Source organism: Chiloscyllium plagiosum, unplaced genomic scaffold (genome assembly GCF_037043375.1).
Source record: "Chiloscyllium plagiosum isolate Xiang-an unplaced genomic scaffold, Cpla_swu_hap1 HiC_scaffold_2, whole genome shotgun sequence".
In the NCBI taxonomy this organism is placed as follows: domain Eukaryota; kingdom Metazoa; phylum Chordata; class Chondrichthyes; order Orectolobiformes; family Hemiscylliidae; genus Chiloscyllium; species Chiloscyllium plagiosum.
Window position 1 is genome coordinate 10,217,381 of NW_028270140.1, and position 129,552 is coordinate 10,346,932.

The 129,552-nt window shown below is 41.0% G+C and overlaps 1 protein-coding gene across 3 annotated transcripts; it reads left to right on the forward strand.

Annotated features, from left to right (window-relative positions):
• The first annotated feature begins 41,999 nt into the window (after nt 1-41,999).
• On the forward strand, nt 42,000-108,544 carry cdkn2a/b (cyclin-dependent kinase inhibitor 2A/B (p15, inhibits CDK4)). 3 transcript variants are annotated; one of them, XM_043718884.2, is made up of 5 exons: nt 42,000-42,119; nt 80,339-80,441; nt 99,983-101,395; nt 105,916-106,069; nt 107,940-108,544. In XM_043718884.2, the coding sequence occupies exons 4-5, from the start codon at nt 105,947-105,949 to the stop codon at nt 108,201-108,203; spliced, it is 387 nt and encodes a 128-aa protein (XP_043574819.1). In that variant the 5' UTR covers nt 42,000-42,119; nt 80,339-80,441; nt 99,983-101,395; nt 105,916-105,946; the 3' UTR covers nt 108,204-108,544. The 3 variants fall into 3 exon arrangements, with proteins under 3 accessions (XP_043574819.1, XP_043574827.1, XP_043574833.1); XM_043718892.2 differs by lacking the exon at nt 99,983-101,395; XM_043718898.2 differs by lacking the exons at nt 42,000-42,119; nt 80,339-80,441; nt 99,983-101,395 and adding an exon at nt 104,417-104,613.
• Nucleotides 108,545-129,552: the final 21,008 nt, after the last annotated feature.

Here is a 129,552-nt window from a genome sequence, read left to right on the forward strand (position 1 = left end):
AGTTCATAAGTGCCCAGGCACTGTTTATTATTTTTGCTTTTATACTCCATTCTTTGATTATTCTATCTCAAAGTTGCTGTGGAACTGTGACTCAACTTGTAGAGCTCAATTTTGTTCCTTTGATTTTGTTTTTAATCTCATCTGGTGTTGTTTGCTGCAAGAACACAGACTTGGATATAGTCATAACATCTGTTTATGGTGCCTTTCCCTACCAGCTAAGCAGATAACAAACAGAGCTGAGCATGGGATGAGGGAAACCCAGCATACTTGTTTGCAGAAGACAGGTAATGTACATTCATTTGCAATAAAGCAGTTTGATCAAGACAGGAGGCCAGATATCAATCTTTGTGATACTGATTATCAGACATCAAAGGATTCATGCGTTAGTGAACTCTACGTTTTGTTTTATTTGAGGTTTATTTGGTTTATTTTATTTGAGTATTTGCGCAGAACATAAGGTTGACCTCAGGTTTGCTGGCATAACAATACTGGGTCTAATGTGCCCACTGCTCTTAGTGGGTAAATCTGCAAGATGTGATAGTAAAAAGAGATAGTCTGTGAATTATGAGTTAGCACAAAATGCTGGACAACCAATGGTGCTCTCCTGTTAGCATTACAAAATTGTCAGTTTTCCCCTCAACCTCCATTGATCAAGAAGTTGTATATTAATTTTGACCAGAAATTAAAGTTGTCGCTGTGCATTAGGGTTGGTATTTAATTGCCTTGAATGCTTTTTCATGATAAGGTTAATATTCAGGTAATGTACTCGCCCTTTCCAGACTCGAAAGAAAGGACGCTTGAAACTATGGAATTTCATTCAGATGGGCAGGAAATTAGTTCTAGTTCTAAACATGCAACATTTATATGTTTTCTTATTTCTTCTTTCTAGTCCTGTCTCTTTTTCTCCTCTCCCTGAAACTGACTTTCTTTCCCCAGTGTATATTCCTCCTTTCGTTCCTAATTTGACTAACATGAACCTCCATCTCTGTTTCTTTCTCAATCTCTAAATCTCATATTGATAAAGATCCAGGCCTGTAGTTCCATCATTTAACCAGATCCCAGGTATCTTGTTTCTCTTGCCACACTGTTATCAACTCACACATCTAATAATTTGTGATGCAAAATGTTGTTGAGGTGAAAGATGAGGGGACAGTCTGAGTAACAGAGTGATCTATCATATGACCCATCCATCAAAATACAGGAGACCAAGAGATGAACACAATTAGAGGCCACTAATTTTTTTCAAAGGTGTTCTGCTCCACAAATAACACATCGTTGTTGTTATGACTATGAGTCAGAGATCCAGATCATCTGTAGACATATTGAACTTTTAATTACAACATGCTGACACATAGCCAAAGTACTATGAATGTAAATTCTGAGTTCCAAAACTAATATTGAGTATTCTCTGCCTTAAAGGAAACCCTGAAATATCACATCTGATGAAGATAAGGAGTGTGGAACTGTTGGGGAATCTGGAATTTGAGTTATGAGTACTGCATTCAAACAAGTACTTCAGGCAGAGCCTAGGAGGAATGGGGCTGTCTTGACTAACAACTCCATGTCTTCTTTCACTTCCACCTCTTTCTCATGCTTCTATTCCTCAGCTTCTCAACTAACAGACAGTGCCAAGAACCATTCCCTCATGATGCCAGGATGGTGAAGCTTACAACATGGCACGGAGAATCTAGTGATTGCATCAGTTGCGTATGGCAGAGATTTTCAACAGTGACCCAAAAAACAAATCATTGCTGCAGCAAACCAAAGCTTTCCTCTTTCACTTTATTTGCTTCAAACTGATGATTGTGTCATATGAATTCTTCACACGTGTGCAAGACTTGCAAACCATGGTCATGAGACATGTTATCAGCAGACAAAGCTTATCTCACAGTACCCAATACTTAGCTGCTCAAATACAATTGGCAGCCCAGATTGTTACTGATTGAATCCAACATGGCTGTTGCCAGGATACCAGGGAATTCTCTGCAACTCGCTTTGCCTATGGTCACATACCAGACATTGACACAGACATTGAGGGGAAGAAGTTTTTCAGTTCTGGTATAGGTCAGACTTTGCATGTGAAGTTGGCATAGCAATACGTGGACAGTTATTGCACTATGTACGCTAGGAAGTCTGGAGATTTCTTATGATTTATCCTTGACAAGAGAAAATGAAATGCCTAATTAGTTGTCTTTGGGTAGAAAGCATCAGTGACCTCACCCATCTAGTGACACTGGAAAGCAAACTGCAAGATTAGATTAGATTAGATTAGATTACTTACAGTGTGGAAACAGGCCCTTCGGCCCAATAAGTCCACACCGACCCGCCGAAGCGCAACCCACCCAGACCCATTCCCCTACATTTACCTCTTCACCTAACACTACGGGCAATTTAGCATGGCCAATTCACCTAACCTGCACAGTTTTGGACTGTGGGAGGAAACCAGAACACCCGGAGGAAACCCACACAGACACAGGGAGAATGTGCAAACTCCACACAGTCAGTTGCCTGAGGCAGGAATTCAACCCGGGTCTCTGGCGCTGTGAGGCAGCAGTGATACCTTCAGCTCAATCCTGGGAACAGCTAGGGACATAAACGCTCACCACCACAATCATACTCAGAACCATTGACAATGGGGCCCTTAATCCAGTGGCTGCAGAAACTGGTGGATTTCAGAGTGGACCGATTTCATAAAGAACGAACACCGCACAGTTGCAGAATTACAAGGGGGCAGGGTGAAGGGGTTGTCAAATGGAGCATTGAATTTTCAGCTGACTATATGATGTTAAAGCAGTGTTTGATTCTGATTAATATTGTGATTTGCTTACTTGGTACTTGGTATACTTCCATGTGGACTTTCACTGCAATTATTAACACCTGAACCCAGATGGTATCTGGCACACTAAGAGTCATAGAGACATACAGGATGCAAACAGACCCTTTGGTCCAATTCATTCGTGCCAACCAGACATTCCAATCTCATCTAGTCCCATTTGCCATCATTTGGCTCATACCCCTCTAAACCCTTCCTATTCATATACCCATCCAGATGCCTTTCAACTGTTGTAAGTGTACCAGTCTCCACGACTACCTCTGGCAGCTCGTTCCAGACACACTCCACCCTCTGAAAGAAAAAAGCTACCCATCATGTCTTTGTTAAATCTTTCCCCACTCACCTTAACCCATTGTTCTCTAGCTTTTGACTCACCTACCCAGAGAAAAGACCTTGGCTATTCACAATTTGGAGATCCCAGGGTTGTACTGGGGTGTACAAAGTTAAAAATCACACAACGCCAGGTTATAGTTAAACAGGTTTAATTGGAAGCACTAGTTTTCAGAGCGCCACTCTGAAAGCTCGTGTGCTTCCAATTAAACCTGTTGGACAATAACCTGCTGTTGTGTGATTTTTAACTTTGGCTATTCACCCTATCCAGGCCCCTCATAAAGTCATAGAGTCATACAGTCAATAGCACAAAAAGAGAGCCGTCAGTCCAACAGTCCATGCAGAACATAATCCCAAACTAAACTAGTCCCACCTGCCTGCTCCTGGCCCATATCACTCCAAACCTTTCCTGTTTGATTTTATAAACCTCCATAAGGTCACCCCTCAGCCTCCGATGCTCCAAGGAAAAAGGCACCAGCCTATTCAGCCTCTCCCTATATCTCAAACTCTCCAGTCCAGGCAAGATTCTTGTAAATCTTTTCTTTACCTTCTCAAGTTTAACAATATCCTTTGTACAGAAGGGTGACCAGAATTGTACACAGTATTCCAAAAGTATCCTCACTAATGTTCTGCACAGCTACAACACGATATCCCAACTCCTGTACTGAATGATATAGCCAATGAAGGCAAGCATGTCTACCCGCAACTCCACTTTCAAAGAACAATGCATCTGCACTCCCAGGTATCTTTGTTTAGCCACATTCCCCAGGGCCCTATCATTAACTGTGTAAGTCCTGCCTTAGTTTGCCTTACCAAAATGAAACATCTCACATTTATCTAAACTCCATCTAACATTCCTTGGCCTATTGGCCCATTGGCCCATCCAATAAAAGTCCAGTTATACTCTGAGATAATCTTCTTCACTATCCACTACACCACCTACTTTGGTGTCATCTGCAAACTTAGTAACCGTACCTCCTATATTCACATCCAAATCATTTGTATAAATGATGAACAACAGTGGATTCAGCACTGATCCTTGTAGCATGCCAACAGTCACACTTTCCCAATCTGAAAACCACCATCACGTTCTGTCTCCTAACTTCAAGCCAATTTTGATCCAATTAGCTAGCTTCCCCTGGATTTATTGTGATCTAACCTTACTAAACAGTCTACCATGCGGAACCTTGTCAAATGTTTTGCTCGAGTCCATATGGACAATGTTCACCACTCTGCCTCCATCAATCTTCTTTTGCACCACTGTTGTGCACATGGACAATTTTCCAATGGCAGCTCAGTAGGGTGGCATGGTGGCTCAGTGGTTAGCACTGCTACCTGACAGGGACCTGGGTTCGATTCCAGCCTCGGGCGACTGCCTGTGTGGAGACTGGACATTCTTCACATGTCTGTGTGGGTTTCCTCCACAATCCAAAGATGTGCAGGTTAGGGTGAATTGGCCAAGCTAAATTTCCCATAGTATTCAGGAATGTGTAGGTTAGGAGCATTAGTCAGGGGAAATGGGTCTTAGTGGGTTACTCTTTGGGGGGTTGGTATAGACTTTTTGGGCCAAATGGCCTGTTTCCACACTGTAGGAATTTTATGAACATGCTTCATGCCCAAAATGCTCATGATACCATGATTAATTTTGCACCCAAAATGCCAAATTGCTCACCACAGTCTGTTTAATAGCCTTGATCTTTACTATCGTGCAAAATCAATAACTTGGTCAAATACAGCCATAATATGCACTAAGTTATGTAATGACATCAGTCTTCAGTTTGAATACAGTCATAACTCTAAAAGTGGGATTTTCTTTATTTCAGGCAGTAAAATGGAATGCTATGGACATCTGAATTTTATTCTAAGTTTGTTGGCATTACCACTGAATAGTTTTTCTCATGCGTAACAGAGTCCCCTGCTCTGTACATTTGTAAGTAGGAGTAAGTGTTACCCAGCTGCCAAAATAAACTTAATGCTCATTCACAATTCAACTTTTAGAATTTAATTTAATAAATACCAGAGGAAGTGGTGGAGGCTGGTACAATTACAATATTGAAAAGACATCTGGATGGGTACATGAATAGGAAGGGTTTAGAGGGATATGGTCCAAGTGCTGGCAAATGGGACGAGATTAGTTTAGGATATCTGGTCGGCATGGACAAGTTGAACCAAAGGGTCTGTTTCCTTGCTGTACATTTCGATGACTCTATGACAGTAAATGCGTCAATGGGGTGAATTGTCCAACTGCTTCTGGGTGTTTGTAAATATACACTACGGAATGTGGTTAAACATGTTTGGACGACATGTGAAAGTTTACTGTGCTTAAACCAGGGTGCTACATCATAACTTAATCATTTCACTTTAAAAAATACACTGCACCTGTAAACAAAATATTTAAAGGCTACTGTGTACTCACTTCCTGATTATCAGATATCCTGTTCTCATAATTCTATTCTCTGAATTGTTGACTACACTGGCCATGTAACCCTCACACTATCCAATTCACAATTCTTGAACCCTATCTGTAAATCCTCACCTTCTTTAAAACTATCTCCAGCTGAGCCCAAGAGTCTCTATCACAGCTCTATCAACCTAAATCCAAAGTTTGTCTCAAGAACTCCAATTCTCCCACTCACACCTCCCATGCATTCCCCCACAATCCCTGCACCTCCCTTCCTCCTCAATCCCATCCTGCAAGCACCTTTGTTAACAAAGGCTACAGCCACATTATTACTACTCCCTTCTATGCCTTCCTTTTAGGGGTGGCACAGTGGCTCAGTGGTTAGCACTGCTACCTCACAGTGCCAGGGACCTGGGTTTGAATCCAGCATCGGGCGACTGTCTGTGTGGAGTTTGCACATTCTCTCCTGTCTACGTGGGTTTCCTCTCACAGTCCAAAGATGTGCAGGTTAGGTGAATTGGCCATGCTAAATTGTCCATAGTGTTGAGGGTAAATTTAGGGAAATGGAGCTGGATGGGTTACTCGTTGGTGTGGACTAGTTGGGCTGAAGGGCCTATTTCCACACTGTAGGGATTCTATAGACTATTCCACTTCAATATTTTATTTCCACTTGTAAATGCCTCTAAAGAAACCTCACTTATTGAATGACTTAGTAGGCTTGAGAGGCCTTCGACTTAGCCATAAATCAGACTTCATAATCTCTTCATTTGTGTCTCAGAGGCTCTGTCCATTATATTATTTGTAAAATGTCCTTTGACATGAAAGGTACCGGACAGCTAGAGCATTTTTGCTGTTGTGTGTGGACCACCAGTTTTTGAAATATAATGCAAATGTAAACCCAATACAGGTTGTTCTGGTATAACGCGCATTTCGTTAACACAAGTTGACTATAACCTGACTGATGAAATATGGATTCTGTTTGGATAACATGAACTTTCTACTGAAAGGGTATAGCAATTTTCTGAGGAGAAAGTGAGGTCTGCAGATGCTGGAGATCAGAGCTGAAAATGTGTTGCTGGAAAAGCGCAGCAGGTCAGGCAGCATCCAGGGAACAGGAGAATCGACGTTTCGGGCATAAGCCCTTCTTCACTAATAGAAAATATAGCAATTTTCTATTAGTGATCTCGTATAACGCACTTTTCTAGAGTGGTTTTCCATAGCACAACTTTCTACAGCATGGGGTTGTAGCAACGCAACTGCAACGTTATAGCAGAATGATTTGTATTTAAAAAGAGGAGGGAAGACAAAACAGAGAAATACAAACCAATTAGTCTAATGCCAGTAGTGGGAGATGCTAGAGTCTGTTATAAAAGATGTGAACAGGAAAGTATGAACAGGATTGGACAAAGCAAGAATGGGTTTCCAAAGGTAAATCATATTTATCAAATCTACTGGAGACTTTTTTTTGAGGGTATAACTGGTAGATTAGATAAGGGAGACCCAGTGTATGTGGTTTATTTGGATTCTGAGTAGGCTTTTGATAAGATTCCTCTTGCAGTTAGCATGCAAAGTTAAAGCACATGGAATGGGGGTAATAGATTAGCATGGATTGAGAATCGGTTGACAGACAGGAAACAGAGAGTGGGAATAAATGGGTCTTTTCTCAGTGGCCACACAAATAGATCGGGTGGTAAATAAGGTGTGTGTGGCGTGCTTGCCTTTATTGGTCAGGGAATTGGGTACAAATGTCAGGATGTTACGTTGCAGCTTTATAAGACTTCGGTTAGGCCGCACTTAGAGTATTGCGTTCAATTCTGATCGCCACAATACAGAAAGTTTATGGACGCTTGGGAGAGGGTACAGAAGAGGTTTACCAGGATGCAGCCTGGATTAGAAGGTTTGAACTACAAGGAGAGGCTAAAAAAGCTTGGGTTGTTTTCTCTCGAGAGGTTGAGGGGAGACTTGATAGAAGTCGATAAAATTATGAGATGCATAAATAAGGTTGACAGTCAGAATCTTTATTGCAGAGTTGAAATATCTAAAACTAGGGGGCATGCATTTAAGGTGAGAGGGGGAAAGTTCAAAGGAGATGTGAAGGGCAAGTTTATTACACAGAGACTGGTAGGAGTCTGGAAAGTGCTGCCAGGGGTGGAGGCAGATTTGATAGGTGTATTTAAAGGACTTTTAGATAAGCACATGAATATGCAAGGAATGGAGGAATGTGGACCAGAGACAGACAAAGAGGATTAGTTTTCTTTGGCGATCATGGTCGACACCACATTGTGGGCCGAAGGGCCTGTTCCTGTGTTGTACAGTTCGATGTTCTATGTTTTACAGCAGGCAGTGACTAATGGGGTCCTGTAAGGATCAGTGCTGGAGCCCCAGCCATTGACATATACATAAATAACCTGGTTGCAGGAACTGAATTTCCAAGTTTACTGATGACACAAAACTATCCAGGACTGAGAGTTGTGAGGAGGATGCAAGGAGGCTTCAAGGCGATTTGGAGAACTTGAGTGAGTGGGTAGATAAATGGCAAATGCAGTACAATGTGGCTAAATGTAAAGTTGTACACTTCAGTATAATAAACAGAAAGGAAGAGTTTTGTTTAAATGGTGATTTATTGAGAATTGTGAATGCACAAAGGAATCTGGATGTCCTTGTACACGATTCAATGAAAATAGACAAGCAGGTGCAGCAAGCTTTGAGGAAGGCAAATTATATATTGATCTTCATTACAAGAGGATTTGATTTAGGAGGTAGGTGTGTCTTACTGCATACGGCCTTGGTGAGACCACACCTGAGAAACTGCATGCAGTTTTGGTCTCCCTACCTAAGAAAGGAAGAGCAGTGGAGTTTCACTCATCAGATAACAGGCATGCCAGAACTGGCTTATAATGAGAGATTGGTTTGACTGGGCCTGGATTTCCTGGAGCTTAGAAGGATAAGAATGGATCCAATTGAAAATTATAAAACCCTAACAGGTTTGGACAGACTAGAGGAAGATGCTTTTCCTAGTTGAAAAGTATTGAAAAAAATTCCTCATTCAAAGGCTTGTGAATCTGTGGAATTCTCTACCACAGACAGCTGTAGAGGTCAAGTCACTGAATATAATCAAGGAAGAGGTAGATAGATGTTTAGATGTTAAAAGCATCAAGGGATATGTGGAGAAAGCAGAAATATGGCATTGAGATAGAGGATCTAGCATGATCAGATCAAATGCAAGAACAGGCCCTCTTAGGGCTGAATGGCCTGTGCCTGCTCTTAGTTTCTATATAATATCAAGCGTGGGCAATTTTTCTTCTGGTCTTGTGTTCTCCCTTACTTTTCAATATTTCCTGCTGAAGTGTTTGTAAATGAATCCCCATGCTTTACACAAAAATGATCAGTTTATAAACTGGCAGTCACCCTTATTTTAATCTAAAATACTAAACAACAGAACGGATGCAAATGGGGACCAATAAAATTTGACAATTAATTTGAGGAACTGGCCTGAAATTGCCCTGTTAATACTGAGCAATTTAGATAACACTGAGAGGATGAATCTTTAAGAGTTTTGTTACTGAAAGCTAATAGCATTGCTGATCTATGCTGTGCACTTGGAATATAGATGCAAACAACAAAAAGGCCAACTGCAGAAAGAATGCTGATGGGAAAGTAGGATCCGAAGCAAAATCAAAGTGTAAAGTGATCACAGTAAGCCTAAGATGTAATTACTTGTTGCTAAATGGCCAATTACTGCAGGTGGAATAGTTTCCATTGAAGTGAATTTCTTGCTTCACAGTCACTGTTTGTTTCTCCTTAGTTTTTGTTTTAATTCATTCTTGGGTTACAGTCATCAATGGCAAGGCCATCATTTCTTGCTCATCCCTGATTTACCTTGAGAAGTCGGTAGTATGTCTATTTTTTTGAGGCACTGCAATTTGTGTGGCAAAGGTACTCCCACAGTACTGCTAATCCAAGAGTTCCAGAAATTTGACCTCATGACAGCGAAGGAATGCGGATATATGCCAAAGTCAGTATGTGACTTGTTCAGTACAAGATTTGACACCAAGGCTGTAGCTCACGTACCAAATCATATTTTGTTCACGAATGGCCTGTTGCTGTTATAATTTCAGAAACAATTACAATTCATCAGATTTCACAGTTGCACAACGAAGATTTCTGGCTCAGAAACTGCTTTCTGTTTGAATGTCAAGTCCAGGAAGCAAACACCATAGTTCCTATTTAACAGTGAAGAAACTTGGAACCAATTTGCACATGCACCATGGCTGCCATCAATTTATTTTTAAATTGTTTGTGAGATGTGGACATCACTTGCTCCAGCATTTATTGCCCATCCCTAATTGCTCTTGAGATGATGGCGTGAGCTACCTTCCTGAACAGCCACAGTCCACAGTCCATGAGCTGCAGGTACACCCACAGTGTGGGAGGGGAGTTCCAGACTTTGATTTCACGGTCCTGAAGGAACAGCGCTAGAATTCCATGTCAGAATGATGTCTGGCGGAATGAGGAACTTGCAGAAGGTGGTGTTCCCACACGTGTAGCCCTTTTCATAAGTGTCATAGGTTTGGAAGATGTTATTAAAAGAGTCTTGGTGAGTTGTTATAGGGCATCCAGTAGATGGTGCACATTGCTGCTACTGTGTCTGTGTGTCTTTCTTTAGTCTCTATAGTGACATTGGCAGTGACTTAGAATGAGCACTGTTAGGCTCTATAGTGGTCTAACAAGCAGGCCTTACAAGGAACAATGGAAGTCATGGAATAAGCCCACATCAACATTATTTTGATTTGGCAGCAGTAACAACAGAGTTATACTTCAAATAAAACTGCACTCACTGTATGAATCTGCACCCACTGTATGAATCAGCTCATTCAGTTCTATTCCCAGCACCTCAAATCCATCCACCCTTCATGCCTATCTATGGACCTCAGTTGGTGTAGAAGACTACTTTAGTTAAAAAAAATCACACAACACCAGGTTATAGTCCAACAGATTTATTTGGAAGCACTAGCTTTTGAGGCACTGCCTCTTCATCAGGTGGTTGTGGAACATGACCATACGACACAGAATTTATAGCAAAAGAATTACAGTTGTCATGGAGTTGTAATGATAAACAACTTCAGTTTAAAAAAGTCACACAACACCAGTTATAGTCCTTAAAGAAATTTAGATTAAGTCTTTCATCTTTTAGAATGGGATATGGTGACAAGAAATGCATTTGCTTTGCAAAATATTCAATACTTTTAATTTTAAAACTCTGCAATCCATTTCCTGAAACCCTGCTGTGTAGCACATCCCATCACCTGATTTCATTGTGAATTAACTATCAGTGATGCAAAGGAGTAGGGCCTGTGGCATTTTCTGTTCACTTGTATAATATTGTTTATTCGTTTCAAACACAAGTATTGCTGAACTGTGCAAACACAAAATGACTTTATATATTACATTAACCATGCTAATAAACAAAACCTTCATGGCCTACTTCTGTCAAAGACTGTTGACTATAAATTGATGTAAAGCTACGTGTTCAAATAACATGCTGTTTGTGGTTTTTGTGCTGACAAGCCCAGTAACAGGAAGAAAATAGCAAACGTGTGCCTAATTTTAAAGCAAAATAAAATACTTCCCATGACATTTTAATAAAATTATTGTGAAGTATCAGGTTTTACATTATTTAAAGGCATTTATATAATTTAAACAATAACTGAGGATGGAGAATATTTGTTTGTCAGATGCTTGTAAAATACTCTGTGAGTCAGCACTGCAACGCTGACTGTGTAACTAGACACTGTTGTCGTGGAAACAATTGAACCTCTAAATGACGGTGCACTCAGCTGATATTTTCTTTCTATGGATATCTGCATAAAGTGTTACACAATAATATAACATCTTCAAAACAAAATGCGCTAGGTGCTTCACAAGAGAGATTGTAAAATAAAAATTTGAAGTTGAACTACAAAAGGAGATACAGGGCAGGACAAAAGTCTGAATCAAAGTGGGAGGTTTTAAATATTATAAATGAGGATTCAAAAGTAGAGAAACTCAAAAGTTTAGGAAAGAAATTACAGAACTCAAGGTTTGAGCATTTAAATGTCTGAGTACTAACATTTATTCAGATTGGATGCCCGTGATTAGTGGTATTCCGCAGCGATCCTGGAACCTCTGCTGTTTGTGATATATATATAAATGACTTAGATAAAATGTAGATGGGTGGGTTAGTAAGTTTGCAGATGATACAAAGATCGGTGGAGTTGTGAATAGTGTAGAAGGTTGTCAAAGGAGACAGCAAGATATCGATCAGTTACAGATATGGATGGAGAAATGCAGATGGAGCTTTATCTAGGCAGGTGTGAGGTGCTGCACTTTGGGAGACCAAATGTTAAGGAAAAGAATACAGTTAATGGCAGGACCCTGAACAGCATTGATGTACAGAGGGATCTTGGGTTCAAGTCCATAGCTCCCTGGAAATGGCCACGCAAGTAGACAGGGTGGTAAAGAAGGTGTATGTCATGCTTGCCTTTATCAACTGGACAATTCAATAAAGAATCAGGATGTCATGTTGCAGGTTCATGAGACTTCGGTTAGGCCACACTTAGATTATTGCATTCAGTTCTGGTTGCAGGAAGGATGTGGAGCTTGGGAGAGGGTGCAGAAGAGGTTTACTAGGTCTCTGCCTCAATTAGAGGGTATGAACGATAAGGAGAGGCTAGAAAAACTCGGGTTGATTTCTCTGGAGTGCCAGAGTTGAGGGGAGACTTGATAAAAGTCTATAAAATTATGAGATGCTGGACAGGATTGACGTTCAGAATCTTTTTCCCAGAGGTGAAATGTCTAAACTCGGGACCATGCATTTAAGGTGAGAGGGGCAAGATCAAAGGAGACGTGAGGGGCAAATTTTTTATTCAGAGAAATTTTTTTACTGGTATGAGTCTGAAACGCATTGCCAAGGGTGGTGATGGAGGAGGATATGAAAGGGGCGTTTAAGGGACTTTTAGACAAGCACATGAATATGCAAGGAATGGAGAAACATAGACCAAGGACATGCAAAAGGGATTAATTGCATTTAGCATCACGTTCGGCACAACATCGTAGGTTGAAGGGCCAATTCCTGTGCAGTACTGTTCTATGTTCTATTAGTTAAATTAACTCTGTTGTGACCAACGAAGGGGAGGGTCAATTAAGAAGGAAACTAGTTCATCCCTCCTCACCCAGCAGCTGGATTTTAAGGGGTATCCCAGCTGGATTTGTTACAAATTGATGAAGCTTTCCCAGGGATCCGGTGAGTAATGGGATACAACTATTCAATGGTTTTGTCTTTAAAACTGCACAATCCAATTCCTGTGTTGCACAATAAATGTGTAGGAGACCAAAAGTGAAAGTGGCTATGGTATTTCCCTGAATGACTACCTCTGGTAATTTGTGTTATTTGCCACCTCTACCAGTATGTGACAATAACAACGGTTGTTTGAGGCCATTCGTTGCCACCAATCCTCCTTTGTCTTTGCTCTGTCTTGAACCTATCTAGTCATTAGTGGTGAAAAATATATTACCTTGGAGAAACAATGGAAAAGCACTGTTCTTAGATCACAAGAAGGTTAATTTAATGATGGCAACAAATGCTATTACATAATTAGTCATGATTACTGGGACCTTAAGGAGCTAGAACAGATACATCTGGTCCATCCAAAAGCAAGAGTAGACCTCCTTGTTTCCACCCACAGACTGTGTAAACTCAGTAGAATAGGTGAGCCAACGTTGCATAAACATTACCTCTTCAGAACCATCACCTTATCCAAAAGAGTGCAGAAAATTATGTAGATTGTGAAAATGAAGCAGAATAGGGAGAGATGAGGAGATTGGAAACAGAAATGAAAGCCATAAATTTGAAGTGTTGCTTAACAAAGAATCAAATTAGATCAGGGTAAACCGGATTTGAAAGTTAGGATATAGATACCAGAATTTTTCATGAGTGCAAGGAGGAAAGGTATCTCCAAGAGCATTAGTGTAGTCAGATCTAGAGAGTAACACAGACTTGCTCAGGATTTTAGCTGCAGGCAAGATGACGCAGGTCCTGTGGTGGACTATTGTTCAGAAATACAGGTCAGTAGCCTTGATGATGGAGAACATACTTTGCCAGAAGCTCATCGCAGCATCAGGTCTGACACAAAAGATTGAAATTGTCTGGTTCAGGTTCCGACATGTGCTGTGGAATGGGATGGAGACGGTGAATAAGGAACAGAGTTTCTAATGGGAACTGAAGATAAAGACTTTGGTCTTCTAAATAGTTCAACGGAGGAAATTCTTGTTAATCCAAAACTTTATGTTGGACAATCAGGTGTGGCAAATCAAAAGAGAGACCATGTAACATAGTGGTGCGGAGGAACTGGGTGCTATCAGCATATATATGGATCCAAACATGTTGTTTTCAAGTGATCTTGCCACAGGGCAGCTTGTTAATGAGAAATAGGACTGAGGTAACTATGTAGGAGATGGAAGAGTAAAAATTGAAGATGACTATCTGGCCCTGGCAGGATAAATAAGAATGGAATAAGGTGGAAGCAGCTTCACCCAGCTAGTAAACTGCAGAGAAGCATTGGAGGAGGACAATGTGGTCAACCATGTCAACCAGGCTAAGAAAGATGAGGAGATATAGATTACCATAGTCAGAGGCACATAGGACTGACTTTCTGACTTTGATGAGGACAATTTTACTACTATGGAGGGGGAGAGCACCCCAAACCAGTGTGCTTGTAAAACTCCAAACAAGATGTTCAGAATGAGGTGGGATTCCACATTTAAGCAACATTTGAGTCCCAACTATGGTCAGAATTAGGCTAACAACAAATGTAAGATCATCAGTAATATAGCTCACATGCATGCTCGCTACAATATATCATCACAAGCAAGACCCTGTCCTTTGCAAACAGAAGAATATGTCAGGCACTTCACCTTTTTTAATTGAACAAATGTTTGGGAGCAAATGTTGCCTGGTTTTAAATAAACCTGTTAGACTATAACCTGGCGTCACGTGACGTCTGACTTTTTCCACCCCAGTCCAATACAGGTATCTCCACTACTCCACATTCTCATCACTCTCTTGGTGATGAGTTTTCTCCTGGATTCACTGATTCTATTATATGCTAAGTATTTTATATCGATGAGCTGCAGTTTTGCTTTTCTGCAGAAGTCAAAACATTCCCAGTGTGTCTTCGCTGCCAAATATTGACTGAACATAAGTTGCCCAGCCACCATAGTGGGATTTACCTTCACGTTCCCAGAAACCCTCGATTCCTCTGTAACAAGTAACTACAAGGCCAGTTTACATATAATAAGATAATAATGCACTCTGCTTCCATACACTGCACCAGTTTCAAATTTATCGTAAAAAGTGATTGAGATGAACGGAAAAAGTATGAATCATAGCACTTCCGAGTTTTAAACAAAATATTTTTGAAGTTTTAATTTTAATATTTTTCAAAACAGCACAGATAAAATAAGCAGTTGCAAAAGAGTAATAAATACATGACATAGCAATTTATCGAAGAAAATTAACATAGTTAAACCCGTAGGTTTCTGTTCTTCAAGATTCCCAAGCATAAATGTATTAACTTGATTAAAAATTGTTACTGGATTTACTAGATCTATAGGGGTTGTGACTGAGGCTCATAGTGAAATAAATAAAACAGGTAATGCACATTCAGGTAACGGTTCAAGGTGGTAAAACTATTTTCAAAACAGCAGCAAAGCAGTTAAGTCACGGTTGTGAAAATGAAGTTGTACTAAGCTTCTTTCAATACTTCTATGATGCCGTGGTACACTTCCCTAGAAAGGATTGACTGATTATATAGCACAGTGACAAGTCAATCACTTCAAAATCCACATCAGTGTTAATAAAGCATTTGAGCATTTTCCTTTTCTTCCTCATCTCAGAGGTTAAGCAAAATGTTTCATTCCCTCCTTCCTTAATATACTTATCGAAATCCACACGAAATGCATCATTGCTATTCTGTTTAACTGCACCCTATTTCCATATTCTCACCACTCTCTTGGTAAATGAGCTTTCTTCTGGATTCTCTGTTTGTATTAACTATCTTAACTATCTTATACTAGTGAACTGTAATTAGACTTTTCATCAGAAATGAAAACATTCTCACTGTGTCTTCGTGACCAAAACTCTTCAAAATTTTAAAGACCCTGCCATCGGGTTACTTCTCAGCCATCACTTTTCGAGAAAAGAACCAGCCTATACTTTTTGACAGGTATAACTTCATAATTCCCGTATGATCCTTACAAAATTTTTTGCACTTTCCAGTGCCCCATTCCTTTTTATAATATAATGACCAGATCTCTACACAGTGTTCCAAATGTGTTTTTCATAATGTTTGATGCAAGTTTAGCATAATCTCTTATTTCCCAAATCTATTCCTCTCGAAACAAAACTTTAGTGCTCAGTTAGCTGCTTTAATAACTTATTAATTTGCAATGGTCATTTCTGTCACACGTATGTACACCCAATCCAATTTAAAGTTTAGCTTTTCAAGCAATACGTGGTTTCATTTCTTTTTCTTATCAAACTACAATACCTCTCACGTCCCTCTGTAGAAATTAATTTCACAATTATAATTTATTCAAACAGATTGACCTATAATCCCTTGGGCATGTCTGATCTCATTTCTTTAACATTGGGTGGAACATTGCACCAGGTATATCCTTAAGCAAGCTAAGGAGCTCCCGAACCTCTTCATATAACTTGTATACAGCCATTTATTGTTATAGAGTCACAGAATCATACAGACCCTTAGGTTCAACTTGTCACTGCCAACCAAGTTTTCCAAACTAAATCAGTCCCACCTGCCTGTGTTTGACCCATATCCCTCTCAACATCTCCTATTCATGCACCTGTCCAAATTTCTCCTAAATGCTGTAATCATACCTGCATCTGCCACTTCCTCTGACAGATTATTCCAAATTCAAACTACCCTCAGTGTGAAAAGGTTGCCCCTCAGGTTTCTTTTAAAACGTTCTCCTCTCACCATAAAAATATGCACCCTAGTTTTGAACTCCCGCACCCTAGCGAAAAGACCTTTGCTATTCACCTTATTTATGTCCTTCTATCAACCTCTGTAAGATCACCTCTCGACCTCCTACATTCCAGTGAAAAAAGGTCCCAGCCTATCCTTATAACTCAATCCCTCCAGTTCTGGCAACATCCTGGTAATTTTTTTCTGAACTTTCTCCAATTTAATATAGGATAACTAGAATTGTTCACAATACTCCAAAAGAGGCCTTACCCCAGTGTTCTGTACACCCTCAACATTGCGTCCTAACTCCTATACTCAATGGTCTGAGCATTGAAGGCAAGTGTGCTAAATGCCTTCTTAACCACCCTGTCAGCCCGCCAACTTTCAAAGAACCATGTACCTGAACCACTAGGACTCTCTGTTCAACAACACTATCTAGGGCATATCATTAATTGTCCTGCCCTTGTTTGTTTTACCAGAATCCAAATTAAACTCCATTGTCCATTCCTCAATCCACTGGCCCAATTGATCAAGACCCTTTGTAATCTGAGATAACCTTCTTCACCGTCAACTATACCACTAATTTTGATGTCATCCACAAACTTACTAACCAGGCCTCGTAAATGCTCATCCAAATCTTGTACGTAAATGACAAACAAAAGTGCACCCAGCAGTGATCCCTGTGGAACACCACTAGTCACAGGCCTCCAGTCTGAAAAACAATACTCTACCATCACCCTCTGTCTCCTACCTTCAAGCCAGTTTTGTATCCAATTGACAAGCTCTCCTTGAATCCAATGCAATCTAACTTTACTAATTAGTCTATCACACAGAACCCTGTCAAAGGCTTTACTGAAGTCCATGTAGACAACATCTAGTATTCCGCCCTTATCAATCATTTTGTTTATATTCTCAAAAATCTCAATCAGGTTTATGAAACACGATTTCTCTCACTCAAAGCCTTGGTGACTATCCCTAATCAGTCCTTGTCTCTCCAAATGCATGTAATCCTAACTCTCAGAATCTCCTTCAACAACTTATCCACCACTGATGTCATACTCACAAATCTATAGTTCCTAAGCTTCTCCTTACAGTCTTTCTTAAAAAAAGGCAGTACATTAACCACCCTCCCGTCCTCCGGCACCTCACCTGTGGCTGTAGATGAAACAAATATCTCTGCTAAGGGCCCCACAATTTCTTCCCCAACTTCCTACAACATCCTGAGATATACTTGATCAGGTGCCAGAGACTTAGCTACTTTTATATTTTTAAGACCTCCAGTATTTCCTCTTCTGTAATGTTGACTGTTTTCAAGAGTCTGAGAGGCAGTATATCTAATTGAGAGAGAAATAGCTACAGGAGTCTCCTGAACTATCTTCCTACTTCTCCTGACAGTCAGCCATCTACCAGACTGAACCAGTGATGTAACGACATCTCTTAACCTAACAACCATCACACACTGTGTCTCCTGTATGCTCCTCTGTGACTCTGCCTCTCCAACCAATCCAAATGATCTGATATGAGACAGATTCAAACACACCTCACACTCAAATCCAGTGTTTGAACACTGATTAGTGCTGACACACAATGTTAGGAGAACTTAAAAACTATAATTTATATTATAGGACCTAAAAGCAGAAGCTCTAAAAGGAACCCTTTTTTAAAAAAAACCTTCCTTTACCCAGAATTTCTAATTTTAAGCAAAAAAAAAGTGTAATTAGTTCCTCTCCCTAACTTAAAGTATCCTCAGAAAGGGAAATTGATTCATTTTCAAAGACCCTGACAATGTGAGCATTGTCAAGAATAGAGTCATAGAGTCACAGAGATGTACAGCATGGAAACAGACCCTTTGGTCCAACCCATCCATGCTGACCAGATATCCCAACCCAATAGTCCCACCTGCCAGCACCCGGCCCATATCTCTCCAATCCCTTCCTATTCATATATCCATCCAGATGCCTTTTCAATGTTGCAATTATACCAGCCTCCACCACTTCCTCTGGCAGCTCATTCCATACACGTACCACCCTCTGTGTGAAAAAGTTGCCCGTAGGTCTCTTTTATATCTTTCCCCTCTCACCCTAAACCTATGCCCTCTAGTTCTGGACTCACTGACCCCAGGGAAAAGACTTTGTCTATTTATCCTATCCATGCCCCTCATAATTTTGTAAACCATCAGGTGAGATTGGTAATAATGGGATTCTGAACTTCAGACTGGAGGCCTGTGACTAGTGGTGTTCCACAGGGATCACTGCTGGGTGCACTTTTGTTTGTCATTTATGTACACAATTTGGATGAGCATTTACGAGGCCTGGTTAGTAAGTTTGTGGATGACATCAAAATTAGTGGTATAGTTGACGGTGAAGAAGGTTATCTCAGATTACAAAGGGTCTTGATCAATTGGGCCAACCAAGTCTTGAACAATGAGATGATAACAGCAACAGATTCATTGCAACCGTTTCCAGTGTTAACCCTTCATTATTATTTAAAGTTGCCTCTCATTGATTTGCAGTTTCCCATTCTACTAAGTAGAAGTTAACAATTCCCAACAAACAAGTCGATGTCAGACACAGAATCATAGAGTCCCTACAGTGTGGAAACAGGCCATTTGACCCAACAAGTCCACACCAACCCTCCGAAGAGTAACCCACCCAGACTCATTCCCCTACTCTTATGACTCTACATTTACCACTGACTAATGCACCTAATTCACATATGCTTGAACACTATGGGCATTTTAGCATGGTCAATTCACCTAACACGCACATCTTTGGATTGTGGGAAAAACCAGAGCACCCAGAGGAAACCAATGCAGACACGGGGAGAATGTGCAAACACCACACAGTCAGTCACCCGAGGCTGGAATTGAACCTGGATCCCAGGCACTGTGAGGCAGCAGTGTTAACTACTAAGACACCATGCCATACATATCTGGTGGCTCAAGCTCACTACTTGCTCCTCTGAGCCTACATTTTGGACAACATTCCCCAACATCTCAGGGGACATTCCATGTGCAGCAACTGCACTGTCTCACCACTGGTACAGAGCACCAATGGCTAGATCACTGGAGTGCTGGTCTGTACATATATCCAGAAGACACTGACCGTGCTAGATCTGGTTCTCTGGCCCAGCCACCAACCTATCCATGGAGTAACTGAATAGTGGATGATGTAGTGCAGGAGGTATCTCCAGTAGAGTAGAGAAATATCTTGCAGGATTGCCCTCTTGTACAAGGAGGTAGATACCACTGGTAGTTGCAAGAGAGAATGCATTATGAAAAAGGAGTAACAGTTTGCATATGTTAACAGTGTATTCCCAATGGTGGTAATGGGACAGCAGCACAGCAATAGATCATGGTTCTTACCTGGTGGCTGGGACATAGATTAGAAGGTCAATACTGGCAGCAATGCAATCATTCAATGTTTTTCTTCTCAGCAGTTCTGTCTCTGTCATCTTGAACACCCATCTCGAATGCCTGACTTAGCTTCATGTGACAATCGGCCATGCACTCACTGACCTGAGCATCTCCATTAGAAAGTGTGGTGAGCCCAAGGAAGATGTTCCACACAGAGTACTGTGACTAGTCCAAAGAAAAAGCAGCTGAGAATAGCCTATGGTGAGTTTGAGGTACTAGTATAACCATAAACCTCCTCTGAAGGTACTGTGGCCATTTTCATTTACTCTCAAGAGGCAAGGTGCAGACAGTCACCAAGTTCATGCAGATCATTCCCACCTGTAACCAAATCCTAACTCTTGGCACAATGCTTGTGCGTGCATGGTGTGAACATTTCCATGTTCTACATAGGATGACAGGGAACTCTTGGTAATGGCACAGACCCTGAGAAGTTCCTGTAGGACCTTGCTCACAAAGGTACCCTCTCCTATCACTTTGAATCCAACATGGGAGACCAAGATGGACATATCACTCATGTACAAGCACTGCAGCTGTAGTTGAAGCCTCTTAGTCATGGATGGGAATCACCTACATAAGCTTGGTGAGGACATCAAGAACTATGTGAATGTGCTTAGCCCCATTAACTCCATCACAAAGACTCTAGAGGTCTCTTGGATGACCACACTGGGGTGTGTCCCTACTTTGGACACAGTACATCTCTCACAACTGCAACAGCAGTCACCAGCGAAGCTCGGACCCAGAGGAACCATGACCAGTGATAATTACCAACAATGACAACAAGTAGTCATCAATATTCCATAGGATTCCACAGGAGAGTTCAAAAAAAGAGCTGCATATATATTTCAAGGGGATGAGGTTAAAGAGCTATGGAGATTGGGCTGGGGAATGGGACTAGCTGGTTAACTCTTTTGGGAGCTGATACAGACACATATAGTCATAGAATCCCTACACTGCAGATAGAGGCCTTTCAGCCCATTGTGTCTGCACTGACCCTCTGAAGAGCACCCCACCCAGACCCACTTCCCCAACTCTATCCCAATAACCTCCCATTAACTGTGATTAATCCACTTAGCCTGTACTTCCCTTGAAACCATGGAATAATTTAGCATGGCCAACCCACCCAATCTGCACACTTTTGGAGGAACAGGAGCACCCAGAGAAAATGCATGCAGACACAATGTGAATATGCAAATTCCACACAGGCAGTCACCTGAGTCTCGAATCGAACCTGGGAGCTGTGAGGCAGCAATGCTAACCACTGAGCCACTATGCCACCCTAAGTAATAGGTTGGATGGCCTACTTATGTACTGTAATATTCTATGATTTTAATATTAGCAGCTACCCTGAGTCAGTAACACCACTCCCTGGGCAGGGCAGTCATCTCTTCTGTCACTTGGTATCCTGTTTGAACATGAACTAGTATCAACACTTGACACATGAGACTGTCAGGAAGAATGAGTTGCTTCACCTGTGACCCCCTGTCAAGAAGCAGCCAGTAGAGATCTCCATCCTCCTCCCTGATGCCCTTCCAGCACCCGAACAGTCCCCTGCCTGTTTGAACTCCCTCATCAGCTGGCACAGTGTTCCTAGACATTGGGCTTTCCAATAATGGTGCAGTGTACTGATGTCTGCATCAATCAGCTGCAGCTGTCTGATGGCCACTTCAGAGATCCATGGCGAAATTGCGACTGCACCCGGATCTGAGTGGACCTGGTTCGGATCCGGCATCAGTGGCTCAACTCAGTCTGAGTTCAAATAACTGGAGGTGGAATGCTGCCTTTGACTTGGGACATGGGCGTGGCATCAACCACAGCCCCCTCCAGCAGGGCAGGTTGGTGACTGAAGGCAGCAGAATTGGTGTTAATTTTGCCTGACGCTGTACTGGATCAGGAGTTGGAACCGTGCTAGTTCAGCAGCTCAATGGGCTCCATTGTTCTAAGCTTGGTGGACATTTGAAAATAACTGAGTGGATTGTGGCCTGGAAACACTTCAAACTCTGCGCTGATCAGAATGTCTCTGAACTTCAACGAAATAGCGCACCTCAAAATTAGCAGTTCACGTTTCACACTGGAGTAACTCTCCATATTACTCCCATTCAGCTTGAAACTCCAACTGACATGAGCAAGAACCTCACTTTTCTACATTTAAATCTGTGACAGCATTACTCCTGGGCCCAAGAACCTTGTGACATTTTCCAGTCTGAAAGGAAACTGGAACTCTAGGTAACCAAGGACAGGTGACGAGCCAGGTTTCTGCTTGAGGGTATGAAATGAGTCTGTGATGCTGGGGGCTAACTCTCTGTGATGTTCCATGAAGCATCATGCCTCGTATATCCTTCTCCCACCACCCCCACGCCTGCAGTTTCAACACCTTCACAATATCAGCCAGACGCCATCTGCCATGACTTAATGCATATACTGTGGAATCCTGTTGACTACATCAGAAATACCACAAGAGTTTTGAACAAATGAATGGCCCCAAAGATCATGAAGCAGGGATTCTTTATTCCATTCTTTATCAAGTCGTTACAACATGAAGGGAAATTTAAGACTCAACAAGGAACAGGTTTCAGTATTTACATGGACTGAAGCCTCTGATTTACATTGGTTTGAGGAATCCTTTAACTGTTTACTCCTCTTTCCATAAAGCTTCCTTCCTATAAACACACTCTTTCTTCAAGACTACCGTCATCTGCTGCTAGCGGAGGTCCCGACATAACTGCTCAAGCGCCCCTGCTCGGTGCCTTTCTTCACCATTGCCATTGCTGCTGGACATCCATTACAATTCATAGGAAAGAAAGCTATTCGGAGGATACATAAAGAGATATAAGTTGGTAAGTTGGTCGAGTGAGTCTGCAAGAATTTAGGCAATGCAATATAACAAAAAATGTGCAGTTTTCAGTTTGACAGAAAGAAAAGTCAAATATTATTTGAATGTCCAGAGACTACGTAATACTGAAATATAGAGGAATCTAGGTGCCCTGTGTAAGAATCACAATAAGTTAACATTCACATTCACAAGTAATTAGGAATGTTTGCCTTTTATTTCAAAGGGTTGAAGTCTAAAAGTGGGGAAGTCTTGATACAGCTGTACAGAGCTTTGGAGAGACCACTCTTGGAGAACTGTGCACAGTCTTGTCTTCTTACTCAGGGAGGAACATATTTGCATTGGAGACAGTTTTGAGAATCTTCATCAGAGTGATTCCTGGAAATGACAGTGTTATAAGGAAAGGTTGAAAGCATAGTAGAATCCAGAGCAGGGTTGTGAGTGTTGGGGGGTATAATTAAGGAGTCCTCCATTTAAGATGGAGACGAGTAGGAATTTCTTCAGTCTGAGGGTCATTAATCTTTAACATTGTCTCCCACAGAAAGCACTGGAGACTGAAACACTGAATATATTGAAGATTTTTGATTGCCAGGGAAATGAAAGGTCATAATGGAAAGGAAAAAAAAACGGAGTTGAGGTCAGAATAAGATCAGCCATAATCTTATCGAATGGTGGAGCAAGCTTGATGGGCTGAATGGACTACTGCTGCTAGACTTTTGTGATCTTATGATGAAGTTCCATTCTATACGGACGTGTCAGTCCAACCAAGAGAGGTCCTCTCACTCATCAGGCACGTGAAGAACTAGCCGAAAGGCTGCAGATTAGACTTTGATAGTGCTGTTTAGCTATAATAGCTGTGAAGCAGTACCTTCAAAAATTAATCTATTTTCCAATCTGCCTATACACACCCTAAAAATTCTTATGTTGTCAGACTCTAATCTTAATTGAAATCCAAAAAAAAGTGATAACCAATCATTCTAATGGCAATTCCTATTGAAGGGTTGCACCTGAGTCATTAAATCTTCTTTCAAGCGGTTTCATATACCTTTCATTGGCAGTCAAAAGATAAAGTGTAAGAAGAACCAACTGAACATACAGCTAAAGAACAAACAGATTAGCTGCACTATATGAGCAGTGACCCCTTACTGAGAATTCTGTTAAAAAGGGCACCCTGCCCCAATAGGTCAGCTAACTAAAGCAAAGGGAGTAAGCTGCCAAGCCTTAAGTTTACTGGTCTCAATCTAGTTGGCAGTAGAAGTGTTACAGTTTGTCATACAAATCCTGAGTTTAGGAGTGGATCTGAGTCCAAGATTACCACTTCTGTCCCATATCCCTGCTGCAATGTCTGCGGAGACTGGACAGCAGACGAGGATAGGTTACAGCTCAGCTATGAGATCTTTTACTTTTACCATCTGTTCTTATACTTGGCTAGCGGTATGAAAGTCACATTACTGTGTGGCCCTTTTGATGCTATGCTTTATTTGAAAGTGTCCCCAATATAAAATCACAGGGCTATCTCCCAGTGGCAGTAAAGGAAATGGCATCAGAAAAAGTGAGCATACAAATTAAGCAGGGAACAAGAAAGGCAAATGTAATATTGACTTTTCTACCAAAGGGAATAAAATAGGGGAGTCTTACTCATACAGTGCAAAACACTAGTCAGACCACACCTGTGAACAGTTTGATTCCCTTATCTGAGGAAAGATATATGGCATTGGAGGCCGTCCAGAGACATTTTGTTAGATTGATAGTGGGCATGGAGGGATTTTCTTACGAGGAGAGTCATAGGGCCATATGGCACAGAAACAGACCCTTTGACCCAGCCAGTCCATGCTGACCATAAACTAGTCCCAAATAGTTAAGGTCTGGAATGCAGTGAGGGGAAATGTGGAGGCAGGTTCCATAGAGGCAATTAAGAGGGCAGTGGATAATTGTTTGGACAATAGGATAAGGGAAAAAGCAGGAGATTGGCACTAAATATCAGAATTGATGCAGGCGTAATGGGACAAATGACCTCATTCTGTATTGCAACAATTCTGCGAGTCTGACTCAAATAACGTGCAGTGCTAAAAGTGGGAAGCCTTTTTACCTTCATTCTTATAATTACAGAGAAAGTGACATTTGCTCACACAAGTGAAGATGAAAAGTGAACATATATTTACAAACATGAGAATGCATTAAAAGGAAGTGTGACATGTGGCCTCAGAAAGTCATCCTCCTTTCCGTCCTACAACATGGAGGCCCAGTCCTGGGATCCACAGTTGGGCTGGAAGAAGCTTACCCCACATTGGGCTTTGTTGACCTTGGGAGTTTTGATCAGTTGTCCTGGTGGCTAGAGAGCTCAGATCTGCTGAGTGTGCCAATTCCAGATGCAGGTGTTCCCTCCCCATCTTGAATTCCCACAAGGTTGAGCATGGCTAGGCTATGGAGGGATTGGAGGCCTGACTCTCTCTGGTGTGCCCTGAGAGGACACTTCTAGGGATCTGTATGTGGCTTGTCCTCTGTCTTGCACTGCTCTGTCTCCCAGTGAGCAATAGCTAGAATGATGGAGCACTGGTCTGTGCACATATCCAACACATATTAAATGTGCTGGACCTAGATTGCATGGCCTGGACTCACCCACAAGATGAAACATCCATTCCACAACTCCCTTGTCAATACCATTCAGGAACTTACACATTTCAGTCGTCACGTCTTGCTCTTCTAAACTCCATTGGAAACTGTTGTGGTTAGAATAACATCAGCCAGATGGACCTCATAAAACATGAATTCCCTGACTGGACCAGTTCAAAGCCACAATCAAGGAATCCTGGCTGACAGATATAAATAGAGAGCATTGGGATTTTCTTCATTCTAGGAAGTCAGCTGGGCTAGTGTCGTGTACAATGCACATGTAAATACAGGGTGACTTCATGACGGGATACCAACCTTTGTAGAGTTATTTCAGAAACAAGCTCAGTTTGTCTAACCAATCCTCATTAGGCAACCTGCTTATTCCAGGTATCAGTCTAGTAAAATCCCCGCTGATCCACCTCCAGTTCACATGCACGCTTCCTTAAAACAGTACCTTCCCTCACAACAACCTTCCCTTTCTGAGTTCCTGCTTTTCAAAACCCAAGAACTGCCTTGACACCAACTATAGGAATCTCACAAGGAGGAAACTGTGCAGCAGCACTGAAAAGGCACTAACTAATGCACTGACATTTGCAGGTCTCAGCTGCTCAGACATTGATACTGCACATTTCCTGGTGTTTGATATACCATTGACATCAGTATGTGGGTCACTTGGCAAGGTATAGCCTAGATTTAGGGCAGGCATTCAGGTGAGTGTGCTGCAGCAGAGGACAACATAAAAAGTACCAAATGACTATGCAAACCCAAGATGATGTTTGCAGTTGTACTAGCTAGCCTTCCAGTTAGCCTTCTGCAATAGTTAAGTATCAGGGAAGACTCCAGCTCCAACTTCGTAGAGGGGATCACATAGATCTTGCACTGTGCTGCTTCCTATCTCTGTTGGGCACAAGGAGGCCTGATATACTGCCACTGCTGTCACCATGTCTGTCACAGTGTGTGCACAAGTCATCCACTTCACCATGAAGATGTGGCAACAGACCAACCATCTCATATATTCAGCGCTAAACCTCCAAAGTCATTTCAGTATATTTTCAGATAATTTAAGATCAAAACGTTTCAAAGAATTTAAACAGTATTAGAATTTAAACAGAATTAGGCTATGAGATCCTTGATTAGAGTGGGGCTGGAAAAGCTTTTGCCCGAAACGTTGATTTTCCTGCTCCTCGGATGCTGCCTGAACTGCTGTGCTTTTCCAGCACCACTCTAATCCAGAATCTGGTTTCCAGCATCTGCAGCCCTTGTTTTTACCTATGAGATCCTTGGTTGTGGTTGTTAGCCTGGGCCAATCAGGGGGCCCTGGCAGACAGATAATAAACAGGAGATAAACTGGGATTTGAGGTTTGTCCTCATGTCCCTGGAGAATGTATGGTAGGGTTTGGGGCCTGGCTTTGCTGCTCCCCTCCCTTGTAAAACTGCTTAAAAAAAAAAAAAAATATAACCAGGAAACATTTGAGGTTTGTCCTCCTCTCCCTGTAAATTGGTTGAACGGTAGGGTTCGGGGCCTAGCTTTGCTGCTCCCCTCCCTTGTAAAACTGCTATAAAAAAAAAATAAACAGGAGATAAACTGGGATTTGAGGTTTGTCCTCATGTCCCTGGAGAATGTATGGTAGGGTTTGGGGCCTGGCTTTGCTGCTCCTCTCCCTTGTAAAATTGCTGTCTCTTGTATGTAGCTGTAAATGTAACTGTTTGTTGTAAACTGTTTTTGTAATTTGTTTAATAAAATAAAATATAAACAGGAGATTCAGAGCATCCTCAGTTTAGGGGACTGACTCCTGCTACAGTTAAAAAAAAATAAACAGGAGATAAACTGGGATTTGAGGTTTGTCCTCATGTCCCTGAAAAATGTATGGTAGGGTTTGGGGCCTGGCTTTGCTGCTCCTCTCCCTTGTAAAATTGCTGTCTCTTGTATGCAGCTGTAAATGTAACTGTTTGTTGTAAACTGTTTTTGTAATTTGTTTAATGAAATAATATAACCAGGAGAAAAAATAAATAAATAAACAGGAGATTCAGAAGGTGTCCTTAGTCTAGGGACTGGCTCTGAGCTGGCTGGTCAGAGTCCATGCACTGTGCACACCTAAATACAGGGTAACTTGGTTACATACCAGCCTCTATGCAGTTATTTCAGTGGCAGCGAGAGTGGGATCCTTTTGTGTCCACAGTCAGATATTGTCAGCGGTGACAAGAAAAGAAAATAATATATAAACAGGAGACTCAGAGAGTCAAAGCCCATGTACTATGTACATCTAAGTAAAGGGTGACTTGGTGACAGGAGACCAGCCTCTGTGCAGTTACTTCAGTCATGTTTCATTTTTCTGAACTGGTTCATGAAATTGTTGAGTAAACCTTTGATCCTTTGTGAATTGAAACAAGTTAAATCTCTGGCACATAGAAGCATCAGGGGTTAACAGCTGTCCTACTAATAGCTAGGTGTGTGCCATTAGTATTGTCAGAGAGTTCTGCTAAAGTTTCTCTCTGTAAATGGTGTAAAGAGACTATAAATGTTCATTACTTTGCATTAGTACAGTTTGCAACCCTCAGCTACCTAAGGCGCCCAGTCCTTATTGTATTAAAGCAGGCAGGAGATGCAGCGGCATTATAAGATATAAAAACCAACTGGCTAGCTAGAGACCCCTACATCCCAACCGATAGTACAGCCTGCACATGGAAAGTTATGCAAGGCGTCTGTGACACAGTGTGTACTTTTAAAACGGTTACCATTAAACCTCTCTTTAGCATGTAACAGGAAGCTGAGAGTGGTTATAAAATTGTGTTTGTGGCTTGGGGCAAGATGGGAGTCTGTGTGTGCATGGCTTGTGTGTAGCTATTGTTGACACCTGCTGGTCATGAGGGGAACAGAATCCGCTGATCGTTGTACTGGAGACATCAGAAGAACTAAAACAAACAAAAACAGTGAATTTTTCACATCTGGATTAAAACAGAAAACTCAAATCTTATTAAAGTTAAACTAGAATCACAAAGCAATATCTGTATTTTAATGGATAGGCCAAATGTGCACTTGATATTGTGGCCTGGGCATGTTATGCACAAACAAAGAACAATTTAAAAAATCAGGCAATAATCTGCAGGAATTATCTCTTAAATTAAACTCTAGTCGAGGGGCAGGAAAGGCAATCAGGAGAGCCACAGTGTCTTGGTAGCTGAGTAACAAAGTGAAAAGTAAAGTTGCATAGTCTTACCAGGCAAGAGTGCTACTTGCTCATTAGAGAGAGAAAAAAACTGACGGTGGTTTTACCCTGAGGGTCACCATGCCTCAGGTGAAGGGAGAGGTTGAGAAGGAGAGTGCTACATGGTAATCTCAACCAGTGCAGTATCTTTAGCTGAGTAAGGGCTGGCTATCAAAGCCAAAAACAAGATTGAAAAGGGCAGATGCCAGGCTGGAGGGGGCAGTTGTGGCAGACATCAGGAAAAGTGATGAGATTGAAATAAAGATTGCAATGAGGAAAGAGGACAAACTAGCAGTGGCCAGAGGAAGGCCACACAGTTTGAATGTAGAATTGAGAAAAGCCGATCTTCTACTCCCAGGTCCACATGAAGGGAAGTATACTTGAAACGTTTTACCTTCTTGATGGCAGCCTGCATGTATCAGGCTGGCTTTCTGGAATTTAACTCTAATCAGCTGCTTGAGGACAACCTAATAAAACAGGCATTAAGCCTATTATTTAAATGTGCAAGAGAACAAATGCTTGATTCAGCTTTGAGTTCTGACGACAATTACTTCGGTTATAATCAAATGGTGGGTAATGTATTTCAACTAGCAATAAATGTGTACTTCCTCCCCAGCATATTAGAGCACATTAGCACCAAATTAGGTCTGTAACAGCAATCAGTGTAGATTTATCAGAATAGTGCAGAAATGAGAAATTTTTAGTTACAATATAGGTTCAAGAAGGCTTGGTTGTTCAGCTTGGTGGAAATTAGGTTGAGAGAATATCTGATGGAAGTGCTCAAGATGATGAAAGGTTTAGATAAAACTGTTCCCAACTGCTGATGGTACAAGGAAATTAGATTAGATTAGATTCCCTATACTGTGGAAACAGGCCCTTTGTCCAACCAGTCCACACCGACCCTCAAAGAGTAACCCACCCTCTGACTAATGCACCTAGCACTATGGACAATTTAGCATGGCCAATTCACCTGACCTGCACATCTTTGGACTGTGGGAGGAAACCAGAGCACACAGAGAAAACCCACGCAGACACGGGGAGAATGTGCAAACTCCACATAGACAGTCGCCTGAGACTGGAATCAAACCTGGATCCCTGGTGCTGTGAGGCAGCAGTGCTAACCACTGAGCCACCTGTAAGGATGAATTTTATTATTCAGGGAACCTGGGTGACTGGGAACTCAATACCTACATAGGTTAAGGAAGTGGAGTTGACAGTGATTTCAAAAGGAAATCGGATAGGCACTTGATGGGATTAAACTTGCAGGGCTGCAGGCAGTGAGCAGGGAAATGGGATTACTGAACTGTTATTCTTACATCTGATATTGACTTAATGGCAAGAAAGCAATGATTCCATGATTAAGCAGTAGCTGTAGTCAATTAATTAAGTTCGTAAATCTGGACAGTAGCTTTGGAATATATTACATCATGAACGTATTTGTAAGACACCAAGGCTAATTAGGTTAAAGGAGCAATATATAGTACACATCTCATACTAGAGATAGCAATGACTTTTCTTTTCAAAGCAACTGTTTTCATGTCACAGGCATGTTCATATTTATCATTAAAAGAAGATATCAACAGGTTCAATTTCCCAACAGTTGAATAATAAGCAAATATCTACACTGAGCTTATTATGGACCCCATCTTCTTACATTCTTATGAGAAGCATTAGAATTCTGGGGAATCTCTAGATTTTATATTTTATCTACTTTTGTTCATTCGCTTACTTTAACCTTTGTTTTACACTCAGCACCTATGTAAAGTAAATCAAGTTTATTATAGTTAAAATTCAATAGATTTGTAGGTAGTTGTTAAATCTGAAGCAATGCCACAGCTGAGAAAATGATTATTGTTGCAAAATGTAGTATGAGGAGAGAGTTAGGAGAAAATAGGACATATATAATTGATCTATTAACATACACAGAAATGAAATGCATGCATGTTAAATTAAGTATTTAATAAGAATTCAAAGTCAAGCAGTTAAACAGCAATATTTGAACATTATACCATTTAAGCTGGATGATGATTTATTATACCTTTTTTAATGGATATTCTTTGTTCTCTCTATTTCTGCAACAACAATCAAGTCAGGCAGAAGTGCTTTACAATATTCAAATACTTTGCTGTTTTTATTTATCTTATCACACAGTAGAATAATTGGTATCTTCCATTTGCACCTTGTATTCCATTTGATCTCAAACCGGGATCAAAATCCTAACCGAATGTCATATTATTAAGGCAGAGATATAAATATGAAGATCAGACACAGTCCAGATTTTTTACTATGAGTAAGAGAAACGAAATTATTTGTGCTTAAAACCACAATCGAATCACAACTGGGAATTCATCATAGTTAAGTCAATTTTTAGGATCATAATATTTTGAAACAGCAGAGTACAGCTAGATAATGTTTTATATGGATGAAGAGAAAAATCGCAAGAACATATTGGGGTAATTTCAGATACTTTATTTCCAATAGCTACTGGAATGATTAATAACAATGGCAATAATAGCAATTACAACATGATTACATTTGCATTGTAAGGGAACTAGACTCTGGGGCAGTCCCCACAGATTGGAAAACAGCAAATGTGATGCCACTGTTTAAAAAGGGAGGTAGTCAAAAGATGGGAAATTATAGACCGGTTAGCTTAACCTCTGTAGTGCGGAAGATGCTTGAGTATATTATCAAGGAAGAAATAGCAAGGCATCGCGATAGAAATTGTCCCGTTGGGCAGATGCAGCGTGGGTTCATGAAGGGCACGTCATGCTTAACTAATCTAGGAATTCTATGAAGACATTACGAGCATGTGGACAATGGGGACCAAGTAGATGTGGTGTACCTAGATTACCAAAAGGCCTTTGGCAAGGTGCCGCACAAGAGGCTGCTGTATAAGATAAGGATGCATGGTGTTACGGGTAAAGTATTAGCATAGATAGAGGATTGGTTGACCAACAGAAAGCAAAGAGTAAGGATAAATGAGTGCTAATCTGGTTGGCAATCAGTGACTAATGGTGTGCCTCAGGGATCAGTGTTTGGGACCACAATAATTTACAATATATATAGATGATTTGAAGTTGGGAATCATGTGTAGGGTGTCAAAGTTTGCAGATGACACTGAGAAGAGTAGCAGAGCAAAGTTTGTAGAGGACTGCGAAACTTTGCAGAGGAACATAGATACATTGAGTGAGTGGCTAAAGGTCTGGCAGAGGGAATACAATGTAAATAAATGTGGAATCATACATTTTGGTAGGAGTAATAGCAAAAATGATTATTACTTGAATGGTAAAAAGTTGCAGCTTGCTGCTATGCAGAGGGACCTGGGTGTCCTTGTGCACGAATCACAGAAGGTTGGTCTGCAGGTACAACAGTTAATTATGAAGGCAATAGGAATTTTGTTCTTCGTTGTTGAAGGGATTGAGTTTGAAAGCAGAGCTGTACAAGGTGCAGCTGTACAGGGTGCTGGTGAGGTCATACCTGGAGTATTGTGTATAGTTTTGGTCTCCTTACTTGAGAAAGGAAGTACTGGTACTGGAGGGGGTGCAGAGGAGGTTCACTGGGTTGATTCCTGAGTTGAGGGGCTTGGCTTATGAGGAGAGATGGATTAGACTGGGATTATGTTTGTTGGAATTTAAAAGATTGAAGGGGGATCTTATAGAAACATATAAAATTATGAAGGGAACAGATAAGATAGAAATAGAGAGGATGTTTCCACTGGCAAGTGAAACTAGAACAAGAGGGCATAGCCTCAAGATTAGTGGGAGCAGATTTAGGACTGATTTGACAAGGAACTTCTTTACCCAGACGGTTGTTAATCTATGGAAGTCCTTGTTCAGGGAAGTAGTTGACACTATTTCAGTAAACATTTTTAAAGCTAAGGTAGATTTTTTTTAACAATAAATGGATTAAGGGTTATAGTTAGAGGGTGGGTAAGTGGATCTGAGTCCATGAAAAGATCACCCATGAACTTATTGAATAGTGGAGCAGGCTCAAAGGGCCAGACACCCTACATCTGCTCCTTGTTCTTAAGTTCTTATGTTTGAGAAATCTTTACTGGAGTAATTAGAATTACATCTCACAACAAAGGTTCAAACAACTAGTCATTTCCATATGACCTCAAGAAGTCCTAGCGAACCTAAAGAAATGAGCATTCGCGGAAAATAATTTGACGGTTCTAGTCACTCCCAGCACAAAGGAAGAGGGTTCTGGGTTGCTGGAGACCATTCATTGCTATCCCAGAATGTTGCTGGAAGAAATCCTCATGTTAGTGCCCTGACTCTAACTTCCTTCAGCTGCTTCATCATAAATGGTGATGTTCACTGGTGATTGCACATATTCAGCACTGTTTGCAACTTCACAGATACTGAAGTAGTTTGTGTCCATATGCAGTAAGACCTGAACAACATTCTGTCTTGAGCTGCTGAGTGGCAAGTAACATTCATAGCACACAACTGCGCAACAATGACAATCTCCACCCAGACATCATCTAATCATCAGCCCTTGATATTCAATGGCATTACCATTGCTGAGGCACCCCTAATACTGCCTATGTTGAGATTTAGAACAGGATCTTAAAGAACCACAGAATTGAGTTTTATACCATGTAATCTACTGATCGAAAGTCTCTGGGTAACCCAACAAAGTGATCAGGATCTGAACTGCAGCAACATCATAAATACTGCAGGTCAGAGGCTGGGAATTTTGTGATGAGTAATTCACCTCCCATCTCCCCAGAGCCTGCCCAACAACTATTAGACACAAATGAGGAATGTGTTGAGATACAATAGTTGAGATTTCCTAGTTGTTTGCAGCTGCAATAACACTCAAGAAGCTCGAGATCATTCGAGAAAAAGCAACCCACTTGATTGGCATCCTATCTAGCACATTAAACGTGCTGTCCATTCACCACCAACACATACATCATGGAAATAAGATGCACTACAGCACCCAAGGCTCCTTCGCCATGCATGGACTATTGGACTGTCATGGGTCAAAGAAAGTGGCTCACCACCACTTTCTCCAGGGCAATTAAGGATTGGCATAAATGCTGACTTTACTAGTGACGTCCACATCCTGTGAAAGCATTAACAAAAATAAACCTTATTGCACCTTTAATCATGAAATACATGATCCATCATTGCTACCATAAACAGTCTTAAAATGAAAATGTGATGTAGGTTGGAAGCAATTATCTCCCTCGTGAAGGTTACAGTCCTTGGAGAAGGTTACAGTCCTTAGAGAAGGTTACAGTTCTTAGAGAAGGTTACAGTCCTTGGAGAAGATTACAGTTTTTTTAGATTAGATTAGATTACTTTACAGTGTGGAAACAGGCCCTTCGGCCCAATAAGTCCACACCGATGCGCCGAAGCGTAACCCACCCATACCCTTACATTTACCCTTTACCTAACACTACGGGCAATTTAGCATGGCCAATTCATCTGACCTGCACATCTTTGGACTGTGGGAGGAAACCGGAGCACCCGGAGGAAACCCACGCAGACACGGGGAGAACGTGCAAACTCCACACAGTCAGTTGCCTGAGGCGGGAATTGAACCCGGGTCTCTGGCGCTGCGAGGCAGCAGTGCTAACCACTGTGCCACCGTGCCGTCCATAGAGAAGGTTACAGTTCTTAGAGAAGGTTACAGTCCTTGGAGAAGATTACAGTCCTCAGAGAAGGTTACAGTTCTTAGAGAAGGTTACAGTCCTCAGAGAAGGTTACAGTCCTCGGAGAAGGTTACAGTCCTCAGAGAAGGTTACAGTCCTTAGAGAAGGTTGCGGTCCTTAGAGAAGGTTACAGTCCTTGGAGAAGGTTACAGGCCTTGGAGAAGGTTACAGTCCTTAGAGAAGATTACAGTCCTTGGAGAAGGTTACAGTCCTTGGAGAAGGTTACAGTCCTTAGAGAAGGTTACAGTCCTTGGAGAAGGTTACAGTCCTTGGAGAAGGTTACAGGCCTTAGAGAAGGTTACAGTCCTTGGAGAAGGTTACAGTCCTTAGAGAAGGTTACAGGCCTTGGAGAAGGTTACAGGCCTTGGAGAAGGTTACAGGCCTTAGAGAAGGTTACAGTCCTTGGAGAAGATTACAGGCCTTAGAGAAGGTTACAGTCCTTGGAGAAGATTACAGGCCTTAGAGAAGGTTACAGTCCTTAGAGAAGGTTACAGTCCTTGGAGAAGGTTACAGTCCTTGGAGAAGGTTACAGGCCTTAGAGAAGGTTACAGGCCTTAGAGAAGGTTACAGTCCTTGCACATGTGAGTCTAATGCATGCATAAGCTGCTTGCAATGTGGCGGTTAAATTCTCCTTAGACTTTAATTTGTACTGTTTCAGTAACCTCATGTTAGATTTGAGTATTCATGGTAAATTTCTTTCCACACTATTTTATTATTGTCATTAAAATTCTTGTGCACGGTGTAATTATGTGGATTAAAATAGCTTTAGACAAGGCATTAAAGGAAACAAGATAACCAGTGAACTAAAAATAACGCACAAAGGAAGTTAAGGTCCCATGTGCCTTTGTGAAATTAAATAATGAAGGTAAATCAGGCGTACACAAACTGATTTATACAATATTTTGAGACAAATTAATATTAAATCTGCACAGAGAACATCTAGCAAGTTTGTGAATTTGGATTTGAATTCATTTTGTACTGCAATAACCAAATTTAGTCATGTAAATTATTCCAAATGTTCACTTTTATTTGTTCATGGGATGTGAGCATCAATGGCTAGACTAGCATTTATTGCCCGTTCATAACTGGCTACAGAAGATAGTGGCGAACTGCCTTCTTGAACCATTGTAGTCCCTAAGGTTTAAGAACACTCATAGTGCTGTTAGGAAGGGAGTTGCAGGATTTTGACCCAACAACAGAGAAGGGGCCACAACATTACTCCAAATTATTTTGGTGTGTATGACTTGGGCAGGAGCTTGTAGGTGTTCCCAGGTATCTGGTCCCTTGGTTCTTCCAGCTGGTACAGGTCACAGGTTTGGAGAGCGCAGTCAACAGCATTGTTGAGTTAATACAGTGCATTTTGTTGATGGTATACACTGCTGCTTCTGTGCATTGGTGGTGAAGGCAATGCATGCAGAAGCCAATCAAGAGGCTACTTTATCCTGACAGAGTTAAGCACGCTCACGAACAAGCAGAGAATATTCCATCACATTCCTGACTTGTGCCTTCAAGTGGTGAAGTGGACTTGGGGAGTCAGGAGGTTAAGTTACTCACTGCAAAATTCCTAGCCTCTAACCTGCTCTATTATAATGGCTGGTCCAGTTTCAGTTTCTGATCAATGGTAACCTCCAGGATTTTAATGATGGGGAAATCAATGACTGTATTGCCATTGAATTTCAAGATTTGGAGGTGCCAGAGTTGGACATGGGTGGACAGAGTTAAAAATCACACAATACTAGGTTATAGTCCAACAGGTTTAATTGGAAGTTTATTTTGTGCTTCCAAATAAACCTGTTGGATTCTAACCTGGTGACATGTGATTTTTAGCATTGAATTTCAAGGGATGATTAGATTCTATTTCATTTGATTTGGTCCTTGCTTGACACTGACATGGCACAGATGTTACTTCCCAAGCCCTGGATGTTGTCCAGGTCTTGCACTGTATGAACGTGAATTAAATCAGTGTCTGAGGAATTGTGAACAGTGCGTAACATTGTGTAAATCATCAAAAAACATCCAAAACTCCAGCCTTACAGTGAAGAGAAGATCATTGATGAAGCAGCTGAGAAAACTGGGCCCAGGACACTACTCTAACGAACTCCTGCAATGATTTCCTGAGGCTGAAATTATTGACTACAACAACCACAGCCATCGTCCTTTATTCCAGTTGTAATCACAAGTCACAGGGAGTTTTCTCCTAATTCCCATTGATTCCGGTTTTGCTAAGACTCTTTGATGCCACACTTAGTCAAACGTTGCATTCATGTTGAGGACAACCACTCTCATCTCACCTTACCTCTGGATTTCAGCTCTTTTTTCCATGTTTTGACCAAGGCTAATGAGGCCTGAAACTAAATAGCCTCGGCAGAATGCAAACTGAGTGTTGCTGAACAAGTTATTAATGAGGTGGTGGCCCTTTAAATCACTTTATTGATTGAGAATAGATTGATAAGGCATTACAGTCACAGCGTCATACAGCATGGAATCAGGCCCTTGGTCCAACATGTCCTCTCCAACCAGATATCCTAAATTAAACAAATCCCATCTGCCAGCATTTGGCCCATATCCCCCCAAATCCTTCCTATTCATATACCCATCTAGATGCCTCTTAAATGCTATAATTGTACCAGCCTCCACCACTTCCTCTGGCAGTTCATTAAATCCTACAGCACCTGGTATACCCAGGCAATCTCCCATCCAAGTACTAACCACGCCTGAGTCTGCTTAGCTTGTGATAATTGTTTTCAGTACCATTACTAGAGTGTTGTTAGGGCCCACAATCTGTGCAGTATCCAGTGCCTTCAGCCATATCGTGACATTACATTGAGTGAATTAAATTGGCTGAAGGCTAGTATCTTAGATGCTGTGGACCTCATGAGGAAGGTAAGATGGATTATCTGCCATTTGAAGATGGATTATAATGCTTCAGCCTTGTCTTTAAGGGTTATGGTGAGAGGGCAGGTAAGTGGAGCTGAGGCCACAAAAAGATCAGCCATGATCTTATTGAATAGCGGAGCAGGCTTGAGGGGCCAGATGGTCTACTCCTGCTCTTAGTTCTTATGTTCTTTTGCACTCATGTCTTGGGCTCCTCGATCTTTGAACCTCCTCCTGCTGTTGGTCGTTTAACTGTGTACCACCATGCCAGACTGAATGTGGCAGAACTATAGAACTTAAGTCTGATCTGTTGGCTGCGAGATTGATTGGCTCTGCCTATGAAATATTGTCTCAATAGTTCTGTTGACAAGTGTTGTAGCTATACTAGGTTGACGCTTAGATTTATGTATGCTCAATTCTGTTCCTGGCATGCCCACCCCACCCCCCACCACCACCTTGTACTTTTATTGAGCCATTTAGCCCTATGATACTTCTATCAATGGAGAGTATGATCTTCAACTCAACCAGCAATGTGCAGCGGCCAATCCTACCAATACTATCCTGGGCAAGTGCTTCTGAGCAAGGTAGATGGGTAAATACAAGGTCAAGTTGGTTTTCCCTCTCATTGGCTCCATCTGTCACAACTAACAGAGGCATGTGATTTTAGGCTAACCTTGAATGAGATGCTGAGAGACTGTTTAGTGTGCGGGATTAATGACGTAACCATGCAAAAGCAAATGGGGCAAGTGGAACATGTGAGCTACAGGGTGTCCCAATAGAAGTAGGCACCGTCACCTATCTGACTGAGCTTCGGGAACATCATTTGAATGAAGGCAATCACATAGCCTCACACAGGATATAGCTTGAGCGACGGGGCACTAGGTCAGCCCACAGCAAAGCCCCAAAACAAAGCTAAGCCTCATCCAAATGGCTAAAATGTGCTTCAGTATCCGTGCCAGCAAGCCATTGTAGGTGCTGCCGGTATGCGGACTCGAGATAGCAAAGAAATCTGATGGGGCTTGACTTGATTAAGGAAGCTCATAGGCCAGTATCCAGGAGAGTGCACACCCTGGAAAACCTACCTGCGTGTGGTTTGGAGCAGTTAAATTACCTAGCAACATCCAAATCAGAAGCAATCAAAAGGCACCTGGGTGGGTATATGAATAGGAAGGATTTGGTGGGAAATGGGCCAGGTGCTGGCAGGTGGGACTAGATTGGGTTAGGATACCTGGTCGGCATGGATGAGTTGGACCGAAGGGTCTGTTTCTGTGCTGTACATCTCTACGACTCTAAAATAAATGTCTACTTAAATGGTCACCCGGTTCTAATGGAGGTTGATGCCAGTGCAGCTGCATCAGTGATTGCAAAACCAATCTTTCACAAGATTTGCTCTGACCTCCAATCCCTAAGATTGCACACATCCTCGGCTGGACTGAGAACCTATACCAGGGAATCTTAACAGATTAAGGGTACAACTTCAGTTCCAGTCTACTCTGAGAAGCAGCTGGCTCAGTTCCCAGTGATTGTAGTAAAAGGCTCAGGCCCAAGCTTGATGAAACAGAAATGGTTTAGAAAGATTCACTTTGATTGGCTGAATAATTTTCAATTAGAAAATGGCTGCCTGAGTGAGGTCTAATTAAATATACAGAGGTTTTTCAGGAAGGTTAAGGGAGTATAAAAAGAGCCAAGGGTACTTTTCATGTTGACCAGGAAGCAATTCTTCAAGGCCCACGCAATACCATTTGCCTAACGGGCAAAAGTAGAGGTAAGAGATAGGAGGCTGGAAAGCGAAGGAGTCATTACATCAGTCCAGTTTGCAGAATGGACAGCACCGGTTGAACCGACTGAGAAACCTGACAGGTCGATTCACTTTTGTGGGGATTTTAAGCAAATGGGAAACCGCGTTTTGCAATGGGATAAATACCCAATCTCTCACATAGAGGACATGTACGCAAAACCAGTGGAGGAGTGTCCTTGACGAAGTTGGACATGAGTTAAAACATGTGGTGCTGGAAAAGCCGACTCTCCTGCTCCTCGATGCTGCCTGACCGGCTGTGCTTTTCCAGTGCCAAACGTTTCGACTCTGATCTCCAGCATCTACAGTCCTCATTTTCTCGAAGCCATGTGTACCTGCAAATGTGACTAGATAAAGAGTCCCAGAAAGATGCCACAATTAATAACCATAGGGATTTGTACAAGACTGCTATTTGGGGTATCATCAGCTTGCGTCCTTTTCCAGCAGACCATGGAGAGCATTTTACAAGATCTACCCCAGGCGGCTACTTATCTGGATGATGTGCTAATAACCAGGAAGACCAATAAAGAGCACTTGGAGAATTTGGACATAGTGCATAGTTCTCCCAGCTGGGCATATGCCTTGGAAGGGAAACAATGTGTGCTCCAGGCACCCCAAGTGGCCTACTTGGGCTACAGAATTAACAAGATTGGGTTACAGCTGTTGGGCGATGAAGTGAGGAAAATCAAAGATGTCCTGGCTTCCATGTCTGTACCTGAGATTAGATCTTTCCTTGGGTTGGTGAACGATTATGGAAAATGCAAACGTAATCTGGCCTCCATCTTGGCACCCCTTACACCTGCTATTGGAAAAGAGACACCCTTGAAAAGGGCCTCCTGCCAAGAAGTAGCCTTTAGTGAAGTGAAAAAAGCAACTATCGTCATCTAAGGCATTGGCCTAGTACAATCCAAAGCAAGAGGTAGCGCTGACATGTGATTCCTCCCTTTATATTGGCTCACTGGTGGCCCAATGGAGAGGAACGTCCGATAGTGTATGCTTCCCAGACTTTAGCTGATGCCAAACACAAATGTGCCCAAACAGTGAAGGAAGGTTTGGCAATCATCTTTAGTGTGAGGAAGTTTCACCAATACCTTTATGGATGCACATTTGTAAAACAGACCACAAACCCTGCTAGGGCTACTTAAAGTAGACAAGGCTGTGCCTCCAATAGCTTCTGGTCCAATTCAGTGGTGGACCCTTATTTTTAATCCATTTAATCCCAAGTTGGAAAACCATCCAGGAAGCCAAGCGGTAAATGCACTTACCCTGAGCCATCTCTCACTGGCAGATACACCACTACTGGTACTGTCCCTGGAAGACCCGTCCTGGTTTTAAACATTGTAAACACCCTTCCGGTCACTGCTGACAATATCTGACTATCGACTATCCTGGTGAAACTAAAACAGATGGTGGTGAGGTGAGAAACAAAAGGGCCACCCATAACCAGAACTGAAACCTTTCTGGACGCGGTGAGACAGATCACTATAGAGGATGGCATATTATTGTGGGGAGCAAGATTGTCCTGAGTAAAGGTCACCAGTAGATACTGGCTGAACTCCACAGGGGTCATTCCGGGGTTTCCAAAATGAAGATGTTGGTGAGATGTTATGTCTGATGGCCAGGAATGGATGCTGAAATAGTTGTCCGAGTGGAGAATGCTCAGAGTGCCAACAAGGACAAAGTTTACTGCCAACATTTTCCCCACATTCATGGGTATGGCCAGGTAACCCTGGACTCAGTTACGCATCGACTATACGGGTCTTTTCATGGGCTCAATGTTCCTAGTCATTGCGGATGTCCAGTCAAAATAGTTGGTCATGAAAAGAGTCAATTCGGCAAACCCAGGGACGACAATTGAAAAGCTGTGAGTATCATTGCAATACACGGACTCCCAGAAGTATCGGTCATGGATAATGGGACATCATTTACCAACAGGGATTTCAAATATCTCCTGAAGATGAATGGCACTCGACAAGTATGGACAGCTCCATAACATCCATTGTCCAATAGTTTGGTGGAAAGAGCAGTCCAAACATTGAAGGAAAGCTTAAAGCAACAGCCTACAGCTTCACTCAATACCAAACAGTCACGGTTCCTATTTGATTATAGGACCACCCTTCACCCAACAACAAAGATAGCTCCAGCAGAGTTGCTGATGGGGACAGGTCTCCGCATCAGTTTAAATCTAAAGCCAATGTGGGAGGATGGAATGGCAGCAGTCTGTGAAATTTTGTTCATGTTTAATTTTATGCTCTAAAATCCCCCTGTCCACAAATGCCACAGTTAATCTCCAAAGGTTAAGGAAGAATGGCTTTGAATGATCAACACCAGAACGTGACAAATGGGAACATTTGATCAGACGAATCTGGTGACCTGTCCAGAATGACAAGTTTTGGCTTTATATTCTGTGCGACCGGACTCCAGCTGTTTGGCAGTCCATTACTGCCCTCTTATTGAATTTCCAGTTTATGTTCCAAAATATGAACACATTCGCAAACCAAATCACCCAGTTTGTTCAATTCATATGTCTTGTTTCAAAATTGTGTGTCATGTATATCAATATTGTATTCTGAATTAGGGAGGAGGTGGAGAGAGAGAATAGGAGCCAATCACTTCCTATACGCTTCCCAAATAATGCAGACTCTCACACACAATGCATATAAATAGACTAGATGTAAACAGTCCTTCAGGAATTTCTTTCAAAGTAACTAATTAAATGATGAAAGAAAGGGAACACGGCTTTGTAAGCAGAATTTTGTTCTAATCCAGTCCAGTGTTTACTTGCATCCCAGTCAAATGCTTTTGAATTCTGTTCAGGTAATGTATAAATTTGTTTTCAGACGGTTGGATGTTGCTGTCATTTTTAAACTTTGGTTTATATATTTATGTGAACTGGTTTGCATGCTGTTTGAACTTGGCAAGCGATAATGGATTAATCAGCAAAAAAACGCTTGTTTCCTTTCAATTTGAACTGATCACATGGTTCCAACTGTCATTTCACTGGTTGTGCTGCTGCTGCTGATTCACTGCTGCTGACTGGTGCCCAGTGCAAGCTCTCTCCACTCGTGACTGAATACTTTTTTTTGAAAATTCTCTTGGCGAGAAGCTGAGGTTAAATGACCGAGATGCGAAGGTAGAGATATCAATATTTGAAATGTTGTGATCTTTTCAATGTTCGTACACAGCTGAATAATATTTCTTTTATTATGACTGTGATCACTTATTTCAATCTTATTAATACTGAAAGTGGCAAGCGGCTTCCTCTTCCAGCATCTGAAATTTGTGCTGTCACAGAGAACACTAGTAATTTTACTTTGATCAAATAAGGATTTGTGTTTTTCTGAATACATTTCTCAGAAAGGATAACGTGGTTTCTAGCCAAATTCTCTCTGAAGTATTCTTGCATTACTGTATGCAACCACACAGTCCCAATGAGCTGTAACTGGACTAAAGAGCTGTGAGTACCAGCTACAAACAACCTCAAGAAAACATATGTTGTGCAGGCGTTTTAGTTATGTCCAATTGATTTTGATTGAAATGGTTATTGATGAGAGGTGTTAAAGATGGCTGCCAGCTGGTCTTCATTCTTGAAGAGGTCTAGTATCTTTGTGGTAGTGATTTGGTGAGGGGCTGCACAATTGAGCATCTATAGAGAGAGAAGACCCAAGGTTCTCTCCACTGATCTATTGCAACACTTTCTGATTTCAGTATTCACAGTTTGTCTTTTTGCTTTACTGTTGATGATTGTCCAGTTGGCAAACCATATTCTCAATCTGGCCATCCTACACACTTTTTATAGTGAAATGGATCTAAAGTGCTCTCTAAGTAAACCAGACAGCAAAATTATTGTTAAGACTTCACAATGCAATTACTGTATTTTGGCCTCATTGTATAACTTCTCTGTCGTGTTGGTTACCATGGCAATATGTCAAAGAAGTTAGCCAGTCTCTGCCAGGAGCCCTTTATCAATTTTCAACTGCTATGAACGCTATGTTTGATTGCCATGGGATGGCAGTTCCTTTGGTTAGCCACAGGTATTGTATTCAGTACTCTGCAGTTATATTGAATTGCTTTTTCCCTAGCCTACAAATTATGCTGAAAACTGATTTAGTGGCATGGCTTTCAAAAAGTTAAATTTCTTTACAGTCTATCAGACTACTACTTTCTTTCTTGGATGACTTGTTTTCCTGGGAGCAAATATTAGGTAAAAGAGGGAGAGCCTTATTAGGTTAGGTGTCTCTTCCTTTTCCATTGTGTGTGTGTGTGTACGCGCCTGCCTGAGATAAGCCACATAATGCAAGTGACAGGAACGTCCAGGCTTTTCTCAATGCAATTGACTGAGCAGTGAACCACTTGAGACATCCAAGGTGCTTTGGGCACTGAGGCTTGGCTCTGGATCATTGCCATGAGGATGAGGGAGAAGCCAAACAAAAGTAAATAATACTTTTTCAGTCATTGAGTCATAGATGTACAACATGGAAACAGACCCTTCGGTCCAACTCGTCCATGCTGACCAGATATCCTAACCTAACCTAGTACCATTTGCCAGCACTTGGCCCATATCCCTCTAAAACCTTCCTATTCATATACCCATCCAGATGCCTTTTAAATGCTGTAAATTAAGTACCAGCCTCCACCACTTCCTCTGGCAGCTCATTCCATACTCGCACCACCCTCTGTGTGAAAAAGTTGCCCCTTAGGTCCTTTTTATATCTTTCTCCTCTCACCCTAAACCTATGCCCTCTAGTTCTGGACTCCCTGACCCCAGGGAAAAGACTTTGTCTATTTATCCTATTCATACCCCTCATAATTCTATAAGGTCATCCCTCAGCCTCCGATGCTCCAGGAGAAAACATCCCCAGCCTATTCAGCCTCTCCCTGTAGCTCAAATCCTCCAACCCTGACAACATTCTTGTAAATCTTTTCTGAACCCTTTCAAGTTGCACAACATCCTTCTGATAGGAAGGAGTCCAGAACTGTACGCAATATTCCAGACCAGGATTTTTGAATGTAGTTGGAACCTGTAGCTCCAGCCTGTAGCTGAACCTGTAGCTGAAATGACAGCCAGACTACTGCAACCACTAGGACTTATAACAGCACACAAACTCAACAGACACTCTCAGACAACAACTCACCAAAACTAAGGACCCGATACCCAGCATGAGTAAAACTAACGTAGTGTACAAAATCCCATGCAAGGACTGCACAAAACACTATATAGGACAAACAGGAAGACAGCTAACGATCCGCATCCACGAACATCAACTAGCCACGAAACGACACGACCAGCTATCCCTAGTAGCCACACACGCAGACGACAAGCAACATGAATTTGACTGGGACAACACTACCATTATAGGGCAAGCGAAACAAAGAACAACCAGGGAATTCCTAGAAGCTTGGCACTCATCCACAAACTCCATCAATAAACACATAGACCTGGACCCAATATACCGGCCACTACAGCGGACAGCTGAAACTGACAACCGGAAGCGGCAGGAACAGGCCACTATAAATGCCGGAGGAAACACCACAGAAGTGCTTCACAGGAGGCTCCCAAGCACTGAGGATGTCACCTAGACAGGGGACGAAACGTTTGCAACAAAAACTTCCAGCTCGGCGAACAGAACCACAACAACAGCACCTGTAGCTCCAATTAAAACTGTGCACCAAACCTGGATGGCCTACCACATATTCCCCCATTTTGTGCAGGCAATACACCTTAACAGATGGCAGACCCACACCAGGCCTGGATCAGGTAATTCCAATGCTCCTATCCAGCACCAGACTGCAGGAAATAGGTACATTTGCCATTAAATTTCCTGTGCATAGGCAATGAATCAGACAAACATTCACAATAGAAAACGAATGAGTTCTGAGGAAGGTTCACTCGATCTGAAACATTATCTCTAATTTTTCTCCACAGATGCTGCCAAACCTGCTGAGCTTTTCCAGCAACTTCTGATTTTGTTGCATTTGCAATGGAAACTGGATAGTTTCAGTTGCATTTCTAATACTGCAGTCAAAACTGAGCACAGGGATCCAGTTAAGTGTGTTAGCCCTGCTGCTCGTGATCTGGATGGCAGAACCAGTGAAAACAATTTGCCAAAACTATAATTGACATCAAGTCTGCTGAAAGTAAACAAAATGTGCACATTTTGTGTTCCAAGGCAGAGCCTGCACTAGAAAGCCCCATTCACAGGTCAGTGCTGTAAGTACATCAAAGCTCCTTGTTCCCTACTGGGGTCTTCATGCCAGTAACAATGGTCATTGGATTAAAATTACTATACAGAACTATTAGCAGAATTTTAATACCCGCCTAATGTTGAGCTTACTTACATAATTAATTTTAAATAATTATTTGCATATGAAACACTTCATATCACTGACCTCTCTCTTGTAAATAATATCTGCTTACACATAAACACTGCATTGAAGTTTGCAGCAGGGCATAATTTCTGGCATTGAATGAAAGGTGAAAGTTAAATATTGATCAATTGAAACATCACTTACTTGGGTTACCCAGTGGCTTCAGATCAGTAGATGCCTGGTATAGAATATTATGGAGTTCATCAAAATCCTATATTTAAATTTAAACCAAAGCACTGTTTGGGATGCCTCAGTGTCGGGGGGGGGGGGGGGGGGAGGTTAAAGGTGAAAGTTTGGCAATAGTTTTTAGTAATCATTGCCTGGTTACCCAAAGTGAGTTGACCACAAAACTTGACTTAGTTTTGATGTTAGCCACAGTCAAATTCAGCACCGACCGGCATTTCCACTGGCCTGGATATTGGATCATGTTTTTTTTCAGGCATAAACCTAATGCAGAGAAATTCAATGCAGTAGATATTTTAACCCAAACTGCTCATAACTCACCTGTGAAGCAGGGTGGGACTTGTACCTCGGCCTTCGAGCTCTAAGGTGGGGACATTACAACTGCGCCACAAGCATTCCAATTTTGATATCCAATGGGTGTTCCTTACCACCACTTCAGAAGCTCCAGACCTGCTGAGAACCTCCAACAATTTGCTTCTTCTGAAGATTGAAAGGGATCGGTGGATATGGGGAGAGAGCCTGAAGGAGGCTCCTACCTTGAATGATCAGCCGTGTTCCTGTTGAATGGTGGGGCTGGGGCGGGGGCGGAGGGCCGAATGGCCTGTTCCTTTTTTTTCCTCCATGTTTCTGGGTGGCACGCTATTATTAGTTAAAGGTTATTTCTCAGGGTACTCCATTGAAGCTGATTTAGTCCCCTTGCTTATCAATGTTCTCAGATGCACCCCAGTCCCAAAGCAGCGCTGCAGACTGACACCATAAAAAAAAACTATTAAAATATCTTGCCTAAATATGGAGCTGCAGATAGGGATGAACTTCTCCTGGCTTCGCATTCCCTCGCAGTACCGAACTCTTGCTGGCCCACTTGCTGATCTCATACTTCAACCACCGCATCCCCAGACTGACTTGATGCCCGGGTGCTGTCTCTCTGCTGGGTGGTGCTTTATGTGTGACAAACGCACTGAGTCCGGAATACATGTACGGATTCACACAGAGCCCTGTCGCAAGTGCAGCTATTACACCTGACCATCTCTCTTCCTCGTCAGCTTCGGGCGCTGCAATTCCTCCTGGGGCCCCTGGGCTGTGTGCCGAAAGCCTGGCACTGCACAAACCGACTTCCAGACCTATTAGATGGTCACTCTCTTTGGAGAGTGCCCGACACCCACGGAAATAAGTCACTGACTTCACAGGAAAACCGGACAGGCGGTGGGTAAACATCCAAATATCCGTGAGCTAGCTCATGTAATACAGTCATTTTCATGATTCTCAAATCAAGATGTGGAATTAATTTAGAGAGAATCATAGAATCCCTACAGGCCATTCAGCCCATCAAATCCACACTGACCGTCTGGACAGTATCCCACCCAGATCCAACTCATCCCTGTATTTCCCATGGTCTATCCACCTAACCTGCACATCTTTGGTGTGTGGGACGAAACCACAGCACCCGGAGGAAAACCCATACACACGGGGAGAACCTGCAAACTCCACACAGACAGTCACCCAAGGCTCTGGCGCTACGAGGCAGCAGCACTGAACACTGAGCCACCCCAGATTAGAATTGTAATCAGAATTCTAATCAGGACCAGTTTTTCATTTAATGTTGTAGGTGGAAAGTCAGTGTAAAGAGAGGAGCTTTTTTTTATTGTCATTCAGAATGTTGCAGTGAAAAAAATGTTCGTGCAAATTTAATACATATGAAACTGATATGCATCAGCACAAACAATCATTGAAGACAGTTTTATATACCTCTCACATTAAAATTGCACATTATTTTGGAAGATCTCTCCGTTAAAGATGTACTATAGTTGCTTCTTTTGAATCTGCATTGGGCAGGGCACAAAGCAATTAAGTCACCAGCCCCGCAATAAAATGAATCAAAGAACTGTGGACATTGAAGATCTGAAACATAAAACAAAAAGATTGCTGGAGAAACGCAGCAGGTCTGGCAACATCTGTAGAGAGGGAAGTCGAGTGTGTGGTGCTGGAAAAGCTACAGCAGGTCAGACAGCATCCGAAGAGCAGGAGAATCAATGTTTCTGGAAAAAGCCCTGCATCAGGAAACTTCATCAGGAAGCATTTGCAGTGTTTACTTTCTCTTTCTGCAGAGAGAGAAACAGAGTTAAGGTTGCAAATCCAACATGACTTCTTCAAAACAAAATTATTTATTAAATGCATTGATTAGTTTCTTCATTTAAAAAAAAATTGAAGACTTTCACACTATTAGTTTCCTAAGTTAATGTTTAAAAAAATCTCCTCAAATGGTTGCAAAAACCAGATTAAAAATTCCTATCCTTTTACTTTGTTCTGGGGATGTCAAGAAAATACAGAAGACGTAAGTAAGAAGCTTTAGTCTTTATTTCAATGGCTAGAAAAGTAACGCCAGTAAATAAAATATTTTGCAGTAACAAAGTGATAAATAATGGATTGTTATCTGCAGTACAAAGTACTTTAAGCAACTGAGTATACATGGGCAAAATAAAGGTGTCAGTGATTAAACTTTCTGAAGGTAAATTTAATTTTGAGTATAGAGTCGCAGGTAAATAGGATAGTGAAGAAGGCATTTGGTATGCTTTCTTTTATTGGTCAGAGTATTGAGTACAGGAGTTGGGAGGTCATGTTGCAGCTGTACAGGACATTGGTTAGGCCACAGTTGGAATATTGCTTCTAATTCTGGTCTCCTTCCAATTGGAAAGATGTTGTGAAACTTGAAAGGGTCCAGAAAAGATTTACAAGGATGTTGCCAGAGTTGGAGGATTTGAGCTATAGAGAGAGGCTGTGGCTGTTTTCCCTGGAGCATCGGAGGCTGAGGGGTGACCTTATAGAGGTTTACAAAATTATGAGGGGCATGGATAGGATAAATAGACAAATCTTTACCCTGGGGTGGGGGAGTCCAGAACTAGATGGCATATGTTTAAGGTGAGAGGGGAAAGATATAAAAGAGACATAAGGGGCAACGTTTTCACACAGAGGGTGGTACGTGTATGGAATGAGCTGCCAGAGGAAGTAGTGGAGACTAATACAATTGCAACATTTAAAAGACATTTGGATAGGTATATGAATAGGAAGGGTTTGGAGGGACATGGACCGGGTGCTGGCAAGTGGGACTAGATTGGGTTGGGATATCTGGGACAGGTTGGACTGAGGGATCTATTTCCATGCTGTACATCTCTATGACTCTATGTATGAAAGGAGCAGTATATGTGTTATACAATGACAGTCTAATCATTATATAGCCACAACCCAATGTTTAAATTAACCCCTATATTTTTATGGTTATGGATTTATTTATTTATTCATTCACTGGATTGGGGCATCGCTGGCTAGGCAACATTTATTGTCCATCCCTAATGCCCAGAGGACAGTTAAGAGTTAACCGCATTGTGTCAATTAGCATGAGCACTGTTATTTTCACTGCAACATTCTAAATGACAATAAAAAAAGCTCCTCTCTTTACACTGACTTTCCATCTACAACATTAAATGAAAGACTGGACCTGATTAGAATTCTGATCACAATTCTAATCTGGGGTGGCTCAGTGTTCAGTGCTGCTGCCTTGTAGCGCCAGAGCCTCGGGTGACTGTCTGTGTGGAGTTTGCAGGTTCTCCCCGTGTGTGTGGGTTTTCCTCCTGGTGCTCTGGTTTCCTCCCACACACCAAAGATGTGCAGTTTAGGTGGATAGACCATGGAAAGTACAGGGATATTGTCCAGACGGTTAGTTTGGACTTGATGGGCTGAACGGCCTGTTTTGACACTGTCAAGATTCTCTGTGGGTCTGGAGTCACATGCAGGCCAGACCAAGTATGAATGGCAGTTTCCCTCCCTAATGGACATAGTTTTTCCAACAATTATCAATGGATTCATGGTCATTGTTAGACTCCAAATTCCAGATATTTATTGAATTAAAATTCTGCCATCTGCTAGGATTCAAACCTGGATCCCCAGAATATTACCAGGGTCTTTGGATTAAACAGTCCAACAATAATATCACTAGGCCATTACCCACAGAAGAAATAATTCTATATTCAAGTTTCCCCACAAAGGCCTTCAGGTGCCTTTAAAGGGCTCTGGACATCTGCATCCTGGAGCAGCAATGAGTAGAGTTGGAAATTTGGCTCCTTGAGCAGATTGGGTAGAAGTTTAGTCCAGTTGTATAATGTACTACAGGCAGCCTGTGCCTGACCTGGCTCTTGTACTTGCCCCTATTCACATCCCCAAATGAGTTTCATGTGCATCCAGATAGTCCAATGTAATGCCCCCCCACCATGGGTTTCTGTCCATGGCTGAACCTGTGGGTGCACAAACTGCTCTGTAAAGTATTAGGATTGAAGAAATATTGATAGACTCAGATGCAGAGGGATGGGAGAAGGCCTAGGCTGGCATTGATCAGTTGAACCAAATGCCTTGTTTTCTGTGCTGTCTACTCCATATGATTTTATGCAATATTAGAAGGAGGAGAGACTTTAAAGGTTGTCATCTGCCTCTTGGTGATGAAAATATTTGCCAGCTTCAGTCCCAAATTCAGCAAAAGCTTGAAGTACCTGGTACAGATCCTCTGAGGAATCCAGCAGAATTGCAGTGTCCTGCAGTCTGTGGGTTTCCTCCCCAATTTGCTTGAATACAGGTTGCAAGCTCTGTATTTTTCCCTGCCTTGTGTAAAATACTCTGGTTTCTTCAACTGATAGAGTGGAATTGAGGGATAATAATTTTATGACCATCAATAATGTACAAATTGTTACTCATCAATATTAGAATTGGCGACAGGCAAATTCAGGCCCAATTTCAGAAAGTTTTCTGAATACGAGTAAAATGTAATTTCTTGAATAAAGGATTTTGGTTTGTATTGTTTTAAAGATTTGATGCCAAATTGGCAAGCTGCATTGATACATTTTATCAAGTTACTGTGCTATACTGATATTTGTATTCCATAGGACTTACCATATCAAAACTGCTAAAGCAATTCAAGCAGTTAATTTTTTTCAATGACATAAATTGAAACAATATATTTTAAGATGACATGGAAGGAGCAGATGTAACTTATTTTATCAGATGAAAAGGAGTCTCGCACAGTTATTCACCATTATAAATTCCAAGACCTTGACAAACTGGCCCTTCAGCTAATTTGGGATTTTCTTGCTTGGCAACTGCTTGAGTGGTACCTTTTCAACATATTTGAGCACTGAAATCTACTTTTGACCATTGTTTTCCCCTCTTTAAACCTTAACCAATCTGGAGGTTCAACTAAATTTAGCAGCTTTATTCTCTTTGCTTGCTCTGATTATCTGTGTCCTTCAAATATTGTTAGTGGATGCAGACACAGTTACAATGCTTAAAAGACACTGAGCTAAGTACATGAATAGGAAAAGTTTGGAGGGATATGGACGAGGAGCAGGCAAATGGAACTAGTTTAATTTAGGATTATGGTTAACACGGACTGATTGGATCAAAAAGTCTGTTTCCGTTCTGCATAACTCTATGATGATGGTATCGTTGACATTTCAGAAAATGCGCCTTGATATTTCCAACTATATTTTTCAGAATTAAACAACCCTGGCTGAATTAAGTGTGGATATTTGATTTTTGTTTTGTATGTTGAGCATCTGCAGCATACAATTTCCCACTCATTTAGAAATACCGTGCTAACACTTGTAAGTCTTAAATGATGGTTGCTATTAACTGACAAAGTGTTTTAACATGCCCAGCAATAAGTAACGTTGCTGATGTGCAGAAACCTAATGTGGAGAAAGCAGCCCTGTAGCCCTGTTAATTACTGAGTCAGGAGTAGGAGAGAGGAATTTCATTTGAGAATGTCTGGGTTTTGACTCTCCAGCAGACATTTTTGTCTCTGGATGTTCCCCAGCCTAAAATTCAACCTGATCGACTGGCTTGGAATTCTGCCATGTCGGTAACAATCTTGAGGAAGTCACAGCCCCAACTGCAGGTGAGGGAGCCTGTTGCTGGGATAGTGATAACATGGAGGTAGGTAAGGACTGTTTGATGTTAAGAACAATAACCAGAGGCTGTGAAACGGAATCATCAATGCTGGAAGAGGGGATGATGTGATCTCTCTGTCCATGGAGCTGGGGAAGTGGATTGATATTGGTGATCTGTGGTTGTAGGGATCACTGAAGGAAGGAGATATATTTGATGGGAAAAGGGAAAACATTTAAGCTGCAAAAGTCACTTCCTTTTACCACAAATTTACCTTCTTTTGGCTGCATGTGAGGCATGTGGCCTTGTTATAATATTCAAAATGGATAACCCAGCTCCTGGGAGTGAGTTGGCTATATGCCCTCTTTCCTGACTCCATTAAAGGAAAACAGGCTAGGTTTAAGGCAATGGTGTTGAGCCTGGGGGTTATCATTGAACAAAGATTGACAGGACTAGCCAGATAAGTACTGTGGCTACTAGAGCAGGTCAGCTGTGGGGAATTCTGCAGAGTGTGGCTCACTTTGTGTCTCTGGAAAGCCTGTCCACATTTACATAGGTCAGGGCTCTGAGTGAATGTTGTCCATTTGCCTGGATGACTGCAGCTCCAACAATACACAACAAGCTTAACACCATCCCGGAAAAAGTGGCTCACTTGTTTGGCAACACACTCACAGATATTCAGCCTCTCCAACACCAATATCCAGTAGCATCAGTATTTACCTACGACACAACGCACTGTGGGAACTCACCAAAGTTCCTTAGTTCACACCTTCCAAACCCGTGGCCACTACCATGTTGAAGGACGTGGGAGCCAGATGCACGGGAACATCATCACCTACAAGTTACTCTCCAAGCCACTCAACACTCACACATGAAAATATATATCTGTTTCCCTTCACTGTCGCTAGGTCAAAATCCTGGAACTCACTTCCTAACAGCACTGTGGGTGTCCCTACACCAACTGAACGACAATGGTTCAAGAAGGCAACTCACCACCACCTTCCCAAAGTCAGTTTGGAATGGGCAACTTAAGTTGACTCAGCTAGCAAAGCCCATACCCCGTGAATTAATTTTTCAAAATCCCACATAGGTACCCTTCAATCCAACTCATCCATGGTGACAAATTTCCCATACTAAACTAGTCCCATTTGCCTGCATTTGATCCATATCCCTCTAAACCTTTCTTATTCATGTACCTCTCCAAATATCTTTTAAATGTTGTAACTGTACCTACATCTACCAGTTCCTCTGGCAGTTCATTTCACATACGAACCACTCTCTATGTGAAAATGTTGCCTCTCAGGTTCCTTTTGAACCTTCCTCTACTCATCTTAAAAATTGGCCCCTATTTTAGAACTTGCTCATCGTAGAAAAATACCTTTGCTATTCCCCTTATCTATGCTCCTTTTGATTTTATAAATCTCTTTAAGGTCATCCCTCAAACTCCAAAACAGCAGTGAAAAAGGTCCCAACCTATGCAGTCTCTTCCTAAAACACAAATCCTCCAGCAATGCCCACTGACAGTAAAAACAAGTCTGCAAATCTTCAACATTGAGAAATTGAGTTACCAAGGACGTATTCAGTGCCTTCTTAGATCTGGTCTGAGAAGCAAGCCTCCAAGTATTGGGTCCAGACTAATTTCCTGCCATGGAGATTTCTCCCCCTCCCACCCCTCTATCGCAGACTCCAATGACACCCACTTGCCCATCAAACAGTAACCACACCTCAGCTTTCTGAGTAAATTAACATCAAATGCTACACTGCATCCCAACTTGTTTTATTTGTTTGTAGAATGTAAAGTAATGCTTAAACAAGCATTTATTGCCCATCTTCAATTGCCCTTAAGTAAGTGGTAGTGATCTGTCTTCTTAGAGACACAGAGTCATAGAAGTAGACAGCAAGGAAACAAACCCTTCGGTCAACTCATCTGCACCAAGCAGACATTCCAATCTGACCTTGTTTGGCCTGTATCCCTCTTAACCCATCCAGATGCCTTTTAAGTGTTATAATTGTACCGCCATCACCACTTCCTCTGGCAGCTCATTCCATACACCCGCTACCCTCTGTGTAAAAAATGTTATCCTTTAGGTCCTTTTTATATCTTTCCCCTCACACCTTAAACCTATGCTTTCTGGTTTTGGACTCCCTCATACTGAGAAAAAGACATTGGCTATTTACCCTATCACGTCCCTCATGATATTATAAACGTCTATAAGGTCACCCCTCAGCCTCAAGAGAAATTAGCACCAGCCCATTCAACCTCTCCTGGTAGCACATACCCTCAATTCCTGGCAACATCCTTGTAAATTTTTTATGTACACTCTCAAGTTTAACGTATTTCCTATAGAAGGGTGACCAGAATTGTTCTGCTTTAGTTCTGGCACATCTTTCCTCCACTCCTAGCTTTTCTTTCCCTCTTCTCAGCAATCTTCAGCTCTCCAAGTCTTGTGGCTGTTTCAGGCCTCAGACAGACCTGTGATGGGAAGTACTTGGGTGGTCACCCAACTCTCACCCAGTGGGTTCTCTCCAGACCCTGACACTGGTGTCTGTCCCCCTCTTCCAGCAGTTTCATAATCAGTGCTGAAGTCTGTTGGGGGTGTTGGTATACACACAATACAGAATAGGAAGGGATTCCCAGGATCTTGAGCCAGAAGAAGTGATGGAACAATTTAGATTAGATTAGATTTCCTACAGCATGGAAACAGGCCCTTCAGCCCAACAAGTCCACACCGACCCTCCGAAGAGTAACCCTTCCCGACCCATTCCCCTACATTTACTCCTGACTAATCCACCTAACACTACGGGCAATTTAGAATGGCCACTTCACCTAACCTGCACATTTTTGGACTGTGGGAGGAAACCAGAGCACCCGGAGGAAACCCACGCAGACACGGGGAGAACGTGCAAACTCCAATGATATAGTCCCAAGTGAGAATGGTGTCTGGCTTGGAGAGGAAGTTGCAGGTGGTGCCATTCTGAACTGAACCAGAGAAGCAGTAACTTGTAATAAAGGAAGTTCTCACCCTGGTTTGTTCTTGGGACCATCTCCTTAACTCATGGGTCTTTCAGGGACAGGTTCGGAACCTCACATCAGGAAGGACACACTGCAGCCTTGGCTGAAGAAACCTTTCCAAGACCCATGATTAGAAACTGAATTCAGATACAACAAAGCTGATGAATGTACAAGGTAATGATGAAAGAATAATTATTAACTGAGACAACACTTTAAATAGCTGCATGAACCAGAAGCAATGTTGGAATACAGCTATGCCAGAATCATCCGAAATCATGTTTCTGGTTACCTGCTCCATTGCCAGATTTAATTTGAAGAGGCCTAACATAGATTGTGGGGGGGAAGGAGGTTGTGCAGAGGATCTACAGTGATCCCCACAGAATAACATTCATAATCTCTCTGAGGATGCCAGTGTAGATAAGACATTTGCAATTAGTGAAAATAGCCCACCACAAAGTTACAGAAAAAACATTAAATTAAGTGCCCAGCTCACTCAGTCCACAAATAAGTATTGTGCATTTGTACATGCTGCAGTGACCTACTCCCTATTATGAATTTGTCCTGTGCTTCACCTTGGCAGCCTATTTTTCCGAGTTTCAGCCAGTTTACTCTGCATCAACATGATCCAATGCTAAAAGATGTTGAAATAGAATATTAACATTTTTTCTTTCTGTTGATCGTAAATTTTTATTTCGTAATTCTCTCACCAAGGATTCCCTTTAATGAAATTGCCAACCCTTGCTTTAGTAATTTCTGGACACTGAGTAATAGTGAATTTAATGGTTGACTTTGAAGTTTTGAAATTCACATAATAAATCAGAGCTGTGACTCATTATGGAGTAGAAATATCTACAATATCTGCATCCGCAGCGATCTAGTACCTATCAAGCAAATGTGTGACATACTATACTCAATCATTCTTTGATTCTCGAAACTTTTCAATTGACCTTGTGAAGAATGAAAGATCTATGACAGAAAAGTAGGAAAAGCAGATCTGGGGTGTTCTATATTGTAGTTCTCACTTGTCCAGTGCAAGAGATAAGTGCACTGAGACAGGTGAGGAGAGCTGGCTGTAGATAGAGAATAACCAGGCAACACAAAGCAGTGGTGGGGGCAGGGGGTGGATGGACTCTTAAAAGGTTTAGATTAGCTTGTTCCCTTATGCAGGGAATAACATGTGGGATACATTGAGCAATCAGAGAGGATTAGTCTCCCTCCAATCCCCTTCCCATATCACGCAAAAGTCGATTGGCATCAGGCTTTTCAGGTTCAGGGAGCAACTGGGCCTGGGGATGGTTCTGTCATGACATGAGTGATCCTGGCTTTATGGTAATGAGGTACTCCCCGTGGACCCTCTTTCTGTGTCGTATCTCTAAAGTGAAACCCCAGCAAAGTTAATGTGTGTTTTATCACAGAGTCATGCCCTATATAAGGGCTGAGATTGTTCTCTGTTGAAATTTCCTGGCCAAAAGTTTTGTAAATTTTTTGTGATTACATCATCTCAAGGAGGCTTCCAGCGGACTGGAATGTAGCATCACCCAATGAGTCATCCTTTTGGATCTTTGATCTAATGGAAAGTATTTCGGGGAAGATTTATTCAAATGTTGGATTTCAAATGAAAGCGCATTCACAGATTTTAAAAACATAATAGAGCATCAGCTAAAAAATTAATGAACTCGGAATCAAATTTGTTGCATCAGAAATTGAAAATGCTCACCAATTTGTTAACAATTTTCACATTGTGTTGGAAAGTCCCTTGTCCTATCCACATGTCAGAGATTGCACTCAGAGGGATACAAAGGCAGTGCAGGAACGCAAAACAACAGGCAGGTGGAGAATAGGCCTTTACTACCTCTGGCACAAGAGTTCCAGGCCACCCACACATTGGCCAGTCACTAGGATAATCTGCATTGCATCACTGGAAACTGAAATATGCAAATGAATTTTGCCACTTAGATTTTTAAACAAGTTGCTACAAGCTCCAGGCCTTCATTCAGACCACAGAGAATGCTGAAGCATTGATGTAAGCTTAGTCAGGTTAATCAAGGTTTGGAGAAGAGTAACATTCACTATTTAGTGTAAATGTGTGAAGATTGGTTGTACTGATTGAATCAACTGAATCTGATCATAACTGTTCCAATTCTATTCATTTGCTCTCATCCCCTTTTATTTTTGCCTTGACACAATAAAGTACAAAAAAACTGCCTACCGAATGATTAAGGGGCAACTATGGAGAACACAAAGAATTCCTACTTCCTCCAAACGAAAGGAGTAGTCATGGGCACCGGCATGGGCCCCAGCAATGCCTGCCTCTTCGTAGGATATGTGGAACAGTCCATCTTCCGCAACTACACTGGCCCCATCCCCCACCTTTTCCTCTGCTACATCGATGACTGTATCGGCGCCGCCTCGTGCTCCCACGAGGAGGTTGAACAGTTCATCGACTTCACCAACACCTTCCACCCCGACCTCAAATTCACCTGGACAGTCTCAGATTCCTCCCTCCCCTTCCTCGACCTTTCTACTTCTATCTCAGGCGACCGAATCAACACGGACATCTACTACAAACCGACCGACTCCCACAGCTACCTGGACTACACCTCCTCCCACCCTGCCCCCTGTAAAAACACCATCCCATTCTCCCAATTCCTTCGTCTCCGCCGCATCTGCTCCCAGGAGGACCAGTTCCAAAAACGTATAACCCAGATGGCCTCCTTCTTCAAGGACCGCAATTTCCACCCCCGACGTGGTCGACGATGCCCACCACCGCATCTCTTCCACTTCCCGCTCCTCTGTCCTTGAGCCCCGCCCCTCCAACTGCCACCAGGACAGAACCCCACTGGTCCTCACCTACCACCCCACCAATCTCCATGTACAGCGTATCATCCGCCGTCATTTCCGCCACCTCCAAACGGACCCCACCACCAAGGATATATTTCCCTCTCCTCCCCTATCAGTGTTCCATAAAGACCACTCCCTCCGTGACTCCCTCGTCAGATCCACACCCCCCACCAACCCAACCTCCACTCCCGGCACCTTCCCCTGCAACCGCAGGAGGTGCAAGACTTGCGCCCACACCTTCCCCCCTCACTTCCCTCCAAGGCCCCAAAGGAAACTTCCATATCCGCCACAAATTCACCTGCACCTTCACACACATCATCTATTGCATCTGCTGCACCCGATGTGGCCTCCTCTATATTGGGGAGACAGGCCGCCTACTTGCGGAGCGTTTCAGAGAACACCTCTGGGACACCCGGACCAACCAACCCAACCACCCTGTGGCTCAACACTTCAACTCCCCCTCCCACTCCACCAAGGATATGCAGGTCTTTGGACTCCTCCATCGCCAGACCACAACAACACGACGGTTGGAGGAAGAGCGCCTCATCTTCCGCCTAGGAACCCTCCAACCACAAGGGATGAACTCGGATTTCACCAGTTTCCTCATTTCCCCTCCCCCCACCTTGTCTCAGTCAAATCCCTCGAACTCAGCACCGCCTTCCTAACCTGCAATCTTCTTCCTGACCTCTCCGCCCCCACCCCACTCTGACCTATCACCCTCAACTTGACCTCTTTCCACCTATCGCATTTCCAACGCCCCTCCCCCAAATCCCTCCTCCCTACCTTTTATCTTAGCCTGCTGGACACGCTTTCCTCATTCCTGAAGAGGGGCTTATGCCCGAAACGTCGATTCTCCTGTTCCCTGGATGCTGCCTGACCTGCTGCGCTGTTCCAGCAACACATTTTCAGCTCTGATCTCCAGCATCTGCAGACCTCACTTTCTCCACAAAGAATTCCTACCCCTTTCAGCCCAATAAAACAAAGGGGAACTTTTGGTGCACAGTGCATGCTCCACCAATCTCAGGACAGTCATGATAGCTGAGATTCTATGTGCAACATAGGATTCAGATATTCTTTATAAACAGGCCTACAGCCTTGACTCAGATGTTGAACTCTGACAGTCTGGCAGTATTCCCAGGAAAACATCACTCTGACTACAGCGAGGTCAGCAATGGGCAATAGATCATGGCCTACCAGTTTGGGAGTTGTATCACTCTATTTCCACGAGGGAGGAGACTTTAAAATTGAACCAGTTTGTTCAGGGCAATGCTTTGATTGTTATGCAATAGTGTAAAATACTATTGCGTAGCATGAGTCAACTCTGGGACATACAATTTATTTATTAGAGCAGCAGATGTCACTGAACCTAAGAACAAAACTGCAGCAGACCCAGATTTGTAACTGTGAATAACCATAAATTCTTCTTCAGTCATCCGCCTTGAAATAAACATTACAACAAAGTTTAATTTTGACTTTGTCGAAGGAAGCTAAATGTTAATGTACTGGAAATAGGAAACAACATCAAAGATGGAATAAAAATCTCAAAATTATGTGCACACTTACTCAGTATGTTCTTGCACAGAAACCGTAGACACCCTGTCTGCCTATGTATCCACAATAACATCTAATTGGCTCTTTGGCCCCAACTATGAGGTCATTCCAGATATTGATCACTCCTGTGAGGAGCATCCTAACAGTCCTGTCAGTTGGCATAGAAAGTCACTGGCATATTTTAACTTGGAATAGTGCTCATGGCTTGTCTTTTCTGATCTACTTAGTATTTGCCCTAAAGACCATATGAGCCCTGCAACCTTCCCACCCTGTTCTTCAGCTCATCTTCAGGTTGAAGAGTTCAAGCTGTTATAATTATCCCACAGTCTTACACTATGCAATCAGCTTCAGTCTACTCTCTGCTCTACTCCCACGGCTCAAATGTTCCCATATCACTGGTATCATTTGGAAGAGGTGGCAGAATGAATGGACCATTCTCTTTAATATTTTCATTCACAGGGTTAATTCAGGGATGGCATGATAGCTCAATGGTTAGCACTGCTGCCCCACAGCGCCAGGGACCTGGGTTTGATTCCAGCCTTGGGCATTTGTCTGTATGGGGTTTGCATGTTCTCCCCGTGTCTGTGTGGGTTTCCTCCATGTGCTCCGGTTTCCTCCCACAGTCCAAAGCTGTGCAGGTTACGTGAATTGGCCATGGCAAATTTTCCATAATGTTCAGGGATATGTAGGTTAGGTGCATTAGTCAGGGTTAAATGTAGGGGAATGGGTCTGGGTGGGTTACTCTTTGGAGTATCAGTATAGACTTGCTGGACCAAATGGCCTGTTACCGCATTGTAGGGATTCTATGTATTCTACGTATAACTTACTGGACCTCACAAAGAGGAGCTATGCTTAATTTCCCTTAGTGTCTGGGAATGCGCAAGCTAGGTGGGTTAGCCAGGATAAATGTGGGGTTATGGGGATGGGGTGGGTCTGGGTGGGATGCTCTTTGGAGGGTCGGTGAGGACAATGGGCTGAATGGCCTGCTTCCACGTTGTACTGATTCTATGATTAGTTAAGGTGGCCAGTCTAATATTCATCTTTAATTATGCAGAATAAACTCACGTGGAGAGCGAGCCAAGGTTTAAATCCTCTTGCCTGAAGAAATTGTTTACGAGACAGTGAAAAAGTCTACCTTAAGTGTGTACCAGGTTATGCTGGTGGTAATCAAAAATACTGTTTGCTCAGGAATTGTCTGATTAGACATAACCTGGAATTTAAGAAGCAGATGCAACTTCTTCTGAGCAGTGGCACTTAAGATAGAAACCACTTGTGAAAATCTCCATGAAATAATCCTCCTTAAATATTTCAAAACTGCATTCCCTTCCCAATAAGAATATGCCGAGATGACCAAAAGGTGAATGGGTTGAGGCAAGCTGCCACTCTGGTGATTATGAGCTGATGGACAAACTTCTAAGCCAAAAGAAAACCTCCCTTCGTCAATTCAACTAACCAGAACAGATAGACTTAGAACATAGAACATAGAAAAGTACAGCACAGAACAGGCCCTTTGGCCCAAAATGTTGTGCTGAGGATTAATCCTAATATAAAATAAAATAACTTAACCCACGCACTCCTCAACTCATGTGCATGTTCAGCAGTTGCTTAAATGTCCCGAATGACTCTGTTTCCACCACCACCGCTGGCAACGCGTTCCATGCATTCACAGCTCTCTGCATAAAGAACCTTCCTCTGATGTTCCCCTCTATACTTTCCTCCTAATATGTTAAAACTGTGACCCCTCATGCCAGTCAATCCTGCCCTGGGGAAAAGTCTCTGGCTATCTGAGGATCGTAATAGAAAACTGAACTCACACCCATTCTCAAGATGGAAAAGGATGTGCTGAGATGAAAACTGAGGTCAAAGGTTCTGTCACAAGATAAGGCATGTTCAGTCCAATTGCTGGAGGCTATGGTAAAAACATGTGGTCTTTATCAGCACACATACGTCCCATGTTCAGCTTTGGAGTCAGTCAGAAAGCATAGCTCAACAAGCTGTAGATGCTAATCCCTATAAATAAACCCCTCTGAGTGTGGATGAGATTATCAGGATCACTGAAAGTTATTGGGATTTTGTATCCAAAGGAAGGCTGGCCACATTTCCTCAGAATGATGAGAATAAGCCTGTAGTCATACTGAGGCTCCCAGGACCAGCCAGGCTCTGGGTGACAAAACTCTCCTGAACTTCCCAGCAAAGAGTGCCAAATTGCTGGGGAAAGAGATTGACAGTGGATACATGCCCATTCGCCTTTACTGGGTAAATCATGTGAGATGTACCTAGGTTCCTTTGGCCAGGATAGACCTGCTCCTCAGCAATGAAATGGCAGGATCAAAAGTCACAGCATTCCTGAAATTCCTTGAGAAGTCAGCTGAGGTCAAGGAGATCAAGCAGCTGCAGGAGAATGATCCTGACATTTTCCCTGACTGATGGTCACATGGTCCATGGCTAGAACAGTTCAGCCACTGGGATAGACTGAGACAACAGTGGAATCAAGGGTTATGGGGATAAGGCAGGAACAGGATACTGATTATGGATGATCAGCCATGATCATATTGAATGGTGGTGCTGGCTCAAAGGGCTGAATGACCTATTGCTGCACCTATTATCTATTATATAACATTGCAAGCAGAAGGCTCTCCAATCTGGTTATCTGAAACCTTTTTTCATGAGGGTGGAAGACCTCAAAGAGATAAGAAAAATAACTTCCTTAATTGGAGGTGTAGTGGACACTGAAGAGGGTTACTTCATATTACAACAGGATCTGGACCAGATGGGCCAATGGGCTGAGAAGTGGCAGATGGAGTTTAATTCAGATAAATGCGAGGTGCTGCATTTTGGGAAAGCAAATCTTAGCAGGACTTATACACTTAATGGTAAGGTCCTAGGGAGTGTTGCTGAACAAAGAGACCTTGGAGTGCAAGTTCATAGTTCCTTGAAAGTGGAGTCGCAGGTAGATAGGATAGTGAAGAAGGCGTTCAATATGCTTTCCTTTATTGGTCTGAGTATTGAGTACAGGAGTTGGGAGGTCATGTTGCGGCTGTACAGGACATTGGTTAGGCCACTGTTGGAATATTACGTGCAATTCTGGTCTCCTTTCTATCGGAAAGATGTTGTGAAACTTGAAAGGGTTCAGAAAAGATTTACAAGGAAGTTGCCAGGGTTGGAGGATCTGAGCTACAGGGAGAGGCTGAACATGCTTGGGCTGTTTTCCCTGGAGCGTCGGAGGCTGAAGGGTGACCTTATAGAGGTTTACAAAATTATGAGGGGCATGGATAGGATAAATAGACAAAGTCCTTTCCCTGGGGTTGGGGAGTCCAGAACTAGAGAGTGTAGGTTTAGGGTGAGAGGGGAAAGGTATAAAAGAGACCTAAGGGGCAACTTTTCCACGCAGAGGGTGGTATGTGTATGGAATGAGCTGGCAGAGGATGTGGTGGAGGCTGGTACAATTGCAACATTTAAGAGGCATTTGGATGGGTATATGAACAGGAAGAGTTTGGGGGGATATGGGCCGGGTGCTGGCAGGTGGGACTAGATTGGGTTGGGACATCTGGTTGGCATGGACAGGTTGGACCGAAGGGTCTGTTTCCATGCTGTACATCTCTATGAATCTTTAGTAGACCCAATGTCAAAGACACCAACTCAGGCTGAACACACGGAAGCTGAGATAGGAGCCATCCCTGAATGATATTATGTTAAAAATAACATAGGTAAAAATGATGAACCAATAGAGACCCCCTCACAGACCTAGAAGCAAAGAGTACATACCTACCAGGTGGTCATACTGCCAAGTTACTGTTAGGAAATATTGTAACGAGCTCACAAACTTCTGATGGTTGGGCTTATTTAACATATACATATAAAAACGCCAAGCTGAGAGCTAGCAATTTTGACCACGGCAAAAGGGGAAGAGGCAGGTTCTGCAAAACCCTGCCACACTTCTCAAATTGTGGGTAAACTCCAACCTGAATTGAAACCTGCTATCATGATTTGGGGAACCATTCAGCAAGACTGGGTTGGCTCATTGGGCTGGATGGCTGGTTTGTGATGCAGAATGATGTCAACAGTATGGGTTTGATTCCTGTACTAGCTGAGGTCACCATGGAAGTCCAGCTTTCTCAAGTGTAGCTAAGATATGGTGACCCTCAGGTTAAACCCACTAATGGTCATCTTTCTTGAATGAGTGGCCCTCTGGGACGATGGTGACTTTAACTCTAAGTAGACACTGTGCAAATCCAGCTCATAAGTCAAAAGGGGGTTTACCCAATATATCCTTGTATTGACATGGTGACTTGTTCCCTAAAGACTGTTTCCTGGAGAACCATAGCTACACAGACAGTGGTGAGGGAATTGTCCCAATTCTGCACCCATGTATGTTCTGCCAGTTGGATCAGTCATCATAGAGGAGAAAGTGAGGACTGCAGAAGCTGGAGATCAGAGCCAAGAGTGTGGTGCTGGAAAAGCACAGCCGGTCAAGCAGCATCCGAGGAGCAGGAGACTCAAGAGTTTGGGCATAAGCCCTTCATCAGGAATGAGAGTTGTGGGCCAAGGGAGTTGAGAGATAAATGGGAGGGGGGTAGAGTGGCGGCAAGGTAGCTGAGAGTGTGATAGGTAGATGAAGGAGATAATTCAGAGAGGAGGGTGGAGTGGATAGGTGGGAAGAAAGATGGACAGGTAGGACAGTTCAAGAGGATGCTGCTGAGTTGGAAGGTTGGATCTGGGATAAGGTGAGGGAGGGGAAATGAGGAAACTGATGAAATCCACATTGATCCCGTGTGGTTGGAGGGTCTCCGTGGATTTCACCAGTTTTCTCATTTCCTCTCCCCCCACCGTATCCCAGATCCAACCCTCCAACTGGGCAGTGCCCTCATGACCTGTCCTACCTGTCCATCTTCCTTTCCACCTATCTGCTCCACCCTCCTTTCTGACCTATCACCTTCATCTACCTATCACACTCTCAGCTACCTTCGCCCCAGCCCCACACCCCCCTCCCATTTATCTCTCAGCACCCTTGGGCCGTAAGTCTCCTTCGTGGTGAAGGGCTTATGCCCGAAATGTCAATTCTCCTGCTCCTCGGATGCTGCCTGACCTGCTTTGCTTTTCCGGCACCACATCTCGACTCAAACATCATAGAGTCATACAGCACGGAAACAAACCCTTTGGTCCTACCAGTCCATGCTGAACACAATCCCAAACTAAATTCATCCAACCTGCCTGCTCCTGGCCCATATCCCTCCAATCCTTTTCTATTCATGTACTTAGCCAAGTGTCTTTTAAATTAGATTAGATTACAGATTAGATTACATTACAGTGTGGAAACAGGCCCTTCGGCCCAACAAGTCCACACCGCCCCGCCGAAGCGCAACTCACCCATACCCCGACATTTACCCCTTACCTAACACTACAGGCAATTTAGCATGGCCAATTCACCTGACCTGCACATCTTTGGACTGTGGGAGTCCTCCTGTGGGAGGAAACCGGAGCACCCGGAGGAAACCCACGCAGACACGGGGAGAACGTGCAAACTCCACACAGTCAGTCGCCTGAGGCGGGAATTGAACCCGGGTCTCAGGCGCTGTGAGGCAGCAGTGCTAACCACTGTGCCACCGTGCCACCCATCAATGTTGTAACTATGCCCACATGCACCACTTCCTCTGGAAGTTCATTCCACATGTGAACCACCCTCGATGTAAAACACCTCCCCCTATATTTTTTTTAAATCTTTCTCCTCTCACCTTAAAAATGTGCCCCCACCCTATGGAAAAGAAACCTATAATTAACCATGTCTATACCACTCATAATTTTTTAAACCTCCATAAGTTCACCTCTCGACCTCCTATGCTCCAATCAAAACCATCCCAGCCAATCCTGCCTTTCTTTATAATTCAAACCTTCCATACCGGGCAACATTCTGATAAATCTCTTCTGAACCCCCGCTTCCTGTGGGTCATCTAGATATGATCCATTGGCAGCCTTAAGCATATCACCTGCAGTCACAGTGGATGCTAAAACGATACCAGCAGACTCTAAAAACAGTATTCTGCCTTAGGTAACCCCCATGACTAAGGTAAAGGACTAGATTTTCTTCTGTTTGCCACCAGAGATTCATCCAATGAGTCCACTGAGTTTACTCCATTTTAATTAGTTTATGGACATCAAGTGTCAAGGTCTCTGAAATTATCCAAGTAGAGGGTTCTAGAACAGAAGAAAGAAGTTTCCAGTTCGACAAGGTGGCTGAGTTCCAAAAATGAATCTCATGAGCCTGTGAAGTGGTGTGAGAACAATCAAAAATGAAACAAAAGACAACCAAACATGGCACAGCCTGAATCTTTCAGCCAGGAGACGAAATGTAAGTGCTCCGACCAGTATCAGGTGAACCCTTAAGGCCAACTTGATGTCAGGGGCTGTCACTTTCACCTCACCCCAGGAGTTCAGCTCCTTTGTCCATGTTTGAGCCAAGGTTGTAATGAAATCAAGAACTATGTGATTCTGGGCAGAACCCAATCTGATATTAATAAACAGGTTATTCCTTTCAAGTGATGCTTGATAGCACTGTTAATGATCACCTTCATCACTTTGTTGCTGACTGACAGTAGATTGATGAGTGGTAATTGGCTGGGTTGGATTTGCTCTGCTTTTTGTACACAGGACCTGCCTGGGCAATTTTCCACATTGTTGGGTCAATGCCAGTGTTGTAGCTGTACTTGAATAGTCTAGTTAGGGATCCAGTAAGTCTTGTATACATCTTCGGTACCCAAGCCAGAATGTTGTCAGGACACACAATCTTCACAGCATCCAATGCCTTGAGCAGTTTTTGATGTTTTATGGAGTGAATCAAATTGACTGAATACTGGCATCTGTCTTTCTAGGGACTTTGTTAGGAAGCCAAAATGGATCAGGTATTTGGTATTTCTTTCCTAAGGCAGATGCAAATGCCACCTTCGGCCATTGCATCGAAAGATTGGATCCCCCATTTAAGAGGCTGGGAATAATTGTGCTGCCTCCTTCTCTCATTTTCTTTAATTCGGTAGTGGGATGTGGCCGGCCAGCATTTATTGCCTGTCCCTAATTGTCCTTGAACTGAATGGCTTGCTAGGCTATTTCAGAGGGCCATTAAAAGGCAATCACATTGCTGTGGGTCTATAGTTATATGTAGGCCAGGCCAGGTGAGGATGCCAGATTTCCTTCCCTAAGGGACATTAGTGAGGCAAATGGGTTTTTCTGACAATCATCACAGTGTTCAGTAGATTTTTAATTCCAGATTTTTTAAAAATTCAAATTCCATGATCTGCCATGGCAGATTTAAATGAGGGTTCCCAGAACTATGCTGAGTTTTTGGATTAAAAGTAGAGTGATAATACCACTAGGCCATCACATCCCAGTTAGATGTTTAATGTCCACCAGCATTCACAGCTGGATGTGGTAAGATTATAGAGCTTGAATCTAATCAGTTAGTTCCAGAATCACTTAGCCCTGTCTTTTGTCGATTGCTTCTATTGTTTGGCATGCGATTATTTTGGCTTTGTGGCTTTGCTCGGTCGACATGCCATTTTTAGCTATGCCTGGTGCTGCTTTTTGGATACCCTTGTGCGCACTTTATTGAATAGGGTAGAGCTTCCAAACTGTTGTTAATGGTAGATTAGGGATATGCTGTGCCTTGTGGTTACAAATTGTGTTTGAGTACAATTCTGAGGCTGCTGCTGCTTCTAACACATGACACATGATGGATGACTATTTTTATGTTGATAGATGAGTTTAAAATCTGCCCATTTAACACAGTAATAGCACTGCACAGCACAATGGATGGAATCCTCAACGTGAAGATGGGTTTTCATTTCCACAAGGATTGTGTAGTCACTCTTCCTGCTACTGTCATGGACAGATGCATCTGTAACAGGTAGTTTTGTGAGGACAAAGGCAGTAATATTTCCTCCCCTTTATTGGTTCCCTTCCCACCTTCTGTAGACCCAATCCAACAGCCATGTTTTTGAGGACTTGAGTTGCTTTTGGCGATGAACTTTGAAATCCCCAACCCAGGACACATCCTTTCTAATCAACCAGTTCAGAGATGTTATGACACACCTCTGGAGCAGTTGTGGAGGTGCAGTAATTCAGTGGAATTACTTGAACCCAGTCCTTCTAACCTAAAGGTATGGACACTACACTGTGCCACAACAGTCCCATTCTTTAATAAATATTTATTTTTCCGTTTTTGCTATATCCAGCAGTGTTAAATAATAAACATTCCACTGAATTACTGCAGCTGACTTTAATGTCCTAAGTCCAGAGAAAGGTAAAAATCATTCAAATTCTTCTTTAAAATATTCCAATTCATGGGAATTCCATGGGACCCAGGTTTGGGAATTTTTTTTTAGTTTCATCTGGTCACTTATGAAATGGATTATCTAGGCACATACAAATTAAAATAATTCACTTGAGTTCTTCAGAATTTGTTTTTGAGATTTCCTTTCTCTAATTTCACCCTGTTTCTTGACACTTTGCTTCCCATTGACATTGTAGCATTGTGGTCAATACATTAAGCAAGAGGTCAGCTCCTGGGTCTTCTGCAATTCAGTTCAACCACTAAAAGGAAGAGAGAAACAGCTGAGGGAATAATTCAGCAACTTATATAGGATCAGGAGTAGGCCATTCAGCCCCTCAAACCTGTTCCACCATTCATTGAGTTCATGGCTGGTCTGTGGCCTAACTCCATGTAGCTCCCTTTGGCCCATATCACTTAATACCCCTGCTTAATGCAAATTTATTAATCTCAGATTTAAGATGAACAATTGATCTACTACCATTTGTGGAAGAGAGTTCCAAACATCTACCACCCTTTGTGTGTAGAAGTGCTTCTGAAGATCTCTCCTGAATGACCTGGCCCTAATTCTCAAATTATACCCCCAGCCCAACCACCGGAAATAGTTTATTTTTATCTCTTCTATCTTTACCTGTTAATTTCTTGAATATTTTACTTGAGATCACCTTTTAAACTTCTAAAGTCTCCAGAAAACAGGTCGAATTTGTATAATATGTCCTCATAACTTAACCCCTGAAGTCCAGGTATCATTTTTGTAAATCCACCTTGTACTGTCCCAAGGCCAATACATCCTTCCTAAGATAAGGTGCCCAGATCTGCTTGCAGTACTCCATGGGGGCTTGTAACCTGGGATTTGTATAACTGCAGTACACCTTCTGCAACTTTATACTCCAGTTCCTTAAAGACCAGAGTCTTGACTATTTTCTGCACCATTTTGTGTCATTTAAAATTCCTGAACCCCCAAGTCTCTTTGGACATCCCTGAAACCCCAAATGTCTTTGGACACACATAAACAGCTTTAAGAACCAGCACTCTCATGTGTATGGTGGAACTAATGGCTTCTTTCTCTGCAATTATTGCTACGATTTGATGACTCCACTCTTATTTCCCAATAATCTCAGCTGTCCTAACTTATTCTTGATGTGGAGGTGCTGGTGTTGGACTGGGATGGACAAAGTTAAAAATCACACAACACCGGGTTATAGTCCAACAGGTTTATTTGGAAGTATTAGCTTTCAGAGCGTTGCTCCTTCATTAGGTTACCTTGCGAATTTTAACGTTGTCCACCCCAGTGCAACACTGGCACCTCCACATCAAAAATAAGTTAGGACAGCTGTGTTTATAGGGAAATAAGAGTACAGTCATCAAATCATAGCAATTATTGCACAAAAGGAAGCCATTACTTCTACCCTACATATGTGAGTGCTGGTTCCTGATGAAGGCAACCTGATGAAGGAGCAGTGCTCTGTAAACTAATACTTCCAAATAAACCTGTTGGACTATAACCTGGTGTTTTGTGATTTTTAACTAACTTATTCTGTTCATCTTGGTCTGAGCTGGTTTAGCAATTCCCCAATTTTAAAATTCTCATATTTGTTTTAAATACATTCATCACCTGGAGGAAACACCTCCTTGTTTCCATAACCTTTGCCAACCCTATAAACCTCAGGCATCTCTGCATTCCTTTATTTTTAACTGCTTTGAGCATCTCTGTTTTGCATTGTGTCTTTAACAGTTGCCTGGAACCTCAGCTCCCAAACGCTGCCCCTCTCCCTAAACCTGTTCAACACTCTCTCTTCCTTCAAGATACGATTTAAAAGTTACCTGTTCCCAATTAAAATACCTCCTTGTGTGGCTGAGTGTCAAATTTTGTTTGGAAAATGTTATTGTGAAGCATCACGTAATATTTTAACTACATTATATTTAATCACAATTTGGCTGTTGTGGAAAATTGCAACAGATTTCTGCAAAGCAAAGGTTACTTGGATTAGTTGATTTAAATTAAGCTCATTTATTAAATTAAATGTATATTCTGACATTAAAGTCTTATTGTTATTGCTAAAATAGATCACCAAATGCTAATTGGAACAAATGTTTTAACTTTCTTGACTATTCACAATAAGCCTTGTCCTGACAGTGTATTGTTCAAATTCTGATAAGTAAGGACTTTTTTCTATTATTTCTTTTGAGCTATTTCACTGAATTTAAGTGGATTGTACTAGTCAAACAGGAAGCAACTCGCATCATCATCTTCTGTGGAACAGTCCATTCTCAGTAGGGGGAATAAAATAATTTCAGCAATTGCTTTACAGTGTTCTTTTTAAATTAAAGCACTCTATGCCACTTCTGAATTTAGTAAACAGGTGAAGAAGAATGATAGCTAAAAAGTGCGTAAAGAAATTCAACTCTACAAACAAATTACCTCAGAAATATTGACAATTTAGCAATTAGCTTGACAATTTGTACACGTGCAAATAATTAATGGTAAATGAGTTATTTTCTTTACTAAACCTAATAGGGGAAGCAATAGCCTAGTGTTATTATCATTGGAGTATTAATCCAGAAACTCAGTTAATATTCTGGGGCCTGACTTCAATTCTATCATGGCAGATAGTAGGATTTGAATTCAAAAAAACAAAATATGGAATTAAGGATCTACTGATGATCATGAAACCATTTTTGATCGTCAGAAAACCCCATCTGGCTCCCTACTTCCCTTCAGGGAAGGAAATCTACCCTGCATGCCTGGTATGTTCTACATGTGACTCCAGATCCACAGCAATATGGCTGACTTTCAATTCCCCTCAAGGTAACTGGAAATGGGCAATGAATGCTGGCCTAGCCAGTGATACCCACATCCTGTGAATGCTTAAAGATAAAAATCTATCTTGGTAAAATGCATAGTTTCTTCCTCAGAATTTATTGCCTTTCAGATGAAAATGGCAGTCTGGTGTGCTGAGAATTCTGATAATTTCAGCAGAGTTATCCTCTGTGCTTAGTTCATTTACATTAGCTGCAATACTGGATCACTATTTTTAACTCTGTCTCAAACCGCAAATTGTAATGGAATTGTTTTTTACTTTTTCATAAGTGGGTGATGCAAGTTAGTTTGCTCTTCCATCTTGTGATCTTGAAAAGGTGTTGGTGGATTTTCAGCTTCAGCTTTTGTGGTTTTAGAAAAGATGGCTCTTCAATATTAGTGTGAAGTTAAATAATGGCTCATTGTCACTAGCTCCATCTTTTCCATATTCTTCTTAGAAATTGGTTAAAGCGGAAGGTCACTTCAGAAAATAATAGCAAGCAAACCAAAGAAAGGATAAACAAGCTCTATTAGGGAACCAAATTTTAAAATAACCTGGAAGTTTCATGTCTTTATGCTTTGTTGTAGGTTAAAAATTTGGTTGAATTAAATTTTAAAACTTGCTCTTGTCAGATTTGAACACACAATCTCTCATTATCAATGTCACATCTCACCATAAACCGCTTATCTTGCTAAGCATCAACTTTCAATACAAAATGTTAATGTAGTTGTAAAATGAGATATCATAGAATACCTATGGTGCAGATAGTGGCTACAATGGCTACTGAGCACATTATGTCTGCACCAAACCTGTAAAGAGGGTCCCAACCATATCCACTTTCATAACCCTGCATTTACCATCGCAAAGCTAGGCTGCATATCCCTGGATACTATGGGCAATTTAGCATGGCCAATCCACCTAACCTACACATCTTTGGACTGTGGGAGGAAACCAGAGCACCTGGTGGAAACAGAGCAGACAAAGGGAGAACATGCACATTCCAAACAGACAGTTACCCAAGGCTGGAATCAAATCCAGATCCCTGCCACTGTGAGGCATCAATGTTAATCATTATACTGTTGTGTTGCCATTTATGAGATAGGAGCAGCCACTTTAAAACAAATGTGGATCTTTCTTGTACAGCAAATATTGTTGGCCTGTAATTTTGATTCAAAATTCTAGCATTGAAGTACAAGGTCTGCAGAACTGAAACAAACTGGGACATATTTTATAGTGAATCTAAATTTCAGATTCCCAGCGATTTTGCTGTCTTACTGGCCTGTGATGATTTCACTATGCTTTATACAATCTTGACAAATCATCTACTGTTCTAACACATGCACAGACATGTGAGTGTCACATGTAAAATTCGTCACAGAATTTTCTCACCATTTGTACTCAGAAGAAAGCTCTTTCGAAATTTGAATAGTTTACTTAGAAAGATTGAAAACAGTGATATTCTTAATATTCTGTGACCAGCAAGAAATTAATTAACCAGTTTGTATCAGGAATTATTTAATTCATCTTAAAGAAACACCATACAACATCACCTATTGTGATTTGGAGATGCCGGTGTTGGACTGGGGTGTACAAAGTTAAAAATCACACAACACCAGGTTATAGTCCAACAAGTTTAATTGGAAGCACTAGCTTTCGGAGTGCTGCTCCTTTATTCGGTGGTTGTGGGGGGGTAAACAATTGTAAGACACAGAATTTATAGCAAAAGTTTACAGTGTGATGTAACTGAAATAATACATTGAAATATACTTGATTGTTTGTTAAGTCTTTCATCTGTTAGAATGACCGTGATAGTTTCACCTCTTTCATATATAAATCACAAAACTCTTTTCAAAAGTTACATTCTCAGGTTAACTGTAACAATTGGTGTCAGCCCTGATAAGATGTTAAGATGTTGAAGGTGTTAGCCCCCGTGTTCCCTGTCTCTGCCATAATGTTGAGACTGATTCTAATGTAAAAGCTGAGTTAACAGTCTTACATGGATTCATGTAGTTTTTGAGCAAAGTACAATGTAACTCTGCAAGTACAAATTCACCCAACAACATATATGTGTATGTGTGTGTGTCTGGGTGGGGGTTGTGAGTGTCTGTGTGTGTGTGTGTGTGAGAGAGAGAGAGAGTGTGTGTGTGTGTAAGATAATGGTGGTCACCTGTAGTGTGGCATGAACCCAAGGTCCTGGTTGAGGCCCTCCCTATGCGTACCGAACTTAGCTATCAGCTTCTGCTCGGCCACTTTTTTGCTGTTGCCTGTCCCAAAGTCCGCCTTGGAGGATTGTCACCCGAAGATCCAAGGTCGAATGTCCTAGACCACTGAAGTATTCCCCAGCTGGGAGGGAACACTATTGTTGCAGCACTTAATGCTTTCTCTGGTGTATGGGGCAACAGGTATTGGGCAAATTCAAATTGGCTGTAACTCCAACAAAGGATTCAAGTGATACCATCATTTTGTTTCAATCTTAAACGACTTTTGAATATTTGTAGAAGCCTGATGTTGAATGCTGTTTTAAACTGTGTTATTAGTTATACCATCTAGTGAATAGCTGATGTAAACAAAATCTATTTTTCTTCTTGGCAAATGATGGGCCCATTGACTACAGATGGAATTATAAGGCTTAGGTGAAAGTGTTAAGGTAATAGGCATGGCAATAAAATTAGATTGCTTCAATATTAAACAGCAGGGTATCAGCATGTGATCTTTTAAGGTTCTATTATGCGTAGGTATATGCTCAGTTATATTATGAGACAGTCATACCATTGAAGATATGAGGTGATAGTGAGTATTGAGGGTTTTTAACTTTTATCTGACCTCCAATGTCTGTGCAATTACAGTCTTGCATACACTCCAATGTAACTGTCTGCTTTTAGATATGTTTCCTCTCTGCTGCTGTTGCCATAGGTTTATAGCAGGCTGCGATTCTTTAGGCAGGCAAAATGTGCCCTTCAGCAGTTTACTCACATTGCCTTTCTTTGTGGTTAAACCTATTTAGACTGTTCCACCACAGATAACAACAGCAGATCAATACATAGTAATCAGCAGTGGAAACACTATATGACTTTTTCTCTCTAACTCAGGATACCTAGGCAAACCAATATTGCTGGTGTGATAGATACCAGCTAAATTCATACCTATCAAGAAATACACACCATGCAGTCCACTCATGAGCAGGGTTTTCTTATTTCCATGATTTTGGTAAGTGTATTGAGTTGTTTTGATATGATCCTTCTTATTATTCTCCCTATGTAAATATCAGCACGTAATTGATGTCAGATGATCTCATGGCTAATGGTTTATTTCACAGTTATTAATCATTTGCAGATTTAACACTAAATAATTAGCAGTACATTACTAGGAAGTTTAACATTGATACTAACTACCCTGGGGATCGGGGCATTACCAGATTTCTACCATATACTTCAAGAACTGTGTTACAGCAAATTCTTTGCAAAGATTAATGGTTCAGTTTGGCCACTGGCAGTTCCACTTAAATCCAAAAAAACAAATATAAGATGAATCTAAAGTTCAGTTTTGATCAGTTGTGACCCAAACAGGTGATTTGTGTATTCAACATTTCACCAGGGAATTGTGCTTTGCTGAATTATTATTGTACTGTCAGAAGTGCAATTTCTTGAATAAAACATAAACCAAAATGTTATCTTCCCTCTAAGATGGATGTGAAAGAGCATGTGACAAAACTGAAAGAGGAATTATTCTGCTGTATGGTTAAATTTTTATTCTTCAATCAAAATTCTGAAAGCTGTTTATCCAAACAGTTTGCTGTTTGAGGGACAACGTGCATGCAAATTGACTACATTTCACAAAGTACCTTGTTCTCTGTAAAGCACTCTGAGATGTCCAGCAAAACAATGTATAAATGTAAATTCTTGTTTTCTTGATATTAAAATTGTGAACATTGATATTTCCTATTCCAGTTAATCCAGAGGTGGCGCTGTAACCCTATCTATTTGCTCTGTCATCCTTCCCTGCTGTCTGCTGTCTCACTCCTCAATCACTTCCGGATCTTTCATCCATTCTGTCTTGCTTTGTACACACTTGTTTCTCCGCCTGACTGCAAGCAACTCCACAAAGTTCACTAGTAGCATTATGCAATCATGTGCAGGAAACTCCTTCAACATAAAATTGACACTAGCTTATGATTTCCTAATTGATTTGCACATACTCCAAACTCTAAATACCTATCTGCGGGTCCTCTACAATGTAGAATCAACCAGCACACCAGCAATTCCTGGTCTACAAAATGTCCATAAATTCTCAGTAAAAGTGATTCAAAATTACAAATGTAATTTGCATACTATAGTAATCCAAATCCTACAAATGTATAATAAACTTTCAAAGAAGTAATCAAATAGTCAAAATCCGAATGTCATAAGACAAAAAATGAACTCAAAAGACATTAAGTATGTTTTACCGTTATATTTATTAATTATTAATATGTTGAAACATTTCAAACATTCTATTTTTACTCTTTTTCCGTAATCCAGCAGTGGAACATGTTCAACTGTTCATATGCTGTCAGAATGTGCTTACTGTCGATGAATACATTTTGTTTAGACATTTCTCATAAATATTGAACTGCACACGTTTATATTGTGACAAGATCAGACATAAAATTTACTCTTACATTTTGCTGGAAATTTGCACTTCTTCCAAGTAACCGAGCTGCAGGCTAAAATAAACTGCTGAAATGAGATTTAAAAATAAGAAATTCTACCATCTATTCATGGGATGTGGACGTCACTGTTAAGATCAGCATTCGTTGACTATCTTGAATTCCTCTTGAGAAAATGGTGGCAAATTTCTGTCTTGAAATGCTAATCGACATGTGATGTGGGTGCATGTGAAGGAGGGAGCTTGATGAATTTGCTCCAGCAGCAGTAAAGGAATGAAGATCTCGTTCCATGTAAGGATTGTACGCAGGTTGATTTGAAATTTGCAAGTGATGGTGTTTCTGTGTGTTCTTCTAGTTGCCAGAGATCATGGGTGTGGAAGGTGAAAGAAATCTTGGCAAATTGCTGCACTATGTGAAGTAGATTATATGGACAATTGTCACTGTATGCCAAAGATTGAACATTGAAGGTGGTGGATGGGATTCCCACCATGCTGATGTTGAACTTCTTGCTGGAGCTGTTCACATCCAGGAAAGTGAAGAGGATTCCACACACCCCTGATTTGTGCCTTGCAGATAGAGGACACAGCAGGGAATCAAAAAGTGATTTACTCAATGTAGGATTCCCAGTGTCTTGCCTGCTCTTGTGGCACAAGGGGATGGTTCAGTTAAATTTCTGGTCAGTGGTAATCTCCAGTATATTAATGGTGTGGCATTCAGTAATTCTTATACCATTGAATGCCAAGAGGAAATGGTTAGAATCTCATCTGTGGAGATGGTCATTGCCTGGCACTTGTGTGTCACGTATGTTATGAACCTGTTGTCAGCCCAATCTGAATGTTTTCCATGTCTTGCTGCATATAATAGAGACTGCTTCAATGTCTGATGAGTTGCAATCATACTATTATGCAATCATTAGTGATCACTCCCACTTCTGAAGTTATGACAGAGAGGAAATCAATGATGAAGCAGTTGAAAGTGCTTCAGGTTCGGACACCACACTGAAGTGCTCTCCAGCGAAGTCCTGATATTGAGATTAATTGCCTCCAAAAATCACAACCATCTTCAACAGTGCTAGATGCGATTCCAGCCATTTGGTAGTTTCCCCCCAACTCTTATTGACTTCAACTTTACCAGAGCTCCTGGATTTCACACCACAGTTAAACAATGCCTCAATTTAAGAGCAGTCACTCTCACTTGAGTTCAGCCTTTTGTCCATGTTTAGATCAAAAACCTTGCAGCATCAACTGGACTGGGTATGGTTTTACGTTGTCCAGTACTTCCATTAGTACTATGTGGTTATCCTGTTTTATTCTAATTTGACATTTGCACAGTGGTTTGATAAAGCTGAGTTTCAAAAGGTAGCGAAGAATCACATTCAGTCAAATTTGACCAGATGAGGAAAGCTGACAGATCTCTTTTCCTGAGCAGCTTTAGTTAACCTTCAGATTTTCTGTAATAAGCCAGAAGTTATATGGTCACAATTACAGATACTCACTTTTTTAATTCTAGATTTATTAAATTAATTGAATTTAAATTCCCTCAGCTATCATTGTGGGATTCAAACTAATTTTTCCAGATCATTCGTTGCTGTTAAAACAAAAATTAAGTTAAGATGTTTAGAATAGATCAGGTTTTTTTTAATTCGTTAATAGAATTTGGACATCATTGGCTAGGCAGCATTTAGGAACCACACTAATTGCCCAGAGGCCAGTTATGAATCAACCACATTGCTGTGGGTCTGGAGTCACATATAGGTCAGACCAGATAAGGATGGCAGTTTTCTTCCTTAAAGGAGAATGAATAGTGAACCAGATGGGTTTTAAAGAAAAAAATTAACATTGAAATAATGAAAGAAGAAATGAGGAACTAAGTAAGCAAACTGATACGTAACATTTTCAACTTTAAATTTGATTTAAAATTGCTGTGTGGATCTTTTTCTGGTTTGAATGAATGGCTGTAACAAAATAATAAAAAAGCTTTATTGCTAATATTTGTTCAGGTAAAATTATGTGAACTAAAAAAACCTTAAGAAACCGATCATGCAGGAGTAGAAAATATTCCTGTATTAGGCTTCCAACAGTTAGTCTGGTTATACCCAATCAGGGTAGGTTGTGAAGCACAAGTTTATAACATTTCTTCCTTTTTGTATAAAACATTTCTGAGTCATTGAGTGGAAACTGTAGATGCAGCAAATGTCAGCCACAAGTAATTTTGTTAATTATTCAATTTTTCAAGGAACACAGACATTGCAGTGAGTGATTTTTCTCCTTTCAAAGTGCTGATTCTTTGAATCCTAACGTTCAACTAACCTACACCTGCCCATACATGTCACAAAATGCAGATGGGAAATATCAGTTAGCCCAATAGCTAGTCTCCTCAGAAATGGAGAGTCTTCTTACCCCCACCAATGCCTTTCTTACTCCCACCAACTCTAAATTCCATTTACCCCCTGTAACTATGCTTTGAATGTGGTGATTTTTAACGTCAGCGTGCTGTAGCCAATTTTGCAGGTGACGCAAAAATAGACAGGAAGGCAGGTTGTAAGAGGGACGCACACAGTTTACAGAGCGCTATCGATAGGTTGAGTAACTGGGCAAAACATTGGCACGTGCAGTATGATGTGGGAAATGTGAAGTTGTTCATTTTGGAAGGCAAAACAAAAGAATGGAGTACAAATTAAAAGAAGTAAAGTGTAGCACACAGGGACTTGGAGGGACTTGCACATAAAACACAGAAAGCCAGCGCACAGATACAGCAAGTTACCAGGAAGGTTAATGGAATGTTGGCCCCTATTTCAAGGCACTTTAAGCCTTGGACTACTAAAAGCTAGTTTGATCTCTTATTTAAGCAAAGGTATTATTTCAATGGAGGCATTTCAGTGAAGGTTCAATAGGATTATTCCCAGTATGGAGGGATTGTCTTCTGAGCAAAGGCTGAGATTCTACTCCCTGGAATTTAGAAGAATGAGGTGTGGTCTCATTGAAAGATATAGGATTGTTAAGGGGCTTCACAGGGCAAACACTGAGAGAATGCTTCACCTCATGGGAGAGTTTAGGACCAGCGGGTATAGTTTCAGAATTTAGGGGCACCAATTTAAGACTGAAATTAGGAGGAATTATTTCTCACAGATGGTTGTGAGACTTGGAAATTCCTTGCTACAGAGAACTGTGGAAGCAGAGTCCTTGTGTATGTTTAAGTCTGAGATAGATAAATTGTTGGGGTAAATTCCTGCAGATGCTGAATCTGTACTGAAACAAAAAAGTGCTAGAAATCACAGCAGGTCAGGCAGCAGTCACAGAGTGAAAGAAAGCTAACGTTTGGAGTCTAGATGACTCTTCATCAGAGCTAGTTAGATTGTTGATCAGGAGGAAAATCAAGGGTTACAGGCAGAGCATAGAAAGTGGACATGAGGGATGTTGAATCAGCTATAATTCTATTGAATAATGCAGTCACAGCTTGAGGGGCTGAATGGCCTGCTGCTGTTCCTGTCTCTTATGGTAACATTGCATTATCTTCTTTCTGTTCAGCTGGAAAATGTTTTACATAATAACTATGATCTGAAAGTAGACTATGAATTTGGTTAATTATAGCTCATTAGCTCTTGAATGATATTTATCTCCAATAGCCAAACTTAAATAATAAAATTTATAAAGGCAATTGATAAAGACTGATTTACATGTTGTTCTTTCTGGTAAGAGTAGGGAAGGATACTTCTTTATACTAAATAAACTATTGATAATGAATTTGAAAAGATGTCTCAAACCAATAATTATTTATTATTTCAATAATAAAACTGCACAGCCAGTTCATTGTTACATTTTGCTGAACTATTTTAAAAATGTTTTTAGAGTTTGATGGGCCAGAGAAGATTTAATTAACTATCAGGAGTTATCAATATATTTCAAATAAATTCAGTAAAAATTCTAATATTCATTTACTTCTTAACCTTTACTGACCATATGTTTAAAAGCTCTCAAAACAAACTCAAGTCTTAATCATCCTAATTGTTCAATATTATAAATTGGCATGATAAGATTGCGGTATATATAAAAAAAGGTTAAGATTGAATTGGTAGCAAATACTGTTCCTTCTCAGTTTACTTTTTTTAGTTATCTCAAAATCTTGAAGAAAGCTTTGGCAAGTTCAATAGCTAATACAAAAAATTGAAACAATGTTGCTAAAAGTTAGCACTGTGTGTAGATTTCCTCATATAATCAGGTTAATTGAATGAGTGTATCTATGCTATATTTTATGGATGTTTGGTTAAATATTCATTTAATCAAATAATCTATGAAGGAAGGCATATTGCCACCAATCTCAAATGCACCTTAGTGTGGGCAGCATGGTGGCTCAGGGTCCCAGGTTCGATTCCAACCTTGGGCAACTGTCTGTGTAGAGCTTGTACGTTCTGTGTCTACATGGGTTTTCTCCCACAGTCCAAAGATGTGCAGGTCAGGTGAATTGGCCATGCTAAATTGCCCATAGTGTTAGGTGCATTAGTCAGTGGGACTGGGTGGGTTACTCTTCGGAGGGTTGGTGTGGACTTGTTGGGCTGACGGGCCTGTTTCCACACTGTAGGTAATCTAACATCTAATCGAAGTATTAGAAAGTCACTACAGGACTGGAGAAAGGAGACTGCCATCAGTCCATTACAATTGCAGTTTACTTCAAATTGAACATTTACCCAACAACTTGCAATGTGTTTATAGCTCTTTCATTATCTAACATTACCCTAAAATGTACGTAAAATGATAATTAGTGTGAGATCATGGGCACTACAAACAAATGATAAATTATCTATGCAACTGTTTAATAGCAAAGATAAAACTGAGTACCATACTAAGAAATAAACCTCTAAAGTACTAAACAAACACAGAGAATGTCAACAATTCTGACAGCATCTGTGGAGAGGGAAACAAGGTTAATGTTCAATGTACAGTATGAGTTTTCTTCAGAACTAAAGAATGTTTATGACTCTTATGTCAAGTGGATTATGTTATTAATGCAATATGTAAGGTACATACGTAAGCTCTTTGTGTACAGAAAGAACATGTACACACAATGTCCCTGTTCCAAATCATGTCCTGCATAAGTAAAAACTGTGGTTGGGCCTTTGCAACTACATAGACTAGAATGTGGAACAGCAAAGTACAGGATCAGGCCCTTCAGCCCACTATGTTGTGGTGAACATGACACCAAATTGTGGCGAACAGTAATCCCTTCTGCTAGCCCTTAGTCCATATCCCTCCATTCCTTGCATATTCATGTGTTTGCATGGTGTAATGTAAGATTCAATGTTTTTCTTCCTATGCCAAGCCTGTACAGAACTGCTTTAGAAACCTGTGTGTATATATAAATATTTTTGTTTATGATTAAAATATATTATTGCAAAACAAAATCAAATAGGTGACAGTCATTTGCTTGTTCATTTCTAGAGGCAGTGCTTTGACCCATCAGTGAGAACCCTGCTTGGGTTAAAATTTAAACAAAGCTGTTCATTCTGCATGGCAACACCTCTACCAATCAGAGGCCACTTGCCAATCAGTCATCCTCTCACACATGTTGGCTTTCCTTACATTGCTATTCTCCCAATGAGTGGAAGGTGAAACATAACTAAATGTGCCTTTTTCAGCAATATTATGATGAACAAAAATAACATTTAAGTCCAGGCGTAAACAGGAATGTTATTTTTTACATCTTCCAGTGCTTTGCTGATGCAGTCCTGTAACCAAATCCAAAGAAATACTTTCACTCTTATACTCCGGGGAGCAGCCTGATCGTTTGAAGGACGCACAATTTGCATGAAGGTACATCTTATGTTCAAGATATTACAGTTGTCAAATATGTTATCTATTCAAAACAAACCAGACGGGTACTACACAATATGGTTAGATTAGAGAAAACCAGAATTGAAAACGCAATGAGTTTTCTCAACTGATTTCACTACAATACAGTCATTACAGTAAATGCATTTGACCAAAAGGGTTAGATGACTTTGTACCACGTGGTAGGTTGTCTCATTTAATGTGTGAAATTAAGTTGCCTTTTCTAATTCTTGTTACATTTAATGCATGTAGTGTTGAAACATATGTTTGACAATAACCTTTTAAAGTTTGAACACCGTTGGAGCATTTCTGAAGCAAAGCTGAAAGGTGGAAAAAAGATGATTGTGTTGTCTTTGTGACTTGCACACCACATCAATCTGTGCTCTTGCACACCATTTTTGGGGTTAGCTTGCCTTATAACATGAAAGTTCAGAAACTAGAAACTGCTGCTGAGAACTTCTTCAAAAGCAAGAAGCTACAGTGATCATGCCGGGATAAACAAAGATGGTGTGGGGTGGGGTGGAAGAAGAAAAATAAATTGTGCAAATAATGGAATAGTTACTGAGCTATCGTACAAGATCTAGGACTTTTGCATGCTGTTTAAAGAAAAATGAAGAGGGTTTTAGGCAGAGCGATTTCAAGCTCTGAGGCAGGAGGTTCTGTTACCAAAAAGTTGGACAATAGTGCAGGAATGTATAAAAGAGAGCAGGACAAATGTGAACCTGGGGGAGTTTGGATGGATTGTTAGCTGTGCAAGGCCCATAATAGAGCAGCGGGGGAAAGTGAGAACTGCAAATGCTGGAGATCAGAGACAAGAGTGTGGTGCTGGAAAAGCACAGCAGGTCAGGCAGCATCCGAGGAGCAGGAAAATCAACTTTTCACATTCCTGATGCAGGGCTGATGAAGTACGTCGATTCATCAACATTCCTGAAGAAGGGCTTATGCCCGAAACGTCGACTCTCCTGCTCCTCGGAAGCTGCGCGCTTTTCCAGCGCCACACTCTCGACCATAATAGGACAGCGTGTAGTGGGACCACATACCTTGCTTTTCCGGAAGCGGTCCCATATTTGAGCCCAAGCTCGAACAGCCAAGCATTACCTTTAAAATTTAGCAAACTGCCCCATATTTTCTGCTTCCGGATATCCATTGCATTTCATAAGACCTGATGTCACCCAATGCCCTCTGTTCGTAAAACTCATCTATGGGTACACATGTGTATAATGTGATATCGTGGTAGCACTCAAACATAATGAAAATCTGCAAAAAAAGGTTTGTGGTGAAATAAGCTGATTAAGAGTGGTGTCAAACTGAACGATCAAGGGTTTAGCACTACTGGTATAAAATAAATCAGGCCAGAAGTTCGGAAATGTTTTTTTAAGCGCTAAGGCTGTCTGATAAATGAGACGATTAGAATTTGAGAGAAAACTATCAACAATATACCAAACCAGACAGGAAGAGCTTCTATGTGCATATAAGAAGGAAGAGGCAGTTCAGTTAAATTTTGAGAGGAAGGGATTGGGGAATTAATAACAGGAAAGGAAGTGGCAGTGACTTGCACAAATATTGTGTATCAGTTTACAAGATAGAAGTTTTTTTTAAAAAAAAATGTACCCCAGCAATAATAAATAAGCAAGGAATAAATGGGAGGGAGGAATTGCAAATACCGCCGATCGGTTGATCTTGAAGAGTTCTGACGGATTGCTGTTGAAGTTCCTTCAATCAGAGTCATTTTATCAGGTAACCCACATAAAGAAATACGGTCACTTCAAGAAGGGCTCTTGTGGAGCGGCGGTAGCGTCCCCATCTTTAAACCAGAGAGGAAAGCCAGGTTCAAATCCCACCTGGTACCCAGAGATGTATAGCAGTATTTCCGAGCAAATCGATTAGAAAGTAGTTATGATCAGCCGAGCAGTGCTGTTAATAATCTCACATCACCAGGTTATAGTCCAACAGGTTTAATTGGAAGCACTAGCTTTCGGAGCGTCGCTCCTTCATCAGGTGATAGCGTAGGCCTCAATCCTAACACACAGAATTTATAGCAAAAGTTTAGTGTGGTGTAACTGAAATTATACATTGAAAAATTGATTGTCTGTTGAGTCTTTCATCTGTTTGAATATCATGATTTTTTCACTTCTTTCGTGTGTAAATCACAAAACCTTTTTTTAGAAGTTGCATTTTTTTAAAAGTTACGTTGTTAACAGCTAACCTGAGAAGGCACCCTTTTTAAATTAAACCTGTTGGACTATAACCTGGTGTTGTGTGATTTTTAACTTTGTACACCCCAGTCCAACACCGGCATCTCCAAATCAGTGCAGTTAATGAATGTGTTTGTTTAAAAGAGATTATAACAGTGAATGTAAACACAATCCAGAGGCAGACTGTCAGCATTTCAATTAGACCTTAGGCCTTTGAGTCGAGCAAGCCGGATTAGAAACGGAGACTGTCACCTTTGCAATATTCCGTATCACGCTGCAAAATTGTTTCATTGGAAATGTGGAGAAGAGGCGGGCAGTAGAAGAAATGGTAATGCGATTTATAACAGACTCTTTCTGTGGTTGTAGTGATTCAGTGGTTACAATGAAGTAATGGTGGAGGCTGTCTTGTCTAGTGTAATGCCAGTTTCACCTCACTCTTTTTTTCGTTAGAAACTGGAATGGGAAAACAAAAGTCTTATTCTGTCAGTCCTCCTATTTGTAATGTTTATAATTTTTGACCGTTTTATACTGTCAACTGAAAAGATATTTTAAATATCAAACCGATAAAGGAACATCTAGATTTTTTTTAATACAAAGTGTGACTTAATAACACATTGGAAAGTGTTAATAACTTTGGAAACAACGACATACAAGTTTGTAAATAAAATGCTAGTTTTACTTACTCTGAAAGACTGCTATAAAGTCTAAACCTTACTCAAAAACTGACTGACATAGAATTATAGTCATGCAGCAGGAGACCATATATTATATCAGATTGTGCTGGATGTTTGATATTGGATGTCAGTGATCGTTTTACATCCCTGCCGCTTTTACCAAACATGTCCTCTGTACAGTGAGTCTGATTTCAGACCGTCTATCCATTTCAGAACTTCATTCTTTTAAACCTGCCTCGGTCAAAACGTGATTCAATCGGCGGTGAGGAAGAATGAAATCTCTTTACTCTTGCCATGAGTCATTTTGGAGAGTCTAGCGTCAGCGGAGAAATGTCGAGTTAAATGAATAGACAGTTCGATCCTACAGTTTGTAAATCGAGAAATTAACACCACTTCTTCGAATAACATTCAAAACATCCCGTGCTCAGTCCCAGTTTGGAAGGACTTCTGACTGGACAATGGTGTTTCTGCAATCTAAAAACACTGTATTCTCTGTAAAAGCCCAACATGTAAACATACAGCATTGGGCAATATAATTAATTCAATGTAGTTGTTACAAAACATATTAATATGCCCTATAACAATTTCTGTAAGAGAACTTGGAAACATCCATCGCTTTATAGTTAAATAATTCTTATGCTTTGAAACAATTAATATGATTAAAATATAATTCCACATGGAAGGAGAGTGGTCTGTGTCTAGCTCGTTGCATCATCTTGAACACTGGGTTAAATTTTCCTCTGTGTCTCTAATCTGTTATGCTGTGTATTTCGATACAAGGTCGGTGCAAGCAGTACAGGCGATTTCCTGAAACAGTCTCAAGCCGACAGAAAAGAGGTTGCTTATTGGACAGCAATTATGAAGCCTTTTGCAATAGATATGTCAAAATTATTCTTGAAATGCAAGGGTCAAATTACTAGGAGACATTATACAGTCTGGGCTTGCAGGCTGTGGGGTTTGGTTGGTTAGGGAGTTGGTTTGAAAAAAAAAGGCTGTCAATATGTTATTAGATTAGATTACATTAGATTAGATTAGATTAGATTACAGTGTGGAAACAGGCCCTTCGACCCAACAAGTCCACACCGACCCGCCGAAGCGAAACCCACCCATACCCCTACATTTACCCCTTATCTAACACTACGGGCAATTTAGTATGGCCAATTCACCTGACCCTGCACATCTTTGGACTGTGGGAGGAAACCGGAGCACCCGGAGGAAACCCACGCAGACACGGGGAGAACGTGCAAACTCCACACAGTCAGTCGCCTGAGGCGGGAATTGAACCCGGGTCTCTGGCGCTGTGAGGCAGCAGTGCTAACCACTGTGCCACCGTGCCGTTATGGGAGTTGTTGCTGCTTGGAAAGTCCCGGCTAGGGACAGGGCGCAAATAATTACAGTCTGACCTTGGAAGAGTGAAATCTTAGGGCGAAGGAGGTCTAAGTTTGGAATGCTGTTCCATAAAGCCGCCTGAGTCCTGCTGACATAGGGCTGTTTGTAGATGTGTGTGTGTGAGAGAGAGAGAGAGAGAGCTGGTGCTGCTGGTTTAACCTCAGGGTCACCATCTCTCAGATGAGTTGAGAAGGAGAGTTCTCCATGGTAACCTCAGAATCACTCCGCGTTGCAAACCAGCCGTCCAGCCAAATGAGCCAACCGACGGTTGATGCACGTGTTTGTTTTGGAAACATCTTAATCACCGGAAGCTATGAAGGAAAGGCGCAAACTTAAATCGCAGATCAGCCCTGAAAGCCGGGGTTTTATTATCGTCTCTGTGTCCCTGTGATACTGTATAAATATAAATTCGGACCGTTTATTATTTGGGAGGGGAAGAGGGAGAACCGTTATTGTTATGAAACGTGCACAGAATCATGACTTTAACAGCTCTGCTTTTGAGGCGTGCACTCTTCAACTGAGAAAGGGGATACCCTGAATTGGGCTTTCTAGATATTAAAATATCTATTGAAGAACGTGGTCGTGAAATTGACAGCAGAAAACCCCGCGTGTGAGGCACCAGCCGCGTGTGTCAGACCGAAAGGCAGCCCGAACACCGCACTCTTGTTATTAAACTTCGATTTCACGTAAAGGCCGTATAAAATTGGCAGGAGTTTATATTTTAAAAAAAAAACAGGCACAACTGCGTCGCAGTGTTTCTGGTCAGTTAGTGACTGAACCCCGAAGAGATGCCCATTGAAAGGGTTATCTAAGCCAGGAATTCTGCTCGCTTCAACCTTGTCCCCCACATTTACCGAGGTAATCTGATCAGAATTTCAGAATTAAAAACTAAAGGTGTGTGTGTGTGTGTGGGGGGGGGGGGGGGGGGTAGTGGATAAGTCTTCCATCTTGTTAAACTTGTGAAATACGGGAGTCATTTTGAGGAGGAAGTGTCAGGTCAAAAGGAAGGACCGATCCTATTTCAATTTTCAAACTTTACCATCAACGCGATGTCTTGACATGATATCAGAACCAGAAACACGGGTTTAAACATTAAACTATCTGAACTACCTGAATCCCTACACTGTGGAAACAGGCTCTTCGGCCCAACAAGTCCACACTTACCCTCTGAAATGTAACCCACCCAGACCTATTCCCTATCCTATCACCCTACATTTACCCCTGACACCTACGCCAAACCGACACATCCTTGGAAACTGTGGGCAATTTAGCATGACCAATCCACCTAACCTACACATCCTTGGGCTGTGGGAGGAAATCGGAGCACCCGAAGGAAACCCACGCAGAAACAGAGGGAGAAAGTGCAAACTCCACACAGACACGGTCCCTGGCGCTGTGAGGCAGTACTGCTAACCGCTGAGCCCCCCGCGCCGCCGTTTCTATCGAGGTAATTTCTATTAGCACTGATGCAAAAATAAGTTTCGTCTTTTATTTCTTAAACTATAGGTGAACAGTCAAAATACAGACTAGCATGTTAAAATCGCAGTAAATTATACCATGCATCTCGGACTCCGTTTGAAAAACACTTTAATCGCTAATTTTAGAAATGAAACTCCGATAGATTGATATTAATAAATCAAATGGGTATTATAGGGGAATCTCAGAACATGTTTTGCAGAATGTATCCAGGTCAATCATGATTAACCAACACAGGTAAGTAAATAAAGCTGGTGCTCGCCTGCCTCTCTGCTCACTTCCTGTTAATGGACAGCTAGCAAAACCGTTATTGCTTTAACGCAATGTGTAACGGCATAGAAGTGCCCAGAGTATGGGGATTGTTTGGTACATTTTCCTCACTGGTAAAAAGCCGGATTCAGTATTTTTTAAATTTCGTTTCTGAATATTAAAATGATCGAGGATTTGTAGTCATTTTCATACTCTCGGTCGGTTACAGCTAAACGCTGCTCAAAGAAATGCCTGCTCATTGCATTAGATTAGAGAAGTGAGATGGGTCACATCAGTAAGTTGTCCATGGCATCAGCACAGTCGTTTCCTTTGAATCAGGGAGCTGTATCACTGCTCCCCTGCAATGTTAGAGCAATGTAATATTGACCCCAAGCATGGTTAGGGTGTGAATGCAGACGACAATATCTGTTGAGGCATGGGGAACATTTTTGTCTCACAATATATGGGATTGTCAAAGTCGGTAAACAGCATTTAGGGAGAGAGAATATGATTTTAAACAAATCTCAAACAAGACACTCTCCAGGCCATCGGGAAAATAATATAAGTTGCTTTTTTTTTGTCCCCGAAAGTATTTGAAGTAAATCACTACACTAACTTAAAAGTCAACTATGAAACTGCTGAGACTTTCAAAATGAACATTTGCAGATGTTGTGATTCAGATAGTCATAGAGTCACACAGTGCCGATACAGACCCCTCGATCTAACCAGTCCATGGCGAGCATAATCGCAAACAAAACCAGTCCCGCTTGCCTGCTCCTGCTCCATGTCCCTCTTAATTTTTCCTATTCATGTATTTATCCAAATGTCTTTTAATCATTGTAATAGTACCTGCACCCCCACTTCCTCATGAAGTTGATTCCACACTGGCACCACCCTCTGTGTAAAAACAAATGCCTCATATCTTTTTTAAACCTCTCTTCTCTCACCTTAAACGTCTGAACCCTAGTTTTGAAAATCCCCATTTTAGGGAAAAAGTAAACTACCACCAACTCTATCTATACCCATCATTTTATAAACTTCAATCAGATCTCAACCTCCCAGGCTCCAATGAAAAAGGTCCCAGTCTATCCAGCCTATCGTTACAACTGTAACCTTCTAAATCCGGCAACATCCTGATAAATCTCTTCTGAACCCTCTCGAGTGAAAGGGAACGCATTGGTGTATGTTCAAGCATCATGAAAGTCAATAGTTATTGCTGCTTTTAAAACCTGAATCTGGGCGCTTTTCAATTTCAGTGTCAGACAGAAGAAAATCAGGAACAAAGAGTGACGGCCCAGTAAAACAGGATACAAGCTATTGGTAAGGTAAATTTTAATGGGAATATCTAGAAAATTCAAAAGTCTGAGCTGGGACTTTTTTTCACTGGAGCACAGGAGTTTGCGAGGTGACTTTATAGAAGTTTATAAAATCATGAGGGGTATAGGTAGGGTTAATGGTAGTTGTCTTTTCACTAGGATGGGGATTTCAACACTAGGGGGCACATATTTAAGATGAGAGGAGAGATTTTAAAAAAGCATGAGGGGCATTATTTTTTACTCAATGGCTGGTGTGTGGAATGAACTTTCTGAGGAAATGGTGGATGTAGGGACAGTTACACCCTTTAAAAGGCATTTGACTAAGTACCTGAATAGAAATGTTTGGAGGGGTATGGGATAAGAGCTGGCAGGTGGGACTAGTTTAGTTTGGAATTATGAGTAGATTAGATTCCCTACAGTATGGAAACAGGCCCTTCGGCCCAATAAGTCCACACCGACCCTCAGAAGAGCAGCCCATCCAAACCCATTTGCCCACCCTATAATTACCCCTGACTAATGCACCTAACACGATGGACAGTTTAGCATGACCAATTCACCTGACCTGCACATCTTTGGATTGGCATGGACTTCCGTTCGGCATGGACTGGTTGGATCGAGGGGTCTGTTTCTGTGCTATGACTATCTGAACCACGTCATCTGCAAATGCTCATTTTGTCTCTGAAGTACAACTCACAACCATTTTGTTTCTATATTGTGGACTCGGAGAAAAAAAAGAGAAGTCGGTGAGGTAAACAAGATGACAAGGCCTGTTGAGTATTTCCACTAATATATGTGGAGGAATTTAAAATGTGAGGTCTATACCTGCATTCTGATGAAAGATAGTGAGCCTCAAACCTTCATTTGTTCTTTCACACATATCTCCAGAGCTGCCGATATTTTCAGCATTTTTTGCTTTTAACTCAGATTTCCTGTAACAGCTGTAATTTGTTTTTGTGTGTGCTTTGAATTGAAATATTATTACGGTTCTCGAGATCTGCAGTAATTTGCAAGCATACCGTTTTCGATGTGAACATTACCGGATTCTGCACTACAGATTACAGGTTTGCACACTAGAAACATCCAGTCAATATTATTTTTTATAAATTGTCGAGGACTATGTGAAAAATAAAACGCTATTTATTTACATTATAGATTTGTATTGCTCCCCAAGGAGATCATGCTAGTGACAATATCCAGGCACTGAGCTCTAGTCCATAAGACCATAAAAAAAGGAACAGGGTAGACCGTTCAGCCCCTCGAGCCTGCTCTGCCATTTCATGATCTGATGATCCTTAAGTTCACATTTGATTCCCCTACTGATTAAGAATCTACCTAACTCAGCCTTAAATAAATATACACAAGGACTGTGGTCTCACTGGTCGTTTTGGCAAGGAGTTCCAAAGAATCTCAACCCTCAGAACTGAAATTCCTCCTCATTGGTGCCCCTTTATTCTGAGACTATGCCCCCAGCGCTAAACTCTGCTACGAGGGAAAATATTCTGACAGCATTTGTCCTGTTTTAAGCCCCTTTAGAATCCCTCCATACCTGGGATTATCCTACTGAACCTCCTCTGAACTACCTTAAATGAAATCAGACATTTTCTCAAATGAGGGGACAAACCTGCTCACAGCACACCAGATGCAGTCTCACCAGCACCTTGTACATTTGCAGTGAAGATTTCCTTATTTTTACATTCTAAACCCCTAGGAATAAGGCCCAACATTCCATTAGCCTTCCTAATTATCTGCTGCCCCTGTGTGCTGGCACAAGTACTCCTTCGTCCTTTTATGTTGCAGCTTTCTACAGCTTTGTTCCATTTAGATAATATTCTGTCCTTTTTTTTCTCCCTTCCAAAATGAACAACATCACATTTTCCCAGATCGTACTCCATTTGACAACGTTTTGCCCATTTACTTAACCTATTAATATCCATCTCGCAAACATGTACTTCCTCGCACAGTTTGAGTTAGGAGCTTGAATTAGCCAGTTGTGTATGGTTTTTTTTTTGTTAATGGCTGTCTACCGAATAATTCGAAAGCCTAGCTTTCCTGCACTTGCAATACTCTCGCGTGTTCCATGCATTTGCAGCTTTGAGCAAGAATATAAGCAGTAATAGTATCTCTTGGCACTTAAAATGTACGGTGGTCTTTATCAAACATAATGAAAGCTTACTTTCAGCTTAAAGGACCTCCGTGCATATTTTAAACTTTCATAGTGTCAAACTTAGCTTCGGAATTTAAATCTAATTGAGTAATATTGTTTAACAATATTCATTGGGCTTGTTATATGTGTCCAAATTGTTTATTTTGAGCACCTACAAATATTGGATTCAAAATCTTTGATGTCTGCGGTGGTTTTAAATGTCATCTGTACTGAATACATACTCAGCACGCCGTAAGCCCTGTATGTCAGGTCTCGGAAACACTGACAGATAAAGCGGCATATTTTCAAAATATATCTCTGAAGAAAATGAGTGTAAAAGGATTTTTAAAGCGTTGTTTTAATTATCCTAATCCATGGTTCTGGGTGTACGGGGTTTGAAATTATTGTTACTGCATATAATTGCAATTAAAATGTACACTAGCATATTTATAAAAACAAAATCTCTCTTTTCTGCAAACATCTCGCATCTGTCGAAAAACTGACTCTGAGGTGATATTTTGTGGGATTTGGTATGTGTGGTGTCAAATAAATCTGCCGCTGTAGTATAGCAGATAATTTACCAAAATATAACAGATGTTTCACCAAAGTATGAGGACAAGACAAGAGTTACAGGAAACCGAGAAACATGCAGAATGAAACCTAAACTCAATTCATATTCCAGCTTCTAGTCTGATATGTCATCGACAGAATAAACTTAAAACTTTGTAGGTCATCAAGATATTACAAACGTGCATAGAGTTTGTTTTAAATACTCAGGACAGATAATGCCCTTTGAGTTTTTTTGTAGTATCAGTACCTTTTGTAGTATCAGTAGTCTTTTGAAATTATCTCTTTCAGGACAATAGAAATAAATAAGTCAAATTTATTTACACCGAGAAAGGAGCGTGCGAGTCAGATAGAGTGAGGAGAGGAACACAATCATATAAAAGCCAAAACACAAAATATTGAAGAGGATGCAAGGAACGCAGAAGCGGTAACAGGAAGAGAGGCGATTCTCTCTTGATAGTTATCTGGCATAACAAGCACAAATGGTTTGTTATAATGTCACAGAGTAAAGCGGCGCAGCGGCAAAGTCCCTTTCTTTGAGCCAGAGGATCCGGCTTCAAGTCCCACCCTGCTCCAGAGGTGTGTCATAACATCTCTGAACAGGTTGATCTGAAACAAAACGGAGGCGAGTCAATGTCTGCAAGAAATCCGGGTTCAGAGAGGGCAATGTTTGTGTTATGGCAGGGGAGGGCAGAGGATGAGCAAGAGGGAAGGAGATGACAGAGGGTGAAAAGCAAGTAAACTGAATAACTGGAATAGGCCAAAGGAAATGTACTTCAAAAAGGCAATCAAGTGGTAATTTGGAAAAGATGATTTGTATTTGTATTCTGTGAGGAAAAATCCTCCAGCAGGGAAAAGGGACTGGGCAAGTGATTCATTCGATGAGGTCATCTTTTCTATTAAGAGGGGTTTATTTTTCTCATTTTTGAAGCTGTGTTTTATGCCTTCCCATAATCTCTTTCCTAAACAAAAAGAAAATCATTTAAATGACACAGTAATTCGAGATTTAACGTTCGAAGAATCCCATTTTTAACGCAGTTTTTAAACATTTGGGAACAACAGAGGAGGTCGGTTCTGGGGATACAGTACACAAAATTTGGTCTCTCCAGTCTAGAGATTTTAGGAGAATTACAGGTTATGTGGACATATTAATACTGAGATTCTTCCAAGGGAACATGGTGAGTTGGGGAATTTCTATCCATTTTAAAATGAACTATTTAATTCACCACTCATTGTGATACTTAAAATATGATGTCCCCTATTGCATTATATCATCATAAATGTTCCATGGGAAATCTACATAAATAATAAATCTAAGTGTTCTCCCAACTAAAAGTCTGGACATGTTGGCAGGGTCATTTCTTCAAAAAAGTATGCATTAGTAATAAATAGAACAGAAATGCAAATCACACAGTTATATTTGAAGAGTCAAACTGCACACTATGTTTACAAACTTCACTGGTGGAAAAGGATAGCAATACCTCATGCACCATAAGGCCATAATAACATGAGAGATCACAGAAGAAGTAGGCCCATTCAGCCCATTAAGACTGCTCCACCATTCAATGAAATCATGGATAATCTGATCATTCTCAATACTATATTCCTGCCTTTTCCCTTTAATCCTCAATTCCCTTTTTGATTAGAAAATTTGTCTATCTCAGCCTTAAATATACTTAACAATTCAGCCTCAATATATCTTTGTGGTAAAGAATTCCACAGATTCACTGCCTTCTGAGAGATGAACTCCCTCCTCATCTCTGTTTTAAACATGTAACATCTTGTTCTGAGATTATACCCTCTGATCCTGGAATTGTCCACAAGGAGATACAAACATTCTGTATCCACTCCCTTTGGTCCACCAAGGATCCAGTATGTATCAATAAGGTCACCTCTCATTCTTTTAAATTCCAAAGAATACAGGCCCAACCTACTCAACATCTCCTCAGAATATAGTCCTGCATATCCAGGATCAGCTTAGTGAATCTTCTCTGGACTGCTTCCAATGCCAGTAAATACCAGACAAAGATCCCAAAACTGTTCACAATATTTTAGTTTTGATCTGACGAGAGCATTTTACAGTTTTAGAAAGACTTACTTAATTTTATGCTCCATTTCACTTGAAATGAAGGCCAACATTCCATTTGCCTTCCCTATTACTGCTGAACTTGAATGCTAGCTTTCTTTGATTTGTGGGCAAGAACCTCCCAAATCCATCTTGTCCCATAGCTTTCCATAGTCTTTCTCTATTTCAATAATATTCAGTGACTTTATTTTTCCTTCAAAATGTATCATCTCACATTTCTCTAAATTATATTCCAGGTACCAAGTTTTTGCCCAATTTGTTAATCTATCCATATCCCTCTGCAAACTATCATTTTCACCACTTGCCTTCCCCCTTATGTTTGTGTCATCCACAAACTTGGATATACCGCATTCACTTTCCTCAACCAAGTCATTAACATTTGTATTAGATTAGATCCCCTACAGTGTGGAAACAGGCCCTTTGGCCCATCCAGTCCACACTGACCCTCCGAAGAGTAACCCACCCAGACCCATTTCCCTCTGACTAATGCACCTAACACTATGGGCAATTTAGCATGGCCAATTCATCTGGCCTGCACATCTTTGGACTGTGGGAGGAAACCGGAGCACCCAGAAGAAACCCTCGCTGACACAGGGAGAATGTGCAAACTCCACGCAGACAGTCACCCGAAGCTGGAATTGAACCTGGAACTCTGGTGCTGTGAGGCAGCAGTGCTAACCACTGAGCCACCTATTTAATAAGTGTACCCTAGTATTATTCCTAGGACATTCCACCAGTTATATTGCCATTTTAAATAAGTCCCACTTACCCTAATTCTCTGTCTTCTATTAGTTAGCCAATCCTCTTATCTTTGCTAACATTCTACATCCAATACCAAGGGCTGTTATCTTATTAAGGACCTAACGTGGCATCGTATCAAATACCTTCTGAAAATCCAAATACATTACATCTATTCTTTTCCCAATACATATCCTCCTTTTCATCTCTTCAAAGACTTCTGGTAAATTTATTAAGCATGAAATCCTCTTCATGAAGGCATGCTGACTCTGCTTAATCATATTGTGCACTTCAAAATGTTCTTCTATTACATCTCTTATATGCACTCAATAATATTCCTAATACCAGACTTTAAGCTAATTGGTTTATCATTACCTTTTTTTGTCTCCTTCCCTTTTTAAATAAAAGTGTTACATTGGCAGTTTTCCAATCCAGGGCTTTTCCAGAATCAGAGATTCCTTAAATATTACTCAGTGCATCCATTGTCTCTGTAACTACTTCATTCAATATCCTAGGATGCATCCCATCAGGTCCAGGAAGCTTATTAGTCTTTAGCCTCATTAGTTTTTCTCATTACCCTTTCTCTAGTAATTGTATTTATTTCTTCTCCTCCTTTTGCCCTTTTGTTATTTTGTAAGTTTGGAATGCTATTAGTGATTTCTACTGTGAAGACTGATGCAAAGTATTAATTCAACTCCTCTGCCATTTCCTGTTCCCTATTATTATTTCCACAGCCTCGTGCTGTAAGAGACCTGTGGCTATTTTGGCTTCGCTCTGTCTTTTTATTTATTTAAAGAAATTATTTCAGTCTATTTTGATCATTTGGTCAATCAATATAGTTCTTCCACAATTCAGTGTCAACTACGATATTTGTACTGTATCTCTTTACAGGATCATATTGCACTCCTCAGCTCCAAGCTAAATCAAATTATTGTATCTTAGCAACCTTTTCTCAGTTGGTTGTACTTTCATTTCTGAGTCAGAGGGTGAAAATAGCCTGGTTGTTCTTTTGTATACTGCAACAGCATGAACTGAAGTTTATGTGACACTGTCCTCTGATGGAAAATCGTGTTCCTGGATTTTAAGAAGTAAAGAGATGGAATAACTTCTTATATACTAAAGATCAAGTTATCATTTTAATATAGGAACTGGGAATATCAATTTCATTTTCCATTTTCAATAAAATTCCTTACTTTATTTAAGTTTTCTGAATATTAGAAACAGCTGGAACATTAGTTTCAACTAAATTGAGAATTGTAATTTAATCACATAATAAACATAAACCACTGAAATTTGACACATTTTAAAATATATATTAAAACCTTTTTTTTTGTCAATGACTGATAGCTACCTAAATTCTTTCCCCATCCTAAGTGTTCACCAAACTATCATTTTTGGCCCTACACCTTCTGATATCGGGGCAGGTATCATCAATGGCTGTCTATCCTCAGACAATGTGCATTCAAAACCATCATGTTTCTCACCTGAAAATGCCCACCCTTCTACTTTATAATCTTTGCAATTACAGCCTTAACTCTGGTGACCCTACTACTGTTAAGCTCATCACATGTGTCATTGACACCCTTCATGAGACCCATCACGACCCATTGAAACTAATTTCCCCTCGAACAACATGGTAACTATTCCATCTACTTTCATTGTATTTCCTCAGTGGCACAATCATTGCTTAGTTTAACATTATCTGCAATGGCTACTTCACTTCCTTTTATGAGCACTTTTTCTGAAGAATAAAATGTTGAACTCTGTGCCAATCGCTAGTGATACTACAAATTCCTTATTTTTAATTTAAGTAAGCATGGCATCAACATTCATGCACTGTCTAACACCATCTTTAACACCATGATCACTACTATGCTACTGAATATCTTAATAAACATAATTTCTCTCAACTTACTGTTTTTGATCTATAGCCAACTTATTCACTTTTCACCCCAAATTTCATACTAGCACTTGATTTCATTCCTGTCCCTGATTACTTGCATAAGATTATTTCAACAGTGCCTAACTTTGTTGTGATATTGAAACCTTATATTTTATCTGCCACCTATTAGTGTGTGCACAAATGTTGATGCCTCCATTACACTTAGCTCTGTTTTCTGCCGGGGTTTTTTTTTCTCTGCCAATGCCTCTGTTGTCCCTATGCTCATCTGATTCACCAGCCTACCAAAATCTAAACTGTCTATCTAATCTTATTCAGACAACTACAGCAATAGTTTCTGACCAATAATTAATTACATGCAAAATTCAGCAGAGATCTCGCCTAATTTTTCCTCCACTTTATCATTTGCAGGTTCAACATCCATACTTATGTTGCTGAATCCCAAATCTAGATCATTTTCCCTGACCTTTGACTTTTTTGATGATGTCAGATTACAAGTCCAACTAGCCTTGATGATCCACAAATTTTCTCCAGCCTAGTATTGTAAAACTGAAACCATCAGTTGTGACCCAACTACCACTCCCACAGCCATTGTCACAGACTGAGTTATTTGAATAAGTGTCTGATCTCCCTTCCTAATATTTCTAAATTTGTCCTGGCAAAAAATTCCTCTTTTTTTTTTTCCTCTGTGCCACTGTGAACCATTTTTTATATTCAACGTTGAAGGTAGTATATAAATGTAAGCTATTGTTGTAGGCCAGTTTAAGAGGCTTAGAATCCAATTATTGTGAAACAGTTGTGATTTTTGTTATTAGTCATGTGCTAACCAAGGTAAAAGGTACAGTCACAGTCTCCTGTATCAGCCATGAACACAGATATGGTTCAGTGAACATTCTAAAACAAAGTTTTGCTTAAAAGTGATTTCAAAGTAAACATATGAACACGGTTTACACTTCTGGCAAGTGCAAGATGCAATAATCAGATTGAACTATTTATAAGGTAGCCTGTGAAGGTATAGCTTCCAAAAACCCCTCACAAGATTAACAAAATGGAGATGTGTGATGTAGTAAAGATTCTGGATGTTTGAATTAAAGTGTTATCAATGTCAGGGTTTGCGAGTATTGGCAAATTCTTTTGATGGCAAAAAATGTTTTACTAATAGACATAATATTCCAGATGTTACAGTTACTATGGTGCAAATGAACAGTCACAAAAACCTTAATATTTCCTCCACCTGCTTCTTGTATGTGGCATTAGACCAGGTGATTTAATTTAATTTTTTTTCATTTCTCAGTACTGATGCATTCACTGATTAGATACTTTGTGCACTATTTTTCAGAATTAAATTCCATTTGGTTACTCTACTGCTCTTACTCAAAGCTTTATACAAAGACACATTACTTAAAGTGAACAAGATATGGAATTTGCTTAGGTCTCTGTGTTATTATGTGCAATTATATATAGGATGCATGAGTAGATTAGGGAAAGTAACTGTTTGCAAAAAATGTTACCATATTTTTCTCCTTTGATGGTATACTTCAGCAATATTGTTTGTGAACTGCATTTCCCCATCATATCGTGATTGCTATTCAACGGTGTTCATGCACAGTGTTCATGCACAGCCATCTGGCTCCGTTATAATGAAATCATCTGCAACAGCTTCTTTTCCAGCTCTCATATTGTTATCTCTAGTATCCTCCAAGGGTCTATCCTGGCCAGTCCTGTTTCCCATTTATATACATCCCCAGGGTGACATCATCCAAAAGCACAGCTTCTTTTATACGTGTATGCCAATGACACCCAGTTCTACCTCATCTCGACACGTCTTGACCTCAGCTAGTTTCAGAATACTCAAACTGCTTTTCAGGTAACTAGATGAATGTGTTGGGAAGACCAAAGCCATTGTCTTTGGTCTGACACACAGGATCCATTTAATGACCACCGACTCCAACCTCCTTTTGGCAACTGTTTCAGGCTGAACTCTCCCATCACACAGACCTCCTATTTGTACCTCTGTAACTGACTGTATCTTAGCCTCAAGCTCATCTACTGAAACTATTTCTGTGGCTTTGGTACCTCTAGATTTGAATATCCCAAGGTACATTTGGTTAGCATATCCCCTATAGATATGAAAACATACAAAATTCTGCTGCTCATGTCCCAATTCATGCCAACCTTGTTCCCCTATCTGTTCACTGATCTACATTGGCTCTTAATCAAGGAAGTCAATTTCCAAAATTTGAAATATAAATCCATGCCTGGCCTCAACAATCCCATCCCTGTATCTCTTCCATCTCCATAACTTCATGATAATTCTATTAATCTAATTCTGGTTTCACAAGCATTCCACATTTCAAATCATCCACCATTAGTTGTTATACTTGCAGTGTTCTGACCTGAAGCTCTGGTATTCCCTCATTAAATCTCCCAATCTCTCTACCTCTCTTTCCTCACTTAAGACACTGCTTAACATCTACATCTTCAACCAAACTTCCAATTATCTGACCTAGTATCTCCTTTTATCAGTGTGACATTTTGTTTTATAATGTTACTGTGAAGTGCCTTGGATCATTTTATTACTTTGAAGGTGCTATATAAGGTGCTTTTTCCAGATTTGAACTTCACGAAATTTGATAAGCTTACTGCTGGCCAGTACAGTGCTATTATTTTCACACATCTTTAGCAGTAACAAAAATGTTTAAGTTATAATTAGTCTCAACCAACTCATACTCAGAGCTGAGCAAGACATCGGAGTGGACATGATTTATTGACTGAGTACTCATCTTTGTTTTTATTTCAAAAATATACTTTATTCATATAAAAAATCTGTATATACATATATTGTCACTAAAGCAGTGTGGTTTTGTACAGTGGCAAATGAAGAAACAAATATTTTAATTTGACTCTAGCAAACAAATCCAAGGCATTTGTTCCTTATACATTGATTGAATGCTCATTATCTTTCTTTATGACACATGCATGAAACAAAGTGATTTATTTTGTGACGAGAATGTAAACTTCAGGTCCAGGGATTCAAAACATGAATTACTGAGTGTATCCATACTTCATCAAAAATTAGAAAGGCATGAATAGTTTGTTTTGGTTTGAGACAACTTTTTTTCTCTATGGATATAATGTATACAAATTATAGAGAAAAAAAAAAATCACTGATTTATAACAGTACTTTTACAAATGAATGCGTCTCCAAATTTACATTTAAAAATTACCACTCCACTCTCGGGCAGATTTATATGTTCTTGCTGCATTACAGACCTGGTAGAAAATGTAGACTGATATTGCGGTGCTGTATGTGGAGGGTGCTGTATCATTATCAATGCTGTCTTTTAGTGAGATGCTGAAGGCCTATCATATCAGCTTCCTTAGTGAATGTAAAAGCCCAAGGCACCTTCTTAAAAAAAGAGTTGCCTTTTGTACATCAACTAAGCCCAGCAAAAGCACATTATCTGGTCATTATGTAACTTATTGTCTGTGAAATCCTTTTGTATTCAAATATATTTTGTGTTTGTCTATCTAACAACAGTACTTGAAACATACTTCAGTTAATTCATTTAGAGTCATAGAGTCTCTTAAGAACTCTTTAAATATAAATTACTTCTTCCTCTAAACATATATTGAAGGCAATTGGTTCAAAAAGGCAGATCTGAAGAAGGGTCACTAGACTCGAAATACTAATTCTGCTTTCTCTCCACAGATACCACTGGACCTGCTGAATTTCTCCAGCAATTTCTGTTTTTATTTCAGATCTGAGTAGGTGCTTCTTCCAGATTTAAATCATCCTGTGGTATTTCAAACAACATCAACAAGTATACTGCAACATTATAATCTTTATTGTTGTGGTTCTGTTCACCGAGCTGGGACTTTGTGTTGCAGACATTTTGTCCCCTGTCTAGGTGACATCCTCAGTGCTTGGGAGCCTCCGAGCTACAAATCTTCTCCCAAACTTTGAAAATTATAATCTTTAGTATTCACCACCAAAGTCTTTAAATCATGCATATAAATAGTGTATAATTACCTCACAAATTTACACATAATACTTTCAGAACAGCTTTACACTCTGATCAAAATGTAAGTAATGCTGAATCATAACTGACCTGTGGTTTTTATATATTGAATGTTGGTGTGTTTCAGATTAGTTTATAAATGGTTGTGACTGAGAAGTATGCTTAATTCATGGTATGGAAATAGAAGATAGGAGATGCAATGTGGCATTCCAGAGAGCTTTGTAACACCCATAAAGTGTGTCACTTGTTGCGAAATAGAACAAAAGAGGAAAACAAAGTGGAGGAGACTGAAGTCCAAGTTGAATATTTAGGGGCAGTAAGGTGGAAGTAAATTAACCAAGCTAGTAAATCAATCAAGCTAGCTATGGGACTATGTGACTTATGGTGGATATGAACAAAATAAACACAGGAATAGGCCCTTTAGCCCTCCAAGCCGACACATTTTGTCCCTCCATACAAAAACCATCTTCACTTGCAAGATCTGCATCCCTCTATTCCCTTCCTACCCATGTATCCGTCCAGGTGCTTCTTGAATGCTGCTAATGTGTCTGCTTCCACCATCTCCTCTGGCAGTGCATTCCTCTCACTCACCACCCTTTGTTGGACCAGTAGGGTAGCCCACTAAATGATGACATTGAAATCGAGGAAGGTTAAGTTGGAGATAGATGATCTGAAGGTGGGTGATGGGTGAAAATTTGCAGCAAAGCTATCTTAAAAAGGAAATGGTAAGTACAGCCACAATAATTCCCCCTTCTGTATTTATCATAGAATCGTACTGTACAAAAGAGACCATTCGGCCTGTGGTGCCTGTGCTAGATCTTGAAAAGAGCTATTGGATGCATCCCCGCGCTCCTGTTGATATTTCTACGACTGTATCCTTTTAAAATATTTTTCCCAATAATTTTTGACAGTTACCATTGAATGTGCTTTTCTATCCTTCTAGACAACTCCAACAATAAATAATTCCTTTATTTGACTTTGGTAGTTTCAGCTGAATTGCTTTAAACCAAATCTAAAAAAACAACCCAATGATCGCCACATATAGCGGTCAAAGAAATCGTTGTCGTTTTTCAATTTTAGTAAGAAAATCCATCGCAACAATTATTTTTGCAACATTTTTCTATCTGAGGTTATAGGATCATTTATAATTCGATAGTGCAGCGTACGTCGAGTTCAGGATTGAATTACCAAGTGAAAATACTGCAACGCCTTGTGACATGAATTCAATAGAACCACTGCCACCACACTACTGCCGAATGCCTGTGTGCCCGCTGTATTTGAGAAACGTACATTTAGGGCATAACATGCATACAACTAGGCACTTGGCTTTAATTAATGTGTGTCCGATGTTAACTATTGTCAACAAGTCTGACTTTTTCCAAACTTTAGCCACGGACTTTATCACATGCTTTATGCATTCATTCACTTCAAATACAAACGTGTGTCCTCAGCATTTAAACAATCTCGACTCTTGTACTGTATCTCAACCTCATCTCGAAGCGGTCGAAAGGCCATATTTTTATTTAAACGAGTTTTCGGTCAATTAAACAGACAGCAAGGTGTTAGAGAACCAACACAATCCACCTACAAAGGCACTGAAAGCAGATCGGTTGCAGAAGCCGCCTGGACTCCCAGAAAGACAAAGCGGAGAGAAATAGGACCACAGACAGATTCATGACATTTTTTGGGGCAGACACGCTTCCCAATCATTAAAATATAAAACCATAATAAAGTTGTACCCATGACTTAAAATTAGATCTCACTATTACTCATGTCCGCGTGGGAGGGGCTTGCGGGTGGAATGCGTTCGAAATTAATTAGTTATAAATTGTAAATGCTAAGCATATATTCACCAATCGTCCCAATATAGTTATTGTAAGATTGAGTGGATGACAATATTTAGCAGCCGATGTAAACCATTTTTCATGAAGATTGCTCTTATTTGTCCAATACTTTGATCTTATACTTCTCAGAAGAAAAAAACATAATGTTTTGGTGAATCCCCACAATAATTAGCAAATAGCAAATAAAGCAGGGGAAATATCATATTGAAACCCCAGAAACTATGCAGACGGGGGAGTTTCGGGAGAGAGAGAGAGAGATGACATCTAAGAACATGAAGTGTTGCTCTGGAGGATTCCAGCCGTCAGTCTTGGAACTTGTCACCATTTTATTCATACTGTATGTACACAATCTCACTTGATTATAAATCAATGTACTTAATTCGACATAATTTTGTTCGTGTTTGTAGGTGGTGTATAACTAGCTTTAACAGGATGTACGCGTTTTTAATTGTAAACACTCTGGGGGCTCATTCAAGTGCAGTTTGTTCAATGCCCTTTGAACAATTTTACTAGCGATTATTCAACTAATCGTTGTGAAGGATTTTTTTTAGCACGAGCTAAGTTCAGGCGAGGTAAGGGATACAATTGAAAGGAAATATAAACTCCTTGTAGAATCAACACATTATTTCAGACCTTGTAAACAGAATTAAATATTAAATAAACAAGGGAATGTATCACATCGTACAGAAATCAATGACTTCACAGTTGGGCAATGTTTCAAAGCCTGTGTTTATTATTGTCGCCGATAATTAATGGGGCATCTAATGGAAAATAAATTTCATAAAACCTATTGATTTTTATGTTGCAGTAATTATTAAGGCATGTTGATATACTGTTTACCTAACTGTCACACAATGGGACTATTCTAAAGGCCTAAAGTGTACTTCCCTCTATAGCTTGGATATTTCTTCTGCACAGTTTAATAATTGTAAGGTATGAAAATCCATTAAATAAAAGCAATTAAACTACAAAGAGAAACCCCAACACGAATTATATTTCTAATTGTAGTGGGTAGGATAGTCCTACTAATTCAAGCTCATTGCAAGAGAGCGGCAGTACTCTCCTGGGCCAATGGGAAAACTCTTTAATTCACAAGAGATTTTAATAAGTACTTAATTCCATTATATCAATCGTACATTATAAATAATCTTGTCTATTGCAAGTTTCAAATATACAACTTTAAAGAAGAGTAGAATCATTTTCAAGGACTTCTCACAGTCGGATCACCATCGTGGACACACACACAAGGCAATTGTTGGACATTTTTAACTTTCCTAAATAACGTTAAATATTTACTCCAAGATCTTCTTTTATTTTCAATTTATTACTGTAAAATATTTAATCCAATTTCTAAGCACACTTGATCTGTGATATACTTTCACTGTCGGCAAAAAAAAAGGCTCATGATTAAGCAGGCCTTCTCTGGAGGTTGACAGCTATTTGTTCAAATGAGCAATACATAGTTTCTACTTGTGATCTGACTTGCACGATGTAAGCACATTAATATCATCATATCCATCACAAGCCGTGGTCGAAGGAAATCTTTTGGTTAAACTGCACAGATGTGTGCAACACAGGAAAGCAAATAAAGCTAGCATGTTACTGCAATAAGACAAAGTAGATAAATTAGCAGTTATTTATTTAAATAATGGTTTCTCTTTTGCAATGTGGCTGTTCATATCAATGTAATTTAAACACGAATGCATGTACTGACATGAATCATAAACAGGGAAGTTGTGAAGTAGAATTTGGACTTTTTTGGAAAAATATAATTCCGGATTCCTCATATATATAACTGTTTACGAAGTTTGGCTTGAAACATAATGGTAGGCTCCGCTGTTCAATCATCAACGAATTAATGTCCACAAGTAAGTGAGAACTGAGAAATAACAGAGGCTTTCATCTTTCTTATTAAACAACGACAAATACAACTATAAAAGGAGCCATTTTGAAATGAAAGAAAATCAATTTAATTGCTGGTAAGATTAAGAGTATTCAAGAAATTGCACAGTGCACGTAGAACACCAAACAGACGAAACTGGTAGGCAGAGCCTAATATTCACTCTTTGGAAAATTAACAGTATGGATGTTAAAAAGACATGGCTAGTTTTCAATCTTCGCGTCAGGACTGCGTAATAATAAAAATGATCTCCAGTTGTTAAAACTACCAATTCAACAGCAACTTGAATATTATTCTGAGGGCCAGTGCAGGTTTATTTTCTCTTTCTTTTGGATGGCGGGCCATGTATATATATATGAAACCCCCCCTCACATGTTGGAGAGATAGTGATCTTACACTTGAAAGGAAATAGACCCTTTCGGTGTAATGAGTTAACGGGGCGAATCTAAAGCAGAGATATAGGCGCACATGCACCAGCCGTGCCAACAGCAAGTAATTGTAGTGAAAATCCTACAGAGGGTCGCATTGGAAATCCGGAATTAAGAAATCGGCAGAATATCCAGACATAAAAATAACCGGATACCTCGCCAGAAAAATTAATTCGGAGTCATAACCCAGCTGAAAAGGTGATATATGTACTTCCACTGACACTATAATTTAACTGTTGCGTGATAATAATATGAATGATACATTCTTTCAGCACCAAAGTGAGAATGTTATAAATCAGGAGGAAGTGTTTATTTATATCATCGCGTTTAGGACAAAAATTGAGAAAAAAAAAGCGCGGTTTTTTTGTCGATTACTGCAAATTTTACAAATTAAAATAATGCATTTTCTTCTTGGAATAACAGACCAGCGAAGGAAGTGCGATAAATTATATGATCTTACGAAAGTTACTGAAATGGGCATGGATTTCAGTTGAAATCTGGAAAGCAAGACTGCACTGGCAGCGTTACCAAGCGTGTATCTATTTTCATTGAATTGATTGCAACACGGCTCCGCTAATTTGCATGATCTAATATTCGAACGGGCACTGAAAGTTTATCATTATAACGTGCATAATAATAAAACAAAGTGCTCGGCGAACTCCTAGTAATTGGATTTCTTACAGGGAATAAAGCCGAGGGGCTAGGCACGCCTTGCACTTTGGGACTGAAAAGCTTTGATCACTGCAACAGAATTTAGTGTCGTGGGTGTAACCTTTCTTCAATTTATCCGTATTATAATCGCCTTTTTTTTGGTTCTTGGAAATTCATAGTATAATTCTGGCATTTGTTGTGCGCCTTTCGGGGCCTCCAGACGTCGAAACGTGCTTTACCGTCAATGAACGGCAGTCACTGTCGAACTGTAGGGGACGTTTCTTAAGGGAGGTAACAGCCGTTTAACAATGAGTGCAATCCGAAAGAACACGGCCGTGCATTTGTTTCGGAGGTACGGCTTCTCGACCTTGAAATTAATGCATGGTCTTTTGCTCCCGAATGATTGAGGGGTAGAAAGCGATTGACAGCCCAGGCTGGACCTGGCCGTTAACTTCAATTAGAAACGCCAGCACCTGAAGTGCATTGAGGTGACAATGAGGGCTTTTTGGAGCGCGGTGGTACTGTCGCTACGTCTCAGCCAGGAGGGCCTGAGTTCTCGTCCCACGAGCTCCTGAGGTGTGTAATAACATTTCTGATCAGCCTGATTCAAATATATTTCGAACCACTAGCTATGTTAAGAGTAGCAAAATGAGTCCGTACCTCTCAGCCTGGAGGCCTGGGTTCAAGTCCCACGAGTTCTAGAGATGGGTAATAACGTTGCTGAAAAAGTTGATTTTTAAAAAAATATATAAAGCTGCAGTGCATGAGAGAATGCTGTTGTAGGCAGTAGTAGTGTTCTTACCTCAGCTAGGGAGACGGGGTTCAAGTTCCACTAGCTCGGAGGCGTGTCGTTAGCATATCTGAACAGATAAATTTTAAGGAAAACACTACATCCATGAGAGAGGCTCCTTGTGCGAAGTGGTAGTGTCCCTACCTCTGGGCCAGGAAGCCCAGGATTCAAGTCCCGTCTGTCTCGGCAGCATAGCATCTCTGAACAGATTGGTTTAAGACAAAAAAAAGGATCTGCACGCATTAGTCCTGATCTCTTGCAGAAATAAGAAAAACGCGCCCAGGGCTGCAGCTCCGGGAGCCGGACGCGAACGCCCGGCAACACCGCTCCCTCTGCGCCTCGGGTCGCTGATCGCCCGCCTGTATCGGAAAACCCAGTGAGGCAGACGGTGTGAAGGCTCCCGGTCAGTCTGCTCCGGGTGGAAATTCTCCGAGTCACCCCCATTTTGTGGTAGATGCCCGCTGATCCCTTCCTGATACATTGTCCCATTCATTCATCTGTGGAAGGGAGTGCGCAGACGCGCGGCTGCCGGCGGCCGGCTCCCTCTGAGCGCAGACGCGGGATCTGTTGGCTGGTTTCCCCCTCGTATGCAAGCGCGGGCTGCGGACGGGCCGGCGGCCGATTCCGGTTGTGCGCAGGCGCGTGACCGCCGCCTGCCGTCGTGCGCAGACGCAGGGAGTCGGGCGCTGTGATGTCATTCCTCCTCCGCACCCACCGCCAGGCAGGCCACCGCGCAGGCGCAGGAGACAAGTCGGAACAGATCACGTTGCAAGCGAGTCAGTCCAAGGTGCAGCGCCCCTCTCTGGGCTACAGCTCTGCCAAAGGGGAGACCTCCTCCAAACAGCCCACATCCCAGCAGCCCCTCCAATGTACCGAGACAAACAGATAGACAGACAACAGTCACTTGCAATTCATGCAAGCCACTCAGACCAAAAAAAAACATACAAAGGAGGATGGTTTAATGACATCGCTCCACCTTCTCCAACTCGTGAAATACTCTGGACAGAGAGACCTGTCGCAGTAACAGGTTCGGAAACTGACAAAACGAGCCTGCACCAATTCATTATTATTACTGTTATTCTAAATAGTACGGAAGAAAAAATATATTAAGTGGGCGCCATGGCTAATCAGGACGAACTTGCCAATGCAGCTGCTCAAGGGAAATACGACAAGGTGAAACGATTGTTGAGTGATGGAGCAGACGTCAACGGGATCAATACATTTGGTAGGACCCCCTTACAGGTACTTATTTTTATTTTTATTGAATGTTCCATTTTTATGCTTCGCTTATATAGTGAGAAGTGTCCATAAGAAAGACGCAATATCTGTATTAATCTTTGCGTGGTTCGGCAAATATTGACCGATGTTCCTCTGATTGTTTCAGTTTTGCAAGTAGTTTCCTCGATTTCTATAATCTGTGCAATTAGCTTCTTGATACAAGCTTTAGGTTAGTTTTGGACGAGTGAATATAATTTTACGGCAAGGGCATTTTAACGCATTTTGCTGTTAGAAATACCGGAAGTGTTTTAACTAGGCAGACTTTTTAAACTAAAAGGGTAGAAAATAAACAACAAAGCAAAGAAAACTTTAATTGTAGGATTGTACGTTGTTATTTGTACCGTATTACAAATAAAAATCGTTGCTTTGGCGCCATTTTAGTCTTTACATCATGGAAAAACGATGTATATTTGTTCATATTAACTTTTGAAATGAATTTCATTTATTAACACTAACGGTATCTAAACTAACGAAATGAATGTTAATGCAAAATGCTCTAAAAACCGTGAATCTGAGAAAATGTCAAACAAATAAGAATCTGCTCAAAAATAATAACGTTTCTGGTGCAAACCAAATCGACGGCGTAACAGCTCTGACCAACAAAATTAGTCCATATTGACTTAATCTGCTGTCTCGTTATTTAGAATCAATTGTTTTACCGTTGGTGTCTAAATATTGTTTTAAATGCCAATGATGCCGTGTAATTTATAATTTAACTATAAATCAATATCAATCGAAATTAAGCAAAATGAAAATACGCCTAGGCGCTCTCCGGTTAAGTATTAGAAAATTAGATATCCAGCCAAAAATAGAGATTAGGAAAGATGACAGAAATTTCGTCAGGCAGTGTAGAAAAATATCTGCTTGCCAAAGATCATTGAGTACAATCAGGCATTTTAATTTTATTGTACTTTTTACATAACTTAATTGTAAATAAATGTGTCAATATGTCATTTCCTAAAATATCAATGTTATTTTTGTAAATTTTACAAACTTAACAACCACATCTCGATGCATACCATTAAAAAATGAAATCATTTCTGTGTTGTCTTAACGGCTTTATCCAGATTATTTTTAAAACTTGATGAACCGTTATATATTCTAGGCGATTTTTCTCTTTTTTAATAGTGAACTAGTTATTTGTATTGACCATGCTAAATTGCCCTTGGTGTCCAGGGATGTGCAGGTTAGGTAGATTAGCCGTAGGAAATGCAGGATTACAGAGGTAGGGTAGGGAGTGTGGGTTTGGGTGGGATGCTATTCGGCGGGTCGGTGTGGACTCGACGAGGTCAAATGGCCTGCTCCCACATTATAGGGATTCTATGATTTTGTAAGACCCCGCCTCAAATCCTGACTGGGATTAGACATTAGCTAAATTATTAAAAATGTTCACCTTTCGTTCTCCCCCAGTATTGTCAGAACTCGCTGATCATTATTAAGTTTGAGGTGAGACTTGGCTGAATGTCATAGTTTTTGTATGTATTGTTGGTGTTTTAGGACAACGTAGAAAGAGGGATAAACCAATGTAGGGAGGATGGATTCATTCGAAAACCGAAAGCAAGAAAGGATATCAAATGAATGTAACAAAATTGGCGAGCGATTTGCGCTCACGGCTGCAGTGATCTGCCTCGTCTACTGATATACTATACAAATACTTGAGAAAGTTGTTTAATAAGGCATTGAGACAGACATTAGTCAAAAACAAAAAGATGGAGGCGAAGACAAATTTAGGCTTGTGCACTGTGGTTCCATGGGGTGCAACACACTGGGTGTGCAGGATCCAGGACCGGTTTGGAGGCAAATTCCTTTCTCTCTCTTTCTCTGTCACTCTCAGGTGATGAAAATGGGTTGTCCGGAACTTTGTCGCCTTCTCCTGGAGCACGGAGCTGATCCGAACCGGCAGGATAATCATCAAATGGCACTGATCCACGATGTCGCCAGGGAAGGTTTCCTGGATACGTTGCAAGTTTTGATCGAGGTCGGAAAAGCTGACACGAATCTCCGAAACAAAAACAACCAACGACCCATCGATCTGGCAGAGCAACACGGCCATCAGGATATTGTGAACTATCTAGGTAACCTAAATCCAGCCGATTGAGTGGCTGTGTCCTCATTGAGAGACGTCCCACCTTCATTTTAGTTTGAATTTTTAAAACTATACTCGTTTTCACAGATTTTTTTTTAAAAAAAGAACAAATATTGATATTGTTGTAAAATGCAAAATGACAATAAAATATGGCAAATACGAAGATGTTTTTTGAGAATTAGTCTATAAATGTGCAAATGAAACATTGGCAATAATATCTTTGGACGGTTTAGTTATAAATAATTTAGTCACAATGTATTATTTCAGTTTAGGATTTCTTGAAAGTTGTTTTTTATTAAATTACTTGGACAGCCCTTTGTCGCTTAACCTCTCTTTCTGGCATTCAGTTTCTTTATAACTAGACAGGTTTTACTTTCAGGCGCGTTTTTATTAATTTGACTTAATTTGGACAGTCCCCTTCGTCCTTGACTATTGCAGTGACTAGACTACAGGGCTGGTCAGGCTGAATGATTGGTCTCGTTCTTACAAGTTTTTTTTTGGTGAATTTGTAAACGTTGTTGGGGTAAAGCTGTTCGGAGCTCAGATCGTCAGTTGATTTTTTTGCACATTTTAATGGCATGTTTAGAAGCAGTAAAACGGAATTGGAAAGGGTTAGGCAACCACATTCGATATTCCACACAGAAAAATCATGGGCGATCTTATTGTTTCATTGTTTGTGGGCAGAGTCCATCCTCAATGGGCCTTTCCGCACCATAGTTTACCTCAGCGCATTTACATTATAACCTGTGAGACGGAATATATTGATCTATTATAGTGTAGTACAATGATAATATTATAGTAAGTAAATATACGGGAGTCCGCCGTTCTCTTTTCTGATTAGCTCAATCTCTTCAACCCACTGCCGACTTACACTATCCATCCAATTCTGCAGAGGGGTACTATTCCACAGGGGGTGCAAGAATAGAGAGACCTGAATATATATGTAGCCAAATCATTGAACGTGGCAGGAGCAAGCGATTAATAAAGCATATAGGGTCCTCGGATTTATTAATAAGGAAGTAGAGTACAAGAGCAAGAAGGTGATGTGGAGCTTGTATAAGGCACTGCTTGAACTTCAGCTGAAGTATTGCGTCCAGTTGTGGGCGCCACATTATAACAAGGACGTGAATGCATTAGAGATTTGTAAAGGTGGTTCCAGGAATGAGCAACTTTATCTGTGATGATGTATTAGAGAAGTTGGGATTGTTCTCCGAGGAGGGAAGAAGGCTGAGACATTAGCTTCTCGACACTGTGGAAACAGGCCCTTTGGCCCAATCAGTCCACACCGACCCTCCGAAGAGTAATCCACCCAGACCCATTGCCCCCTGACAAATGCAACTAACACTGTGAGCAATTTAGCGTGGCCAATTCACCTGACCTGCACATCTTTGGACTGTGGGAGGAAACCGGAGTACCCGGAGGAAACCCACGCAGACACAGGGAAAATGTGCCAACTCCACACAGACAGTTGCCCGAGGCTGGAATCGAACCTGGGATCCTGGTGCTGTGAGGCAGCAGAGCTAACCATTGAGCCACCGTGCCGCCCTTGTTGAGCTTTTCAAAGTCATGCGTGGGCTGGAGGGTAGGCAGGAAGATTTTTTTTTTCCCAGTTGTAAAAGGGCATAGGCTAAAAACGAAGCAAGGGTAATGTGAGAATTTGTTTTTTACGCAGGACGTGGTTAGGATGTGGAATGCACTTCCTTGAAATGTGGCAGAGGTAGGTTCAAAATGCGACATTCAAAAAGATATTGGATAGTAATGATGTGCAGGGACATGGGCAAAAGGCAGCAAGTTGACACCAGGTAATAGAAGAGCACAGCACTGATCCAGATCTGGTTTCCAGCATCTGCAGTCATTGTTTTTACCAGGTAATAGAGTCGATGCAGTCGTGAAAGGCAGGATCCTTCTCTATCGTAATGATCCTGTGAAACCGGACTTTCCCAGCACTTCGCAAAAGATTGTTTGAAATTCAGCTCAAAGTACTGTGGAAATGTATTGTTTCTGCTTACAGAGAGAAAACATTAGGCTAATGCATTTGGCAGTGCGAGATCCATTTCTTCTTGTCTGGAAAAAAAAATCTTCCTTCATGCTTGAATTGCAAAAAAAAATCAAAATGTCCCACCGTTATGATAGTGAATGTTCCTTTCCGCTTTATTTTGCACTGGCAATTATTCTATTTATTTGATAGAGAAACCAGCTGGAAAATGTGAATATTTTGCAGATACTGTTAACACTATTTACTACATGACAGGTCAGATTTACTTAATGCACTTCTATCATGGGGAGCACATTTTTATTCATATACAGTACTTGATTTATTCATTCGGGAGTAACGCCTTTGAAGTTGATCTGGGAACCTTATTAATTTATTTTATTGTATACTTAAGAATATGAGTAAGAAATTGTTTTTAGCTTTAAATTCCAGCCATATGAACCAATTTTAATTATTAGAAAACTGATTTGAAAGTACAGAAAATACTGGGTAAAATTCGGACACATGATCCCAGCCAATAATGGAGTGCGTTTCTTCGATTAACTAAGTAAGATTCTTGAAGTGTACATTTGACACATCTAGGACCTAATCTCAAAGAAAGGGGTTTGTAGAATTGAGAGGCATTGTTCCACTTGTTCCTGTAAAGCTAAACGTTTGACCGTACCCGTGTGGGCACGTATTCGGGCGATGCAGCATATCTGGACTAAAATATCATTTTAGATTGTCGTGAATTTATTTTTATATAATTTGTCTATGATAAACTTTCGCTGCAAATATAACCGGTTTATAAAGAAAAATCCTCGAACCTATATCTACGTCTCCAGGATCGTTTATAAACTGTAGATTTCTGCCCTGTCTTAATTTATATTAGAGATAAGCACTAAGCACCTAGGATTATGTGGGAAGCAAGAGAGGAAATTGCAGAACCGTTGGCAATGATCTTTTCGTCTTCACTGTCAATGGGGGTGGTGCCAGGGGACTGGAGAGTGGCGAATGTTGTTCCCCTGTTCAAAAAAGGGAATAGGGATAACCCCGGGAATTACAGGCCAGTTAGTCTTACTTCGGTGGTAGGCAAAGTAATGAAAAGAGTACTGAGGGATAGGATTTATGAGTATCTGGAAAGACACTGCTTGATTAGGGACAGCCAGCACGGATTTGTGAAGGGTAGGTCTTGCCTTACAAGTCTTATTGAATTCTTTGAGGAGGTGACCAAGCATGTGGATGAGGGTAGAGCAGTGGATGTAGTGTACATGGATTTTAGTAAGGCATTTGATAAGGTTCCCCATGGTAAGCTTATGCGGAAAGTCAGGAGGCATGGGATAGTGGGAAGTTTGGCTAGTTGGATAGAGAACTGGCTAACCGGTCAAAGTCAGAGAGTGGTGGTAGATGGTAAATATTCAGCCTGGAGCCCAGTTACAAGTGGAGTTCCACAGGAATCAGTTCTGGGTCCTCTGCTGTTGTAATTTTTATTAATGACTTGGAAGAGTGAATCGAAGGGTGGGTCAGTAAATTTGCAGACGACACGAAGATTGGTGGAGTTGTGGATAGTGAGGAGGATTGTTGTTGGCTGCAAAGGGACTTAGATATGATACAGAGCTGGGCTGAGGAGTGGCAGATGGAGTTCAACCCTGTCAAGTGTGAGGTTGTCCATTTTGGAAGGACAGATAAGAATGCGGAATACAGGGTTAACGGTAGGGTTCTTAGTAAGGTAGAGGAGCAGAGGGATCTTGGGGTCTATGTTCATCGATCTTTGAAAGTTGCCACTCAGGTGGATAGAGCTTGTAAGAAGGCCTATGGTGTATTAGCGTTCATTAGCAGGGGGATTGAATTCAAGAGTGGTGAAGTGATGTTGCAGCTGTATAGGACCTTGGTAAGGCCACATTTGGAGTACTGTGTGCAGTTCTGGTCACCTCATTTTAGGAAAGATGTGGAAGCTTTGGAGAGGGTGCAGAGGAGATTTACCAGGATGTTGCCTGGAATGGAGAATACGTCGTACGAGGATAGGTTGAGAGTGCTAGGCCTTTTCTCATTGGAACGGCAAAGGATGAGGGGTGACTTGATAGAAGTGTATAAGATGATCAGGGGAATAGATAGAGTAGTCAGTCAGAAACTTTTTCCCCGAGTACAACAGAGTGTTACAAGGGGACATAAATTTAAGGTGAAGGGTGGAAGGTATAGGGGGGATGTCAGGGGTAGGTTCGTTACCCAGCGAGTAGTGGGGGCATGGAATGCGCTGCCTGGGGGAGTGGCAGAGTCAGAATTATTGGTGACCTTTAAGCGGCAATTGGATAGGTATATGGATAGGTGCTTAAGCTAAGACAAATGTTCGGCACAACATCGTGGGCCGAAGGGTCTGATCTGTGCTGTATTGTTCTATGTTCTATGAAAAACTGCAAATGGTAGAAGCGAAGGGTAAAAAAAAAACAGAAAATACTGCAGGGCCATTTACCAAGAGAAAGTATTGCATGTATCATTGAGAGAAATTGTGGTTTTATGATTACTAATGCATCCCACTATTCGCGGTGAGTTTTGAAAGAAGTGATATATTGCTAAACCTTACTACTAGGCGATATTTTCACGTATGTTAACTTATGATGTGGCGGAGCCGGTGTTGGACTGAGGTAGACAAAGTTAAAGATCACACAGCACCAGGTTGTAGTCCAGCCGGTTTATTTAGAAGTACAAGCTGTCGGAGCTACCTGATGAAGGAGCAGCGCTCCAAAAGCTTGTGGTTTCAAAGAAACCCGTTGGACTATAAACCGGTGTTATGTGATTTTTAACTATGTTAACTTATGTAACTTTATGCCAGTGGATTATACCTTGTGAAGCTTAAGCTTGGAGTGACTGTTCCTTTATTTTGATGCCACAATCAGAATCTTTATTTTGTTTTATTTAGCAAAAGCCTTCCCGCATTTCTGCGACTGTCTGTGTGGAGTTTGACATTCTCCCCGTGTCTGTGTGGGTTTCCTCCCACAATCCAATGATGTGCAGGTCAGGTGAATTGGCCATTCTAAATTGCCCGTAGTGTTGGGTGCATTATTAGGGAGTAGGGGAATGGGTCTGGGTGAGTTACTCTTCCGAGGGTCGGTGTGGACTTGTTGGGCCGAAGGGCCTGTTTCCACACTGTAGGGAATCTAATCATTTCGCTCCTTTAAATACCATCTCCTATTACCCCATTTGTATAGAATTAACACTTTTTAAAAATGAATTTTCCCCATATCTTGTATTAAACTGAATCCCTCTCAAACATTTTATCAAATATCAATGGACCACAAAGTAATGACAGCTTACCGATTGCACTGTTATATTGCAAATCTCAGTCCATTATCCTGAAAATCTTAAGTCCCAGAATCATTATTAAAGTTATTAATATAATATTTACATAATTTTCAGTTTAAAAACATTGATATTGTCTTTGAACATAACTGAAACCAATGAAGCTGAAAAATGGCGGGGTTGAATTTGCAGAAACGACTAGAACAATTTTTTAGGAGTATTTGTGAATGGTTTGAAATACTGTGAAACATTACAATTAGTATAAACCAGGAACATCTTAGCTGTGCGTGTTTTACCTTTCTTTAATATATTTTAAATGCTGCTGTACTGTCTTGAATCATTACTAACATTGACATAATAAAATCAAACTAATTCCGTTTGGAATAACCTGCTTTTTGTTTATTTTTAAGACAAGTTATTTTCTTTTATTGTTGGAAAGAATTTGTATTCTTTAAATCGGAGGCGCCGATTTCCAAATATAACGCAGATTCCAGTTTATTAAAACAGATTGGCTATTATCAGCATTGACATCAAAAGTATCGGTTAACTTATCGTCGTCTTTTTAAGCCCTTGAACATATTGGCAATTTATCAGAATTACTGAGATTTTTTCATAAAACATTCCCAACAGCGTGTCAAAAAAATAGACTGCTAAACGCTGAGTCCAACAATCTGCCAGAAGATTTCATCGTAGAATCTTCCCGGAAAAAAAAAGAAACAGAATGAAATATAATTTGAATAGTACTTTCTAATTAAACATTAATTCGTGTTAGAATCATTTAAACATTTTGAACGAATTTAAACAAAATAACGCATCAAGTTAAAATCAATGTTGAAGCTTTGCTTTTCCATTGAAGCTGTGGAGGTTACCCTAGCGTTTTGACCAAAGTACAGGTTCTGATTGCTCGCTGGGGAACGAAGAATGAATGAGAAACCCTCAGATAAAATAAACAGAGAATACAAGAAAAAAAAACTTCATATCCAAAGCGCAGGAGCATCAAAATTAAAAATAATGATCTAGAATAAATTAGTATTCAGGATGCAAAGACATTTTCAAATCTTCCCACACGCTGGCGAGTAGGTATTGCTAGCAACCAGCACAAAGTCTTTCTTTCGTTAATGCATGCTTTTACTGCAGGCAACTTATTTCGACGTGCAAATAGTTTACAGATTGTTTTCGTTTCTTGTCGCAGAATCCCAGATGGGGCCACAATTGTGTTTGGTCGGAATATAAAACAAAGAAGTAATAAATTAATAAGCAATAGTTCTTTCACAACGTCTGTCTCAGTTTTTTTTTCATTATTATTTTATAAGATGTGAACGTCGCTGACAATGAGGGCTGTAGGTGGCTCAGTGGTTAGCATTGCCGCCTCACAGCGCTAGGGGCACGGGTTTGATTCCAGCTTCCGGCGACTGTCTGTGCGGAGTTTGCATGTTCTCACCGTCAGCATGGCATTTAGAAATGCAGAGATACGGTAAGGGGTTGAGTCTGGGTGGGATGTTCCTTGGAGGGTCAGTGTGGACTCGATGGGCTGAATGGCCTACTTCCACATTGTAGGGCTTGTATCCTGGACCTTGAACCAAGTGGCTTGTAAGATACGTCAGAGTCAATCAACATTGTAGGTAGACCAGAGATTAAAAGACATTAATGACCCAGTACACAAAGGTGGTCACTGAGCGATTTTTCTTCCAGGCGCTATTCATTTAATTCATTATTTTTTAAAAATTCACTCTTGTGTCGCTGTGTTGTTCCTGTTACCCTTGGCAAAAGTGGTGGTGAACTTCCTCCTTGATTCGCTGCAGGGCTGTCTTGGCAATTGGTACAATTGCTGTTTCAGAGAATAGATGGGTCAACCAGGCCGGGCAAGGATGACAGATTTCCCTCTCAGGTGTGAGCAAGATGGGACTGCCCCCACCGGCCAATCGCCCCTCCCCCCCGCCCCAAACCCCCAACCCCCATTGGTTTTCATGGTCATGAGATCAGAACGCTACTTTTGCACCAGACAGACCTTTCCCACACACCTTTAAAGCCTGAGATTGCTGAATGCATGTTTCTTTCACTGCGATTTTAACCAGATTAAGAAAAATGGCCAAGTCTAAAACCGATCGCGCTATTGCAGATTGAAGCCTATTTGGCAGCCTCTGAGACAATGCAGAAGTTCTGTGATTGTTTGATTTCGCTTCTAAACATTAGGCAGGGTACTAGTAATTTCTGAAGGAACATTTACTACTAAATATTCAGTGTCGCGCGTTCATTTTATTAAAAGTCTGACACAGTGACCGCAGCATAGAGTCATAGAGATGTACAGCATGGAAACAGACCCTTTGGTCCAACCCGTTCAACCCGACCAGACATCCCAACCCAATCTACTTCCACCTGCCAGCACCCGGCCTATATCCCTCCAAACCCTTCCTATTCATATACCCATCCAAATGCCTCTTAAATGTTGAAATTGTACCAGCCTCCACCACATCCTCATTCCATACAAGTACCACTCTCTGTGTGGAAAAAATTGCCCCATAGGTCTCTTTTATACCTTTCCCCTCTCACCCTAAACCTATGCCCTCTAGTTCTGGACTCCCTGACCCCAGGGAAAAGATTTTGTCTATTTATCCTATCCATGCCCCTCATAATTTTGTAAACCTCTATAAGGTCACCCCTCAGCCTCCGACGCTCCAGGGAAAACAGCCCCAGCCTGTTCAGCCTCTCCCTATAGTTCAAATCCTCCAATCCTGGCAACATCCTTGTAAATCTTTTCTGAACACTTTCAAATTTTACAACATCTTTCTGATAGGAAGGGGACCAGAATTGCATGCAATATTCCAACATTGGCCTAACCAATGTCCTGTACAGCCGCAATATGACCTCCCAGCTCCTGTACTCAATACTCAGACCAATAAAGGAAAGCATATCGAACGCCTTCTTCACTATCCTATCTACCTGTGACTCCACTTTCAAGGAGCTATGAACCTGCACTCCAAGGTGTCTTTGTTCAGCAATACTCACTAGGACCTTACCATTAAGTGTATAAGTCCTGCTAAGATTTGCTTTCCCAAACTGCAGCACCTCGCATTTATCTGAATTAAACTCCATCCACCACTTCTCAGCCCATTGGCCCATTGGCTTCAGTTAGGTTATAGAGTCATTTAGATCCTTTGGTCCAACCAGTCCATGCCAACCAGATGCCCTAAACTGATATAGTCCTAGTTGCCAGCATTTGGCCCATATCTCTCTAAACCCTTCATATACTCATCCAGATGCCTTTTAACTGTTATAATTGTGTATGCCTCCGCCACCTCCTCTAGCAGCTCATTCCATACACGCACCACCCTCTGTGTTAAAAAGTTTCCCCTCAGGTCCTTTTTACATCTTTTCCCTCTCAACTTAAACCAATGCCCACCTTGGACTCCTCTAGCCTGGGAAAAAGACCTTGGATACTCACCCTATCCATGCCCTTCTTGATTTTATAAGGTTACCTCTCAGCCTGTGACACTCCAAGGAAAAAAAGCCCCAGCCTCTCCCTACAGCTTAAACCCTCCAACCCCAGCAACATCTTGTAAATCTTTTCTAAACCTTTTCAAGTGGAACACCATCTTTCCTATAGCAGAGAGACCAGAATTGTATGCCGTATTCTAAAAGTTGCCTCACCAATGTCACGTACAGTGCAACATGACACCCCACCTCCTCTACTCAATGCACTGGCCATTGAAGGCAAGCTTTCCTCACATCCTGTCTACCTGCAGCTCCATTTTCCAAGGAACAATGCACCTGCACCCCTAGGTCTTTTTGTTCAGCAATACTCCCCAGGGCCCTACCATTAACAGTGTAAGTCCTGCCCTAGTTTGCCTTACCAAAATGCAACACCTCAAATTTATATAAATTAAACTGCTACTCCTCAGTCCACTGGCCTATCTGATCAAGTTCCTGGTGTAGTCTGAGTCTCGAAATGTTAACTCTGTTTTCTCTTCATAGATGTTGTCAGATCTACTAAGTTTCTCCAGCAACTACTGTTTTTGTTTCAGATTTCCAGCATCTGCAGTTTTTGGTTTTATATCACATGACTCCCATTTGGTTTTGCAGCTCTGATGAGTAATCTTTCACCACTTATGACTGATTTCAATCAGCAAAATCGAAATCAACAATTACTCATGAGGTACATGTATTTCGATATTAAGTTTACGTTCTGTTTCATTTCCTATAGTGGAGGATTATTTGGTATTTTTTGTAATTTGCACAGTCACATTGTTTTGTGCTTTCGATTCATCCCACATCAAATGACAGCGGTTTCCCCATTTAATGTTTTGATCTAATACAATTAATCTGTTAAGAATTCTGGTGGATGCCATTCTGTCAGAATAACAGACTTGCTGAGTATCTCCAACATTTTCTCTGCTTATTTAAGATTTTCAGTTTTTGCAATGTTTTAGCCTTTGTTATAATTAATGTGTTCATAGATACAGATGTAAACAATATCCTTCTATCATTTGAATTAGGCCGAGAATAAAAATACAACTGAACTTCAAACCTGACAGTAAATTGTACTGTACTTATATTAATTTTTTTTAAAAGTCCTATTAGCAACCAGAAGTCTCATCAGAATCAAAACAAGAAATTACAAGTATCTATCATTGTTTTGAAACAAAACATTTTTGATCTGGCATTCTCTTCAACCATTACATTTGAAATGTCTTCTGAATCCTGGTACGTGCTATCTGTCTATTTGTATCTCTGTACCCATCCTCACTCCCTCCAGATCAGCACTTCCTTCTTACAACATTGAGTCATAGTGTTATGGCATCTACAGCATAGCTATAGGCCCTTTGGCCTACCATTTCTATGCCGACCATAAACAGCAAACAAAAAAAACTGTGGATGCTGGAAATTGGAATCAAAAACAGATATTTCTGGAAAATCTCAGAGGGTCTGGCAGCACCTGTGGATAGAAAGTAGTCCATTGATCTTTCTTCAGATCGACACTAATCCCATTTACCTGCACTTGGTCCATAGCCTGCTATGCCTTGGCTTTTTCAGTATTTATCCAGATGTTTCTTAAACTTTGCAAGAGTACCAGCCCCTGCCACACTCTCGGGCAGCACATTCTATTTTTCGACCACCCTCTTGGTGATTTTGTTTTTCCTCAGATCTCCTTTATAACACTAACAGAGTCATAGAGAGGTACAGCATGGAAACAGATACTTCAGTCCAATTCATCCAGGCCGATCAGATAGCCTAAACTGATCTAGTTCCACATGCCAGCATTTGACCAGTTTCCCACTAAACCTGTCTTATTCATGTACCCATCCAGATGCCTTTTGAATTTTGCAATTGTACCAGCCTCCACCACTTCCTCTGGCAGCTTGTTCCATACACGCACCACCCTCTGTGTGAAAAACCTGCCCTCCAGGTCCAACTTAAATCTTTCTCCTCTCACCTTAAAACTTTGCCCTGTAGTTTTCAACTCCTCTATTGTGGGGAAATGACCTTTGCTATTTACCCTATCCCTGTTCTTCATAATTTTATAAATTTCTATAAAGTCACCCCTTAGCCTCCAACACTACACGGGAAACAGCCCCAGCTTATTCAGACTATCCCTATAGCTCACACCCTCTAGTATCATTGTAAATCTTTTCTAAATGCTCTGAAGTTTAACAAAAGTTTTCTTATAGCAGGGGGACCAATATTGTACACAGTATTCAAATATTGCTCCACCAATGTCCTATCCAGCTGCAACATAACAACTCAACTCCAATATTGAAAGCACTGACTAATAATGTCTAGTGTATCAAACCATACCTTCTGCACTACCCTGTTAACCTGTGACTCTGCTTTCAAAGAAATATGAAACTATCCCCCAAGTCTCTTTGTTTGGCAACACTCCACAGGACCCTACCAATAGGTGTATAGTCCTGCCCTGATTTGCCTTGCCAAAATGCAACACCTCATATTTATCTAAATTACATTATTCCTGACCTTAAACATATGCCTGGGGAGTTTTGTGATGCAGTGGTAAGCTCTGAGTTAAGAGATCCAGGTTCAATTCCCACCTATCACCGGTGGTGTATCATAACAGATTAATTAAAAATATCTCCAACATTGACAGGGACCAGGCCCCTATCTGTGAGAGTTGTACTCATGAAGATCCTTTTACTTATCAGTCAGTGGCACAGCCTAATGGAAAGCAAATCCACTGCATCCATCTTGCAGATGTTCTTCACATGCTATACAATGGCTGTTCTGTGCTGGTTTAAGCTTCATCTGAATTTCTGTGGTGACTTTTAGAACTCCCCTCTCCAATAGCATTCCAAACGTTCTGCAAAGGGAAAAGGAAGAGATTACATGCAAGAAAAAGTATGTCTTTTCCCAGTGGCTGATTTTTAGTGGTATTTCTAGTGTTCAGGGAGAATTAACATTCTTTTTATTTGAGAATGAATGGATTAGGTTGGAACTAGCAAGCAAGTGATATGGATAAGTAGGTTCAACTCCTTGAATGCATTAAATTTAAAATTCTCATCTTAGTGACCCAGTAACTCCATGATCCTCTTATCTCTGAAAACCTATCCAATCCTCTGAGATCTGTGTTCCTCCCATACTTGCCTTTTTTGTTTCCCCATTAGCTCACCACTGGTAGTCACAGCTTTAACTGACTAAGGCCTAAGCTTTGACATTTCTTCCCCAACCATCTCTGCCATTTTCTCTTCCTTTAAGACAGTCTGTTAAATCAATGTTTTTGACCAAATGTACAATCACACGATCTAACATGGAGAGACATGGTGAAACAGAACTCAGCCATGATTCACACTCCTCATAAATAACCAGAGACCACTGCTGGAAAGCAGGAACCCCATATCACTGCTGTATAGATAGCACATGAACCTGTGCAAGAAGAGGCTGGATAGGCTGGGGCTTTTTTCACTGGAGCATAGGAGGTTGAGGGTTGATCTTGTAGAGCTTTGTAAAATCATGATGTCAATAGACAGGGTGAATGGCACCTAGGGTGGGGTATTTCAAGATTAGGAGGTATATTTATAAGATGAGAGGAGATAGATTTAAAATAGGTGTGTGGAGCATTTTGTTTTACACAGAGAGTGGTCTGTGTGTGGAATAAACTTTCAAGGGAAGTGGCTGATGCGGGTACAGCTACAACATTTGGATAAGTACATGAATAAGAAATGTTTTGAGTATATGGGCTAAGTGCAGGCATATGTATCTAATTTCGTTTGTGATTATGTTAACAAGGACTGGTTGGACCAAAAGATCTGTTTCTGTGCTGTATGACTCGATGACACTATTATCTAACTTGGTGGTAGACTGAATGCACCACATACAAAGCACCTTCATTATTGGGTGCCATCAATGAAGGTTGCCTGGCATTTTCCTTGCATTGAAGGGTTGAATTCCAAGAGGTAGTGGTGCAAGACCAACGTCCATGGGAATGCTCAATTGGGCAGAGATGTTTGACTTTTCTTCAACCCTTTTGAGAAGGGTTTCCTGTTGCACCCATTTCACACAGAGGGTCAATGCGATGATTATGTTTCTCCAGTTGGTGCTTAATTCCAGGGTTAGCTCAAGCACTAGTTATGGGCCCCTATGGGCAACTGCCATTATAAGGTTCCACCAATGGCATTGGGCATGGTGCAATTATCCTGCAATGGACATCACCTTAATATTGCACTGTGCAGCTGTGGAGAGGATGAGATGCAGGGGGATGAATTCACATTAATCATTTGCTGTGAGATGCCAACTGGACCACAGAGTAAGCGATTATTTCTGAAAATGTCCTAAAGGATGAGTTGGTGTGTGTGGAGTCATACCTCAACAAAGTGCCCTACCTCCAGGAAAGGGGAAAGTTTCATTTTTTGAAAAAGGATAGGTGTAAGCTCAGTAATGCAAACAATCTGCGAAAGTTAACAGCTGCTCAGAGGCAATGCCACAATACTTTTTTTTTGCAATATTTTGGTACAAAGAAGAGATGACTTGGTAACCAGCCTAACCGAACCTTAGCCCACCTTCAATGCCATGCATCGAGTTGAAGCCCAGCACGATAATCTATCTAGTTAGCATGGGATTGGACAGGGATTTCCCCTTCCCCGATCCGCACCGAAAGCAACTTCAGAAACTAAGAATTGTCATTTTAAAGAACCATAAAAAGAATGCTAGGAAGAGACAACCTGCCCCAAATGGTCATGACATAACCACGCACGGTCTTCTCTTTGAACTGTCAGCATCTGTTTTTCTGAGGGGAATAGGGGGATGTGGGAGGACCACAGTTTTCGCCAAAAAGTCGTCAGGTACCGAGCTGCGCAAGGTTGGGGTACACAATACAGCGTGATCTCAGTGCGGGGTTAGCACAAGACGCCAGGTTAGTGAAGGATTTGGTGCCTGTAATAGGAATGGCCACCATGAAGCAAGCTGCTTAAAGGTGAAAGTGCCTGCCAACACTGTTAATGAGGTGGCCACCTTTTCGCGATTAACCTGGTGTTTTGGTGGTGCCTTTAAAGGAGGTACTCATGGCGCACTGGTAACAATCCTGGACCAGGGAGGCGTGGGTTCAAATCCCAGCCCCACAGGGCTGTGAAGTAACGTCTCCCAACAGGTTGATGGAGAAAATACCTACAAAAGGCCTTGTGGTACAATGGTAGCAGCCCTGCCTGTGGATTAGGAGGGCCAGGTGCTTCAAAGGTGTGTAAGAAAACTTCTTAGCAGATTGCTGAGAAATATCTTGGTATCCCTTTCAGAAAGGTGACGTTGAGGTTCTCTAGCAAATTTCTGATTCCCCTCAGGATGTTGTATGTTTCAATTAAGTCACTCCAGAGGACTTTGGAACCGAAACGTCAATTCTCCTGCTCCTTGGATGCTGCCTGACCTGCTGTGCTTTTCCAGAGCCACATGCTTTGACTCTGGAGGATACAGGTTGATTCTGGATTAGTGGTGCTGGAAGAGCACAGCAGTTCAGGCAGCATCCAAGGAGCCTCGATACAGGTTGATCCTGTCTTGTCTTTTCACACAAAGCAACCCCCTCATTCATTCATTATTCTGGCCAACCTTCTCTTAACCCCTCTCACGGGCCCTTGTGATGCAGTGATACTTGTCCTTACCTCTAGCCCGGAAGTCCTGAGTTCAAGTTCCACTTGCTCCAGGGGTGTTTCATACACATTCGAGCGACTTGATTAATAATGTCTACACCTGCATGCATTACGTATTATCGCCGTACTATATATTTTATATATACACACACGTATTTTATATATAGATATATATGCGCACATACATATTTTATATATAGATATATATACACACATGTTTATATATACACATATATTGTATACACACACACATATTTTATATATGTATATATAAACTTAGTATTACATGTTAATTGCCGCAGGAGCAGAAATGATGATTTCTGCTGGTGGTATCCTTTAAGAAACGCTTGCAAGACTTCAATACTGGAGCCTTTATTCTGGAAAGTCTCGAAGACTTCCATCCTTAAAAAGTACAGGATAGTGCCAGAGGAAAGGGGCTGGTCCCGGGCAGCTTGCTTTGAGTCCCCCAGTCTGGAGGAAGGGGGTCCAACAGAGCCGCTGCACAACAGGAAGGCGGAAGGCTCTGAGGACAAGCCAGTGTCCTCAAAATCACGGCATTAGCTCGGTCTCTGCACACACGCCACCGGAGCCGCTGAGCGTTTCCTGCACCTCCTGCTTTCACTTTAGGGTTGCTTTAATTGAGCTGCAGCCTCTGAGTGTGTGATTGCCACCCTTTGTTCAAAACAAAGCCCCCCCCCCCCCCAAATGTGTTTAAAAACAAACTAAAATCAAGGGAAAGAAAACTCGAGTTGAGGAGACTATGTCGGGGCAGAATGTTTCCGTCTGGGTGAAACCTCAGGAGGGAGAAAAGTCGTTGATAACAATATCCCAAGTTGCCAAGGTACTGAGGGGTGACATTTTTTGGCTGGGAATGTTTGATCAATGTCTCTGAGATTTTCTAAAAGCTTTGCTGAGGAGAGGGAAGTTTCGTTTCAATACCAACAGGAGTAGGCCATTCGACCCATCAAACCTGCTCCACCATTCAATAAGGTCATGGTTGATGTGATACCTTCAATAATCTTTCAGCCCCTTAGTAACTAAGAATCTACCTACCTCTATCTTTTAAAAGAAAATTAAATATTCTCAATTCACTGCCTTTTGAGGAAGATCTTTCCAAACACTCTCAATCCTTATGGAAAAAAAATCTATACCTGTCTTGAATGACTGACGTCTTTTTTTCAAAAATTATAGATTCTCCTAAGTGAAACATTCTTTCACGTCTCCCTAGTCAAGTTTCCTCAAGATCTAAAGTAAAACCAATAAATATCGACGCTAGAAATCGGAAACAAAAACAGAAAAAGCTGAAGTTGTGTTTCTCCTGCAATTTCTGTTTCCCCTCAAGATTTCGTTTCAATTAAGTCACCTCTGACACTCCTCAACTCCACAGGATTCAGGCTAAGTCTGTTTAGTCTCATCTCATAAGGCAATCATCTTATTCAAGGTATTGTCCTAGTTAGCCTCTTAACTGCTTTAACATCCTTCTCTAAGTGCGGTGACCAGTGCTGTACACAGTACTCCGATGTGGTCACCACCAACACACTTTACAACTGGAGCATAACCTCTATAATTTGTATTTAATTCCCTTTGCAGTAAACCATAATATTCTATTCGCTTTCTTGATTGCATTGTACTTATTGTACCTACATACTAACCTTATATGAATCGTGTACCAGAATGCCTAGATTCCTCTGGATCTCAGAGTTCTGCACTCTCTCGCCACTTAGATAATATGCTACTTCTTTTTATTCTTTCTGCCAAAATGGACAAATTCACATTTCTGCACATTAAACTTCACTTTCCAGATCTTTGCCCAATCACTTAGCCTGTCTATAACCCTTTGTGGGCTCCTTAAATCCTCTCCACGATTCACTTTCCTACCTATCGTTGTCTTCAGCTATTTAACTACTATGCTTTTGTTCACTTCATTCAAATTATTTATATGTGTTGTAAAGAGTTGAGACGCCAGCACCAACCCCGAAGGTACAACACTCCTGCCAGCTTGAAAAATACTCATTTTTCTCCTACTCTCTCTATCCTGCTATAGCTAATCAACCCTCTGTCCATGCCAACATGTTACCCTCTACACCATGACTTTTTAATCTTTGCCATAATCTTAATTTGACTCTTGAATGGATGCCTTCCGGAAATCTACGTTCAATATATCCATTGGTCCCCCATTATCAACGGCATAAATTATTCTTCAAATAACTCCAATAAGTTAAGGCCATAAAACTTAAGGCCATAAATAAGGCATTCAACCCATTGATTTTGCTCCATCATTCAATAAACCATGGCAGATATGATAAACTTCAATTCTATCTAACTTCCCTTCCACAAAAGGGCGGCACGGTGGCTCAGTGGTTAGCATCAGGATCCCAGGTTCGATTCCAGCCTCGGGCGACTGTCTGTGTGGAGTTTGCACATTCTCCCCGTGTCTGCGTGGGTTTCCTCCGAGTGCTCCGGTTTCCTCCCACAGTCCAAAGATGTGTAGGTCAGGTGAAATGGCCATGTTAAATTGCACATAGTGTTAGGTGCATTAGTCAGAGGGAAATGGGTCTGGGTGGGTTACTCTTCAGAGGATCGGTGTGGACTGGTTGGGTAGAAGGGCCTGTTTCTACACTGTAGGGAGTCTAAAAACCATGCTGGCTCTGCCTGATTCCCTCGACCTTGTCAAAATGTCTTTAACAGTAGCATCTAACATTCTATTTTGCTCAAAAATACACATCCTGCAAACAGTCAATGCAGGCAGTGAGTCCATATAATATTTGTAAATTCCACTTTGGAAATAGAACCAGTCTAACTCAAGATTGTTTTGACTCAGATATTTGAGGTATTGTCTGAGCCTTTTGTTATAAAACATTAAATTCTCTTGAGAATGTCACCTAAAATAAGTTCTGGGATTTGCATAATAAATCCCCGAAATCAGCAAATCTATTCTAGAAGATGAAAGGCTGAACAATCTAGGTTTGTTCAATGTATCATTGTATCACTGTGATCTTTTGCTATAAATTATGTCTTATGGCCCCGCTTCACAACCACCTGATGAAGGAGCAACGCTCCGAAAGCTAGTGCTTCCAAATAAACCTGTTGGACTATAACCTGGTGTTGTGTGATTTTTTTTTAAGAAAAACTCAATTCTTTCTCACAGCACAAGTTCACGCAATTTATCCATTTCACTGTCTTTGGGATAAGAGTTGTACGTCATCCTTCAGTTTCCTGGCAACTTCAGGAATTTTATCAGCTACAAAAAAAGCATGTGCTTCTTCCTTTAAGTTTCACATCGAGGGCAACAATCTGTCTCAGGACAGTCTTCTCATCTGGGAGTGTGAAATGCAATTGTGCGGAGCAGATAGTTCCCCTCAAAGGAGAGACGGGCGCCTGAGCTTTGCTGCTGTGGAGAGCGAATGAAATTAATGCGTGATGTTTCTTTGCCGAAAACATGAGCCGGTTCAAACTTTCTCAGCAAAACGTCATTCAGTGTAAAACGCCACTCGTGCAAATTGTACTCCACAACACCAGAATGATAACTGCCGCAGCTCCATCAGAACAGACCACAATGCAACTTGTCGTGGCTGAAGTCACGAATTCTGAATTCGTTGTCTTGAGCTCCTTTGCTAAATAAAATGTTTTATTTAATTTCCTTTCGAGAAATCAGCCGTTGGAAATCTGTGTGGGTTTATCAATTTGAAAAACAAGTCTTTCCCACAAAGTAGCTAAAACTGATCGATGTGCCTGAAATCGCTAACAAACGCAAAAATAGCTGGAGAAACTCAATTCTGATGAAGGGTCACTGGAAGCGTTAACCGTGCTTTCTCGCTGCAAAGATGCTGCCAGACCTGCCGAGCGTTTCCAGGAATGTCTCGATTTTATTACTGCTGAGTTTCTTGCTGGGGAAACTCAGCAGGTCTGGCAGCATCTCTGGAGACAGGAAGCACGGTTAACGTTTCGAGTGATCTTTTTTCAGAGAGTTGAGTTTCTGCAGTTTTCTGTTTCTGTTTATTTTACATCAAATTCACGTCTTTTGGCATTTAATCAGTCAAAGCTCATTTTAAGCATCTGGTCTTTGATTTTCACATGTTTACCGAACAATGGTACAGAATATTATCCACTTCTCAGAAATTTGAGGTGATTTAAATTAAAAAAAATGTTGTTTAGATCATCATGTGGGATGTCACTAAAAGTTTTTAATCAGAGGTAGTTCGGAATGTCATTGTTACTTTGATACCTATCAGTTCCTTTATCTGTCAGTCAAAGCTAACACTGCAATCCTGAATTCAGGGTGGTGAATCTGACAGGAAAGAATATGCCTTCCCCACACCTCTGCAGCGGAGAATAGATTTTCCCGGAGTCCGCCGACTTTTCAAAGGACTGTTCCCGCATGATAACACGCCAAGGGAGGCGTTAAACTGAAAGTGCGACTTCTGCCCCTCATGAATAGGAAGTCCCGAACTATAAAGGTGTAAGCCAATCTGAATATAGTGAAGAGTTTACATGGGGGAGTCAGGGAGAGATTGGGATAAGGGTGGCGTGGGATTGAGTTTTCGTCTCTATGAGAGGGGCGCTACTTTCGAAGTGCAAAGGTATAAAGAAGATACTGCCCTTCCTGGTTTTTGTCTTCAGTCGGCACACGTGGTGGGTTATCCTCCCCTTGTTCCATCTTCCCCAGGCAGAATGAGGCACTCATGTAACTATTAATTGGTCAGGGGTCTCAATAAGGCTTAAAGGCAAGTAGGCTGCTTCGCATTTTATCTGTTCACGAGATCTGATATTTATTGTGCATTATTAACAATTGCTTTTGGTTCTTTGTAAATTGCCCTGCACATTACATAAAGATGAATTGTTAAGTTCTATCTTATATTATGACCATGTAGTTTGCTGTGGTCTATTTCACACCATCCAATACAGTATACAGCATCCAATAAAGCAAAATACTGACTGTAGGTTCATCTTGTGAAATCACACTGGTCTAAAATTCAAGATCCCACATCCATTATAACAGAAATTTCCTCTTATTTTGGAATCAAATCTAAACTAAAAGTACCCATGAAAGTTAACAACTTGAAATAACCTTACCAGGAATGTTGGATGCAATAGCATGAGAGAAATTGAGTTAAGCATAACCCTAAGTAACTTTATTCACACAACCTCAACACCGTGAATCCTTTAGTTATAAAAGCAGCTGCTCTCAACTTAGTGAGAATTCATAAATGACCCAATTTACCAACTAACTATAATTTGAAGTAGTTACAAAACTTGATTTCACTTTTTGTAATATGTCATGACAGAATCAGTGTATCTTAAACATTCATTACTGATATTTCAAATGAAAAAGATGTGCAGGTTAGGTGAATTGACCATAGTAAATTGCATAGCACTAACCAGGGACATGCAAGCCAGGTGGATTAACCATGGGAAATGAAGGGTTACGGGGATAGGGTGGGATACTCTTCAGGGGGTTGGTGAAGACTCAATGGGCTGAATGGCCTCTATCTGTACTATAGAGGTTCTGTGGTGTTTGAGAACATACTGTATATTCAAAAGGTATACCACAAAATTACAAGCTCACATATCTTCTTACTTACGTGCCAGCATGGGCAATCTCAGTCTTTCCCAAATTGACATCTAGATCATAGGATTTCTTTCCTACTCAATGGATTTGATTCTTGAGTCACTTTTGCATGCAGCTTTATTCCACCTGAGGTTGTCAGATACAATTACTGCCAACATTGAGTACGTCTACAATCCTGCCCTCATTCAGGTCATGTCAGTCCTGATGATATCATTTTCCAGAGTTCCTACTCAACAGACCAACCAGCAAGACCCACTTTACATCCTGGCCACCACAGAATCAAACACAGAGATTGTTGACAATCTGATTTAATCTCACCACTTTTAGGATTCAGTCCCTTTTAACTTACACACATATTGCCTCACCAAGCATTCCAGGATTTTTCTAAACGCCAAACAAAAACCTTTCTGTGTACAACTTTATTCACTCCTAAACACATTATAAGTCCTATAACCAAGTTTTGATACCAATTTGAACTGAGTTTGTTTCTGCATTTTAACTTCCTGGTACCACTTCCAGGTCAAAGATCATCAAGTGACTTGGAACCATTCCTTCTTATTCAACAAAATTGCAATTGTTTACTATTCGGTATTGTCACATATGTCTGAGATGTCCTATTCAAATATACTTAAAAAACAAGACTCCTACAACATTTTAAAGTAATCATACGATGTCCTTACTGTTATTGCTTCCAGGTTAAAGGCTGCCTTAGCAGCCAATAGCATCTCAAAAACCAATTCAGATTAGAACTGTCCTTCAATTGGAGAAGCATTTGATCATTCATATTAAAGTGGAAGTCTGAGTAATGAGGAATATCATAACAATGCACTAATTGTAATTTTATAAGGAATATCTTTGAATCCAACTTTTCAAGAGAAATACCATTTCACTGTTAATGCCCAGCTAATTTATTAACTTGGCTGAAGACATTAAAGGAAAGAGTCACAGTGCTTGTTACTTTATTACAGAACTGTAATAAATCAACCAAACATGACTTGCCTTTTACATATTTTTCTGTCATCAACTCAGGTTTTAAGAGAAGTTATGCCTACCACTAATCTACTTAGATTAGATTAGATTAACTTTATCATTAGGTTATGGATTGGAAGGGAATAGGATTGAATTTTTAAAAAAAATTACGCAATTAAATCTTGTTATACCTGTGAATGGGTTGTGTCTAAACATGTACAAACAGCGTGCAACTGTAAAACTGAATCGGCTGCAGCCACACTGGCACAGAATTTTACAAAGCCTGGCTGGGTTAGTCATTTAAAAGGGGCAGTTTAGAACTGATTCTGGGACTCCCACCTTCACTCTCAACATGTTCATGGGTAGTGGGTTGTATCCTTCATTACAGATTCCAATTACAGAGGAACCTTGATTATCTGGCATTCGATTAACTAAACTTCAGACCATCTGAACAAGATCAGAAGTTACCAA

What these genes read in the sequence shown, in the direction of transcription:
- cdkn2a/b (XM_043718884.2), top strand. Translation starts at nt 105,947, where the DNA reads ATGGCTAATCAGGACGAACTTGCCAATGCAGCTGCTCAAGGGAAATAC. An exon ending in TTGGTAGGACCCCCTTACAG is followed by an intron (nt 106,070 to 107,939) that starts GTACTTATTTTT and finishes TGTCACTCTCAG; the next exon opens with GTGATGAAAATGGGTTGTCC.